This window comes from Rhineura floridana, chromosome 1 (genome assembly GCF_030035675.1).
Source record: "Rhineura floridana isolate rRhiFlo1 chromosome 1, rRhiFlo1.hap2, whole genome shotgun sequence".
NCBI lineage: Eukaryota > Metazoa > Chordata > Lepidosauria > Squamata > Rhineuridae > Rhineura > Rhineura floridana.
The window spans coordinates 42,417,400-42,548,635 of record NC_084480.1 but is presented as its reverse complement, the minus strand read 5'-3'; the positions used below and the strand labels follow the sequence as shown (position 1 = coordinate 42,548,635).

Here is a 131,236-nt window from a genome sequence, read left to right as displayed (position 1 = left end):
CATCATTAAAAACATTTTTTAAAAAAGCTTTAAAAGCATCTTAAAATTTCAATACAGACTTGTCATCTGGAGTGACTAACTTTGGTTAAATTGGACCATTGGTCTCACCTGAAGGGTGATTTTCCTATGAGTACGGACATCAAAGCGGGTATTAGCTCCACCTATCGTGCGAAGGCAAGAATGTCTTTGAAGTCAAGACTAGGGGCGTCAGGCCCCTCCCACTCTCCAGTTCATTCGCAGCGAGTCTAAGGAGAAATATCTAAAAATACAAGAACAAGGCCAACAGGCCTGGCAGCAGGAAAATAACACAATAGTACCATGCATAGTAACATGACTCCAACATAGCGGTATAACAGAACTAGAAGTCTTGACTTCACTCTTAAATTTAAATATAATAGCGTAACAGTAATATATAACACATTAGAAAATATATAGTCATCCTCCAACTGGGAGGGCCGTGATGTCCGTACTCATAGGAAAATCACCCTTCAGGTGAGACCAATGGTCCATTTTCCCTATGAGTCCAGCCATCACAGCGGGATGTACCAGAGCAGCCCATACAGGGTGGGACCACATGCTAGTCCTGATTAAGAACCTGTTGCAACACTCGTCTGCCAAAAGAAGCGTCAGCAGAGGCATAGCGATCAATTTTATAATGCCTTATAAACGAGTGTGGGGTAGACCAGACTGCAGCCCTACAAATATTGGCAACAGGAGCATTAGTGGCAAAAGCAGCCGAAGTGGCAGCTGACCTGGTAGAATGAGCCGTTATACTAGCTGGAACTGACAGCTTCAGAGACTCATATGCTAAAGTAATACATGCCCTTAACCAACGAGATAAGGTAGAATTGGATATTTTATGTCCCATAGACCTTGGATGAAAGGATACAAACAGAGACTCCGTTCGTCGAATCTCTTGGGTCCTAGACAGGTAGGTCTTGAGAGCCCTCCGGACATCTAACGAATGCCAAGCCTTCTCGAGAGGATGGGTAGGATTCGGGCAAAAGGAAGGCAAAACAACGTCCTGGTTGCAATGAAAAACCGAATCAACCTTGGTACGGAAGGAAGGATCAGTCTTCAGCACAACAGAGTCCTTATGGAAGACGCAGAGGTGTCGAGCAGAAGACAATGCGCCCAACTCCGAAACACGTCTGGCAGATGTGATTGCGATCAGGAACAAGACCTTGAAGGACAGTATACAGTATACACAGTCCTGATGGGTTCAAACGGAGGGCGTTGCAAGGCCTGCAGAACTTTCGGCAAACTCCATGAGGGAAACCGATGGAGAACAGCCGGAGAGCGTAGGGCGACTCCCCTCAAAAAACGTTTGATGAACGGATGTGAGGAAATAGGAGCTCCAGTAGAGGACACTGAGAGAATGGACGACAGAGTGGACGCATGTCGGCGTAGAGTGTTGGGTCTAAGTCCCATCATAAAGCCGCTATGGAGATATTGCAGCACCTGTTGCATGGTGGCCTGGGAAGGATCATGGTGGTGGGACTGACACCACTTGGAGAAAGCCACCCAGGTATGTTGATAAATACGAGTGGTAGATGGTCTTCTCGAGGCCAAAATAATATCAATCACAGCGTCAGACAGTCCAGCTGACCTCAAATGTCCCCATTCAAACGCCACGCTGTTAGATTGAGCCAAGTAGGGTCCTGGTGCCATACTGAACTCTGGGATAGGAGGTCTGGCCTGACTGGAAGTGTCCAAGGCTCCATCATTGACATTGCCAGAAGATGTGAGAACCACGGTCAGCGTGGCCAAAATGGTGCTATCAGAACCAGCTGTGCCCTCTCGGTTCGCGCCTTCCTCAAGGTTTTGGCTAACAATGGTATTGGAGGAAAAGTGTACAAGAGACCGTCTGGCCACGGTATTGTCAGAGCATCCATTGCTTCCGCTGTTGAATACAGGTATCAGGCAAAGTACCTGGGAAGCTGGCAATTGCGACTGGAGGCAAACAGGTCGATTGAGCATTCGCCGAACCGACTCTGAAAACGATGGAAAATGGCTGGGTGAAGTTTCCATTCCCCCGGAAAAACCTGTTGTCTGCTGAGCCAGTCTGCTGTCACATTCCAAATCCCTCTGAGATGTTCTCCTTTCAGGGATTGTAGATGATGTTCTGCCCAGACAAAGATGAGGGAGGCTAGGTCCTGCAGAGGACGAGACCTGGTGCCCCCCTGTCTGTTCAAATGTGATTTTACACACGTGCTGTCCGTTCGAATGAGGACATGGTCCAAAGGGAACAGAGACTGAAAATGAAGTAGAGCTAAATGTACAGCCTTTAGCTCCAGCCAGTTGATGTTTTGAGTCTGCTCTGTGGTGGACCAAACCCCCTGAACGTACTGGGAGTTGCAGTGGGCTCCCCAGCCGATGAGGCTGGCATCTGTGGTTACAACAGTTCTGTGTGGTTCTCTGAACGGCGCGGCCTTGGAGAGGTGTTGGGACCTCGTCCACCAGCGGAATGATAGGTGCAGCGCAGGGGTCAAGCAAACTTTGCGATGATTGGAGCTGGCAGTATCCTGTTGAAAGGGCAGTAGAGTCCATTGAAGATGCCGAGTGTGGGCTCGAGCCCATGGCACAATATGGATTGTAGAAATAAACATTCCGAGTGCCCTGGCTAGAAGCATGACGTCTGCTGATGTTTGGTGCATCAGGGACCTTGCGATTCTTGTGATGGCAGTGATGCGATCTGGAGCCAGGAATACCATTGCCTGCAGGGTGTCCAACATTGCCCCTAGATGTAGTAGGTGTTGAGTTGGTTGGAGATGGCTTTTGTCGAAGTTGACAAGCCAGCCGTAGGTCTCTGCCCTGGAAGCGTCGGTTCCAGGAGCCCCTGAATGAATTGGGGTCATAGGATCTGAAGTTGCGGCCTCGTCCTCCTGGCCGCGTTCCTTGAAAGGGCTGGTTAGTACGGAAGGAAGGAGATCGCCTGAAAGGCCTGTGGTCGATGTTCTGGACAGTGGCCAGAACCGGTTTGTGGGCATCCTTGGGATCAACCAGCACTGCCTTTAGAGCTTCCTCACCGAAGAATAATGATCCGGAGTAAGGAGCCCTGGACAGATTCATTCTGGCCGCTGAATCAGCTTGCCAGTGGCGAAGCCAGAGGGTCCGTCGAGCGACTATCTGAGCCGTCATGGCTCGTGCCCCCAATTGAGTGGTATCCAAGGTGGCATCGGCCACAAAAGCTGCTGTCTTACGCAACTTTACCAGTGACCTTCTGAGGGCGACAGGATCAGGGCTAGTGTCCTCTAGAAGATCATCTAGCCACATCATAGCTGCTCTGGAGAAAATGGAGGCTGAAGCGGAGGCACGCATGGAGAGGGCAGTGGCCTCGTGATCTTTGCGGAGGGCAAAGTCTATTCGTCGCTCAGTAGTGTCCTTTAGTTGGGAATCCCCTTCCCTGGGCAAGAGAGAACGTGAAACTAGGCGAGCGATTGGTTCATCTATGCCAGGGACGTCTAACTTGGTGGCAAAGTCCGGAGCTAGGGCGTAAAACCTGTCAGCCAGGTTCTTGAAGCGGTGAGAATGTAATGGGTGAGCCCATTCTTTAGAGGCCAATTTGGCAATCGGGTCCGGCACCGGGATGTAATGTTCAGTAGGTGCAGGGGATTTGAGAACCTTGGCCCCTTTGATGGCTGGGGTGGAGGAAGTTGAAGGCGCAGTGTGGAGACCAAGGGTATTAACTACCCTGCGTGCCAGGGGCTGATAGTCTGAAGCATTAAACAAGCGATACGATGTATCCTCCTCATGATCTGAATAGTCGCTCCAGTCATCTCCTTCAACGTGGTCAGTGAAGGATGACTCCTCCGCATACGAGGCTTCGTCAAAAACTCTGCCTCTGGCTACATCAAAGGGGTTAGGTGAACAGGAAGGATGAGCTTCATGACACGCACGTTGGTCCATGTTGAGTTGGGGTATGGCAGGAACTTGTGGTGGTGACTGCATTTGTGTGAAAAATGCCAGCATGGCTTGAAGTTGGAAGAGGAAATCAGGGACGGCAGCAGCCCAGTTGTGGTAGATGTTTGTGCCTGAGTGGCTATTGGAGCAGATGTTTGGGACGGTAAAACGGAGGGAGGCTGGTTAGGCGAAGGCTGAGTGGGGAAGCCAGCAAAATCTTCCTCGTCAGAGGAAGCAGCAGGGGAATGAAGTATATCGCTTATGTGTGCCTGAGTTGCTGTGGTAGTAGTGGGGGTTGGCACAGAGGCATAGCGTGGCCGCTTTTGTTTGCTATGGCTTGAAAGATGTTTTGTCTGAGCCATTGCTTTAACATGCTTAGACTTAGTCGCCTTAGATTGTTGCGGCTGGGCTGTTTGTGACATGCCTGGCTGATCTGGCATCATATTGGCTGATTGCAACATGCCTGGCTGTTCTGCCATCTTATATTAACTTGGGTGCAGTACACGGCCACGGAGGGGGCAGGATGTAAAGACCCGAACTGGCACAGTGTACGACCGCGGAGGGGGTAGGATACACTGGCAGATGGCTAAGTGCACGGCCACAGAGGGGGCAGGATGCACTGTGGTATCAGCGTTAAAACAATATAGGCTGTGTAATATAGGCTGTATTTTAGGCTTGGTACACGGCCACAGAGGGGGCAGGATGTACAAAATATAGTTCAGATTAGTGCTGTAGGCTGGATTTCAGGTGTGGTACACGGCCACAGAGGGGGCAGGATGTACTGAATATAATTCAGATTTAGTACAAGTCAGCCACTGATATTAAAGCTCCAGCCTTGATGATACTGAATATAATTCAAATTTAGTACAAGTCAGCCACTGATATTAAAGCTCCAGCCTTGATAATACTGAATATAATTCAGATTTAGTACAAGTCAGCCACTGATATTAAAGCTCCAGCCTTGATAATACTGAATATAATTCAGATTTAGTACAAGTCAGGCGCTGATATTAAAGCTCCAGCCTTGATGATACTGAATATAATTCAAATTTAGTACAAGTCAGCCACTGATATTAAAGCTCCAGCCTTGATAATACTGAATATAATTCAGATTTAGTATAAGTCAGCTCCAGCCTTGATAATACTGAATATAGTTCAGATTTAGTACAAGTCAGCCACTGATATTAAAGCTCCAGCCTTGATAATACTGAATATAATTCAGATTTAGTACAAGTCAGCCACTGATATTAAAGCTCCAGCCTTGATAATACTGAATATAATTCAGATTTAGTACAAGTCAGCCACTGATATTAAAGCTCCAGCCTTGATGATACTGAATATAATTCAGATTTAGTACAAGTCAGCCACTGATATTAAAGCTCCAGCCTTGATGGTACTGAATATCATTCGACTTTAGTACAAGGCAGCCACTGTATTAAAACTCCAGCCTTGATGATACAGTCACAGTAAATTTGTGTGTGAGGAAGCCCTGTGTAAGTCTGTCTACAACACACAGACAACACACATACAGATAGCTTGCAGGGAAGGTATCCGTTGGTTAATAAAAGGGTTAACAAAAAAGGCGGGAAATTTGAATCCCACAAAAATGGTGCCCGGAAAAGAAAGGGCGGGAAAAATGATCTAAAATGGCGGAGATAGATGGAGCAATGGCGGCCGTCTGATAACGAACTGGGGGAAGGGTAGCCCAGCACAGTCTCGCAGGGGGAGCCGCGGGGTGATAGCCGCGCTTGCGGCTCTAAAAAACCCCAAGAAGGAGACTGCTGAGAGGAGCAGGAAGGCAAGCCGCTGCCGCCGCCGGCTGCAGAGCTCTCCACGGCGAAAATTAAAATCACGGAGATAGAGGGAGAAAAGGAGCCGTATCAACAGGCTCCGGAGAGGCAGAATCCCGGCAGGCTGAATTAAGGTGGCAGGCTGAAAAGGGCAGGCTCCGGAGAGGCAGAACCCCGGCAGGCTGAATTAAGGCGGCAGGCTGAAAAGGGCAGGGAGCCGCAGCCGCAAGCTCCCGCCTGGAAGAGAACCGCAGCCGCGGTCCCTTCAAAAGCTCCACAGAGCGCGGCTTGATCCGATGGATGGCAAAGCCAGGGAGGGAAAGGCTCAAAACAGCCAAAAAAGGTAGAGAACCGCAGCCGCGGTCTCTGTGGGGACCCTCAGACAAGCAAGGGAAATAAAAGTAAATGAAAGGCTCAAAAACAGCCAAAAAAGGTAGAGAACCACAGCCGCGGTCTCTGTGGGGATCCTCAGACAAGCAAGGGAAATAAAAGTAAATGAAAGGCTCCAAAACAGCCAAAAAAGGTAGAGAACCGGAGCCGCAGTCTCTGTGGGGACCCTCAGACAAGCAAAGGAAATTAAAGTAAATGGAAGGCTAAACACAAAAAACATGGAGAACCGCAGCCGCGGTCTCTGAGGGAACCCTCAAAAGAAGTAGAAATAAACTTAAATGAAGTTAAACAAAAAAACAGGGAAAGGATGGACTGGGGAGACACACAAGTAACACTAGGTTCGCACCCAGTCAGAACAAATAAACAGACAAATCACGAAAAAACTTAGCTAAATGCTACGCTATAGTATCTCCATTTTGTTCGTACGAAGGCAAGAATGAACTGGAGAGTGGGAGGGGCCTGACGCCCCTAGTCTTGACTTCAAAGACATTCTTGCCTTCGCACGATAGGTGGAGCTAATACCCGCTGTGATGGCCGGACTCATAGGGAAAATCAGCTAAACCAACTTCACACCATGTGTTTGGAAGCTGGTTTGTTGAAACTGACCATAATTAACATTCACCACATTTCCAGGCCAGTATGCCACAGTACCCTATACTTTCACGGGGAAGCTTCTGAGCCTTTTTCCTCTTGGGCGTTTAGAAAAAGGAGGAGGAAGGAAGTCACAGAGAGACTTATTTTATTTATTTATTTATTATTTGATTTATATCCCGCACTTCTTCCCAGCAGGAGCCCAGGGCGGCTTCTGCAGCTTGTGCACATTCTGCTTTAAATCGTGGGCAGTATATGAATGTGGTCAAGGGATCCCTATAACAATACCACTGTTATTGGTATACTGCCAGCTGCCCAATTTAAACTATTATGTTTCAAATTCAAGTCCATAGATCTGAACTTTGGCTCTGTTGCACTTGTAACTCTTTCATATCAAATGCTACTTAAGGTGGTGATGAAGTAGCAGATTTCCCCTTGAACTAGCAATGACTGACAATCTGATCTCCATATTATTCCTAACTCTATATGCACTTAGAAATGAGATTTAGTTTTTTAAAAAAAATCCTACTTCCCCACCTTTGTTTTTTTTTGTATTTTCATCACTTAGTTGTACTGCACCAGTTACGTGGGCCCAACTAAATATTTAAAAACAATTGCTTTATTTCCTTCAGTAAATAGGTTATCCAGATATTGTAGAGGCATACATCAACCCTAAACAAGAATTTGCAGAGACTTTATTGGGGAGGAGAGAAAACTACTAAAGTGGCATCAAGTACCTTCTATCCCTCTGGTGTAGCAACAGCGTGATCAGTTATTCATATTTAGTAATGTAAAGGTTAGACTACTGCAATTGACTGTTTTTGGGGCTGCCCTTGAAGACTTCTCAGAAACTTCCATTAATACAAAATAACTTGTTGTACCAGTTCTAAACATCTTCACTGGCTATGAGGGATGGTTTGTCTCAGCTTTTTATTTTTTCCAATCTTAAGTCCATTTTGCCTCATTTCTGCATCAGTTTGTGATTTTTTCAAGAAAGTCCACATGAAAATTCATGAGCATTTCTCCTAAAGCTTGCATTTTTGCACACACTTGCCCGTTATTGTTTTTTTAATTATTATTTATTTATTCATTCATTCATTCAATTTGTATCCTGCCCTTCCTCCCAGCAGGAGCCCAGGGCAGCAAACAAAGCACTAAAACACTCTAAAACATCATAAAAACAGGTCTTAAAATATATTAAAACAAAACAGCATTAAAAACATTTTAAAAAAAACTTTAAAAAAGTTAAAAACATTATTAAAAAACATATTAAACAATTCTGACACAGATGCAGAATGGGATAGGTCTCAATTTAAAAGGCTTGTTGAAAGAGGAAAGTCTTCAAAAGGCGCCGAAAAGATAACAGAGATGGCGCCTGCCTAATATTCAAAGGGAGGGAGTTCCACAGGGTAGGTGCTGCCACACTAAAGGTCCATTTCCTATATTGTGCAGAATGAACTTCCTGATAAGATGGTATCTGCAGGAGGCCCTCACCTGCAGAGCACAGTGATCGACTGGGTATATAGGGGGTAAGACGGTCTTTCAGGTATCCTGGTCCCAAGCTGTATGGGGCTTTGTACGCCAAAACTAGAACCTTGAACTTGGCCCGGTAGCAAATGGGCAGTTTTCTTACACACCCTTAACCATAAGGTCCTAGGGTAGGTTACAACAATGAAAAAATGCAATATTAAAATCAGTTAAAACAATTTACAATCCAAACAATAGGGTGGTTCCTAAACAAATATATCAAAGGCCAGGGTAAAGCAGTGTATCTTCAGCATATGATTAAAGCTATGCAATGAAGATATCAAATGCACTTCTGTGGGGCAGGAATTCTAGTTTAGGGGCTGCCACCCCCCAAACTTCCAAGGGCAGTGAAACTGCCAACAAGGCCTCCCCTGCTGATCTGAACACCTGTTGGGAAGGAGATGGTCTTTCAGATTTTTGGAGCCTAAGTCATTTAGGGCTTTAAACACTAATGCAAACATCCTGAATTGGGCCTGGAAACAAACTATCAACCAGTGCAGCTGTTATAAAAAAGGGGTTATATGAGTTGTAATGGAACCCTAACCAGTAATCTAGCTGTGCCATTTTGAACCAGTTGAAGTTTCCAAGTCATCTTCAAGGGTACCCCGTGTAGAGCGCATTGCAATAATCCAACCTGGAAGTTATTACAGCCAAGCCATCTCTATGCAAAAAGGGCTGTAGGTGGAAATAGGCAATCCTAAGCACCAAGGTCACCTAAACCTCCAATGGCAATGTTTAATTCAGGAGTATTCCCAGGCTACAGCCCTACACCTTTGAGGGGAGTGCAGCTGTCTCCCCACATCTCAGACCCAAAAACTCAGAACACTTATCTTGTGAGGATTCATCTCCAAGTTTTTGGCCCGCATCAGGCCCTTGATCACTTCCCAATCACCAGTCTGATTCAAACCTTATCTAATTCAGAAGGGATCAAAAAATAGAGCTGGAAATCATCTGCATATTGATGAGATATCACTGCAAATCTGCTAACAGCTCCCAGTGGGTTCAAATAGAAGTTAAAGAGTATGTGGGACAAGAAGGAATCCTGCGGGACACCACAGGACAGCTCATATGGCAAATAGTCTTCCATAACTACTTCCTGGAAATGACCCAGAACATAGAAGCAAAACCATTAAATACAGTGCCCTCAAACCACGTCTCCCAGAGCCACTCCAAAAGGAAACTGTGGTCAGTGGTATCAAAGCTACCATTGCTGAACCTGTGGCTGGCTGCGACAATGGACTGGATGAGGGCTAATAAACTGAGGCTCAATCCAGACAAGACTGAGATGCTGTTAGTGGGTGGTTCTTCTGACGGGATGGTGGATGTCCAACCTGTCCTGGATGGGGTTGCACTCCCCCTGAAGGAACAGGTTTGTAGCTTGGGCGTTTTTCCTAGAACCATCTCTGTCACTTCAGGCTCAGGTAACCTCGGTGGCACGGAGTGCCTTCTACTAACTTCGGTTGGTGACCCAGCTACGCCCCTATCTGGACAGGGATAACCTGGCTTCAGTTGTCCATGCTCTCATAACCTCCAAGTTAGATTACTGCAATGCGCTCTACGTGGGGCTGTATTTGAAGATGGTTCAGGAACTGCAGCTTGTGCAAAATGCAGTGGCCAGATTGGTAATGGGGACCAGACAGTTCGAACATATAAAACCGATTCTGGCCCGCTTGCATTGGCTGCCTGTATGTTTCCGAGCTCAATTCAAGGTGCTGGTTTTAACCTATAAAGCTTTACACAGCTTGGGACCACAATACCTGATGGAACGCCTCTCCCGACATGAACCCACCCATACACTATGCTCAACATCAAAAGCCCTCCTCCGGGTGCCTATTCTGAGGGAAGCTGGGAGTCTGGCAACAAGGGAGAGGGCCTTCTCAGTGGTGGCCCCCAAATTGTGGAATGATCTCATTGATGAGGTGTGCCTGGCACCAACTGTTATCTTTTTGGCGCCAGGTCTAGACTTTTGTCTTCTTCCAGGCATTTTAGCATGTGTTTTTAAATTTCTTTTAAAAATGTGTTTTTAAATTTGTGTATCTGTTTTTAATGTTTTTAATTGCTGTAAACCACCCAAAGAGCTTCGGCTATGGGGCGGTATACAAATGCAACAAATAAATACATACATACCGAGAGATCAAGTAGAATGTGAAGTATAAGTAGGCTGCACGCACCCACCCACACACACGTCATCAACCAGGGCAGTTTCAGTGCCATGACGAAGCCTGAAATCAGCTTCTTCCAAGCATATCTGAAGGTGGGCTGCCACTACCCTCTTGAATGTAGTTGTTAAGCACTTCTGGGTCTAGGAAAGTCATCTTAAGAAAGTCATCTTACGAATGTGGATACACAACTGCCTCATTCAAGGGAATGCTACTTCCCCTTTCTCCAATGAAGCATTAATTACTCCCTGGACCCACCCAGTCAATCCACTTCAGCTAGCTCAGAGGTTGGGAACTTCTGGCCTGCAGGCTAAACTTAAGCTGCCCATACTTCCCCATTTGGCTCACCAGGCTGTTTTCCCAAAACCATACCCACCTGCCCCATACCTGATGTCATATGTGGGGCAGGTAGAGATGCAGCTGCAGAAAGCAGGACTGAACTCCCCACACATCATGCACGAGAAGTTCAAACATGCTTAGCCAGTATTTTCCCAGCCCCCAGGGCCAACTTTGACAGGTAGGTCTGATTCACGGCTATTATGTTCTGAATGGTTCCATTCACCGACTTTCCCCAGACTGGACTGGTCCTCTTAAATCCCTAATATATGAGCCACGAAAAGCATCTAGAAAATACTCTGTATTCCTACATGCAGAGAGTGCCGTGTTAATGTAGGGCATGAGAGTGGGAAGAGATGGCCACCACTTATCCAATGAACATCAGCTTGCAGCTTTCCCATGCACAGAATATGAGTCATTTATCAAAGCACTATGTGCAATTATCATAAAATAAGCCATAAAGAATACATAATAATCAAGGCAGCTGCATTGTTGGACTAAAGGCTTTATTTCTAAATAGTTTAAAATACACGTGGTTGGCTCTTTACAAATAAAAGAGTTTTTAAAAACATTCCAAAGATGTCAGATTGAGTTCCAGAAGGCCAGTTAAATAGGGAAATACTTTTTTGGATTACAGAGGATGCATTTGGCTTAGTCGTTATTTTTTTGCCAGACAGTTGGTCCAAAAATGAAAATAAGGAATAGTAAAACAAAAAGGGTTCTCTTTCAATTTTCTTTTATTTTTGAAGAAACAACACAGACTTGTGCAATATCATCATACTCATATGTCCTCTTCAAAAAGGTGTCTGTTAATCTCAAACCAGAGACACTCTACAATGAGAGAAAAAGGAATGACACAGATTTTAAGCCAGTGTGAAACAAAATAGGCTTTTGAACTGCAACAAGACCTCTACAAATTATTTAAAGTATAACCTTACAAAGGTGACAAGGTCCCAATGCTATGGTTCCTGGGAAGATGTTCCAGGGGGAATGCAGGTAGTATTTTTCAGATCTCCCCCTCCATGGGCAGAGAAGAAAGTCTCCCAGCCACCTCCCAGCTACCAGAGAAATATCTGCTCCCATTGCTTCTCCAACAGTTGAGAGAGGAAAAGGATAATTCCCTCAACAAGCCCCCAGAACCAGCTCTGGGACTCGCATACCTATTTTTTCCCCCATCAAGACCAAAAAAAGGGGGGGGGGCTCTCTAAAAAAAAAGATAATGACCAGAAAAAGAAGGAGGAAAAAACCTCCACAAACTTTCACTCTGCCTGTACAAGCCCAACAGAGGCCTGGCAGTTTGCCCACCACAGCTACTGCCTCCCACACACCCCATACGATCGCTCTATCTTTGTGGAAGATCTTACTTGTAGTCCTTGGACCGATGATAGCAGCGTAAGTGTCAAGTGTAGGGATGAAGTGGGGTGCAGTTTGCCCAGCTGCCTGCCTGACACACCACACCAGTGAATGGAATTAGTGTTGCACATTTCCAAAACCAGATCCATGGTCCTTTCACTGCTGGATGGAAAAGAATAATGAATTAACACAGATCTCCATTTTTCAAAGGGCCAGTTCACACCAATTAATTTTATTCTTTTTCTAAGCCACCTTTCTTTCTAGGAACTCTGCAGGACACATATTGTAGTCAACTCTTCACACAACCCTGTGGCCCAGCTGGGCAGATTAAAAAACAGATTTAATTTAAACCTTGTTTAAAAATAAACATGATTTAAAAATGAAGTCCTAACATAATACAAATATGTATGTCTCTTTCAACAAAAAGCCCTCCAGCAACACCCACTTAATGGGCCTGTTTGATAATGCAGAGTTATGTGCCTATCATACCAGAGCCACTAATTTCTCTTTGTTAAAACAAACAAAAATAAGAATTATTTTTTAAATTCTAAAATCTGCTCTGACCACTGCATCTCAGCAAGTGAGGGGCAGGATTATATGTATCCAGAAAGATTAGGGTTAAAAAAAATTCCTTTCAAGCACCTTAAAAAATGTATTCCTGCAGTACATGGTAGTGGTCAGCAAAAGCCTAGATGCAGACAGTATTTTAATACATCTAAAACACTGGGTGGATTATATCTACAAAACTTTCCCTTTGATTGGAAATAGTAAGCAATTCAAAAATACCATTCTGAAAGTAGAGAGGAAGCAGGGGGAAGGGAATTTCATTACCTGCAGTTTGTTATTTTACATGTAATATCAAAAGGTTCTTCCAGGTTTACAGTGTCTGGAATTGTCTCCAATGAAAGCCTGACATCACCGTAACCTGGGGCCTGCGAAAGCATTAAAAGTTTACTAAAGTACAAAAAAGAAAAAGAAAAAGATAGCGCTCAGTACTAGTGCAGGGATAACCAACGTGGTGCCCTCCATATGTAATGGACTACATTTGTCATCTTCTACAACTATGGTTAATACTAACTGGGGCTGATGCAAATTGTAATCCACAGCAACATCTGGAAGGCACGACTACTGAATTGTGGAATGACATTTTCAAAACATAGATTACAAACTTCATATTTAGGCTGAAATACCTTGGGTCCTCATTTAGATTTTTTTGAATAGGAGCAACTCCAAACATATTCAGAAAGACATCAACATACAAACAGAGCAAGATAATGAGTAAGTGTCCAGAACTACACTAAGATCCCATCTGCATTGTACATTTAAAGCAGTATCATACTACTTTAAACATTCAAGGCTCCTTCCAAAGAATCCTCAGAACTGTAGTTTGTTAAGGATGCTGAGCGTTGTTAGGAGAACTCTGTTCCCCTCACAGAGCTACAATTCCCAGACTTCTCTGGGAACAGGAATTGACTATTGAACTACTCTGAGAAGTATAGCTCTGTGAAGAGAATAGGGATATCTTAACAACTCTCAGCACCTTTAAACTACACTTTCTAGGATTCTTTGGGGGAAGCCATGACTGTTTAAAGTGGCATGATACTGCTTTAAATGTATAGTGCAGATTTGGCTTAATAGTACATGTCACTGCTTTCAAAAAAGTGCTTCATTTAACCATATATTAAAATTTTATTTATTTAAAAGGCATTTAAATTGCTATTTAGGCAAAGTTGCCCGTGAAAGCAGTTTAGAACCATGTACAAACATTAATCCATAAAATTCAATAGTAAAACATGTTACAGTACTTTTCAAGTACTTGAAAGGTTCCCACACACAGGAGGGCCAGGATCTCTTCTTAATCATCCCAGAGTGCAGGAATAATGGGCTCAAGTTACAGAAGCCAGATTTCAGCTGAACATCAGGGAAAACTTCCTTATTGTTAGAGCAGTACAACAATGGAACCAATTACCTTGGGAGGTGGTGGGTTCTCCAACATTGGAGACATTCAAGAAGCAGCTGGACAGCCAACTGTCGGGTATGTTTTAACTTTGATTCCTGCATTGAGCAAGGGGTTGGACTCGATGGCCTTATAGGCCCCTTCCAACTCTACTATTCTATGATTCTATAGCGATTCCATCCCAGGAACATACAAGCCAGTGTACCAACAAAATAAGCCATCTAGCTCTAAAGAACAGCACCAAATAATTAGCATTAGTAGGAGACCGGACAAATAATCAGAACATGAAAAGAGTCCCAAAGGGCCAGACCAAGGTCCAGCTACTCCAGCAATATTTTTACAATTATAACAAGTATCTGCTCTCAAGAGGTACCTCTGTACATGGCATGTTTCATTCAGCTATCAAGGCTATTAGGCCATTGATACACCCATCCTCCATGAATTTCTCTAATCCTTTCAAAATACACCTAAGCTAATGGCCATCAGCATCTCTTGTGGTAATGAATTCCATAAGTTAATATTGCATAATATGAAAGCATGTCTTAATTTTTTTATTTTTAAACGGGTGATAAGTGGAAGATATACTTTATCACAGCTGGGAAGAAGATAAACCTGGACTTCTTGGTTCAACTCTGGATGATTTGCAATAGATTGGCAAGGACTTTCTACTCCTAAGTACCAACAACAAAATGACAGTCATGCCCTATGCTCTAAATTATACAGCTGAAAGGAAGAAACCTTGGGATAACCAGTAATAGATTTTTGTATGGAAGGCTTGCAAGTTGTTTTGAGTACCAGAATTGAATGAATTTTGAACATGCATCTTTTGCAGTAGGCTCTGATTGGTGGATCTCAGGGATTCTTGCAAAAAACAAAGAAGATTCTGCCAAACTGAAGTCTTCTCTCCCTTGCTATATCAGCTGAAGCATGATATGTAGAACTATTTGTCATTTAAATTATTGCAGTGGCGCATCCCCCAAAATTTAAAAGGGGAACAGTGTTTTTTTTTTTAAACCCACAGGCTTTTGAAAATACCCGTTATAAAATGTTCTTATGTTACAACAAATGCATGCAAAAGTCGGTGTGTGTTTTGTTAGCTGGCAGGCTCTTTATTCTTTCCTTCCATTCATAGTATGGAAATTCAGTTTAATATTTAGCTACTTAAAGTGAACATTCTGAAAAATACTTACCATTCTTTGGAGCTGACTGGTTTGCAACCTTCCCCTTTCTCCTAGGTTAGTCTTCCATACTATGTCAAGTTTTCCAATTACTGTTACACCTTTAATAACTCCAGCTTTCTCTGCAAACTCTTGCTTTGGTTTAAGACAGTACAAATACTGGCGTGTATCCATGGGTTGTAGATATGTCCTTAAACCAAATGTTGACACACTAGAAGAGACAGGACATGTTCACCTTACTTTAAATTTGGACTTTTGGATAATCCAGTGAATACCAGAATTCAATGAATTACAGATTCATTTTGGTGTTGTGTTTTCATTTATGAATGAAATGTCACCAGAAGTGTTAAGTAAAGAACGCTTAGCAGAGAAAAAGCTAAAAGAAAAACAAAAGAATATCTTCAAAGTTTGGAAGCCAGGAATATTTCCACAAGTGCAGCGACGGTTAAAGCTGGTCTTAGAAAACCTGTTTTGGTACACTATGGTAGATTATATTATATGGTAATCTTTTCATACAAATAGTGGTGGTAATTAAAATGGTTTTTAAAAATGAACTAAAGTATATGCTGATATTTGAAATTGTGAAAACAAAAGTGGCTTTCCTAGGTTTAGGTAACATAAATATCTTACATGGTTTCTGTAGTAAGAAATCCAAAGGGCACAAACACAGATAAGAGACTGAACCTTCAAAAAAAAAAAAGCCACAATACAGTAATTTCTTGCAGTCCGTACGGATTCTACCTGCTTGCAAAGGGTTTTCATTACAACTTAATGGAAGAGACAAGTCCATTCCTGAAGGACAGGGTCAAGCTACTTGCTCCACTGACACAAATAGGGAAGTGTATTTACATAGGAGCACTCTGTGCATTGGCCAATACCTTTTTTCAGGTCATGCAATCCCTATCCAAGTACTTCACAGATGCTGCTGGGAGGAAGGATGGGATATAAATCAAGCAATAAATAAATAAATAAATAAATATTATAGTGCATGCCAGCTGATCACTACCCAAGGTGACAAAAAATGGGCACCCCATTTTGGGATTCAACCACTCCTCTATCTCAGAACACAATCGACAACTTGTTCAGTCACTGAAAGCAAGGTCATCCAGATGCTACAATACACAGTATGACACAAAGTTACACTCTGAGCCCATAACACAGAAGACCACAACACACAAAGCCCATATGCAAGAACAGCTTCATTGGCAAACAGATTGCTTCAATTTTCTATAGGTGAAGATTAGGGTTGCCAGGCTCAGGGCCTGAGAATGATTTTGTATCTTTAAGAGAAGAGAAAATTCAGCCAAGTGCAGGTTTTCTTGCAACACTGTAATGGGCTCCAAGAGGTCTTCTGTATCTTTAAAAGTTGTGCAGGGGGAAGGGAGAATTTCACCTTCTGGTTTTTCCCATTACAGTGTTGCAAGAAAATTTGCACTTAGCTGAATTTTCTCTTCTCTTAAAAATACAGACCCAGACCCTGAGCCTGGCAACCCTAGTGAAGATACAACACCACGGTGAAGATGGACTGTAGCCAGCATAGTTTGAACAAGCAAATAAGGCCCTTACCTGTCCCCACCTTGGTTGACAGCATTTAATTCTGCTACGTTGTACATAATAGAAGGCTCCAGTGATACCTTTTCCATAAACATTGGAGAGGTTGTGATATTCTGAATCTGAGCTTCCAAAAATACTTCATCAGTCTAAAAACAGAGAAAATGCTTAAATAAAACAAATAGTCTGAACTGACGAAACGCTTCAGCATCTTAAGTGTTTGAAAAACATTAAACCACAAACGCAGTTAGTTCATGCCTGAAAATCAAAAGTAACAGTCATTAAATGTGAGAAAAGTCTTTATCCCAACACAGAGCAGTAGAAGCAAAAATGTTAGTTAACTGGAACAGTGCTGACCAATGGATGTGGGAAAACTTCATTATATGCGACTATTCTAAAGTAGAGTCTATATGGCCTGAACTTGACTTGCTGAGCTCCAGCGGTTCATATCAATTCAAATGTATTTGTTTTCTTTTTACAAGGAAATAAAAATATGCTTTAGAAATGTAAAATGAGTGTAACGCACAACAGGCACATGCCATGCTCAATTAATGATGCACCAGGCTGCATACAAAGAAAATGTCACAAGGTTATTAATAGTTTTTTTAATAGTGTGTCAACTGTTACAGGGGTTCAGAGGCATGCTATGAGAATGGTTCATATTTACCTAAGAACTTCTCTAATCTCTGTGTTATCAGCTTTCAGAATGGCATACAGCTTAATTTTCTACTACCCCAACAACATTATTTCTGGTTCCAAGACATCTAGCATCCCTCCCATTTTGATAGTTTAAACACTTGATGTAATTGTCGGTTGCATATGTCCCTTAACAGGTAGATGCTACCATGGCACAAATGCAATTTGTTTAAATGTCTCTGAAAGATCTTGGCCCTGCAAGGTATTCGGCGGTTCAAAGCAATAAAAAACCTGCCAACAATTAAAGAGATGCCTGAATAGGAGGAATGATGGGAGCCGCTTGATCAAGGGCTCCAACCTCACATCCAACTACAAGCATGTAGAGATCCCTACACAAAAGGAAAAACTCCATTAGCAAAAAGGGATGACCTTGTTTTCTACAACTGAAAATAGAGTAGCCCCATTACTTATGGTCCACTTTTTATAAAAAGTGGAGTTGGAACTGTATGTTGACTAGTGGTGGCAAACTGTAAAATAATTCCTGTCTCTCACATTCCATGCTGTTTAGAGGGCCATTAAAAGGTAATAGATCCATAAGGGTGATTCAGACATTAGTTTACTGTTACAAGAACAAGCTGTACAAAGCCTCAGGCTCACACACTCCTCCTTCCTCCATCAGCAAGGCTGCCAGCTAGAGTTCAGAAGTTTTCGTTTCTCTTTTAGAATAACCAGTTTGCCACAACATCCAAACCTGGTTAATCCTGGTTAATCATGAAAACAAGTCAACTTCAAGCCATAATTTATGAAGCTGCCTTGTTTCTAAAAACCACAGTTAAGATTAACCACAACAAACCATAGTCAATATTATCAGAGTTTAGAAATCAGACAATATTCTAAACTGCGGCTGATCTAAAACAGAAGTACCTTCCAGACTCTTTTATGGTAGATCACCAAGCTTTTATGTAAATTACTTATTAGCAGAAAAAAATCCTGGATTCCTGTTGGTGGCTGAGAAGACCAGAAAGCAACAGGTGAAATGATATTTTGATACTCGCTAACCCAGAAATTGCCTTTGTGGGGTTATTATGCGTGATCGATGTCACAACATTGTACTATATATATATATATTTGTTTTTATATTACAATTGTAACAGAATCTGTAATGGTTTTCATTTTGGTGAATTGACTCTAAAAAAAACAGTGTGAAGCTTCTGCTCACTTCCTCAGACTGGGGAGGAAAGGACGATACAAAGCAAAGTTTGTGTAACACTAACATGGTTTAGTATTAAGTAGTCACGCCAAAAATCATTGGCAAATAAAATTCAGTTATCTTGCTTTTTTTTAAAAAAAGTGCTACTATGTTTTCTAGCACTAGGGATTTAAAATTTTCACACTCTTCTGAAAGAATATCCCATAAATCCATTGCTTACATTTTGTGTTTCCCAAATTTCCCATCAGTACATTTTAAAACAGCAGCCACCAGAAATTTAGAAAGAGTTGAGTTGAGGAAAGAAAACAAAACCAAGCAGCATAATGAAAAAGCAAGGTAGAGCTTACAACAATGCAGGGGCTGATTAGTCTCAATCTCATGATTAGTCTCAATAACATGATTTAATCAGAGTGCTTCATAGCAAATTTGCTAGATTATCATACCACACACATTGAGATTTGAACTGAAATCACAATGGAATTATACCATTAGAATCATTGTCACATGCATTCAAAAATTTGAAAGCAGAGTTTTAGCAATCGTAAAAATGCAATCTATCTTGTGCTCTCTCTCCTCCCATCCAGTGTCTTCACAAAAAAACAGCAGATAACACAAGCCTAGCCATAATTTGATATGATACCTCCATGCAAGGCTGTGTGTACTTTATGCTATGGAAAAAAACACAACCCCTTACACTAAGTAATCCAAATACCGCAAATGGTATAAATTATATAAAGGAAATCTGCACAATAGGTTGGAAGGAAAACAGTCATTAGCAGCATTCTGCAAAGCGCTATTCTAGTTGCTTTTTAGGCCATGTCCTCAAGGACCACTTTTCCGTGTGTGAACCTACTGTAAGATCATCATCTGATTCTCTGTATGCCCCCTCCAAGTGATGTTCAAAGAATGGAAATGAGGCAGCAGATGTTTCCTCTGGTAGCCCTCTTTCCACTTCTGGAATGCTCTTCCTCAGAGAAATTCATATTTGGGCAAATACTACTGTTCTTATTTTGAGGCTATTTTAGATGTTCGCCCTGTCGTTGGACAAGAGAAGGTATTCTTGTTTTATAATTAACTACTGAGGATGAGCACGTTTAGAGTGTAGCATTGTTTTAACGGATATGTTTGCTTTGTATGATACTTTTGCTTGCTTTTGTGCAAAAGGTTTTGCAGCCACTGGATTTCATTTCACTTGTTCACATAACATTCTAGCATATACTGTAAAACAGCGCTTCTGAGAGTAGAAGATGCTTTCCACATGCAGTAGGCCACCTTGGCATCCAACTTAATGCCTCCAATTTAACTTAATTTCTTCTACAACTTTTAAAGTTTTGCATAATTAATTCTGGTTTGGTGCGTCATCAGGGAAAACCAGAAGCTATTCCAGACCATGAAATCCCACTTCTAAGCACTGGGAAATCTTACTCAGACACACAAACAGTTTCTGAGATTTCTGTATGTATCATCAACATCTTCCAGCATATATTTATAGCAGCATCTTATCTAAAAAGTCCTTTGGCCACTGCACCTCAAAAATGAAATTGTAGAGCTGGAAAAGGTGCAGAACAGAACATAAGAGCCTGCTGGATCAGATCAGTGGCCCATCTAGTCTAGCATCCTGTTCTCACAGTGGCCAACCAGATGCCCATGGGAAGCCCGCAAGCAGGACCTGAGCACAAGAGCACTCCCCCCCATGGTTTCCAACAACATTCAGAAGTATACTGCCTCCAACCATGGAGGCAGAGCATAGCCATCATGTCTAGTAACCTCTGATACTGTTAGCCTGCATGAATTTAAGAGGGCAACTGAAGTAATCAAGGGTCTGGAGCAACTCCCGTAGTAGGAAAGGTTACAACATTTTTTAGTTTCGGAAAAGGGCAAGGAAGTGGGGGGAGACTGATAAGATTACACAAGGTGTGGAGAGAGGGATTTTTCCCCTCATTCGTAAATAACACTAGAACCGAGGGATCATCTAGTGAAGCTGAATACTGCGAGATGCAGGAGAGGCAAAAGAAAATACTACCTCACTCAAAGCTAGTTATGGAATTCACTGCCACAAGTTGTGGCAATGGTCACCAACTTGGTCAGCTTTCAAAAGGCATAAGACAGATTAGTTGAGGATAAGGCTAGTTACTAGTAAGAGTTACTAGTAGCTATTCACGATGGGTATGTATTACCTTGGATATTAGAGGCAGCATGCCTCTGAATTAAAGTTGCCGGGGATCCCGAGCGGGAAAGGGCTTTTGCACTTGTGCTACTAGTGGGCTTCCTATAGGCACCTAGTTTATTTATTTATTTATTACATTTATATCCTGCCCTTCCTCCCAGAAGGAGCCCAGGGTGGCTGGCCGGCCACCATGAGTACAGAATACTGAACTAGACATGCCTTTGGTCTGATCTGGCAGAGCCACTCTTAAGTTAAAAACATATTTGTTTGAGAATTGAAGCAGAGATTCTTAGGAACCTATGTTCTTCACCTAACAAAATTGTTGTGCCCCCACTGGAATTGCAACACAAATAGCCCTGCACATGTCATTATGTCGTTTCAACAATATGCCTCTGGGAATATCATTGGTGCTCTGTATTCAACAAACCAATTCATCTGCTTGTCACAGTACATTAATAAAATATTTGTTCGGCACAAAGCCTGAACTGCAAGATACTGTCAAACAGTGGATACCAAGGAGAGAGCTAATACATAATTAACAAATAAATAAATAAATAGGGGGAAAGGGGGAATAACCAATATCTACGGGTACAAACATTGCTTTTCCATTATGTTTTTAAAATAATGTTAGTAACAGGCAGAAAGACAAACAGAAGACAAGCATACATATTTATAAATAATAAATAAAATTACCACAGAACTGAGGTCACTCTAATGGGAAAATAAAAAAGAAAACATTAGAGAAATTAGGGTTAAATGTAAAAAAAAAAAAAGACAACTAAGTTTCAAATAAAATGCATCTTCGCATTTTTTTGGTATTTTCTAAACAAGACAGCATTAGTAAGAGAGGGATGTAAACTGGCAATAAAAATAAAAGGCCCACTAATAAGACATCTTATTTCTAAATAAGACCATGTCAGCAAATGGCATAATGAAGAAAGAAATTAGGTAATATGGTAAACACAGGGATTGCACAATGAACACACTGGTAAACCAACTGATGCTCACAAAAGTAGTCCATTACTTGGCTGAAGAGTTCCAGATGGGGAAGAAACTGATTATCTGTCAATCTTACACTTACTCTCTCATTGCACAAGTTCTAAACCATGGGAAGGAAACATGTTCACTGCTGACTCACTTTTTGAAAACATGGAAGTAACCTGCATATATTGTTATATACAACATGGGTACAACACATTACTAACAATTTTTTTTTGCAATTAGCAGTTTGTAGTCAACCAAACTGCAAGAAAATGGAAAGCACCATTGGAAAAGGACAACTGCTAAATGCACTTCCCAATCACGTGCCTATCTTCAAAATTTTAATGCAGTGCCTTAACTAACAGCAGCTTTTAAACGTATGGTTTTTTCCTGTTTTTAGGCGAGGCTCTTATTTTGCCTTCTATTTATCAAGCACAGTGCCTTTACATATTGTTCAGCGGTCAACTCTGAGAATGATTAATCCTGTTGTTGGCACATGTGCACTTGAAGAACAGTCCCTAATAGAGCCCCTATGCCTTTAAGACCTGAAGGTCATTCCGTAATGCATTAAGTTGCAGCTTCCTAGGATGGAGATGTAGTGATGGGGAAAGCAGCACCTGGTGCACAGCTGTTAACGGTAAACACACTTGATAAGAAGAGTAGCAGCAATTCCACTCTAGCACATTGCCTAGTACTATCCTACTTAATGTCAAGGCCAACTGTTTTTAAAGATGAAAATTTATCCATCTTTTTGAAAAAACGTTGACTAGGCGCTTATCCAACAATGCTTTTAAAAATGGATAATATCTAAATATACAGTCGCACTTTTCCCAAATGGTGATGGCAATGACAAATGGACAGATTATAGTGAAAAGGGGAGCAAGACACACATTCCGCTCACCTGTTTTCCTCACCCTCAGCCAGGAAAGAGGGCAAGATAATTATTTTTCTTCCAAAGCTGCAATAGCTAGGCAGCCATTTTCTAAAGCAGGCATATAGGAATTTAATGCCAGAATAAGCATTCCTTTGGGGGTATTTTGTAGTTTCTTAGTGGCTTTTAACAGTGTATTAAAACAAAGCAAGTTGTAAGTACATTTAAACACATTTGCTCTTTCACCTAGTTTTAAAAATCTTTCCTGCTATATTTTCCTAAGTTTATCTCCTCAGATTTCTGGTTTTTTTTCTTCTATTTGATGCCTATTCCAGCTACCAAAAAGTGCATATATTCAACTTGTGAAATAACACTAATAGGCAAGAGATACTCTAATGTATATAGAAAGGAATAATTTTAAAATGCTTTACTAGGTGAGGAAGAGCTGTTGATTTGCCTGGGTAAACCGAACAAATTACAAAATGGACCTATTATATCTCAAATGGGATATATATTTAAAATTCTGATAAAGAGCCCCATTTTCATTTCCAAGGCAATATCACCTGTAATTTTGTGCACTCTTCTACACTTACCTCAGCATTGTAGAATTTAGTTTTCACATCTAGCGGTTTGAGCACCTGTTTGAAAAAAGAATAAATACTAAAGAGAGATTTATCAGACTCTTCCATCAGCACTAAGCATTACCTGCTTCTAAGTATTCAAAAAATAAAGTTATCAATTTGATGTGCTTCTTACTAATCTAGGGCAACTTGTCATAATATAAAGAAACCCCGAAGTTTCCTTTAGCTGAAGAGGCCAAGCTTACTCATCCCACTTCTTTCCAGGCTAAAGACTCTTCAGCATTTTGTTCAGGCCAAAAGTATTTTACAGTAAGATGGCAAATGCCTTTCCCACAAAACATTCTGACATGAGAAAAGAGTATCTTGTATACACAGTTCATCATCAAACTCATTAATATGATGACACATTTCTGAGTTAGCAGTTTTCATTTCTATCAGTTCTAATGAAAAATGCAGACGTGACTCTGCAAACTGGGTGAGAGCTGCTCTTTCCTGGCTTCTACTGAAGGAAGTCAGCCAGTGTCAGATCAGCTGTAAACACTTATACTATCAATTACTGGCTCAGCTTTCTAATTATCAAAGCATGCAACTCCAGTGCTACATCTGCACTGAGGATCATTACAATAAGCCAAAGCATGTCAAGTATCAGATACAACAAATAAATAAAATGTCTTAACTTGCATATGAATAATTCTGACCTTGAAAACAAGATAGACTGTAAATGGACTTAAGTTATTCTTACTGAAGGCCCAGTCTCACTCAATGACACAGTGCAATGTTTTGAGGATTTGGGAGGGTGTTCTAGAAAGGTACTCTAACTTTTGAACTTTCCATTAACTACAGTGAACTTTTGAACTTTCCATTAACTACAGTGAACTTTTGAACTTCTCATTAACTCCAGTGATTTTCAACTGGTTCACATGTCACTATAACACACAGTTAAACTTAACAATGGTTTAAAAGTGAATGTGCAGTGTGCTGGTGCATTCTACTAAAAACAGAGATGCTTTGCTCCTCCTATGCTCCTGCTGGGAACCAAGAAGCGAGAGAGGAGCAAAGCATCTGTGATTTTACCAGCACACTGCATCTTTGCCTTGAACCTAAGATTAAATTTAACTATACTTTAAAACAAGTGCAAACAAGGCTCACCTGAGCAGTAGTTTAGGTTGAGCGCCCTATCATATTGCACAGATTAAGTTCCACATTTGCCAAACACACTTGCCATACTTTCACAGCTTTCTGACTGGACTAGTATACCTTTTATATGTTATTTATGTAGCTGTTAAAAGGCACAGGAACCCTACCAGACCCTTATGACACCAGATTCTTCTACATACAGAAACCTCATGCCTCAGAAGGCTTTTTTTCTCTGTGTTCTGAAGTTCTGACCCTAAAAGCAGTTTTGTTTAATTTGGAGAAGCTTTCAAATTAGAAGTCTTCACTTGGTTATTTACAAACTTACCAGAACAGAGGTTTCAAGATATGATTTCCCTCCCCTATACTCTGTGAGGTACTGACAACCCTGGCTTCTGCAGCTTTACCCATATCTATGTTATTTATTTATTTGGATTCATTTCAGTCTGACTTCTAACTTAGCTTACAGGCAACTTGATAGATGAACTACGCTAAGGAATTAACTGATAGCAAGTACAACCCTACTGATTCTCCTGGAACCCTCAGTGGCTCTTCATACTATTGACCATCTCTCTGGGGTTTGATTTAGGAGACATGGGCTTGGAAAAGTTACTTTTTTGAACTACAATGCCCATCAGCCCGATCCAGTGGCCATGCTGGCTGGGGCTGATGGGAGTTGTAGTTCAAAAAAGTAACTTTTCCAAGCTCTGTCCAAGGACTATGGACAATTCTGGAGGGATGGATCCAGAAGGTGGTGCTGGGAAATGTCTGATTCAACCTTATGGCACTGGCCTTTGGGGTGCCTCAGGCTCCATCTTATTCCCTATTGTTTTCAAAATGTACATGAAGCTGTGTGGATGGCACACAGCTCTACCTCTCTTTATCATCTACTAGTTCCAGGGAGGCAGTGGAAACCCGGTCTGGAGGCAGTTTTGGGATGGAGGAGACCAAGCAAGCTGACATTCAATCCAGACAAAATGGAAGCACTATCAGTTGGGAGAACTATCAGTCTGGATGGTTGTCTCCACCAGTTTTGGATGGGGTAGCACTCCCTCTGAAAAGCCAATAATGCAGTCTGAGGGCTCTCCTAGCTATGCAGGTGGTATCAGTGGCTAGAAATGCCTTTTACTAGCTTTGGCTGGTTTGCCAGTCTGTCTACAGAAAGCAGACTTGCCTCAGTTACACATGCCTCATTTACATCCACACTAGGCATTTGTAATGTGCTCTACAAGGGACTGCCTTTAATGATTGCTTGGAAACTTAAATGCAGCTGACCGGATTGCACCAACACTGTGCCAGCTACATTGCTGCCTATTTGTTTCCAGGGTCAATTTAACGTGCTGGATTTGACTGTAAAGCCTTGAATGGTTTGGGACCATGTTATGCAGGTCCCGAGACCGGCCTCAGAGGCCTTGCTCTCTAGCTTGCTGTCAAGGTCTATCAGACTGGTGCACACCCAGAGACACATATCTAGAATTCTGTCCCTAAGCTAGTATAATATGGCATGGATGAAGAACCTTTGGCCCTCCAGATGTTTCTGAACCACAACTCCCCATCAGCCCTAGTAAGCATAGCCAATGGCCAGGAAGATGGGAGTTGTTGTTCAGCAACATCTGGAGGGCCAAAGATTCACCACACCTGATATATGGCCATGTATAGTATGTATCTGCCTCTAAGTGGACTTTAAATGTTTGTTTCATGTAGTGTTTTATTGATGATTGTTAGCTGTTACCAATTTTTGTAAATGGCATTTTAAATTGTTTTATTTGTATTTGAGTTGTTTCTTCATTTTAATGTTTTGTAAGCTACCTTGGGATGATTTTTTGCCCTGGGTAAGTGATAAAATGTTATTAAATAAAATGCATAAATAAAATGTTGCTTACAGTGTATTTGCTTTGAATCATATTATCTTTCTTGTACTTCATCCCAGCACTGATGTGAGGTAAACTAGTACAGACAAACCTAACATTCAAGAAAACCTAAAAATCCTCCCACCCTCCCACTTTACCCTAGATATATTCTGGGCAAAGTTAAAAGCCTTGGCTGGCGGGTGATCAGGACAGAAGAGATAGAGATAGAAAAGAGGAGGTTATCTTCAATTACTGTCACACTACCAGCCATGTCAGTTTAATACCTGAAATTTGAAGAACTTTCTGAAGTACATCTTCTCACCTGTCTGTGTGGTGTAGCTTACCGCACACACCAAACTGAAAGAGACAAATGGTTTAATGGGTTTCAGCTACTTTTCAGTCTTGTATGCCTTTCCAGGGCTGGGATTTTTTTGGGGGGTGGGTGGGAGGAGTAAACAATACAAATTTGCAATGTATCACCTTTAGAATTGTGAATACATTTGGTAAATTATTTTCAAAACGGCAAAAATTAGGAAGGCTGTATCCAATGATGGCTTTGCACTAGTGGAAGCGTTTTCATTAACGCATGGTACCCCGTTTTCAGTAATCCCCTCTATCAACTTCTATATACTAGAAAAGGCTTTATATATATATATACATACATATAATGGATAATTATTTATATTTCCCACCCTTCACCAATAGGTCCTAGGGAGGGTTACAAAATCTAAAATAAAATATTAAAAAGAATTAAAACACATTTCAGTCACAAGAATAGGGTGGGTTCTTTTGGCAAGTACAGGGGGATGCATCGGGTGGGTCAGCAAAAGCCAGGTGCCCTGCCTTCTACCAGCCACCACTGAACCACAAAGAAAGAGACAAAAATCCCAAAATGCTGAGAGAAAATTTATTTCTTAGGAAGCCCAACGTGTTTCAAGTATATTGGGCCCTTGTCAGGGAATAAAATTGTCTGTAGATCTCTCTTATAGCAATGCTTAAATGGCAATTTTTAAAGCATTTTTGCTATTAGAGATCTCTACAGACAATTTTATCCCGATGAAGGCCCCACATGCTAGAGGCTGAAATGCATTGGACTTCTCTGAGAAATAAATTTTATGTCAGCATTTTGGAATTATTTTTCTCTTTCTTTGTGGTTCTTTGGATGCTGAACTGTTTGTGTTTCCAGCCACTACTGGACACAACCCTAAGTCTTGGGGAAAGTATTAGGTGTCTTACATGTGTGTCCCTATTTCCTTTACTTCATGGTGGATTACGTCATCGATGCAACAGTCTTGTTTGAGTTCTGCCACTGCAGCACTAGAGGCCGAAAGGTTTAAACGCTGCGAACTTGTCTGTAGGTCAGCCTTGGCATTAAGAACAAAAGCAGAGTAAACTGTTCAATAAAAGAGCAGATGAACTTTAAAAGATCCACTGAAAGGAATTGCTTTGCAACACTGCATGGGGAATTGTACCCAATGGGCTGGCCCAAAGTGCAGAAGGAAAATAGCCACTTGCACTGTTTGCATAATGCTTGTGCAAAGGTTCACAGTGCTATAGATAGGTAAATCCTAAGGCAGTTCTCATCTTCACATCTCACAAATGAAATAAATACTCAAGAGACACCAAGGCCATCCTGTAACTATATGGCTCATCTGTGATATGAAATCTAGGTTTTCCTAGCCAAAGTTTGGTACACTAACGGCTGAGTAACAACATCTGCCTTACTGTAGTTCTTATGAAATCAGGTAACAGTCAGTTCCAGAAGCCAGACATCCAGAATTAAATGTATCAGTAGATTGAGTAGTTATATCCAAAAAAAGAGGTGGCTGTTCCAACACCAGCTGCACAACGGAGGTTGTTAAATGGTTTTGATGATTAAAAATAGCTACTTGCTCTAATTGATTTTACAAGCCATCTTTCCCAAGGCATTCATTCAAAATCTGGGAACAATCCATCAGGAAGATGTACAAACATTGCTGAAGCAAAACATTCACGCTTAAACTATGGTGTTTATAACAGTAGACCTTTCCAGTAGATTATACTTTGAGAGGGTAGCAAAAGGGCAGAGCAAAGCTACTTTTAGCCTTTGCCTTAAAAATATTTAGCAATAAAATAAAATAAAATTATGAACAGAAAAAATATGCCCTTACAGTTTTTCCTGTTACTTTTGCAAGCAACCCTGTTTTTGTTGTTTTGTTGTTGTCACCCTGGTTCACTGAAAAATATTTGTGGATTAGAAACATTGCCCTTTATATGATGGCCCAAGGGAAAAATTCCTGAGAAATGTTTTCTCTAGCCTAATAACCTTCTCTGAACATGAAATTATCTGCTTTCTGTTAGAAGATGCTTACCTATATATAAAATATAGAACAGCACTATATGCTTTAGCTGCAAGGAAACTCTGAGGAGAAAGAACTAGTGAAGCATCATGTTCAAGAGTTTTAAGAGTGTTCCTAGTTAATTTCAGCTTAAATTGGATTTTGCTGTATTGTATCAAATGTTCTACATAATCATATTCATTTCATTATTGTATTATCTATTTTTGTTCTATTGTATACAATGGAATATATATTTTAACACTATCAGGCCAATGGCTAGTACATTAAATTTGTTGACAATGATGACTAGAAACACTTATAACTGATAAATTGTCTTAATACACAGACTTGAAGCTAGATGACATACCTTTACTAAAATATCTTTTACCACTTGGTGACTGTCATTATGTACGCTAATATAGCTGGAAAATGTCTCTCCTAAGAATATGTTTCTGTTCAAAGAAGAGAGGAGAAAAGAATACTGTTAAAACCATTGCTTCAAAAAAGACATACATGTCTAAAATATATTATTGTTTACTTTTAACAGCTGCATAGATTTCTGTTATAGCACCATGAAAGCCACATTCATGGAATTCCTCTTCTGCATCTTCCAGCATTAATGATATTGCAGGCACTGCCTTGGAATGAATAAAGAGTTCCGAAGACAAACCTGTGGATGCGGTGCTTAAGATAGAGTCTAGCCCCAGCAGAGTGCTGAACAAGGACAGACAAATTGAAAATAAAACTGAGGTAACTAGGGCAGGCAGTTCAGGATGGGTGCGTTTGTGTTGTCCAGGTTTTAAAAGGGGATTAGGCAAATTTATGGAAGATAAGGATAACAATGGTGACTAGTCATAATGGCTATATGTTGCCTTACAGTTCAGAGACAATATTCCTCTGAACACCAGTTGCTGCATGGGGAATCAACAGCGGGAGAGAACTGCTGTTAAGTTCTGCTCAGGGGTGTAGTCATGTTAGGGTCTCAGGAGGTCTTAGCCCATTTACTTTTTTGGGAGAAGGGTCCCAATGTCTCTAGTGTCCTACGAGGCAATCAGCATGATAGGGGAATATGCTAGCCACTAAGAAGAGTTTTCTTACTTGCTTCTTTCTCCTTTCCTGCTGATTGGAGCCAATCAGAGTGAAAGGAGGTGAGTCACTAAGAAGCCTCTTTTCAGTAGCTAACACTCTCCCCTTTCATGCTGATTGGCTCCTACAGGCATCTGCTGTTGTGGGGGAAGGCATTGACAAAGGATCTCATTCTCAACCCAGCAGCAAAAGAAAAAAGGGGGAGTGTGCATGGCTATGACTATCATGAAGGGACCCTGCACTTCTGAATTTGCCACTACATTACTGGTTCTGCTTCTAGGCCTTCCATAGACCTCTGACTGATCACTGTGGAAAAAGCAATGCTAGACTAGATAGGTTTGGTCAAACTCAGAAGGGCTCTTCTTACATCCCAGTTAGTCATTGAAATGCACAACTTTGGATTTTCAAGAGAATCACCGTCGTGCCTGAATGTGAATGTTCAGAATCTGATAGTTGCTAGCTTTACTTTTTCCTCACCAATTCCATTTAACAGGAGGATTAAAATCCCATCATGACTGTTTACTCAGACATACTACCGATTCAAAGTTAGAAATCATGATATATGGCTTCCTAACCCTAGACATGACTACTGCAATACAGCAACATGAGAGGCACTTGCAAACAATTTGTGACTGCAAAAAAGAAGTCAAGGGAATGGTATGCTTTATCCATAGGAAGGATAAAGAAAGGACAAGGACGATGGGTTTCGGCTGCAGGACGAAGAGCACTTACTTGGAAACAAGTACCATTGAAATCATTGGGATTTACAAGATTAAGATTATCCTTTGATCCTGTACACGACACTATTATCTCAATAAATCTACAGTTCTATATGCAGTTCTTACCCAAAATTCTGAGGCAAAGTCAACATTTCCCCAAGCATTAATGTTTCTGCTCCTTTTACAGTGGAAGGATCATCTTTCATTAACTGGTTAAATAGATCTCCTGTAGTAATATAAAATTATCTGTCAGGCCCACTACATTTAGTGCCATCAGTTGAGTAAACATTTCAATATATTTGTTGCTAGCTTTTAATTAAATTTACTTAAAATTGTGTATGAAATGTTAGTTAACATACAACTAGAAAGTGACATTCGTTGTTAGAAGAACATTTAAATTTTTTGTCATTCTAAATGGCGGAATTCTACACAACCATGTAATGATTTCAGTAGATTGTAACTTTTAATTGTTCCATAAATCTTACTGTTAAAAAAAGGAAGAACAGTTGAACGTCCAACAGCAACATATTTGCTATCTTTGGAAGAAATAGCCATGTTAAGCTTCTTTCTTCTCCAGTTTGAAAAAGAGATTTGAAGTGTTCATGTATCTGCACAGTGATGAGACTCTTCAATGGTTTCACATTATTGAGTTTTTAACTTCTTGTTAGCTGCACAGTGCATCCTAACACACACACACCTGCCATGTTGATGGGTGGAGGGCCTTAGAACAGCGCATAGGTGTATTCCCACTAGCTTCTGCTGATGGAGAGAAGCACTGCTGGGGGTCCCTGCTGGGGGTGGTGGGAGCTTTCACTGCTGCAGGGACTCAAAGCTTTGCTCTGGAGGATGAAAAGCTGCTGCTAGCAATCCTCCTGCAGCAGGAGCCAGCCCTGAAATGGGAAGCTTGGGTGTGGGGCACCAAAAAGTTTTGAATCCAAAACTGCTGGAGCTGGCACAGCAAAAAAAGAAGAGCTGTCCTCTTCCATCCTGGCCAGTGCAAATGGCAGGGCTTTGGATGCAGCAGCAGATCCACTGCTCTGCCCTGCTGTTCCAGGCTGCGGTTTGAATTGCTGTTTGGGATTAAAATTGATGGAATATTTCAGGAATGAAAGCCTAATTTGATACCATGTATCAAATTAAAGCATTTAGACCTATATTTGCATTTGCAGATGGTTTCATTTTTGCAAAAATGGTTCCTTCTTCTTTCACAGTGAATACTGAGATTCTACCTAATGAAGAGAGAAAAATTAAATCAAAACTGTTTCATTCTACCTAGATCTAAATTCAATGGAAACTGTTTCATTTCTTCTCAGAATTCAAGCTTTTTCAGATGTGCATTGACTTTTTAAATAAACAAACTGCCTTCAGAACGTAAATCTAAGCTACTAAGTATTATTTAACACTGAAACATAATTTACCTGGCAAGTCTCTCTCTTCACAGGTCACAGGGATATTGGTGAACAAAGTAGGCTTGGTCAACCTCATTACTGTGAATTTAGAAAGCAAATTCCACATTAATCATTACAATTTCACAAGCTCAACTTCTTTAACTTCAAAATAAAAATCATAGTGCTTGTTCACATATTACTTCATCCCTGGCATTCTGTCGGAGTTAAGGCTAGCATATCTGACAAAATCACTTCCTTCTACTCCCATGACACAGGGTAGAAGTTAGCAAATAAAATGGGAGTTATCTTGTGCATTTACCTGAACATGGGATCTCCCTCACCCTGCAACGTAGTTCCCACTGCTAGAGAGATATTACAAAGGCAATTCAAGTAGAACATGTGTGAAGCAGAGCTACTACAGGAAATTTTATGTTGGCCATCTTGTTCATCTTAGAGAATATTTATTTAAAATATTTTATCCCACCTTTCCCCACACGACTGCAAAAGGTGGCTAACAAAAGATTTAAAAAAATCAATTTAAACATATAACAAAATAAATGAAGCCAGTAAGACAGCTTTAAACAATAAAGACAGAATTAAACCATCAGTAATTAAGGACTTGGAAGAATAAAGTTGTCTTCACTGGTACCTAAAGGCTTCTAGTCTAGGGATCTGCCAAGAACCTTTGAGAAGAGCATTCTGTAACCAGGGCACCAAAGCCCTAACTGCAACTTACACCCATCTAACCTCTGAGGGCAGGAGCACTTAGAGCACGGTCTCTCACAAAAAACATTCCAACTTCAAATAGATAAGTATAGGAATAGCCAGCTTTTCAGATACCCAGTACCAATAATTCATGTTTTAAATAATGTTCATGTATGTGGAGAAGATGGGATGTTGGTGGGAGTGATGTGAAACTGAGACATTGTTCAGCTCCTGTTTCTGAAGTAGGTTATGGGAATGAGTTGGAGGTGCAATGAGTTACTTTTGATTCAGAGTGATCAGGAGATCATATGAGTATTGTTACTGATGGGATTGTCCTTGAATGCCTGAAGTCCTGATAAGACTTGGAAGTGTTTGGGGTTGTTTAATATAAAGGTTGTAACTTTCAGAATGTAGAGTGCCCCAATATATTGCAACGTATTTTTTAAAAAGAATGGTAATGAATTTCAGTGGCTTATTGGTAACTACTACAATCCAATGTCAAATCAAAGCATGGAAAATACAATCATTTCAGTGGTTTCTGCTTATATTCCACTTTTTGTGCCCGTACTGAGCCTCACAAGAAAATGAAATTGGGTATAATGTGCAAACAACTAGAAATGCAGCATGTGTCCATTTGTGTGGATACCTGAGCAAAGACAAAGCATGCATAACCACAATCCACCACCACCACTAAAAGTATTGAAATAAAAGTTTTAAGTTTTAGGATGATTATTGAAGCTTGCAAAAATCTTTCTAACAAAACACAACACTTATAACCACCTTAGTCCTAATCCAGCTATGTTGAGAGTACTTTTTGTAGGTACTCTTGTTTGATCCAAAGGACTATTGACTCCCCCTGGATGTTGTTCTTCTAAGGTAAGTACCAATTAATCACTATCTTCCCCATTCATTGAAATGGAGAGATACTGAGGTGGGATAGCAGAAACTTGCCAGGGCTTCAACTACCCCCACCTCGAACTCTCCTCCAAGAAAGTCTTCAAGATGCCAGATGACTCAATCAGAGAAAAAGTAATGCAAATTTTAAAAAATTCTTAGAGCCATGCTCAACCACTTGCTCAGGTGGGCTTTGTTCAGATGGTTCAAACCCCCTTTATATTAGCATTAATGAAACCAATTTAACTAAGAACTGATGCAGCTTAAAAGTTAATTGTCTAGGTTTATGAACTTACAAAAAAAAGATTCTGTTGACTTTTTCTAGTTCTCAAGAGATACAGATGGCAATCAGACACTCCTGTGGAGTTCTACCAAAGTCAGAGGTTCTCCAACAAGAAGAATTTATGTATGAGGGTGTTTTACAAAAGACACAAATGTAAATATAGGATGAACTAAGATGGCACAAAGTGTAAAACTTACTCATTACCACCCCAATGTATTGACTGCAATAGAATTCTACTGACTGCAAATTCTATTGATTGCAATAGAAATTAGTTCCAAATAACCATGTTTAGATTGCAGACATATTCTAAAGGACTAAGAATACACAGAAGTCTTTGCTCTTTAGCGAGCATAATAGCCAGTACAACAACAGGAAACAGCTCAGCTTTCATACTTGCTGCCATCACTGACAATTATGAGCTATAGAGAGGGCCTTTTCAGTTGTGGCTTCCCATCTGAGGAATATGCTCCCCAGTGAGGTCCGCATGGTGCTGTCATTGACATCTTTTCAGTGAAGTAACTTTTCTCCCAGACATTTGATAGATTGATATGTTTTGTTTTTAATATGCTGCCAAACCTTCCTGTGGCTGTGTGTGGGCCGTATTGCTATTGTTTTGTTGTTTATATAGTCTGTTTTATTTATTTTGTTATAATATTGTGTAAGTGGTTTGGAGATCTTTGGGTATCAAGCGACTAATAAATCTAATAATAAATAATAGTAATCAAACATAGGCCAAACACACAAAATGGGAAGTATCAGTATGATGGATCTCATATAATTAAATTTGAGGAATTATTACTCAGACACAACAGCCTTTGCCTTTATTGTTCAGTAGTTCTAGACAAATAATTTCAAATACAAATGAGATAACAACAGATGTGGGAAGTCAATTCTTTCAATGCATTACTATTACAAGGGGTATTCCTCTTATAAGAGAAGTAGTCAGACTTTGAGAACTTAGAACAAAGCACAATCCAGTCAGTTTGCTTGAGAAGATGTCCTGGGTTTGCCTCCAATTTTCACTGAATCTATACATTTTTAAAAAGTCAGTCCTCTAATCAAAAAGGTACATCCACAGGTGACATGGCTTACTACAGTTCAGAAGCATTGCTAGATGATGGACACTAGCACTAGATCTCTTCACATGAAGAAAGAAGGCTACAAGGAGTGCATTTAGTGAGATTGCTTGAGCCATAGGCTACCACAATTCAGTACACACAAAAATATAAAATACATGTAAAAACACAAGTTTATTTAATACGTTTCAACAAAGGTATTTCATCAATATGCAGAAAGCAACAAAGGAGTGCATCTAGTGTTCCATAAAACAAAATGTTGGCATTTCTAGTCATGCAGAATGAGAAATACCTAGAATAAGCTAGGTAGGATCCTGCCTGCTCCTCATCACTAATTTTAAAAGTTTTTAAAACTATTTAAAATAGAACATTTCACAGAAAATAGCATTGTTTTGTTCTGGCTTAAAGTTACAAACTGTGTATGATTCCATATTTGTGCACAAATAAATTTATTTTCCCCTTAAGATTTAATTTTTCTCTAAGGTTGTTGGCAACATGTTCACAGTACAGTATGTCACAGAAAACTGAAATCTGCCCCTCACATCTCTGGATCATAGCATTACAAGATGGAAGTTCCTTGTGTTTGATCATTGTGTTGATCTTTACCCAAACGTCCTCCAATGTTTGATTATTAATAGTAGATGGTTCAATTATCCACTGTGCTCTATAGAATGCATGTAGCTTTAATTTTTCTAAAGTGCTCTGCAGTTCTCTAGATAAAGGGAGAATCTTGTTTTTGAGCTTAGAGTTGGGAACAGATACACTCCAAGACCTCCTCAGCTTCTGTTTGCAATTTGCTGATTGCTTTCCCAAATTGCTCACATCATTTTTTTCAAGCTCGGCTTGTAAAGACTCTCCAGCTTTTATATCAGGATGAAATTCCTCAAGTCCTTCAGTACAGTCATAAGATGGGGAGCTGCAAAGAGTTTCTAGGGCTGCAAAATGTCGCTTCACTTGTTCTACTTCTTCAGCAGAAATAACTGGAGACTTTCTTTTAGGCTTGAGGGGAAGTTTGCACAAGTCATTTGGAAACCAGGATATGAAGCTAGGAAGCTTCCGAACAGGAAATTCCTTCAGTGCTTCTTCTGTGATTTTTTGCAATGCTGTGGGATCCCTTTGCCATGCTCGATAGTGCAGAACAACCTCCATGCTTGTACAACAGAAATCCACATTTTTATTTTAAAATTCCTTGGATGACAGCTTCATCACTAAAGATGTTGTCACTTAAAAAGAATATTTTCATGTCGTGTGCTGTGCAGTTCAGAAGAAAACAGGACCTACAGCAGAAGTATTGTAAGTAATAAGATACGCTAGCAGCTTTTCCCACTAAAATTTGTCATCATAGTGAGCCAGTTTTTGCTAGAAAATTTTGTTAACGGATGTAATGCACTGCAAATGAATGCTACTGGAAACAGTACCCCCTCCCAGCCTAATTACCTGCTTTTTGTTTCTCTAAGCCATCTGGTTCTACTACTACTTCAAGTTCAAACCAGAGTGCTACAGGGGTTTCTCCTATACAGAAATTAAACAAGTGAGATGCACCCACTGAAAAGGAGCTGTGCTCCAGTACCAACCTTCTCTGTCTGTATATTCAGACACTTCTTTGAAGGCCAAATAATACATTACCTTAAACATATAGCTTGGCATTGCACAACTACTTTTTCCAACTGTACACTGACATCTGATTGAGGAATGTCCTCCCCTCATAGACTCAACTGACGTAAACACTGATTGGTTTTTAGGCATCTTGAAAAGAGATTTTTTTATTGAACCAGGCATTTCATTAGTTGACTGGAGATGTTTTGTCACTCTTGTGGCACTGTGATGTAAATCTGATTTACTGCTGTTGGGGTTTGATTTTTCAGATTCTTAATTTTATTATGTATTATATAGTTTTATGCGGTACTCTGCTCTGGGATTGATTTTAATGAACAGTGGGTTGTAAATTACCTAAATAAATAAACAGCAGCCACAGGAGAGGGACAATCCAGACCACGAATGCAGTGCAAGGGGGAGGGGATTAATTCTTTTACTTCCACACTGTGGTCCTGGTGACAGTTCCTCCAGCTGCTATTTGTCACAGGTGGGAAGCTTCAATCCAGCAGTAAAGTAGCTGTTGCTTACAATTCTAAGAAGAGAAAAATATAGCTGAGCTGGAATGTTAATATAGTAGGATAATAATTGAAAAACAGGAAGAGGAGCTGGGAGGGCTGAAATTGGCCTTAAGATCATTACCTGTATTATGTATTTCCTTCACAGAAATGATTTATGTTCATGAAGACATCTGAAGTATGTGCATATGCATGGGGTTACAACTATATATTGGACAGTACTGACTATGCTATTGGTGTCACAATGGAAGATGATGATGATGATTAGAATTTATTACTGGCCCTTCACCCAGAGGTCTCAGGGCAGGTTGTAATAATTTTAAAACATATAATTAAAACAATTAAAAACAATCTAAACAACATCACAGAAAATAAGGTGGCTCCTAAAAATATACATCTCAGGTGTCAAAGGCCAGGGTAAAGAGGTGTATCTTTAGCATTCGCTGAAAGTTGTACAATGAAGTTGCCAGATGTACCTCAGTGGGGAGGGAGTTTCACAGCTTAGGGGCTGCCACAGAGAATGCCCTCTCCCGGGCCACCACCACCCCAAGCTTCCAAGGGTGGCAGAATGACCAAAAGCACCCCCCCGATCTCAACACCCAAGAGGGTCTTGTAGGGAAGAAGGTTGTCTTTTGGGACGTTCAGAACATTCAGGAATTCATCAGATTTTGTAAATCTCCAAGGGTGACCATCTCAATGGGTCCCCCACCCTTGCAGAGTTATAACAGTTTTCTCAGTTTTACAGCAGGGGGGCTAAAGAAAAAAGTCTCAAAGGAGGGTCCCTGGAAGAATGTGCTAGTCTGACCCAATATCACAAAAGGGTGCCTATTCGAATCCTATAAGACGTGGTTGGCTAGCCTGTAGCTCTCTAGATGTTGGCCTGCAACTCCCTTTGTGCCTGACCACTGGCCATTTTGGACAAGGTTGATGGACGTTAGAGTCCTTCAACATCTGGAGGGCCACAGATATAAGAAGCCATCCTGAAAAGGATTTTGAAATTTGAATAAAAGGTGTTAAACTTCGACAAACATTCTTCCATAAATCTACACCTTTCCCTCCTTCCTTTGAAGGCCCTTTTTCTTCTTGCTCTGCAGTTTTTTAGAACTTCAACTTTCTGTATAAGTACTTTCTGTACCTAGTGTCAATTTTAGGTAACTATGAATGATATATCTTTATACCTATAAATGCCTCAGTATAATTGCCTGATACTGCATGATATGAACAGGTAATTGTAAATACAAAGTGGTATTTTTACTACAAGTTCAACTAAAAGAAATATGTCCCAGGTTTCTCTAGTAAAGTTATCCCAGATCTACTGGCTGCTGCTAAGATTAAAGGCACCTGTGTCACATCCCTCCTTCCAAGAATGGGAGAGCTCAGAAAACCAGTGGAAGGAGAGTTGCAGGACCCTTTTTGAGCTTGGTACCCATAGCGATGAGCCACAGGGGGAAAAATACTTTGCAGGGATTTGTAAAGATCAAGAGGTAGGATTAGCACCCACACTTCCTCCAGAATCCACAACATATTCTGAACATTATGGTACTATGCTAAGCGTCTAAGTTTGAAATATTTCATATTCATAGTTAGATTTTGAATATTGACACATAAACCAATACATTGTCAACAACACTTTGCTATCCCAGGTGGTAAAAATAACGTGTTTTAATTAAAAAAAAACACCTAAGAGCAAAAATCACTTAAGTTTCAAACTAGAGGCCAACAGCAATTACAAAAGATATATTTTAAAAATGATATTTGAAAGAGTGTTCAAAAACAGCATGACATAGCGGCAAAGATGCATATTTCAATTATTACCATTAGATATCCTGGGATGTGTGAATTTAAAAATTCACAAATGCATTATGAACTGACAGGAAGTCAAATCCTACACAGAGGATGCACATCACTTTATCCATGTCAGAGGAGGAAAGGAGATGGAAGACTGTGTAGTTTAGTGTTACATCCAAACGCAAGAAGTGAATTGAATATGCCACCCCACCAGATCTTAAGCCCACAATTAACGTAAGATTACTGAATTCTGTAAAGAAAAAATGTCTGAGCAATATTGCACATTTTTAATGATAGGTCAAGTCTGTGTAACTAGTTTCATAAGGAGGCAGAGAGGCAGTGGCTGTTGAATGCTTTACTGATCAGTTATCACTGTATCTTGCTAACTGGAGAGGTTTCTCCAGTAGCATCTACCTCTTTTCTTGCAGCTACATATTTATACCATGAGTTATCCACCTGAGTTTGTGTTTTGTTTATTTGGTCCATTTTCCCTTCTTGCATTAATTGTATTTCTTGACTTGCATCTTTATTGAAACTGAGTACTTTTAAAAAAAAAGAAATGCATCCCTTTGCTGAACCTGCAAAAACATATATTGCCATGAAATACCTTAAAAGCAATTTTGCCTACAGAAATTGATTGAAATCATGCGTAATGATGTCCCTACACTCTCACTTTCCCACAGAAAACTATTTCAAAAAGACTGTCTTTCTTACTGACTCACAAGTTGTCAGACGTTGGAGGAATACAGAGATAGGAGATAACGAAGGTTCCAGACCAGGCTCCTAATCAATGCTTAGCCACTATGATTCTCCAATATCTAATTCTTACTGCCCATTTTCTTTCCATGGAATCTTTCCATGTATATAGTTTTGGTACTAAACTCAAAGTCATCAAACTAGTATGTTCATGGTAAAGTCACACAACCAGGACTTCAGGGAAAGGGGAGGGGAGAAATATCAAACTAGTTGCATTAAGCTTTTATATTATTATTATTCTTCAAACTAAGATTGCAGAAATGTTTTTCTAAACAGCTGGAACTGTGTCACCAAGAATGAAGTGTACTGGAAGGATTAAGGGATTCCCTCTTTAAGAGCAGATTATATCCAAGCTTTGACATGTCTTCTTTCAAGGGAATGTTCCATTTACCAGGACACCAGAGCTGAAAAGAAGATAGTTGGCCCTCCTTTTTCAAAACACTCATGTTGCATTGTACTCTATATGCCATCCATAGTCTTGCAGCAGCCTCACTTGGTTTAGAAATGATTATATGTCATCCCATCTGAATGTTTGTTCTGCACTAACACTATCCCTCCTAGCTCAGCTGGACAAGCACAAGGAAAGCCTACCAATTTAACGTTTCACAATACATTATGAAATGTAGTTCTCACTAATAGAGAACCTTCAACAAAACTGTAGTTAAAACACACATACCACTGATCTGGAAGTGATTATATATATTTCAGTGGTTCCTAAAGTTTTTTTTTACCCACAGACCCTTAAAACTTCCTGATGTTCTTGACAGACCAGTCAATGATTTTTTTCTGCCAGGTGTAGCAATATTAATGTTAAATATGCTATACTAAATGCTTTATGATTTTTAATTGTATTTTATTGCTTCTTTTATTTTTATTGTATTTCATTCTATTAGAATTTGCATTCCAAAGAATTCAATTCGTAATACAATAAAATACAATTTAAGAAATAAAAGAAGCAAAAAATTCCAGTTACGATCTATATGAATGTTTAATACAAACATGCTGTGGACCACTAGAATGAAGCTTATGGAGCACCAGTGGTCCACAGACCACAGTTTGGGAATGGATCAGTTTCATTTATTTATTTATAAGAAATCTAGAAACGTTGTGAGAGAAATGCATATAATGTGTTGCTTTTTCAGGATATGTTAAGGATAAATAAAATGTGTGATTTTATTGTTCAAAATAAATAATTACTCAATTGATAGGTTGCAGTAGATATTCTACAGAGGCTGAAGCTGAGGCAAGTAAAAGAAAAGGGACTTTTTCTTTGAACAGGATATGATTAACCACAAGCTATGAGGCTGTAGCTGCTCTGTTTGCTTTGTAGACAAACTTAATTTTAAAATAGATAAAGGACTCATGCTTGGCTAATTTAGAGGAGGTTTTATTTCTTTGCTTGATGTAAAGAGGAGTAATTAAATAATAGATTGTTTTAAATGACTGTTTCATAGATTGACCTTAGGCAAGACGTTGCTAGGTAGAAGGGGGGTTTTCACCCATAAGGATAGAAGAAGATAAGATGGCCATCTGGAACACAGACAGATGAAACTTGTTTGTGGTCAAAATTGGTTTTAATAATAAAATGGGGATTTTTGCTTGACAGAATTATAGGGAAATTTTACTTTGCTTGACGTAATGGGAGTGTTTTAAAGATATTCTGCTTAATTAATATTTACATAATAAATATTGGTATGGGGCAATGTAGAATTAAGTAATAAGAAATCTAAATAGGGATGGGACTTCATTAAGACGTTCTTCGGATAAGATTGTAAACCCTGCCTCTGGCCAATCAGGAGGCAGGGGAGGGAATCATAGCGTCAGGCTAGGGGATAAAAGTCTGTATCAATGTCATGTTGGGTGTGTCTGCCTTCTGGTAGGACACCCGTCCTTGCAAGTACGAAATAAAAGCTTTTAAAATTGATTCACACTTGTCTCTGTTGTGGGTCTTCCACAGGAGACCATTTTTGGGGTCTCATAGGGGGTTTTTCCCTTAAGGAAAACCACGTTAAAACTACGTTTCTTACAGTTGGGAGAATTGACAAGGGTTCGTTTCAGTTTCCCAGATCTTTATTCAATGAACTGTATAAGCAGTCAGAATATGGAACTAATTTTTTTTAAAAAGGTTACCTCTGCTCCTCCAAATAAGCTGCGGACCACCCACAAGCCTCACCTGCTGACTCCTACCAGGTTTAGCTAAACCATGGCTACCTCTTTAGTCTTCTAAAAACAGTACCTAAGGAAAGCATCCCAAAAGGTAAGTGAGGTGGGATCTCTGCCCGCCACACACAATTCTCTCCGTCCTGGCCCTTTTCGGATATACCTTAGTTACTAAGCCTCAGGCCAGGTCGAAATCAGGGGAAGAAACAGGCGGGGAACAGATATGTAAGAGGCGAGGGCCGGTACCTTTCAGGGCCAAGAGATGCTCCTGCTTCGGCTGGGTAACATCCATCGTCTCAGTCTTTCCTGTTTACGGAATCAGCCGAGACCAAAGTTCTTCCAGTCGGAAACAGAAATACGCCGCGCCAAACGAGAGGAATTCTCCTCTATCTTCCCCCAGCTGTGTTTCTCGCAATGCAAGTCACTACCGCAATCTCTTCGCAAACTACAACCCCCAGCCTGCTCTTCAGCAACGACTTTGATCTTCCTTGTCGGCTTCCGTATTTCGAGAATCCTCAGCTCCCTAAGGATGGATTCCGTAACGTCAGAGGGCCCCAGCTTTTTCTTTAAAAAAGAAAATTCTCCCGTGGCACATCGAGCTGTCAAAGTGATGCATGATGGGAGTTGCAGTCTTTTGCGAACCGTATAGCCTTTATCATGGTGGGCCGTGGCACAGTGGGAAGGAAAGGGAGTGTGTGACAGGAAATAGACATGCTCAGTGGTTAGAAACCGGTGTCCGGAGAACCATAGACATAAGAAATCGGTCCTTATTTTTTGACGTTCATACAGTATCCTTACCTACGGCTCTCTTTGGTGACGTCGGCGCGTAACCCCGCCCCCTTCGTCTCCAGGGGTACCCTCCGCTGTGGGAGCGGTGAAGGCCGCTTCTTCTTGGTCTTTATTCTTTCTTTTCCAAGATGGCCGCGCTAGGTGTAAACAAGGTTGGGGCTGGTGCAGGGATGGATACCGGGTGCAGACAGAGCCGGAGTCCGGCTGGGCCTGTTGTGAAGGTGAGGAGAGTGAGGTTGGGTGGGTCTCTCGACTCGAACCTTCTTGCCGGAGGCCCCCGTTGCTCGGTGTCTGACAGGATTGAGCCCCCACCCCCTTTGCTCGCTTTTGGTTCCCAATCTGTAGCATCCGCTGTAAGAGTTTACCTTTTGTGGGTTGATTCTCGTCAGTTGTGTTGGAGCTGGGCAATCCTCGTCCGGTTCTCTTGCCTCCTTGTCTTCACTTAGTATTCAGATGTATGCCCTCCCCCCCCCCGTCCCTGCCGACCCCACCCTTGTATGCTAGGTAGTGTACAAACCAAGAGATTTACAGTCCATGTTAGATAGGTTGACATATGAGCAGACACGCCAAATTACGTTACTGCCGTTTTCTCTGGCACGATTCAAGGTTTTTTTATAGCTGTATGTTAGGCAGAAATTAAACAGGTGTATTTTAGGACATGAAGGTGCAGTGATGGTAAAGCAACAAAAAATGTATAGTTGTATCCAACTAAGTTCTATTCAGAATTTACTTGTTGAAATTAATGGTCATGACTAACTTAGGTCCATTAATTTCATTGGGTCTACTCTGAGTAGAACTACAACCCTAATTCTGTTTTAAGTTCTGCTTGTCACAGAGTTCTTGAAAGCACAGGACCATTCCAGAGCAATAAGTCGCAATGTAAGCCTAGTTTCAAGTTGGTGTAGGTGCAGAACGTATGAGGAGAGGCAAAGCTAGTATACTACAGAATCCCATACTTTTGGCACTATACAAGCAACTTTTGGAACAGTCCAAGTACAATAAACAAAAGTACAGTGAATGTAGACCAAAGTGGGTATTGGATCTCGATAGTGTTCTGTCCATGCTCCTGGAAATGATTAAAAGTATTTGATGTACACAGTGCTTTTTGCTTTGGCTGCTAAGGGTCCCTAGTAACCTTGGGTGGGTTATGAGGATAAACATGAGATCCACTTTGTAGCTATATTTCATCTGCTTCCGTGATGTTTACAGGCACGAAGCTTGGATTTGCTGCTATACAGAGAACTGTGCATAATGTAGATGGAATTTTACCAACCAATTGATAAATTGTTTGACTTTATCCTGAGTGATACTTAACAATCCTGGTTAAAATGTCAGCTTGACCCTATAGGTCAGCCTGACAACTAAGTTCACAAAAGTTACAAACCCATACAAATTGTTGCATTCTAGCTTCCTGACATATTATCTATGTTACTCACAGTGGTGGGTATGCATTTGATGTTTTAACATATTACTGATTTTTTAATTAAGAATGTTAATATTATTGCTATATTCTTGTTTAATTTATAAATTTTGTGTGCTGCCTTGTTATGTGTCTTCAAGTCGATTATAACTTATGGCGATCCTATGAATTTGTGACGAATCAGCGTCAAACCTACGAATCAGCGAATAGCATCTGTTATAAACCACCCTGTTCAGAATATAAATTTATTAAGCAAATAAATGAGGAATGTTGCTGTTGTCTTGTGCGATAAAAATCTTGAAAAACTCAACATGATTGGTTATGAATATCTCCATAGGGCAAAAGGCAGTTGTTCCTTCAAAGTGCTCTGTTGGGATCAGTTACCTGAAAGGTTCTGTCTCTTACCTTCATTGAAGTGCAAGTATTTTGAGACTAAGGCTGCAGTCCTATACCCCTTACCTGGAAGTAAGCGCCAATTCACCCAGTAGGACTTACTTTTGAAATTAGGGTTGACATACATAGGACTGTGTTGTAAGGAAATATCCCATACCAACCAGTAAAAAAAAAAAAAGCATTGTCTGATATGATTCAGGATGTGGACTGCATTTCTCAGGATACACTGATTATCTAATACAGGTGTGGGGAACCTTTGGCCCTCTGGATGTTGCTGAACTACAACTCACATCATCCCTGGCCATTGGCCATGTCTTCTGGTGCTGATTGGAGTTGTATTTCAGCCACATCCAGAGAGCCAAATGTTCCCCACACCTATCTAATACTTCTTGGTGTATAGAGCCAGTGTGTTGACCCTAAATCTAATCTCAGTGAGGTCTGGCTGAGGGGAGGATGGGGTTTTCCCCATCTTTATCCATAGTGGCATTTGTTGGCTGCATCCTATATAGAAATGGTTAACTGCTTAGGAACATAGGAAGCTACCTTATACCCTGTCAAATCACTGGTCCATCTCGCTGTTGACAGTAACTGGCAGCAGCTCTCCAGGGCACCAGGCAGGAATCTTTCCCAGGCCTATTTGGAGATGTCTGGAATTGAACCTGGGACCTTTTGCATGCAAAACATGTTCTCTACCACTGAGTTATAGCCCTTCCATAATGCTTAAAATTGAACATATTCCCTTGTAAATTATAGGTTCTAGAATGTGGAGTCTGTGAAGATGTATTTTCACTGCAAGGAGACAAAGTTCCTAGACTGCTTTTGTGTGGCCATACTGTCTGTCATGACTGTCTCACTCGACTTCCTCTGCATGGCAGAGCAGTTCGATGTCCTTTTGATCGGCAGGTTACTGAGTTAGGTAAGCTTCTTTGAAATTGTTGAATTAAGAACATAAGAAGGGCCCTGTTGAGAAGACCAATGTCCTGTCTAGTCTGTCATCCTGTTCTCACAGTGGCTAACCAGATGCCTATGAGAATCCCACAAGGAGGTCATAAGCACAATAACACCTTCCCCACTTGTGCTCATCGCTAGTATTAAGAGAAAAATCACCTCTAATGCTGGAAGCAGCAATAGGAAATTATGCCAAGCCATCTAATGTAGAGCATCTTAAGAGACAGAGAATGATGATGCCCATTAGGGAGGCCAGAATGACATTAAAACGTCTGATATCTAATAGGTGCAGGTCTAAACTAGATTTTATCTTTTGTTAAGAGACTTCATTTAAGAGATTTATCAAGTGGACAGGCACAACAAATAAACACATTTAGAATATCTCTGCATAGCTTGAACACACTGAGGCAAACCACCATTGAGAAAACAAACACTGACATTAGTTGCAAGGCTGTTCAGAAGTTTGGCTTGTGCCCTTTAAAAGATCCAGCTGTGTGATGTGCTGAAAAGGGAAAGGCACATTGCAAAGATTATGAAAGTTTTAATGGTCTAGGGAAGGAGAACCTCTGAGTATAACTTAGTTTGATACCACTCTATATTTCTAACATCACAAGCATCCGTGAGCAGGTGTTTAGTATTTAATATCATTACACAACAAAACTGGTGGCAAGGTTGGACAGGTTGAGTCAAACAAGGTTGTGGAAGAGGGTCTTTATTATTTAGCATTAATTTGTATAATGCCATCAGTGTACATAGAACTGTAAGGAGCAACATAAGAAAGAGACAGGTCCTTGTCCTGAGGAGCTTACAATCTAAATTTGAATAGTAGGGAAAGACAGCAAAGAAAGAGAAGAGTGATAGTATATAAATATGTGTAGATACCATTATCTACTGTTATGCTTCTGCCGCAGCTATGTATTCAGATTCTGTGGAAGAAAATGCTATTATATTTTGTTTGTGGCTAGCCCAGGAGATAGGTCCATCTCCATATGTAAACAAGAAACCACTGGTGGATTTGGAGACTGAACTGTCTCCAGCCTAGTCTGCATCAGTGTAACACAAGTTTTGGAAACTCTATCACCATGGGTGATGCTACAGGGTAGACATCTTTGAGTTCTAGAGTCTCTAAAAGTTTAACAATCTTTAGCCTTTGGTTGAGGAGATAGTAGCCACCTCCTTCCCTTTCAATCTGGATGCCTAGGTAGTATGTTCCAGTGCCTAATTCTTTGATTTCAACTTCTTTGTTTAAATGATGTACAATTTCTGTGTAGTCTTGGTCTCGCTGAGTCGCTACAGTCAGATAATCAACATAAGTCAGGATAAAAGTCAAATATCCATCTTTGCTTCTGGTGTACAGGTGTACCTCACCTTGCTTGAAGCCTTCCTCCTGGAGCATTTTATCTAGTTTCTCATTCCAGGCCCTTGCAGCTTGTTTGAGTCCATACAAGCCCTTTTTAAATTTACAGACAAGATGTGCTTGCTTCTGGTCCACAAAGCCTGGGGGTTGCTGCATATATAACTCCTCTGTTATTTCTCCATGCAAAAAGGCAGTCTGTACATTGAGGTGTCTGACATGCATCTGTTTGGAGGCTGTCACACTTAGTACCATTCTTATGATGCTGTTTTTAACAATGGGAGCAAACATTGCATCATAATCTTATTAATCTTTCTGCAGGAAACCTTTGGCAGCTAGTCTTGCCTTGTAGCGTTCAGTTTCTCCTCCTGTGTCTTGCTTCACATTGAATACCCATCTGCACCCTATGGCTTTCTTGCCTGGTGGCAGCTCTGTCAGGGTCAACATCTTATCCTTGTGCAGTGCATCTATCTCCTCCAGATTTTCCCCATTGAGTGGCCTTGGTTGCTGGCATCTGCTTAATCTCCCAAGTTGATGGTTCGCTAGGTAGTGCTGACTTTGTGAGGTAGGACAGGTGTAGAGGTGGTACACTTTTGTTGGTTTGCAGTGAGCATCTAGGAGCCTGTTCTGGGATCTGGTCTGGTTCTGCAGCATCTTCCAGCCCAGTCATCTCAACATCCTCATCTGCATCTGTACTGCTGTCAGTCTGTGACTCATTTTCTACAGTCTCTGCCTCTTCCTTCTGCCCAAGGTTTGGGTCAGGTAGTGCAAATGTCTATAGTGTCACTGGTGTCTCATATGTAGGCACTGGCATATCTATGAGGATTGAATATAGTGTCCTTGCTCTTCTGAGAAATCTAGCACAGTCCCTTTTTTGTCAGCTCTGCGTTGCTCATCAAAGTAGACAACGTGTCTTATGCTGACCGCCACTTTTCAAGCTCATTACTCTGTAGCCTTTGTTACCAGGAGCATTGTTGTTGTTGTTATGTGCCTTCAAGTCGATTATAACTTATGGTGACCCTATGAATCAATGACCTCCAATAGCATCTGTCATGAACCACCCCGTTCAGAGCTTCTAAGTTCAGGAGCATAGCCCATGCCAATAGTTTGTTCTGTCCTGGCATCTAGCTTCTGCCTCTTTTGTTTTGCTATGTAAGCAAATGTGATGCTCCCAAACACTTGAATATATCTTAGGTTTGGAATTCTGTGTGTGGTGCCTTTGGTTGGCAATCTGTTCTGGAGATGCGTTGCAGTGACAATCGCATCACCCCAGAGTCTGCTGGGTAAATCAGTGTCAGCCAACAAACATGTAGTCATTTCCAGAAGAGATCTGAGTTTCCTTTCTGAAATTCCATTCTGCTCAGGAGTATGGCTGATCAGCCTCCTATGCAAAATGCCTTGCTCATCCAGGAAGCTCTGTCTATGGTGTGAGATAAACCATTGTCACCATTGTCTGTTTGTAGAGCCTTTGGTTTTCTCTCAAACTTCATGCAGATCATTGAGATGTATTTCTTCAGCATCTCATGCGTTTCGCTCTTCTCCTTTAGTAGGTGGGTGACACAATACCTCGAAAAATCATCCACAAAAATTAGAACATATCTATTCTCCGCAAGTGAGGGTACATTAAATGGTCCACAGAGGTTACTGTGTATAAGATCTAGCACCTTGGTGCTTCTCCTCTCCATCCTTGGTGGAAATGAGGGCCTAACTCCCTTTTATTCAGTACAGTTTACACACCTGCTTGTGCTATCACTGTACTTTGGGTTTACCTTGATACCTGTTGTAAGGTTCTGGTTCTGTAGTTGCAGGATCGCCTTTGGATCGTGATGTCCCAGATGCCAGTGCCACACTTCTAGGCTGGTCTCTTCCTTATGCACTATGGCTGCATTTGCTTATTCAGCTGAAAGATGCAGCTCATAAACCCCATCATTTTCAAAAGCTTGTGCAAGCAAAACATTATTTTTGGTTACTGTACATTCTGGAAATGTATTGTGAATCCTTTCTTGACTAATGCAGCAACTCAATTCAGGAACAAACAAAACATTGTCTGTTTTCTATAGTTTTATCAGGTAATTTGCATTTTAGAACAATAGTGCCAGCTCCATGAATCTCCATGGGTTGGCCATTTGTAGTTTGGATTTCTCCTTGAGTATTTCTGTCTATGTCATAAAGGAAAGCATCAGTAAAAGTACTATGCACTGTCAATTATCCAGCTGCTTGATTTTGGCTTATAGTTATACTTATAGATCCTTGCTCCCTTCGGCTCCTGCTTTCTGAGGCCTTTTGTTATGATCAGGTAAAATATGGTGTCTTTGTTCTCTCTATTTGAAACTTGGAGAGATACCATTGGTTGAGGAACTCTTGGGTGAGGGGCACTGCTTAGCCAGGTAGCTTCTCCCACCACAGGTGAAACAGTATTGTGATTGGCTCTTGGGTGGGGCTTTTCACCTATCCTTCCCACTCACCAAGTAATTTGAGCCACTTGCTGTAGGTGACTGAGAAGGGCATTTCTGCTCAATACATTCCTCTCTAAAGTCTAGCAATTGCCTGTTCAAATTTAATTTCATGTTTGTGGTCTAGAAGAGAAGTAAATGGTTAAATTTCTGTCCCAATGTGCACATAAGGAAACCCAACTTCTGTTGGTCATTAAATTCAAGTCCAGTTAACTTTAATTTGTCAAATACAGTAATCAAAGAAGTTATATGCTTTTCACAATCTTTCTTTGATTCCAGCCTCATCTTCACCATCTCTCTGATCCATACTGTTTGAGATTTGAAACTTGTAAAGCCAAATGAGGCTTGAAGGCCATCCAGCATTTCTTTAGCTATTCTACATTCCCATGTATGAATCAGCTGCTCGTCTTCCAGAGACTCAAAAATAATAGCTTTTGCAATGGCATTCCCCCCCCCCAATCCCTTATCCCTTGGCCATCTCCCTCTGGCTTTGGGTCTTCAGTACAAGAATAAACTTAATTTGCTTCTAGTGCAATTTTTATTCTATCTTTCCATTGTTGAAAATTAAGAGCACTTAGCTTTGGCATTTTTCTGGTAAAAGCTCTGTTGTCTTGAATATACGTTCATTATTGCTGGTCTGAGAAGAGCTTGGTTGCAAACAACTCAGAAGACTGTTTCTTTAAGCTAGTGTGTGATACTGGGGCGGGGAACAAACATGCTAAAAAGGCACAAAATAAAATCCCCAAAAAGCTGGTTTAATTCTCAGTTTACCTGAGTTTAGTTTGGTTTAATGAAATAGAAACAGTTTAGTAGCTCTATTTCTTAGCAGAGTATATATTTTGCAAAGTGGAATGAGAATTAACCAGCCCACCTTCCCTTCATACAGACTAGCTGAATAAAAAAACAGAGACTGTCTTCTTTGGTAAAAAGTATTAAGAATGTTTACTCACAACCTTTCATATGTTTAGGAAACATAGGCTCTAGCTTGGAGAGAAAAGATAGAAGCAGGTAGTAGATTTTAGTCTGTGATTGGGATCATCTAGGAGAGAAACCTGTGGAGGCTTCTCTCTCCTGTGGCTTCATACCTATCAATAGGAAGTTATATCACAGTGAACAAGCATAGAGGTGTACTGGCTAGAAGGGACATCTCCCTATTAAAAGTATGCAAGTTTGCTTATCCCAACATAAAATTCTTTTGCCATGCCTTTTATTATTTTCCTGAATACTAAGGGAATGAGGGAAACCAGTTTGCTGCTTTCCCCCATTCTTGTTTGTAGAATTAGTGGGAATCCATTCCATGATTTCTTGGCAGCCTTCAAATTGTGCACACATCCTTCCAAAGGACATGCAGTTTGCAGTTATTGGGACCAGTATTTGACTTTATGGCACTGGTTTCACATTCCCATCAACAGCATTAAGGGATCTTCATTAAATAAGTTAGTCTTCATGCTGGTCCCTACAAAGACAGCCCTAATAACTTTTGTAAATTTACCTACTGAAAGAGAAACATTAGTACGGGTGTGGGGAGAGTTTGGAAAGTAAGACTGAAAAGTTAGAGAACAGTCTTGGTGGAGTACAAATCAAAATTAATACAAGATTCAGAATGGATATTATTAACTCCAAATTAGCATTCACTGGTCAATAATTCCTTCCTCTCCTTTTGTACTTGTGTGTGAGACAGTCACAGCTATCCTTTTGGAGTTTTGGTCAGGTTTCTTGGGCAGCTCTTCTTAATTTCTGTTGCTTAAAATGTGTGTTCTGGCTCTGATGTCCCCAGTCACTGATGAATCAAAGAGGAATGTTTGCCTACTTAGTGACTGGTATTCTGTCATCAATGTGCCCAGTATTCACTCCATGACTGCCTACATAATGCTGTCTTGTTTCTGATCTGCACTCTCTCTGCTATTCAAGCTTCATGCTTTTTCTTAGGAAAGGCTGCCCAAAACTGTAGGTTTTTTTGTTATTTAGAATATTACATAGATATAATGAAATAGGTATATCTACAAAATCCTACATTCTTGCACATGTGACCTATGACAAGTAAATATTTGTATGAGGAACCTGATAGTGAACACTTTGAATAGCTCCTACATTTGCTGAAATAAATTTTCATAATCTAAACCAAAATTTGTTTTGAAGTATTATACTGGAATCCATCCAAGAAAATATCACATCTGAAAAGGTGGAAGTATTTATCTTGGCTCCTAAAAATATTTGGATATGTTAATTAGAGACTGAAGCCTACAGGAATCAAAGCAGTTTCCACTGGGCCAGTACAAACTAGATTTCACTAACATTTGTAAAGTACTGCTGTTAAAGATTAGCAGCACAATCCAGCCCAAGGCCAGCATTTTTACACCCTGTTGATCTCTTCAGTATATCACATTAAAATAAATGAACCTTAAAAGTTCTTAGTTTTAGATTGCATGCAAAGGATTTGATCCAGAGAACCATGAGTGAAAGGAAAAATGCATTGGTGCTATCACATGAAGTCTTGTGAAAGCTATCAAAAGACTTCTTGCGCTGCTGTGCCACATTGTATCAGACATTGGGCAAAATATGGTGAATAAGGCATCTTATAAACCATAGTGGGTAATAAAAGACTTGAGAGAGAAATGTGCAAAATGAAAAACTTCTTTGGCTTTGGGATAACTTTTAAAAAGAATGTTGTTTCAGTGACAGAAGTTTGCTGATTTCAGTCTTTTTCCCAAAAAACAGGAGATTCTGGTGTCTGGGGTTTGAAAAAAAACTTTGCTTTGTTGGAACTCCTGGAACGACTTCAAAATGGACTTGGTGGACAATGTGGGACAACTGAAGAAGCTATTGGTCTCTCTGGAGAGGTAGTAATAATTGACTGTGTATTTCATTGTGTCACTTTCAGTTTAGTGGTGACCAATCTCTTTTTGTTATACTTCAGTTTGATTGTCCTTTTTGGTTACCTTAGAATGATAAATGTTTTATTTTAATTCAGCTCTTTCACCATTATAGCTGGTTGCAACATTACTACATTAAAACAATCATGAGTTTGAGATAAACTACAGGTTCAGGAGTATCGTGGTACGGCTCTTTCTGGACTATATCACTTCAGATTGTAGGTGTAGCAGGATAGCTCACGTTTGAATCCTTCTTCATGTAAAACAATCTATGCACACTATCCTGCATATCAAGGAGAAAATTAGGCTAGAATTTATTCTCCTAACATGCTGGCTTTCCCTAACCATGGAATCTCTGACATAGGGGATTATTCAAACATACAGTCCTTTACCTGTGCTCTGAAGCAGAACTGGCAAGGAATGGCTATTCCACCTGATATTTCTGGCCATGTAGTTAAGTCAAGAACAATCTGTTCCTAGGAACAATATGCTAGTGCCCTAAAGCAGATATCCACAATATTTTATTTTATAGACTAGGCAATGATTGGGTAAGCATTGGGATTCTGATTCGCAAAAATAGTAAACTTTTAAAAATGCAGCTTTCCTCAACCTAGTTTCCTCCAAACATTTTAGACCACAGTTCTTCAACCTAGGATTCCCAGGTGTTGTTGAATTACAATTACCATTCCTGACCATTGGCTAAGATGGCTGAGAGTGATAGGGTTTGTAGTCCAACAACATTTGAGGACCCAAGGTTGAAGAAAATTGTTTTGGACTACAGCTCCTATCATTCCTGTCCATTGGCCATGCTGCTGGGGCTGGTGGGAGCTATAGTTCAAAATATCTGAAGGGCACCAGGTTGGGGAAGGTTGGCATAATATATGTTTTTTAACATAAATATATTAACAAATGGGAATTCCCCTTTATCACAGGAATGAATTATTAATCGAGCACTCAAAAGAGGACCAAGTGCCTCTGTGGTATGTAATACCTTTGGCAGCTGATTTGTTAGCTGCAGCCACTGGCCAGACAGACTGACCATAATGGTTCATGCTCTGATGATCTTTCTGAGTGGATTACTGCAGTGTGTTATATGTGGGGATGCCCTTGAAAACAATTCAGTTTCCGTTATTACACAATATGGTTTCCAGAATGTTGACTGTTGTGTATCTCTGCCTCCACACAAATCCTAAATGAGCTTGGTTGGCTCCCTGTTCACTTGTAGGACCAGTTGAAAGCCGTAACCCACTTGGGACCTAAATACCTAAAACAAAGCACCTGCACCCATACCAACTTGCCTGTCCTTTAAGATCAGCTGCACCCTATCTCCACCTACCTCTTCCATCAGAGGTACGAAGATCTTCTACAAGGGAAAGGGTTTTTTCAACAGTGGTGCCTCAGTTGTGGAACACCTTTCATGCAGAGCAGGGGTGGGGAACCTTTTTCAGCCTAAGGGCTGCATTCCATTCTGGCAACCTTTTGAGGGCCATATGTCACTGGTGGAAGTAGCCAGGGGCAAAGGTGAGTGGAGCAGTGAATGTAAAGTTTAGTTTTCTACAGTAGGCTAGTTTCTACACGTGCTCTCACACACCTCTGTTTCCTCCATCCAAACAAACATGAGGCATTATTCAAAGATACATTCCAGCACTTGTGGTGCCAAGCAGGGCCAATGAGAGGCCTGAGGAGCATTCAGAGGGCCAGATTGAGAAGTGCAGAGGGCTGCTTTTGGACCACAACCCTGAGGATTTCCACCCCTGACATAGACACCACCTATCATTTAGGCAGAAGGGGAAAGCATTTTTAGTTACCAAGGCCTTTTAATAGATTTTACTGGTCTAAATGTGCACATTTTAGTCAGTGTTAAAAGTGTTCTTTACTGTTATGCTGCACAATGCCATGGAATGTAATATTAAAAACATGTTTATACTACACTTCATCATAAGAAAATAATGTGCTGTTTTTTCTTTCTGTTAGTGCATCATCCGCTGTGATGAAGATGAGACTCACCTTGCTTCAGTGTACTGCACTGTTTGTGCCACTCACCTGTGTGCAGAGTGTTCCCAAGTTACACATTCTACGAAGACACTTGCAAAACACAGACGTGTGCCCCTTGCTGATAAACCTCATGAGAAGACCATGTGCTCTCAGCACCAGGTGCATGCTATTGAATTTGTGTGCCTGGAAGAAGGTTGTCAAGCCAGTCCCCTAATGTGTTGTGTCTGCAAAGAATATGGAAAGCATCAGGGTCATAAAGTAGGTTCTGTCTGTTCTTTGTTCTCCACTTATATCACTTAATATGAAAATGAATGAGAAGGAGAATGTGTTCCCTTGCCCATTTTACAAATTATCAGACTGTATAGTGTTCCCTCTCCTTTTCTGTAGCTTTAATAATGTAATTAGCTTCATGACACCCTGGAACATTGTGTGTCCTTAAAGCCACTTTTTTGTAGACACATGGTAGGACTGCTAGACAATTATGTGTTCATAATTTGGTCTATAATGCCGTCCAACTGATGCATATCTTTACTTTTCTGTTACTTCTGAAAGATAACTGGTCTTTACATACTCCTTATTTCAATCATCTGTCAGTCAGTGATCTCGTTTAATTTATCGTAGTAAGATTTTAAAGTTTTATACTTAATCTTAACTATAAAGGTGCTTAGCAGCTTTCTGTGCTAAGCACCTGAGACAGAATGTCTGAAGTTTTGTTCTCTTTCCTGTCCCGTAATGTGTGTAGGCAAAAAGGTGCAGATGGGACGAATTTGGAAAAGAATGTTCACATTTATTTTTTATGCTTTCCTCCTAGCACAGTGTTTTGGAACCAGAAGCAAACCAGATCCGTGCTTCCATTTTAGACATGGCTCACTGTATAAGAACTTTCACAGAAGAAATCTCAGATTATTCTCGGAAACTGGTTGGAATAGTTCAACAGATAGAAGGAGGAGAACAGATAATTGAAGATGGCATTGGAATGGCCCACACCGAACATGTAAGCTCAACTTGCATATAATCTTTATTATAACTGTGAATATCTCTCCCCCCCCCATATGTTTTTAAAATAGCAGTATGCCACATTATCCAGTATTAACACGAGTCACAAAAGGTTTTTCTTAAGTAAGTTGGTATTGGCAAGGGTAGAAGGCCTCTTGCAAGGAGTGGATAGAGCTAAGAATTCTATTAACTCATTGATGGTGATGGGCTATTTTGCAAAAGTGTTTTGTAGGAGAAAGCAGACATCAAGAAGCAAAAATAATTGATTTTGGAGAAATTATATAGATGATAATGAAAATCATAGAAAGTCTTAAGTACTGAGGCTCACCCAGGAAGATTTTTACTCACTCCCGTATCTGATGCCACATCATAGACTGGATTTGAAAGTCCTTTCATTTTCAAAAATGGCTTACTTGGCAGGCAGCTCTCAGGAAAGTACAAACCTGAAGTTTCCTGAGCATGTAGAACTAGTTATGTGATTCTTTGGATTCCAGTTTATGTTTCTAAGGATTTCTTTTCAGATTATTTTGATACACTGTTTCTTGCTGATTTGACTAGGACACCAACCTTTGTATTATGCAAAAATGGCAGTGTTGATTACATAAGACTTATTATTTATTTATTTATTTATTACATTTGTATACTGCCCCATAGCCGAAGCTCTCAGCGTTTTACAACAACTTACCATATACAACTTGATACCATGGAAACATCTCATGAATCAGATAGCTCAAATTAACTTGCACATTTCATTTGTTGAATATGCCTGGTAAATGTGTTACACTTTGCTTTTTATCTAGTAATTTGTGACTGATACATAATTTTGTATTGTATGTATCTTCCCAACATATAAGTGTGGTCGACAGTTACTTCTGATTTTCCTCTTGAGTTCCTGTTTTAAAAGCAATGTACCAATAGGTTGTTTAGTGTTTTGTTAAAGCATTTAACAAAGTTTATTTGAAGAATAGATACTACTGGGAAGGTGCAAGCACCGTAGTGTTAACAGCAGTTTTAACAGTAAAGTTTTAATAGATATTATGGAGTTCTCTGCATCTTCTATCTGGGTTGATTCAGCATCGGAGTTAGCACTTTGAATGAATGAAACCCAACAGGCATCATAAGGTTTGAAAACATAAAATATTTTTATTTATTTATTTATTATTTGATTTATATCCCTCCCTTCCTACCAGCAGGAGCCCAGGGTGGCAAACAAAAGTGCTAATAACACATCAAAACATCATAAAAACAGACCTTAAAATACATTAAAACAAAACAACTTTAAAAACATTTTTTAAAAAATCTTTAAAAACGTATTTAAAAAAGGGTTAAAAACATATTGTCAAAAAAAATACACATTTTTGTCCTTTTTTTAAATGTTCCAAACATGCTGACTTTATTTTTCTTTTCCCCACAATAACGGAGGCTGGTAACATTTCAAAAATGAACACTAATTTCTCTAGAAATGTGCCTTTCTGGAAATGTGGAAACCTACTGGAAGCATGTGGCAGCCAAACACAATGAAGAAGGATAATAAAGCTCTGTCTTAGAGGTCTGCAACAACTTAATGCCTGTCTCTTTGATTTCATAATCACCCAGGTCCCAGGTACTGCAGAGAATGCTCGTTCATGTGTTCGAGCCTATTTTTCTGATCTTCATGAGACCCTTTGCCGCCAAGAAGAAATGGCACTTAGTGTGGTTGATGTGCATGTGCGAGAGAAATTGATCTGGCTTAGACAACAGCAAGAAGACATGACTATCCTGTTGTCACAGGTTTCAACAGCTTGCCTTCACTGTGAAAAGACCTTGCAGCAGGTACGGTATCCATAATGTGGCTCACATCCATGCTTGGGTATCTGCATCTTGGATCACTAATTCTAAGGCTGGCAATATTAGGTGGTTTAAAAATAATAAATGTTGGGAAAAAGTTGTGTTGGAGATTTACTCTGTGTTAATTGTATGTATAATTTTAGTCATTCTAAAATGCTGATTTTACACATGATTAGGAACCCACTAGTGGGTTGTAAAACTCTTTTTCTTGAGTGAATCCCTTTGGGAAGGGAGAAATATCAGGACACAAAGGATAACAAAAGGGGGGAAAAGGAAGGCAAAAGTGCTGTAGCTTCTGAGCTGAAGGATGGGTTCTAAATAAAAGTTGAAATGAGTTAGTGGTTGTTCTTTCTAGATAAATGTTTGGAAGCCACACTTCTGAAAAGTAACTAGCTGTATGGAACTGTCTGTAGTGACCTATTAGCCTTGGCTTTAAGATATAAATATTATAGGGGCAATGTTTCTTGCTTAATCACTTGGGCATTAAAACAAAGGTGTTCAGTTGCTTCTTACGTACAAAAGAAAAAAGTAAAATAGAAAGTGCATGTGTTGACAGTAGCACACATTTTCAATCCTGACTGGTTATCTTTTCCATTCAGCTCTTTATATTTGCCAGTGTTGTTTCAGTTGAATATAACCATAGCGTTCTCTCATTTCCTGTGTAGTGTTGTCTGTGTGTTAAGACAGACAGAAGCTCCTGTGAATAGCATACATTCAGGTCTTCTATTTCTCTACTATTGATGTATGATGAAACTATTTATTTCTTAAATCTGCCTGGGCTAAAGTTCCATTTTAAATTCAGTCATGTAACTTCTTGGTCAACTGGATTTTGAGATGGATGAGACATAGGTGGTCATGTTGTGTTCAGTGTATTAAATTTAGCTTCCTTGTTTTAGGATGATTGTAGAGTTGTGTTGGCCAAACAAGAAATTACAAGGCTTCTAGAAACACTGCAGAAACAACAACAACAGTTTACTGAGCTTGCAGACCATATACAACTTGATGCTAGCATTCCAGTTACTTTTACAAAGGTACAATCTTCTAATGTTTAGGTTGCTTCCACACTCTGAACATGAATCCAGATGTGTGAGACATTTGTACTCTCTTTCCTTCCCCCCACCCCGTACAGCAACACTATTTTGCCACCTGGATTTTGAAGCTCCCAAAATTTAAAAGCAGTTTGCAACATAGGGCAATCACTTCTTGGGTATATACATTTAAAAGATAATGCTGAAGACTAGTGTGTCTTGAGTGAGAGAATTTCTTTCTTCTGTTTAACATTCTGTCAAGTGTTCCTAGATGGAACAGAGCATGGTGGCTGTTGCTGTAATTCAAAATAGTTTTCAAAATGTCTTTGGTTGAAACAGTATCTACTAATGAACGACTGTGCACCTTTTTCACTTTTTCAGTTGTATAGATTTTGTTTGCATACATAGTTTCATAAAATGTGTTGTCTTGCCTGTCTCCCATATTATCAGGGTAAAATGGCAACCATTCTGATATCAGATTTTGTAGTATCCTCAATAAGAAGCTTTATGTTCTGACCAGTGGGAGAAATTTCAGCTTCAGCTCATGTAATGGGTCTTGCCCTTCTCTTCCCACCTGTGCCCACCCCCAGTGTGATCCAGAGAACCTCCCAACCCTTCACATAAGATTTTGGGGGTTCATGGGGGACTGACTGCAGGGGGAAGGAAAGGGCAGGTGCCCTTTTATGTTCTTCTGGTGGGCAGACAAAGTTGTCACCCTTTATCCTAGCATTTGACATTTATACTAAATTAACATAACACCACTTTTTAAATTCTTGCTACTGTTGCCCATCTCCTCCAACAAACAATATCCAGGATTTGGAGGAAATGATTTGCTTCAACCATTCATTTCACCCTACTTTGCTCCTCAAGTGCTGGGTATTCCACTTGGGATATTTTCTTAGTAATATTTTATATTTTCTGTAAATCAGTCACAGCTTTTTTTTTTATTAAGTGGAATACAAGTCTTGTTTAAAAAATAAATGAAATTGTTGGCTTAGTTCTTACTCTTGCCTCATGGGTAGAAACTGTATCCTAAATAAAATACGGTGTCACAAATCCAAAGAGCCCCATATGTCCACCCAAACGCATCTGTGCATGAACCAGGGATTGGCCAACTTCCTCTTCTGACTACAGCTCCTCACACTGCAACAGACACCACACTAGAAGTTCTCCTGACATTGGCTCCTCTAGGGAATGAAGTTTGAAGGTACATGAATACATATTAATTTATAGTCCTATGAAGTGGAACACAAGTTTATTTCATTATGCATTTAATGAAAACAACAATCCCAGGCTATGGTCTGAAGGCACATGTGGCCAGCACCCTGCTGAAGCTAAGCAGGGTCAGGTCTGGTCAGTGCCTGGATGGGAGACCACATGGGAACCATATGTAAGCTGCTTTGGGTTTCTATCATGAAAAGAAAGGTGGGGTATAAAGGAAATAAATAGTAAGCAAGAAACTTACATCATATGTTACATCAGGATTTTCCTTGGTCACAACACCTGGACCTAATAAATGTTTTGGGAGGAGAAATTCAAGTCTCTTTCAATATCTTTCTTCTCTCTGCTGCAGGACAACAGGGTACACATTGGGCCAAAAATGGAGATTCGGGTTGTAACTCTGGGATTAGATGGAGCTGGCAAAACAACTATTTTATTTAAGTTAAAGCAGGATGAATTCATGCAACCTATACCAACAATTGGCAAGTAACAATGATTTTGGAACCAGTGAAATTTATATATAAATCTTTTGTTAGAAATGTGATTAAAAGACCCTTCTCTCCCACTTCCCTTTAGGCTTTAATGTTGAAACTGTAGAATATAAAAATCTGAAGTTCACTATTTGGGATGTAGGAGGTAAACACAAGCTGAGGCCTTTATGGAAACATTATTACCTTAACACACAAGGTAAGAGTGCCATATTTTGTGTTGTGCCAGCTTGACTCATTGAAAAATAAAGGGTTGTATTCAGTGTAGTGCTAAGCACATCATTCCATTATCATAAAGATTTCTCCTTGTGCAGTGGGATGATCTCCCCGCTTCTCCTAATGCACTCCCTAAATCTGTTCCCCCAACTCTCCAGAGCAGATTTGGGGATGGTATGGCACACAAACAAGAAGGAGGAGGGAATTCCTGTTGTGCTAGTGCAACTTTTTACTTGAATACTGCCCAAAAACTATTCAAGGTAAAGAAAGCTAGGTTTATGGTCTAAGCCTGTAATTCTAAACATAGCCATTTGAAAGTAAATTCCATTGAAATCAGTGGGTATTGCATTTCAGAGTACAGGTATTCAGGGATCTAGCTGCTAGACGGTGCTTTTGTTTACTTAATTTTGGTGTCTGTGATGAGTGGCTTGCATTAATCTAACTTTGTGTAGTTGCCCTTGAAATGTTAAGCTTCCTGGAGTCAGATGCTGTGCATTTACTTCTGATATGATCTTTAGCTTTGCTGATGCCAGTGTAGAAAGCTGTATGGTGCATTTTATCTTTGTAAAGAAAATGGTTTAAGTTTTGGTTTGCAATACATAAAACACATTTTGAAAAATATGTACAAACCTCAGATGTGTTTACATCCATAGAACAGAGGCCTAAAGTCACTCCTCTATTCCCAAATATCTGGATATGGAATGAAAATGTGTTAACAAAATGTAGCTGCATAATTGTTCTCTTCCTGTAGCGGTAGTGTTTGTGATTGATAGCAGCCACAGAGACAGGGTCAGCGAGGCACACAGTGAACTTGCCAAACTGTTAACAGAAAAGGAGTTGCGAGATGCTTTGTTGCTGATCTTTGCCAATAAGCAGGTATTGTGGTCCCTTTCTACTCTTCTCCTCTGACTCTGTTTAACTTCATTTTGCTAGTGTAAAATAAGTGTGGAAACAAGCTAATCTGCTCTTAAAGAAATGTAATTTCAGTTAAGATGACACTTTATTTTTATTTCAATTGTTTGTTTGGTAAAGATGAGACTTCACAGTATGCCATGTTCCTAAATAAAAATTTTTACTGTCTGCTGTTTTTTTGCAAACATGGAAAGTCACAAGCAATACCTTAAATAAATGGACTGCGTTCAAGTCGATTCTGACTTATGGCAACCCTGTGAATAGGGTTTTCACAGTAAGCAGTATTCAGAGGGGGTTTACCATTGCCTTCCTCTGAGGCTGAGGGGCAGTGACTGGCCCAAGGTCACCCCGTGAGTTTCATGGCTGTGTGGGAATTCGGACCCTGGTCTCCCAGGTCGTAGTCCAACACCTTAACCACTACACCACACTGGCTCTCTAAGCAATGCTTTTCCTCCCTCTAATTAAATAAAACAATAAATAAACTAATAAATCTTTAACGCCTTCCATTGGTTCATTAAATTATCTTACTGCAGCATTATACTAAGCTTTAAAAATTTAAGTAGGCATTAATAGAAAGATGAGATACATATTCTGCCTCTGATTTTCAAACTTCACAAAATTTTATATTTCCCAACTTCTTTTTAACAAGCTGTTGTTTTAACCAATAACAATAAAGCCCAAACTTTTGTAAGCAGGATTTAGGTCATTCATTAGATTTTCAAAATCTCACAGCTTTAATTCTAGCCACAATTATTTAAAAATGATTGGTACTTTCATACTTTTGAGTTTTAATAGTTTTAACAAAATTCAATACATATTGGTACTAGTTTTAATTTTAAATATGCCACACATAAATAAGAATATTATTTTTAAAATTACTGTCTATAAACTTAAGTATGTGATTCTTGTTTTACAGGATGTGGCAGGGGCACTTTCAGTAGAAGAAATCACAGAATTGCTGAGTCTCCACAAACTCTGCTGTGGTCGTAGCTGGTACATTCAAGGGTGTGATGCCCGGAGTGGCATGGGATTATATGAAGGACTGGATTGGCTCTCAAGACATCTGGTAGCTGCAGGTGTATTGGATGTCGCTTAAGGTCGTATTGAGGACCATTAAGCTTGAAGATCAGTTAATTTATTTGTGTGACTTGAGATGGTAAAACATGAACTTTTCTTGTAAAGCTATGTAATCTAGAGAAAACAGCTAACTTTTTTTGCTGAATGCTTGTTGGAGTGTGGTACAGTGAGTGTGTCATTCCTGTGAATTATGGTAATTGAATAGAGTGGCATAGTGGATTTGCAAGAAAGGTGTCTTGACTTTTTTAAAGAAATGAAATATGAAAGAACTTCCACTTCCCTATTCAACAAATAATTTATCCTTACAAGTACTTTCAGAACTTAGCATTTATTTGACCTTGCTCCTCTTAAAGTTGGTCTTGCAGCATTCACTTTTTCTCAGATCTGAATTAGACACACAGGTATACACAAACGATTTCTTGATGAAAAGAAAAAAAATGAAAATAGGCATGGTACTGGGGTGGGCAGAAAGGTTATGCGCCTGTATATGTGTGTGCATCCTTTGTGGGTATCCTTTGTGGGTATTGTGGGTATCTTGCATGTGTAAGAGTGTGGAGTGGCCACACCCACCACTGGCATATGGTCGCTGGAAGTTTGCCAAGGGTGAATGCTGCCATCAGGCCAAAAAAGCTTAACCATGCTTGCTCTAGAGCTCCAAATACTTTCCCCCTCTCTGAAGCTGCTGCAGTCAAGCCCTCTTGAAAGTTTTCCTATCCTGCACCTCTTTCACTGCTTCAACTTCCATTTTAGATGTTCCTGGAGAGGAAAAAACACCGCCTTTCAGGAAAAGTAGCAGTAAGATGGATGGCAGAAATTCTCTTGAATGAGGCAACTAATGGGGCTGGGTTGATGGTCAGTCAAGTTTCCAGCAATCCAAACTAATAATTGGAGAGCAGACTTCCCTGATAACCTTTAAATGTGTCCTAGTTGAAGTCTTCCATCGGTTATATTTGTTTGTTTGACTGAGATTGCAAGTGGAAGGTGGCCTAAATGTACAATCTAATGGCTTTAAAAAAGGTTTTTAATCAGCTTCTGAAATCCTTATCTTCTTTCCCTACTTCCTCATCTGAATTCCTTATGTACATTGTACCTTGCAGTCAACTTCTGACCTAATGGTACATGATTACGTACCCCTCTTTCCATAAGTTCAGGAATAGTTTATTTTCAATACTTCTTAATAGGAAATCACGTACAGTCTTGGAAAGCTGAGTACCTTTCTTGCACCTCCCTGTATATGAAACATTGAAACATTGAAGCACAATTATGCTGTCACAGTGGCTGCACTTAAATTTGGAGTAAGCTTTGCCGTCAAAACATTCTATTTGGGGCTATAATTCTTTGCTGAATAGGTTTGTATTTTTCTAATATCAGGGTCTGTTCATGTGGAAAGTTCTGTAACAAGGATCTGTAGCACTTCATCTTGTTAACCTTGATTGATTTAGCACGTAATTAGCTGTTTGAGCATCTTGTACTGTATTTTGTAGATCAGTGAAATATTAACTTAAATGAACACACCAATTGTTAGTACTTGGATTCATTATTTTGGTCATCCAGTGCATTGAGAAAAGAGCATGTGCTTCTTTGATAACAGAAACCAAGTTCTGTACTGGATGCATGGATAACTTTCTGCAGATATGCCACGGGAGGGATTTTCCAGAGCTATTTGAGGAGGCTCCCTGTTATTTTATACCATGAAGAACACATATCTGTGGTTGCATAACAGTCCGAGTCCAAATCCTGATTCCATTCTGCCATAGTCACTAGTTCGTGGGTTGCATAGATAATGGCTGGAATGAGGCAGGCAAATGTTACTACTCATACTATCCTGTGGAGTACAGTTCTCTGTTTTAAGCAAGATTATCTCTTCTAGTAATACAATGTTCCTTTGAGAAACCCTGAGTAGATTGTTTCCCCTGTATTGGTCCTAGAGGACACAAATATATTAAAGCAACAATTTGATAACCCTTCACGAGAGCAGTACATCAGCATACCCAGAGCACCACCTCACCAGCAGTTCAGGTTAAACATGCAAAGTGTGTTTAAATAGAGACCTGTTGAACTGATTAAACATGGTGTTTTTTGTAACCAGCCTCACTTCTGAAGAGATGTTGTGGAATCCCATGCATGTTTTTTTGTTGGGTTTGCGGGTTTTTTGAAGTAAGATGTACTGTGTTCAGTGAGGCTTACTCCTGTATAATTGAGCATAGGACTGCAGCATTAACTACCTGTCCAGGTTTGCTGATGAAATGTTCCATGTCAGTTGATACAGAAAAATGTTACTAAGGACTCTCAAATTCTACAACACTTTACAAATATAGGGCTCTGATTTGTTAACACCTTAAAACCTGTAGGCATGGGCCTGTTTCCATGCTGTGTTGAATTAGGAAGGAATATTGCATATAATGGGCTTCCAAAAATTCCAGGTTTGAATTTAAGCATGAGAATTCTGCTACCCATTTAAGATACTATCATTGTCATGATGTGGTTCTGGTTGAAGGGAGTATTTATGCAACCACACTCACTTTAATGGAAAGCTTGGTTACTGAATCCTGTTTCATTCAGAAAGCAGCTGTAGCTGCCCAAACAAAACTAGAGTTCATGTACCCCAAGGAACTCTGCTGTGCCTCATTGAATAACCTCATAGTATTCTGCAAAGCCACACTGTATGTTTGAAATAATTTGGAGGCTTCCTATTGCATATCAGTGAGGCCAGATGTTTGCTTTTATTATTAAAATGCATGACTACTTGATAATGCAGCAGTTGGGAAGGCTAAATGTGAATTGTTCTTCAGTGGCTTTAATTGCTATATAGCTTTACTGTTTTAGCACACTGTGGAAAAACACTTGTTTTTGGAAAACCTGTTTGTTCCTTTCTCCTGACAAGCACTACTACAAATGTAGTGTGCTTGCATAAAAGTATTGACATCCACTCAGTGAAAATAAGTGTTGCAGTTGTTTGAATTCAAGTCATTAACAAATACAATTTTAGCAGCTTGTTTGTATTGTATATAACTACTTCAGCTATAAACTTAAGCTTGTTTCATATGATGTTGAGCTTCAATTCAGTTTAGTATACTGATGTGTGCTAGTTTTTAAGAAGTGTTTTAATTCCAAGGAGATCTTTAAAGATAAGCATAAGCTGTATGACAAGAAGACATTGTTTGTAAAACAGCTGGATCATAATAGAGTTTTAACTGTGAAACTAAAATGCAATGTTCATATTAATGTCTTGCTTTAAAAGTAACAATAATGTATAGAGCTTCATTACTTGATATACGCTGGCTTTTCACTGTATGTAATTAATTATTTTCTAATTGTGGATTGGGAGTGAATAAAAGTATGGAGAGGGGTTATAACACCAAGAAGTCCAGAGTTCTGGAGCTATACTAGCTATAAAATAGCTCACAAAAAAGACCAGTGTTGGATGAAAAAATGGCCTTGGACTTCTAACAATAAAAGTGTAACCAGGTGGTTGAGTGTATCTTCTTTCTGAAGCTTATTTTTTTCCACTTTCCAGAAATGAACATTGAGTGATTCCATTGTTTCTAAAGAAAAGCTAAAGATCCTTTTAATGGGTTGTATTCAACTAAGAGTAGACCCATTGGAATTAATGAACCTAAGTTAGCCATGTCTATGCACTTCGGTGGGTACTCAGAGTAGAATTAGCATTGAATTATCACCCTGTTACCATCCTCCTCCCTTGAATGAGATTTATGCATTGCAGTACAGTTCTGTAAAACTTTAAGAATAGTCTTTAATTCTCTGCATAGAAAAGTGGTATAGCTTCAGCAACTGCCCTTATCTAATTTGATCCCTCTTCCAGGGTGAGAAAGGGAAGGCTTGGGGATATGGGCATGTGTTCAGTTCAGAGTTACATGCCCTATTGCACAAGTAGAGATATTTTCTATAACTGAATATATTATCAGTCTCATCTCTTCAGACTTCTGGGATTGCAATTTCTACCTGTTGGGATTGCCCTTTCAGCTTTGCGGGGGGGGGGGGGGCTTTTGACATGGCCAAAATCAAGGTGGATGGAGGAAGGAGTACATTTGACCCAGGGGTCCAAGGAAGCCAAGAATCAGGCTGCTGTAAAACTATTACCATAAGGAGAAAACTAACTAGTGGAAGACTATGCTTAAGTATATGTATGTAAACTTAGAGAAATATGGGCTGGTGAGATCTTGTGATGCAAGGGTTGCCAACATGGTGCTCTTGAAGCCTTCCCCTGGCACCCACAAACCTCTGAGTACACACACAAATACACCCTTTCTAGAGAGAGTGGTTACCTTTTTCTCCCTTGAAAAGCACATAGAGCTGAATATGGAGGTTTGAAGAGTGATGATTTTCTCTGCTTATTTCAGGTTTTTGTGCTTTTCAAGATGAATTCTACTAGGTCCACCTTTTACACATATCCCTTAGGAAAAATAAAGTTTAAGTGCATGCACTCTCTTGGGAGGACTGATCAGAGGGGGTGGCACCCCTACCACTTGCTCAAATTTAGATGGGCCCAAGGCTGTAAAAAGATTGGCAACACTGTTGTGATGCTTCCTGGAGTCAAAACTGAAGTGTTGTTACAGCACACTTGAGCAGCATTCTGAATGCAACTGCTTGCCTGGGAGTTGCATTTGTTTTGCCAGGAATGGTCTGGTGGGGTGCAAGAATTCACTAGTTTTCACAATGAGCTAGCAGGAATACATTAAAAGTGTTTCACTGCCCCTCAACCTCTTTGAAAGTGTACTATACCCAAAAATTAAGTCCACCATGCTGTAGTTGCAACCAGCAAAAGGCATTTTCTAACAGAAAAGATGGGTCCTTGTCTTCATGCAGGAAGCTAAATTGGAAGTAGAGCAGAAGCAGCTCAGCCTATGCTGAACACTTATGCAGATACCCTCATCTCCACCACACCACACCCCTGAAATTCCATAAAAATCCATTGAATTGCCCTGTTAATCATCTTCCCTCCAGGAAGGTCTATACCAAAACTCCTCAGAACTTTTATTACTACTCTGCCATCTCAAATGCTTTTTCCTACTTCAACAAAATACAAGTCTTTTCTCACTACATCAGGTTAATAATGTACTAATACTGTTTCATCGTAAGTATAGATCATTCAAAAAAGGCTGGTTGATCTTCAGGTATATAAGCACCCATGATAAAATTCAGTCTCAGTACTAACCCTGAGCTGTACATTTGATCAACATTTAAAATGCATTTGGACCGTACGATTGTTCTGCTAGTGGATTTTCACATTGTTTGCACTTCATATTTTTTTAAAATGCAAAGAAATAAAAGGTTTTACAAAACTATGTTTAGAACAAAAAATATGCAGTGCTGCTACATCATTAAAATTGACAGACACTGGTTGATATCAAGCTAATTTGTTCCATTAGCACTAGGATTTGTTTGTGCAATGGAACTTATCCCCCCTCCTGCCCCCCAAAATCTGTTCTGGAGGTTCTCCTAGCTCTCCAGAGCAGATTTGGGAAGGGCACAGGGCAGGCGAGGGGATTCTATCATGCAACTGAAAATCTTGGTGCTAACAGAACAAGTTTGTTGGATACTGCCCATTTTTAGGATCATTCCTCTGTGCAGTCCTGCCTGCATAAAAACTGTCCTCAGTAGACATCAACGTTCCAATACAGTTGACACCTGTCTAATAGAAGGAAGCTCCACAGTGTAAATGCTGCCACACTAAAGCCCCCATTATTGTGCTATTGTAGAGCAGATTTCAGGGGCATGCGGCACTATTATTATTAAATTTATATTCCACCTTTCCTCCCAGAAGGAGCCCAGGAGAGCAAACAAATCTATGTAAGATTTTAAAAACAAAACATCTTAAAAAAACCTTTAAAAAATCTTTAAACACAAATCCAACACAGATGCAGACTGGGATAAGGTCACTACTTAAGTCTTGTTGAATGAGGAACATCTTCAGGAGGCACCAAGAAAACGAGATGGCACCTGTTTAATAGCGGAGGGAATTTCAAAGTGTAGGTGCCACAACACTAAAGGCTCAATTCCTATGTTGTGCAGAATGGACCTCCTGTTGAGATGGTAGCTGCAGGAGGCCCTCATCTCCTGAACGCAGGTGATCGACTGGGAATACAATATGATATTTCAGGTATCCTGGTCCCAATGGCTTTATAACACCTTGAACTTATCCTGGGAGCGAATGGGTAGCCAGTGCAATTTTTCAGCTGCAAAGTAACATTGGTGATGTCCTGCCCCAGTAACCAGTCACACCGCTGCATCTTGCACGAACTGCAGCTTCCAGACCAACCTCAAGGGCAGCCCCATATAGAGCACATTACAGTAATCCAGCCTGGAGGTTACCAGCACATGGACAACAGTGATCAGGCTATCTTGGTAAAGTAACTGCCACAGCTATCTTACCAGCCAAAGCTGGTAAAAGGCATTCTTAGCCACTGAGGTCACCTGGCCTACTAGCAGCAAAGATGGATGCAGGAGCACCTCCAGACTACAAACTTGCTCTTTTAGAGGTAGTATGATCCCATCAAAAGCAGGAACCACCTATCTGCAGCACCTCCATCTTGCTAGGATTCAGTGTCAGTTTATTGGCCCTCATCCAACCCACTATCAGGCACTGGTCCCAGGGCTTGCACAGCCTCTCTCACTTTGAATGTTACTGAAAAAAGGACTTGGGTATCATTAGCGTACTGCTGACACTTTGCCCCAAATCTTCTAATGGCCGCTCCCAACAGCTTCGTATAGAGCATTGGGGACAAGATGATACCCTGTGGTACCTCACAGCACAACTGCCAGGGGGCCAAGAGACAATCACCCAATGCTATTATTTGAAACCAACCCTGGAGATAGGATCGGAACCACTGTAAAACAGTGCCTTTGATACCCATCTCACCAAGTCAACTCAGGATATTGTAATCAATCAAAAAGCTGCTGAGAGATCAAGTAAGAACAAGAGTCGTACTTCCTGTCCTCCTGGTAAAGGTCATCCATCAGGGCTTCTCAGGCCAATTCAGTCCCATAGCCAGGCCTGAACCCAGGTTGGAAAGGATCAAGGTAATCTGTTTAATCCAAGTGTACTTGCAATTCCTGCACCCCAATCCCTTCTATCACATTCCCTAAAAAGGGGTATTTGCAACTGGGCACTAGTTGTCACAAACCAATGGGTCCAGAGTAGGCTTTTTCAGGAGCGGTCAGATCATTGCCTCTTTCAGGGCATCTGGGACCACTCCCTCCTGCAAAGGCACATTGATCACCCTGGATCCACTCGGCAAGCTTTAATAAGCCAAAAAGGGCAACGACACATTGCACAACTTTCTCCCGGCATGATCTAGTACAATCCTAGACCAGAATACCAAAAAAATTAAAAATCCTAAAACAATTTGTTTTTTGTAGGGTGTTTTACACCAAGCATCAGTAAACATGTTGTTTAAACAAACTTGAAATGCATTAGGTAATAGTGTGCATCTGTTCTATCTACCAATTTTTCATTTAAGATGCCATTGAAGTCACCTACCAGGATGACCACTTGATGAGAAGATGCTTCAGTATTTAACATTTCAAAGCAGCTTTTGTTCCTGATTAGAGACATATATACAAAACTATATCAGTGAAGTGGCAAGTGTCTCCTAGTCTAGCTCCCGCTTTACCTTTCTTTGAAAGAGCCTGTCTCCCAGGGGATGAGATATCTGGACCACTGGATGGTTACAAGTAGGGAAAAAGAATATGGCCGGTGATGCTAATAGCTACCTGTTTTGTTTTGACAAAACAGCATTCTATATTGTGCAATTGCCAATACTGACTTCAAGACCTTAGGAGCAATACTCCTGTTTTTGAGGCTCTATGAATTGGAAGACGTGTATATATTCTAATGTTGGGTTAGAAATACTTGCAGAGCTGAAATGTTTTTTCAGACTAGAAATCAATGCAATATATAAACACAAACTTTTTTCTAACATGGTTGACTTTTATTTTTTTATATATAAATCTTTTTTTAAAAAAATATACAGTTGAGAGCACCTCAGACACAAGTTTCAGAACAGGTATCAGCCTTTCCACAGCAGAAATATTAAGATGCTATATGCATTGTGCTCAAGTCCCTCTACCATGAGGTTTCTTTAAAAACCCATTTCATTTCACTGTGATATTAATAATGCTGACATCTTCATAGGGTTTGTCAGTTTTTGGATTGACTTTCACATTTGAAATTCTCTGAACGACTTCCATTCCTTTAGATACTCTTCCAAACACACTGTGCTTGTTGTCCAGCCATGGCTGTACAAGGTCATTAACACAAAGGAAAAGAGAAAATTATTTAATCACAAGCTGCAGCACTGACAACTGTGTCATGTAAACTATCATTGATGTAATCTTTACAAAAAATTAAACATTACACTGATGCTTGTTTGCTTGCAGCAAGCTGACTTTTGTACTCTCTCCAATCCATAAGGCTACGTGTGCATGAAAGCAGGCTTCTTCAAGCACATTCCAAGTTGGTTAGTGAACCATGCACACAAAACTGGTAGAGTCTGAGTTTTTGTGCATCATGAAGCCCAAGCCGCACACATTAGGTTTCAGAAAAGTTGATCATTAGGTGGGAAAGGAGAACTAAATCCTGCTTCTTTCTCATAAATAGATAATTTAAGCTATCTGAAGATGTGTATCCCCCTTTTCAGTCTAGTGGTTCATAAGGCAGCATATAACAGACTACAATAAAATCAGTTATCTCTTGATGGAGGCGGCCAAGAGAGGACCTGGATAGGAGTTGTGATGATAAAACCTCTCACCATGTTTCTGGTGTTCCTGCCACAGCTGATGTGATGAGCCAAGAGGAACAAGCCTCCATCTAGGAATTTTTCTGCCCAGAAACACTGGATGTACGTCATAAGGGGATGGGGCCTACCCAGCAGTGGAGATAGGGTGTTGGACTTGGCTCAGGAAGCCATGCTTTCAAATCTCAACTTGGCCATGAAGTTGATGGTTCACGACCTTGGGCCAATCACCATCTTTCAGATGTAGGCTACCTGATGTGGTAGCAGGAAGACTAAATCCATAGATATGCTATCTCGAGTGTCTTAGGGAAAGGGTGTGATATATATGTTTTAAAAAAGAACTTGGATTAGAGCTGCATCATACAGCACTACTCCTCCACTGGACTTTTCAGTCCGTGTCTGTGAAGGAAAGTGCTTGCCAAAGCAAGCTATGGGGAATAGCTTGCATCTGATTTTGCACTGGTTTCAGAGGTGTGCTGACACGCTTTACTTCTTGCAGTTTTTGCATACCCTCTGAAGCTCAGTGCAAGTGCAAGGGATATGCCTCCTCACTGTTCTGACAAGCCTGAGAGAAGGGTAGAGACTCATTCCTTTAGTTGAGGCAAGCTTTGGAGGCAACCCAAGGCAGCCAAACTCACTGCTTCTGAGTGTTTCAAAGCTCATTTCCACATCAGAGGAGACATTGCCCCACTACTAAGTTGAAAAATGGGCAGAGCATATAGCAACACAAATTTTAACTGCCTATCAAGGGCAGCAACGTATGGGTTTCTCGACAAGCATTCAGTCAGGGTGCCCCTATTTGCAATTTAAACGGTAGAATCCAGAAACATGTGTACCTCCTCTTCTGTTGTTTGGGGAAGTATAGAAGCGTAACAAAAATGCTTTTACACAGCTAATGTAATATGGTGGCCTTCTTATGCTCCTTCCACTATACCCAACCAGTAGACTAGGGATGGAAAGCCTGAGGCTTTTCAGTTGTTATTGGACTACAACTCCTGTTACATGGCTTGCATGGCAAATGATCTGGGATGATGGCAGTTCTAGTTCAACAATATCTGGAGGGCCACAGGCATCCCCATCCTGACTGTTGACGCAATTGAATTCCTTTTCAGTTCCAGTTCTAACCACCAACAGCCTCAAAACCCTTTCTACTAACAGAGAGGTAATCCATGACTACTGACAAACACCTGACATTTTACTTACAGTTGGTACTACTGTTATGAAAAACTGTGAGCCATTGGTATTTGGTCCTGCATTAGCCATACTGAGTGTGTAGGGCCTGTCATGTCGTAAAGTTGAGTGGAACTCATCCTCAAATTCTCCTCCCCAGATACTTTCACCTCCCATTCCAGTGCCAGTAGGATCTCCAGTTTGAATCATGAAGCCCTGTATTGGAAATAAACACTCACAACTTAAGGACATAAGAGCAGTCCCACTGGATCTGAACTAGTCCAACAAGATGCTCACCATAGTAGCCAAACAAATGCTTCCAGGAAGCCTACAAGCAGTGTTTGAAGACAATAGTCCTCTCTTGCTCTTGTTCCCCTGAACTGATATTCAGAAACATACAGAAACATAGCCTTTGAACTAGAAAGTACCATGTTGCCATCATGACTAGCAGCCGTATACACAGCCTTATCCTCTATAATTGTGCAATCCCCTTTTAAAGCCATTTAACCTAGAGCCACATCCAGATCTTGTTGTAGCAAATTTCATAAATTAATTATGCAGTATGTGAAGTACTTTCTTGTGTCCCACTTGAATCAACCATGAATACATTTCACTAAATGATGCCAAATTCTGGTATTACCAAAGAGGGAGAAAAACCTCTAGCACTGTATCTATTACGACATGTGAGAAGGATCTCGGAATTGTCGTTGATCACAAGCTGAATATGAGCCAACAGTGAGATGTGGCTGCAAAAAAGGCAAATGCTGTATTAGGCTGCATTAACAGAAGTATAGTTTCCAAATCACGTGAAGTACTAGTTCCCCTCTATTCAGCACTGGTTAGGCCTCATTTTGAATACTGCGTCCAGTTCTGGTCTCCACACTTCAAGAAGGATGCAGACAAACTGGAACGGGTTCAGAGAAGCGCAACAAAGATGATCAGGGGACCAGAAACAAAGCCCTGTGAGGAGAGAATGAAAGAACTGGGCATGTTTAGCCTGGAGAAGAGAAGACTGAGGGGAGATATGATAGCAGTCTCCAAGTACATGAAAGGCTGCCACACAGACGAAGGCCGGGATCTCTTCTTGATCATCCCAGAGTGCAGGATATGGAATAATGGGCTCAAGTTGCAGAAAGCCAGATTTCGACTGGACATCAGGAAAAACTTCCCAACTGTTAGAGCCATACAACAATGGAACCAATTACCTAGAGAGGTAGTGGGCTCTCCGACACTAGAGGCATTTAAGAGGCAGCTGGACAGCCATCTCTTGGGAATGCTTTGATTTGGATTCCTGCATTGAGCAGGGGGTGGGACTCGATGGCCTTGTAGGCCCCTTCCAACTCTACTATTCTATGATTGCATGATCTTGCATAATTTTATACACATCTATACCGTCTCCCTTAATTATCTTTTCAAACTAAAGCATCCCAAATGTCATAGCCTTTCTCACAGAAAAGATGGTCCAACAATATCCATTTAGTTGTCCTTTTCCAGCTCTATGATAACGTTTTTGAGATAGGGCAACCTGAATAGTACAGAGTATTCGAAGCATGGCCACTTAATAACTATAATATTATTAAAATTATTCTTTAACATTTAGCTGAATTAGCAGTTTATAACCAGAGGGAAAGCTTAAGTAGTATACAAATGCTCTCATTTTGCTCTGATCCTTGGCATTTTGCTAGTACGTTTATTTGGCGTTCTATTACTGTTCCTTTAATCCCATCAGCATTTCCTCAATGGCTTCCAAATTGGCAACTAAAGTTCAAGAGGAATGCATGCAAATCCTTAAACCCATTGTACTTCCTAAATCACTTTGGCAAGCGCTTTGGATTAGGCAATGGCACTTACATTGTGGTCTGTGACAGAAATAGTACGAAAGTTTACAAAATCAAGCTTGTTTTAGGTTTCCATTATATGCTAAAGAAGCAAACAACTTTTCAGTGTAAATTTTAAAACTAAAAAGCAGCCTGCCTCTTTATTAGAGCAAGATATATGCAGCTGAAACGTTTTTTAAAAAATGAAAATCTTGAACATGATTATCTCCGTTTGGTCCCATCTATCAGTGTAGAAGGTAGCTGGACAAGGGATCTTTCAGACGTTCTCTCATAGGATGTGGTAGTTCACAAACTAACAAACAAACAAACAAACTAGAACTGTGGTCCCAAATATGAACCACAGCACTAATTATCAGAATGTATCAAGAAAATTGCCTTCAGATCTGTCATGTGGCAAGTTCAATGTTCACTGAAAATGAGTTAAAAGGTTTTATATCAGTAGCAAGAATATTTACAATGTTTTAGTGCAGTGTGTGCCATTGAGGGCTTTTTCATGACAAAGACTTTGTAACAATAAAACTACAAGCCAAAAGTGGAGGACTGACAGGGTCCCTATCAAATATGGGGTCCCGCAGGGATCAGTTTTGTCCCCCCTGCTTTTTAATATCTACATGAAGCCGTTGGGAGAGGTCATCAGGAGTTTTGGAGTGCGTTGTCATCAGTATGCTGATGACACGCAGCTCTACTTCTCCTTTTCATCTTCTTCAGGTGAGGCTGTCGATTTGCTGAACCGTTGCCTGGCCGCGACAATGGACTGATGAGAGTTAACAAACTGAAGCTCAATCCAGACAAGACCGAGATGCTGTTGGTGGACGGGTTCTCTGATCGGATGGTGGATATATACCCTGTCCTGGATGGGGTTACACTCCCCCTAAAGGACCGGGTTCGTAGTCTGGGAGTCTTTTTAGACTCTTCCCTCTCACTTGAGGCTCAAGTAGCCTCGGTGGTTAGGAATGCGTTTTACCAACTTCGGTTGGTAGCCCAGCTACGTCCCTATTTGAGTAAAGAGGACCTTACATCAGTGGTACATGCTCTGGTAACCTCACGTTTAGATTACTGTAATGCGCTTTACGTAGGGCTACCTTTGAAGACAGTTCGGAAGCTACAACTAGTGCAAAATGCGGCGGCCAGATTGCTGACAAGGACCAAGCGGTCCGAGCATATAACACCTGTTCTGGCCAGCTTGCACTGGTTGCCAATATGTTTCCAGGCTAGATTCAAAGTGTTGGTATTAACCTATAAAGCCTTATACGGTGCAGGACCACGATACCTTGCGGAACGCCTCTTCCGATATGAACCGGCCCATGCACTACGTTCTGCTACGAAGGCCCTCCTCCGGGTTCCAACTCACAGGGAGGCCCGGAGGGTGATGACAAGATCTAGGGCCTTCTCAGTGGTGGCCCCCGAACTATGGAACAGTCTCCCCGAGGAAGTACGCCTGGCGCCGACTCTGCTCTCCTTCCGGCGCCAAGTCAAAACCTTCCTATTCTCTGAAGCATTTTAAGTTACACTGATTTACTTTTTAAAATGTTTATTGTATTGGATTGATGATTGTATTTTAGTATTATTTTGTTATTCATTGTATTTTTATGCTATTTTATGTTCACCGCCCAGAGAGCTATTGCTAGTCGGGCGGTATATAAATTTAATAAATAAATAAATAAATAAATAAAAGGTTGAGAATACTGCTAGCGGAAGGAGATGAGTTTGCCTTGGTCAGTATACAGGGCTTCCTCACTCCCAGAGCTCGGTGAAATAAGGTATACCACATACTGGAAGGCAGAGGAGAACAGAGAGACCCTCCTGTTGAAATTATCACAAATTGCCATGTCTAAATCATAAGATGCTGTTCCAAGATCTTGAGTTGTGTGATGGGAGAGAGTCTTAGCTTCAGAGAGTCCCTATTTTCTAGACTAGCTGCAGTGCTGGTGACTGGCACTTGGAAGCTAAATTTTATGCTGTCTTTGAAGAAACACAAGATGTCTAACTCACAGTACATGCATGCACACTAATTCACTCACTCCACCACCACCAGATGGGTTGTGAAGGAGAAAGCAATGAATCTGTAGCAGTATCTTTGTTGGTGGCACTATTACATCCCATTGACTGATATGCTATGGCTACAGTTAGGAAATTCTACACAGAATCCTTCAAAATGCAAAATTCATGGATAGGTCTTAATAATAAAATATCCCAAGTAACGTGCACATTCAGAAACAGGAAAAGTCAAATATTGTATATTGCAGCCCCATATATCTAAAGATCTCAACAAGGCAATGTCAGTGGTCTGAAAAGAGGAAAACATTGTTACAAACACTAAAGAGGATTAGTCACCAGTTACCTTGATGATGCGGTGAAAGGTGTGGCCATTGTAGTAACCATTCCTGCTATGTACGCAGAAGTTTTCCACTGTTTTGGGGCACCTGGAATTGGAAGTATTAGATGTCAGTGTAACACTTCATGCATTGTAATAGGTTAATGTCTTGAATTAGCCTGTTTTTGTAGATGCTATAGTGAAATTAAGCACTTATTTATTTTATTTATTTATTATTTGATTTATATCCCGCCCTTCCTCCCAGCAGAAGCCCAGGGCGGCAAACAAGAGCGCTAAAAACACATCAAAACATCATAAAAAGACCTTAAAATACATTAAAACAAAACAACCTTAAAAACATCTTTTTAAAAAGCTTTAAAAACATCTTTTTTTTAAAAAAAGTTAAACTTAATTACAATTGTATCTATCCATAAAGAACTATGATCACTTGGCTGATCACTCAGCAGGAAGACAGCTCTTAGTTCATTATCACACTCTTTGGATCCATTTGCATACTACAAATTAACATTGCCTTCTTGTTTCACAGTGCAGGAGGCAGCAGCAGCAGATGCAAGTCCCTGAGAAGTCTGGTTTAGATCACCTCACACTAGAAAAGTTTATGTACAAAGGAGTGTGCGTTCCAGCTGAAAAAAGATGTAATGATATCTTTTATGTACATCTTTTTAATAAAGAATGCTACAGCAGAGCAAAAGTGGTGGTACTATAGAGATGAGGGAATGGAACAAAAGCAAACAAAGGGAATAGGTGCAGATCTATCAGCTACATCAGTGCTTGGTCCAGCAGTAGCTCTAGATAGTTCAGTGGTCACAGAAAATATTTTAACAAAACATAAAATGGAGAAGTACTTATATACATACTCAACAGGGAAGAGCTTGACATGAATATCTCCCATGCTTGTGTGGATAATGGCACTATCAGAAACTCGTTTGGGTCCTTCAGCTTGAGTGGCTGCCATGACCTCTTCTTTAGATGGCTTCTCATTAAATACATCTCTGTCAGAATCTGCACTCTTGGTGTCTTCTGGTTCACGTTTGGTAAACTGAAGGACAAGACAATAGCATCCTTGTTTCCCTCTCTTTATGTTAGATTGACACAATTGGAAGGTATGCTGTATCATACACTGTAGTCCCAAAGATATGCTGTTCCTAAAGCATACCTAGTGACACGTGCCTATCTACAAACTCTCAAGACAGCTTATTCTGTTGCTGAACTGAAAGAATTCCTGCCTCCATGTATTTTGCCAACTGCTTCTGGTCTTATGCCAAGTGGAAAGGAGTGCCCTTTGACATCTTTTAAAAAATATTTGAAGACTGTCAACATATCTGTCCCTACAAAAAAAGGTTTTTTTGTGGGCTAAACTTATCTAGTATCTTTAGCCTTGTCTTACAGCCCTTGTATCATCTTTGCAGGTTTCTACTGCATTTTTAATTATAGTGCTAACAACTAAACACAGTATTCTAGCAGGACTTTAACCAACATGGACTTGTCTCATTCTTTTCCCTACACTTAGAAAGGATGGTCCCTGGTGGCAGCTCTTAAATTGATTATAACCATCTACAGAAGAGATCTTGGGGTCATAACAGAACGCTTCCTGCAAATGTCAGCACAGTGTGGTGTGGGAGCAAAAGACAAAAATGAAATGTTAGGAATTATTAGGAAGAGCATTAAAAAAAGAGGAACTATCATGAAGTCATGTACAAGTCTGTGGTGCAACCACATTAAAAATTATGCTTGCCTTATCACACAAAGGATATAAGGTACAAAATCAGCCAAATAGTGACTAGGAATAGAAATGAAGCGTCTTCCTTGTTAAGAAAGGGCGTAAGATGTTAAAATACTTTAGCTTGGGGAAAAAAGATGAAGGGGAAAGTGATCAAGTAGAAACTGAAAAAACAGCATAAATAACTAAAAGATGAGATCCAGCAATGGGATGGCCATTGACCTAAGAAAGCCTCTCACTTGCCTACAGGACACAGCTCTGTGAAGCTTTTGCAATGATATAAATATCAAGTGGAGTTCTCATAACGAAATACTCACCAGGACACTTCCCTAATTTGTTTTATGGAAGTACCATCACGGAAGTAAAATTGCACGCGTATACAAAAAATCATGTTAGAACTGGGACAAAGCTGTAAGATATGGTTAACAGTTTGAAATCAAAGCTATAGAAAAGGAATAGAGAAATTCTCTATGGGGAAAAAGCTAACTCTTCCTTATGATAAAATAAATTGTAGCTAATTTGACCCACAAGGCTATTTTCCCCAAACCACATGACATCAGGTGTTGGACAGACAAAGGCAGAGCTGCAAGGAACATTTGGGAGCCTTAAAAGTGCACTCCTGAATGTTCCATGGCAACCAGGGCTTGCTGACAGTCTCGTCAGCGAGCTCTGCTGAGATCAGCTGCACTAGGAGAGTTCCCGACTGGAAACTGTGGTGCAACCAATCCCTGCCAAAAATGCAGCCTGCAAGCCTCACTTTTTGGCACAGACCTTCTTTTGCAGCCAGGCTTGAGTTCAAAGGAAGAAAGGAAAGAATGGACCATTGGTCTCACCTGAAGGGTGATTTTCCTATGAGTACGGACATCACAGCGGGTATTAGCTCCACCTATCGTGCGAAGGCAAGAATGTCTTTGAAGTCAAGACTAGGGGCGTCAGGCCCCTCCCACTCTCCAGTTCATTCGCAGCGAGTCTAAGGAGAAATATCTAAAAATACAAGAACAAGGCCAACAGGCCTGGCAGCAGGAAAATAACACAATAGTACCATGCATAGTAACATGACTCCAACATAGCGGTATAACAGAACTAGAAGTCTTGACTTCACTCTTAAATTTAAATATAATAGCGTAACAGTAATATATAACACATTAGAAAATATATAGTCATCCTCCAACTGGGAGGGTCGTGACGTCCGTCCTCATAGGAAAATCACCCTTCAGGTGAGACCAATGGTCCATTTTCCCTATGAGTCCGGCCATCACAGCGGGATGTACCAGAGCAGCCCATACAGGGTGGGACCACATGCTAGTCCTGATTAAGAACCTGTTGCAACACTCATCTGCCAAAAGAAGCGTCAGCAGAGGCATAGCGATCAATTTTATAATGCCTTATAAACGAGTGTGGGGTAGACCAGACTGCAGCCCTACAAATATCGGCAACAGGAGCATTAGTGGCAAAAGCAGCCGAAGTGGCAGCTGACCTGGTAGAATGAGCCGTTATACTAGCTGGAACTGACAACTTCAGAGACTCATATGCTAAAGTAATACATGCCCTTAACCAACGGGATAAGGTAGAATTGGATACTTTATGTCCCATAGACCTTGGATGAAAGGATACAAACAGAGACTCCGTTCGTCAAATCTCTTGGGTCCTAGACAGGTAGGTCTTGAGAGCCTCCGGACATCTAGCGAATGCCAAGCCTTCTCGAGAGGATGGGTAGGATTCGGGCAAAAGGAAGGCAAAACAACGTCCTGGTTGCAATGAAAAACCGAATCAACCTTGGGACGGAAGGAAGGATCAGTCTTCAGCACAACAGAGTCCTTATGGAAGACGCAGAGGTGTCGAGCAGAAGACAATGCGCCCAACTCCGAAACACGTCTGGCAGATGTGATTGCGATCAGGAACAAAACCTTGAAGGACAGTATACGGAGGGGCACAGTCCTGATGGGTTCAAACGGAGGGCGTTGCAAGGCCTGCAGAACTTTCGGCAAACTCCATGAGGGAAACCGATGGACAACAGCCGGAGAGCATAGGGCGACTCCCCTCAAAAAACGTTTGATGAACGGATGTGAGGAAATAGAAGCTCCAGTAGAGGACACTGAGAGAATGGACGACAGAGTGGACGCATGTCGGCGTAGAGTGTTGGGTCTAAGTCCCATCATAAAGCCGCTATGGAGATATTGCAGCACCTGTTGCATGGTGGCCTGGGAGGGATCGTGGTGGTGGAACTGGCACCACTTGGAGGAAGCCACCCAAGTATGTTGATAAATACGAGTGGTAGATGGTCTTCTCGAGGCCAAAATAATATCAATCACAGCGTCAGACAGGCCAGCTAACCTCAAATGTCCCCGTTCAAACGCCACGCTGTTAGATTGAGCAAAGTAGGGTCCTGGTGCCATACTGGACCCTGGGATAGGAGGTCTGGCCTGACTGGAAGTGTCCAAGGCTCCATCATTGGCATTGCCAGAAGATCTGAGAACCACGGTCAGCGTGGCCAAAATGGTGCTATCAGAACCAGCTGTGCCCTCTCGGTTCGCGCCTTCCTTAAGGTTTTGGCTAACAATGGTATTGGAGGAAAGACGTACAAGAGACCGTCTGGCCACGGTATTGTCAGAGCATCTATTGCTTCCGCTGTTGAATCCAGGTATCAGGCAAAGTACCTGGGAAGTTGGCAATTGCGACTGGAAGCAAACAGGTCGATTGAGTATTCGCCGAACCGACTCTGAAGATGATGGAAAATGGCTGGGTGAAATTTCCATTCCCCCAGAAAAACCTGTTGTCTGCTGAGCCAGTCTGCTGTCACATTCCAAATCCCTCTGAGATGTTCTCCTTTCAGGGATTGTAGATGATGTTCTGCCCAGACAAAGATGAGGGAGGCTAGGTCCTGCAGAGGACGAGACCTGGTGCCCCCCTGTCTGTTCAAATGTGATTTTACACAGGTGTTGTCCGTTCGAATGAGGACATGGTCCAAAGGGAACAGAGACTGAAAATGAAGTAGAGCTAAATGTACAGCCTTTAGCTCCAGCCAGTTGATGTTTTGAGTCTGCTCTGTGGTGGACCAAACCCCCTGAACGTACTGGGAGTTACAGTGGGCTCCCCAGCCGATGAGACTGGCATCTGTGGTTACAACAGTTCTGTGTGGTTGTCTGAACGGCGTGCCCTTGGAGAGGTGTTGGGATCTCATCCACCAGCGGAATGATAGGCGCAGCGCAGGGGTCAAGTGAACTTTGCGATGGTTGGAGCTGGCAATGTCCTGTTGAAAGGGCAGTAGAATCCATTGAAGATGCCGAGTGTGGGCTCGAGCCCATGGCACAATATGGATTGTAGAAATGAACATTCCGAGCGCCCTGGCTAGAAGCATGACGTCTGCTGATGTTTGGTGCATGAGGGACCTTGCGATGCTTGTGATGGCAGTGATGCGATCTGGAGCCAGGAATACCATTGCCTGCAGGGTGTCCAACATTGCCCCTAGATGTAGTAGGTGTTGAGTTGGTTGGAGATGGCTTTTGTCGAAGTTGACAAGCCAGCCGTAGGTCTCTGCCCTGGAAGCGTCGGTTCCAGGAGCCCCTGAATGAATTGGGGTCATAGGATCTGAAGTTGCGGCCTCGTCCTCCTGGCCGCATTCCTCGAAAGGGCTGGTTAGTACGGAAGGAAGGAGATCGCCTGAAAGGCCTGTTGTCGATGTTCTGGACAGTGGCCAGAACCGGTTTGTCTTTGGGATTAACCAGCACTGCCTTTAGAGCTTCCTCGCTGAAGAGTAACGATCCGGGGTAAGGAGCCCTGGACAGATTCATTCTGGCCGCCCTGGACAGATTCATTCTGGCCGCTGAATCAGCTTGCCAGTGGCGAAGCCAGAGGGTTCGTCGAGCGACTATCTGAGCCGTCATGGCTCGTGCCCCCAATTGAGTGGTATCCAAGGTGGCATCAGCCACAAAAGATGCTGTCTTACGCAACTTTACCAGTGACCTTCTGAGGGCGACAGGATCAGGGCTAGTGTCCTCTAGAAGATCATCTAGCCACATCATAGCTGCTCTGGAGAAAATGGAGGCTGAAGCGGAGGCACGCATGGAGAGGGCAGTGGCCTCGTGATTTTTGCGGAGGGCGAAGTCTATTCGTCGCTCAGTAGTGTCCTTTAGTTGGGATTCCCCTTCCCTGGGCAAGAGAGAACGTGAAACGAGGTGAGCGATTGGTTCATCTATGCCAGGGACGTCTAACTTGGTGGCAAAGTCCGGAGCTAGGGCGTAAAACCTGTCAGCCAGGTTCTTGAAGCGGCGAGAATGGAATGGGTGAGCCCATTCTTCAGAGGCCAATTTGGCAATCGGGTCCGGCACCGGAAGGTAATGTTCAGTAGGTGCAAGGGATTTGAGAACCTTGGCCCCTTTGATGGCTGGGGTGGAGGAAGTTGAAGGCGCAGTGTGGAGACCAAGGGTATTAACTACCCTGCGTGCCAGGGGCTGATAGTCTGAAGCATTAAACAAGCGATACGATGTATCCTCCTCATGATCTGAATATTCGCTCCAGTCATCTCCTTCAACGTGGTCAGTGAAGGATGACTCCTCCGCATACGAGGCTTTGTCAAAAACTCTGCCTCTGGCTACATCAAAGGGGTTAGGTGAACAGGAAGGATGAGCTTCATGACACGCACGTTGGTCCATGTTGAGTTGGGGTATGGCAGGAACTTGTGGTGGTGACTGCATTTGGGTGAAAAATGCCAGCATGGCTTGAAGTTGGAAGAGGAAATCAGGGGACGGCAGCAGCCCAGTTGTGGTAGATGTTTGTGCCTGAGTGGCTATTGGAGCAGATGTTTGGGACGGTAAAACGGAGGGAGGCTGGTTAGGCGAAGGCTGAGTGTGGAAGCCAGCAAAATCTTCCTCGTCAGAGGAAGCAGCAGGGGAATGAAGTATATCGCTTATGTGTGCCTGAGTTGCTGTGGTAGTGGTGGGGGTTGGCACAGAGGCATAGCGTGGCCGCTTTGGTTTGCTATGGCTTGAAAGATGTTTTGTCTTAGCCATTGCTTTAACATGCTTAGGCTTAGGCGCCTTAGAGTGTTGCGGCTGGGCTGTTTGTGACATGCCTGGCTGATCTGGTTTGCTATGGCTTGAAAGATGTTTTGTCTTAGCCATTGCTTTAACATGCTTAGGCTTAGTCGCCTTAGAGTGTTGCGGCTGGGCTGTTTGTGACATGCCTGGCTGATCTGGCATCATATTGGCTGCTTGCAACATGCCTGGCTGTTCTGCTATCTTATATTAACTTGGGTGCAGTACACGGCCACAGAGGGGGCAGGATGTAAAGACCCGAACTGGCACAGTGTACGACCACAGAGGGGGTAGGATACACTGGCAGATGGCTAAGTGCACGGCCACAGAGGGGGCAGGATGCACTGTGGTATCAGCGTTAAAACAATATAGGCTGTGTAATATAGGCTGTATATTAGGCTTGGTACACGGCCACAGAGGGGGCAGGATGTACAAAATATAGTTCAGATTAGTGCTGTAGGCTGGATTTCAGGCGTGGTACACGGCCACAGAGGGGGCAGGATGTACTGAATATAATTCAGATTTATTACAAGTCAGGCACAGATATTAAAGCTCCAGCCTTGATAATACTGAATATAATACAGATTTAGTACAAGTCAGCCACTAATATTAAAGCTCCAGCCTTGATGATACTGAATATACTTCAAATTTAGTACAAGTCAGCCACTGATATTAAAGCTCCAGCCTTGATAATACTGAATATAATTCAGATTTAGTACAAGTCAGCTCCAGCCTTGATAATACTGAATATAGTTCAGATTTAGTACAAGTCAGCCACTGATATTAAAGCTCCAGCCTTGATAATACTGAATATAATTCAGATTTAGTACAAGGCAGCCACTGATATTAAAGCTCCAGCCTTGATGATACTGAATATAATTCAAATTTAGTACAAGTCAGCCACTGATATTAAAGCTCCAGCCTTGATAATACTGAATATAATTCAAATTTATTACAAGTCAGCCACTGATATTAAAGCTCCAGCCTTGATGGTACTGAATATAATTCAAATTTAATACAAATCAGCCACTGTAAATTTGTGTGTAAGGAAGCCCTGTAAGTCTGTCTACAACACACATACAACACACATACAGATAACTTGCAGGGAAGGTATCCGTTGGTTAATAAAGGGTTAACAAAAAAGGCGGGAAATTTGAATTCAACAAAAATGGCGCCCGGAAAAAAGAGCGGGAAAAAATGATCCGAAAATGGCGGAGGGGGAAGAAGCAATGGCGGCCGACTGGTAACGAACTGGGGGAAGGGCTGCCCAGCACAGTCTCGCAGGAGGAGGCGCGGGGTCTAGTCGCACTTGCGGCTCTAAAAAACCCCAAAAGGAGACTGCTGAGAGATGCCTGTGTCAGGAAAGGCAGCAGGAGGGAAGCCGCTGTCGCCGCCGAGTAAAGGACTCTCCGCGGCGAAAATTAAAGTCACGGAGAGAGAGGGAGAAAGAGAGGGCAGGAAGCCGCAGCCACAAGCTCCCACCTGGGAGAGAACCACAGCCGCGGTCTCTCCAAAAGCTCCTCAGAGCGCTGCTTGAGACAGCCCAGCAGAGGGGAAAAAAAGAGCCGCGAGCTCCCGATGGATGCAACAGAGCCAGGGGGAAAGCTCAAAAGCGGACAAAAACGAAGAGAACCGCAGTCTCTGAGGGGACCCTCAAACAAGCCTCAAACAAGTAAGGGAAATAAGCTTAAATAAAAAGCGGACAGAAACGAAGAGAACCGCAGCCACGGTCTCTGAGGGAACCCTCAAACAAGCCTCAAACAAGTAAGGAGATAAGCTGAAATAAAGGCTCAAAAAATAAAAGACTTAAAATTGGCCAAGAAACGTAGAGAACCGCAGCCGCGGTCTCTGAGGGAACCCTCAAACTTAAATGGAAAGTTAAACACAAACAGGGAAAGGAAGGACTTCAAACAAATACGCAAAACTTAGCTAAAAGCTACTTGCTATGCTTAAGATCCAATCTTGTTCGTACGAAGGCAAGAATGAACTGGAGAGTGGGAGGGGCCTGACGCCCCTAGTCTTGACTTCAAAGACATTCTTGCCTTCGCACGATAGGTGGAGCTAATACCCGCTGTGATGGCCGGACTCATAGGGAAAATTGGGAGCACACTTCAGGTGCTCTCTCAATTCTTTCCTTTGAGGTTGGTGCCATCAGATGATTGATAGGTCATCCACCTATCAAAGAGGTCCCCTAGAGGTTGGATAGCTGCCCGCAGAAAACTATTTCCCACCCTGGTTTTAAACCTACCATATAAAATCTGTTCTTTTTGAAGGCAGTGCAGATTATTGTTGGATCTGCTTGGATATTCTGGAGAACAGGATTTTCAGATGCTTTCATCTCTGCTGTAACAGCAGCACGGTGTTTCTTTGCTACACCCTGGAACAGAGCTAGCTGCATAACCCTGATGTTTTCCTGTTTGCCTAGGATTCTAACACATCTGCACACAGGAAATAAAAATTTACAATCACCATTATTAAATTTCAAAGTCAGTATGTAATCTGCTACTCTTGAATTAATATGATCGCAGAGCATCCTACCTCCATTCTAATTATTTACACTATCATATATTTGCAAATTTGCTCATCAGGATGATGCACAATCTGATGATGCACAATGTCTGACTGTGTATTCTGAAAGCTTTGTCACTTATATGATGAATATCAATGAACTTTAAGATTAGATTAATTCAGAGCTAGCTACAGAAGTCAATATTTAACAGCTTTTCCCCAGCACATCATAAAGATGTCAACTATCTTCTTATTGACTTCCCATAGGCATCTGGTTGGCTTCTGTATGGGCAGAATACATATTAGATGAACCGATCCAATCCAGCAGGGCTATTATTTTCTTAATTAACATATTTGAAAGTCTGTTAACATCAATGGAATAATGAAAAAGTAATGGTTTAACATAACAGAAAGCAGTTCTAAAGAACCAGTTCTCATCTTACAGGCCCGAGATGTATGATCTGGAATCCTTTTACCATGTGGAAAACTGCAAGTTATGTGGGTAGTCTCCTTCCAACACCCACCAGGAAAGTGACACTGGACATGGAATCTCTATATGGTTGGGCTGATCCGCATGGCAAGCACCTTACAAGTGTTAACAGAGACTGTAGGGAGGTGCTACCAACACATTACTATTTTAAGTTGCTTTCCACACGGATGCCCACAGTCTTAGTCTGAAAGAGGAGACCATCTTTTTTTCCCCATTCTTACTCTTATCACCTGGATAGTGGTCTGGAGTCTTTAAATATATTGTACTGCACAACCAAACCCCTCAGAAGCAGTTAGAAAAACCAACTACGGTAAGAGCTTCACCATCACAGAACACATGAACAAGGCACCCTATGTATCAGAGGTGACTAACCGGTGGCCCTCCAGATGTTGGATCACATCTCCCATCATCCCTAACCAGTGGCCATACAGGCTAAGGTGAGTTGGAGTTCAACAACATCTGGGGGCCGCTGGTTGTTTAATTATATATCAATAGCAAACTCATTATCTGAGCAATGAGTAGCCAAATGGCACCAGCTACCAGCAGGACTGGTGAGGACTGAACAATAGAACACTAAGGGTTGCATTCAAAGCAGAGCTTGGAAAAGTTACTTTTTTGAACTACAGCTCCCATCAGCCCAATCCAGTGGCCATGCTGGCTGAGGCTGATGGGAGTTGTAGTTCAAAAAAAGTAACTTTTCCAAGCTCTGATTCAAAGTAGTATTAAGTTGAACGTTCTGCTAGCGCAAGGACTTCTCTTTGTGCAATGGAATATTCTCCTCTTCTCCTTCCCCTGCGCCCCACCAAATCTGATCTGAGGTTTCCCCCAACCCTCCAGAGCAGATTTGGGTATGGTGACAGGGGTGCGGGGAGGGAAGCCACATTGCACTAAAGCTAATCCTTGTGCTAGCACAAATATTTAGTTGAATACTATCCTAAGGGTCAGGGGTGGGGAAGAAAGACAACAGAATACAGTAATCTGCAAAAGGGTTTGGCATTTTGTTGCAGGTCCTAATAATTACATTCAAAATCTAAAGAGAGCCAACATTCAAGTAGACACACAAGCACTGCCTCTTTTCTAACTTCTGAAACAATTTATTTTTCCTTACAAATGAAACTGGGGGTAAATCTTTACTATATCTTGACTGAGATTTAGTACAACTGCAATAGATAAAACAGAGCTGAGGTGAATCCAGCCTGCAGCTGCCCATTGGCTATCCCAGATCTAACAGTTTAACTGCTGACTTAGTGCTAGGTTACACAGGAAGCTACTTTATACCAAGTTAGATCACTGGTTCAGCTTGTTCAGTATTGTCTATAATGATTGGCAACAGCTCTCCAAGCTTTCAGGCAGCAGCCTTTCCCACTCCTATTTGGATATGCCAGGAATCAAACTTGGGATCTTCTGTAAGCAAAGCAAATGCTCTACCACTGAGCTACAACACTGAAGTCAAAACCTCTATTGTAAAGTGCAGAGCAAGGTTAGCAGTCTGGCTGCAGTCTCAAATCAACTCCATGATTTATCTGTTGGCCACTACAAACTGGGTTTGTCCAAGTTAGTATTTCCTAAAATATCAGCAGGAAATCAAATCTATGTTCCTTTCACGAGGAAAGAGCTATTCATTTACATACATAGTTGTGTTCAAACTACAAGCACATCAGAGCTTATTATAAAAAACAATTATTCCCAACAGCTAATAAAAATGGGTAAACATTACACCAGCAGATTAGCTGACAGTAACCATATCAGCTAACACAAATGGAAGTAGTAATGCCAGCTCCAGTCTATTTAACTGTATCGTGTACAAATTTGAAGCAATTAAAGAGCACATGAATTGTGTGCTTCTCTCTTGAAAATCCTTAGATAAAATAAAATAGTTACAGCTAAAGTAAAACAATAAGCGCAAGACCTACCGGTTTGTTTCCACATTTATGACCTTAATTCCCAACATTGTCCCATACAGCACAAAGTGTCCAGTTTCATCAAAAATGATGTTGATTAACCTTACAGCATCAACTTTTTCCAATTCCCGCTCCACAGCCATACGCCGCCCAAATTCCATGTCTGGTAGCTGTTGTCTCATTTGCTGCAGCTCAGTAAACATCTACAGAAATAAAAGACCTACCTATAATATGTGTGTAACTTAACTTGGATTGACTATGTTTAAATTTTGCATATTTACATTCATTTTTTCTGTAAACCACATTAAAGTATATAATGAATAGCAGGTTATATATTCCATAAGTATAGTCCATCAACATAACACCTAAATTCTAAATCCTTTTTGTGGCAGGAATTTACATTGGTTGCAGTTCAGTGCAGTTTTATCTAAATGACTTTAGGATTACCAATAAAGGCAACTCCACAACTACTCATGAGTAAAAAATGATCTTCAATGAGGTTTCTATATGTGCAGGAGGAATTGAGTATGCGCCCATAAGCTATGTTTGCATATAACTCTAAGTCATGGTTTGATTTAACCATTATTTGTTCAAACCACGTCTCACAGATGAATGAATAAGCTACAACTTATCTCTCCAAAGCTTAGTTTGTTTTCCAACTCTCTTACCTCTGTAGCTTGGCAAGTGTTTGTGGCGGGATAGTCAAACAAGCCATGATTAAACAAGGTTGTTTGGTTCAAACATAACACCAAGCTAGTGTTTAAACAAGGCATGGTTTATAAACCAACAATAAACCATGGCTTCACATCATGGCTTGTTGCCAGAAAAAAAACCATGGTTAGTCTGCTGAGCCACACTTTGGCTAAACAAAACATGATTTAGTATTATGTGCTAACCAGCTAGTTTATCCATACTAAAATATTTTGTGAAATATGATTGTTACATATGTTCTTACACAATTAAAATACATACTTCAACATGTATGGCGAACTGTTGGCAGCCCATACATAGGACGTGGCATCTGACAATGTTATACTAATTGGACAGCTAAATAATTTGGGTTGAAGCAAATTAAAAGTAATAAATTTAATTATAACATACAACAAAAGTTATTAATAGTAAAAGTTACTAATAGTAATCCAGTTAACACTTATAGCAATAGCAGAGTCTTCCAACAATACATTTTCCCCTCCTTGACTGTTAAATTCTGGGTAACCATTTTTATCAGAATCTTTATTGTAGCCTAGTGGCACACACTCTTTTTGAGAAGTATAATTAAAACAAGAATGAATTGACTGGCATACTAATAATATCAAACAGATATTGCAACATAAAGCTGAAAATGTTCCTCTTATAGAAGATTTGTATATATGTATGTATGGAAAGTATCTCATCTGCGAAAGAATGAAAAAGTATTAGCTGTACTGGCAAGTAACTGAATATTGAAGAAAATTCAACTTACACTCAAAGATTCATCAAAGACCCTCATAAGTTTCCCAGTCAAGAATCTGAAAATTCGGACTTTTCTGTCTGAACCAATAGTAGCCATTTTTTGGCCTTCAGGGGAGAAACATATACTGGTTAGGTATGCTTTACACTTAGCAAATTCATATAAATCAGTGTCTGTTTTATATTCCCAATTCACATTTTTGGGAAATTTGTATTCATGGGGTGGCCCAGTCCAGTATTCAATCATTCCAGACTTGTCAGAAGATACTATGACTTTATAGACAGAGTTCAGTCGTATCTGAGTAAGAGGGCATGTATGGAGCTTATAAAAAATGTGAAGCGGTTGATTATTTCCTCGACCATCATATATGAATATTTTCCCACTACTCTTCTCAGAGGCTGCAACTGAAGATATAGCATCTCCAGGGCAGTATATCCATTCACACTGTCCTGGGTGGTAGCTAGAATAAAGCAGAATAATTAGATTTGGATGATATTCAGATGAAATACTTAAATTCAATATTCAAAATAAATAGAAAAGCTAAGAATAAGCCAAATATACAGAGAGTTTCCTCCAAAATACTTTGAACTATTTCTCTGAACTTAAGTAAGGTCTTTAAGCAGCACATATTTTCTACAGGATGATGATTTCATTAATAAAGAATATTATAGTAATTCCTATTTAGTAGAGCAATTCTATTCTTTTTTTCAGTTCATGAAGCTGTTCTGTTAAGCCTACATGAAGCTATGCAGTCCAGCATGAACTGTTCTTTAAGGGATATATTTTTTTTTGGCAGTTTAGGATTGTGCTAACCATTCTTACAACCCATTCCTATGCATTTTTACTCAGAAGTAAATCCCACTGTGCTCATTGAAGTTTTCTGCCAAGTCACATTGGGCATTCCTATGCACACTCACTTGATGGTAATTCTCAGTGAATTACTGCACAGGATTGGGCCGAAATGCTAAAATCCTAAATGAACATAGCCTGCAATTCAATACACACTTATGTGGGAGTAAGTCCCATTGAACCCAATGGAGCTTACTTCTGAGCAGAGTTGATAAAAATCAATGACTTAAAAAAATTATAATTAAAAAAAATGGATTTTTAATTTTTTAAAATTTAAATCAAATTTCAAAAATTTCTTAAAACAATTAGTAAAAAAAGCCAAGGTCAAATATATCATCATGAATACTAATTATACAACTTCTAATTATATTCTATGAATATGTTAACAGCCGTTTATGGAGATGGGAGATAACCTGATCAGTCTTATTCTGCAGGTGGTGTACATGAAGTGCATTCTCCCTCTCTGTCTCTCTGTGCAAAGCAGAGGTCAACAAATAGAGGATTTGGGGAGATGGAGTAGATCTGAACAAGACAGAGTCCACTGAAGTGGTAATCCAGCTTTTAACAGCAGTAGCCTCTTCTGAAGGTGTACAGAGATTTTTTTCTTCCTTTGGACTCATTCATTTTAAATTGAGAAATACGTTGGGAACTGAAAAAGCAGGAAAGTTTCTCATGTTGACTTGGTTGAAATTGCCTAAATTTTATTTTTTAAAAGAACTTTACATTTATCTAAAAACTGAAATAATTAACTATTCAAAAATCCATGAGCATGTTTTGTTAATGTTGTTGTTTGCAGAAGAAGAAAACTAACCAGAAGAATAAACCAGAAGAATAAACTCTCCTATGAATACAATTTAAAAGCCTGTTTGGTGTTGGGATTCTGGCACATCATGAGAAAAATATCATGATTAATTGAACAGCTGGAGCTTGTTCATCTCCTGAATGACTTCACACATGCATTCTGCTTTAGTACTAAAATGACCGAATTATCACCCCAGTTTTTGATGAAAATTAATCTGAAAACAATTCAGAAAAATTGCTTCGTGTGTACCTATCTTCCAATGAAACCTACATCTCTAAATATGTATTAAGATTATACTAAATAATAATGTACTTCTAGTAAAAATGATTGAATAGAATATTCATCACTTGTGATTTTAACCATAAAAACTGAGTCCTTTAGAGAAGCAATATAAATCATGATTAAATTATGAATTTAAATCAAATCAACCCCGCTTCTGAGTAAACATGCGTTGGATTGCAGCCTTAGTAACCAAATCCCATTGAATTCAGTGATAGTTTTGAGTAGGCATGTTTAGGATCACACAATTAAGCACACAAATATACATATTGTATTCTTAGCCTCAAGAAACTTGGCAGCAATAATCAGCCTGGTGTAAGCCTTAAATCTATGCCAACGATTCCTCTTTCAAATGACATCTGTTAGGATTCAAATGGCCCCAAGGAGCTACCTGTGCATGTCCCCACACTATATATTCATGGCACTAAATGCAAACTCCCAATATAGAGCAGCTTATAGAGATTATAAACCTCAAATGAAGGCACTATCTGGTGCATTTCCCCCCAGCATGCTATAACGTTTGAATCAGTCCTAACTGGAGAGAACAGTATTGTTACTAGGGTGCATTGGAAATCTAAACTCAGAGACTTTCAATTGCATTTTACATGCATCTAAAAAGACAGTTCACGCTGACAGATATGGATTCAGCAATACAAGCCCTCCATATATGTATACTGTGTATCACCTTTCATAGCCATGCACCACTAGAAATTAAAACTGCAACTGAAGTCAGTTGGTTGCTTTGCTTTTCAACTGGTATGTTGGTACACAAGAGTGGACTGCCCCCTGATGTAGCTAACGCCAATGGCATCACCAGTATTTTTTTGTTTGTTTAAAGTTTCCTTTAAAAAAAAAAGAAAAAAAGAAAAACCAGAACGACAGAATATAAACTTTTCCCCTTACACATACTGTACCAAGGACCTTCGCCCATACATATGTATGTACTGTGACACAGGCTTCGGCAATCATATAGTATGTTCTTAGTTCACTAATTTCCCTAGCCACTTTAATTGGCATGGGCACCTCTACACATGCACCCCTTTTTTCATGCAATACTCCCTGGATGCGCTTTGGAGCACTTCTAAGGCTATAGAAGCAGAGTAATGTTCATTTTGCTTGATATCTTATTTAAAGTAATCTGAATTCAACAAATAATTGCAACTTTAAAGTGAGTACTAGTTTGTTTTTACACTTTTCTGATCAATTTGCCTCTCCCATTTCATAATTATATGCAATATAATACAACCTTGTCTTTGCTGTACTTTCTTGAAATGCATACATACAACTCTTTCCTTCTCCTGAAAGTATGCCAGCAATTAGACATGCTGCAGTTCTTTGTGCACTATGAAATGACTAGATAAATAAACCCATAACTTATAATAATATACCATCTTTAATTTCATCTATTTCAATATAAGAGTCAATTAGGAAAGGTTAACTAATTGATCATATTACCTCTTACTTAGCAAAATTATCCTAAAGTATTAGGAAATCCACCAAAAAGCAAAGTGACATACCCAAGTTTCAGCATGTTGATCATATCAAAGTTCACCACATCAAAAACCTTCATTGCTTTATCATCCCCAACAGAGCAGAATAAGGCCCCTTCTGAACTAGCAGCAATGCTCTCAATAACACCTATTGTGAGCAAAACAAAGGAAACAGTCTACTTCTAAATTCTATTTGAAGAAATTATTGAACAAATCATATCTGCTACATTAGCATATAAATGCTTCAGATGGGGTTGTGTCACAAACTAAAGCTGCAAGTAAAGAGATGCAATCTCCACATACATCTGAGCGTAAGTCCCTTTTGACTCAGTGGGACTTACTTCTGAATAGACAAGCACAAGATTGCCCTCTAAGGTTGGGATCCAAAGATCACAACACATAAGGACAGAGGGCTTCTGCAGTCTTGAGGTCTGATCGCTGCTGTCTGTATGGCATCAAATGTGGTCATGAAAAGCCAGTTTTCAGGAGTGCTTTTGACGTGATTCCAGGGGTTAGAGTTCATCTGGCCACCCTACTGGTGCATCTCACAGAAGCTCATCACACAAGGCAAGTAACATTATTTAAACATTATTATCCTAAAAAGGATCAAATTTTGTTGGAACCCAACAACGATATGGATTTTTAAAATGTGTTATGAAGCACATTTAATGGAAAAGTTAAAGGTTTACAGCGTCATAGATATTAAGTGCAATAAAATTTTACAAACCGTAACAGGCAAATATCTAAACACTTCCTTGCATACCACACAATTTTGCTTTATGATGTTCATATTTAATACCATAAGTGCTTTGAAGGCACAGAGAAAATGATGAAGGCAGAATATATTCTATTAAAAAAAACCACACCAAACACAGTGACTTACCTAAATGGCTACGAAAATGTTTAACAAATTCAATCCCTTCTTCTACTTTCTTCCAGAATTTGACATGTCCATCATGACTGGCTGTTATTACAAAATCAGTCCTGCAGGTGCAAGAGTGTAAGTTTTATATTACAAAAGAATCACAGACTTAGATCTGGAGATGCTGTTCTGCCAAATAGTTCTGTGTTTTACTAGTTTAACAGAGTTGAAAGATGAACATGATGAAGGAGCTTGCTGGGATGTGGGGAGCTGGTCAAATTCCTGAGGAAGGGTCTCGGACAGGGATGAGGAACCCGTGGCCCTCCAGATGTTGTTGGACTCTCAATTCCCATCAGCCCCACCAGGATGGCAATGGTCAGGATGGTGGAAGCTGTCATCCAACAACATCTGGGGGACCACAGATTCCCCATCCCTTGTGCAAGAGAACAAGAGCAGCAAGAAAACTGCAGACACAGCAGCCATCACCAGGGTAATAGAGAGCTCAACTTATTCTTTGAATAAAAGCCCGCTTCCGAGATCTAGCTTCCTCCCAGAGTCTCATAGGAACACAAGAAAAGAGTAAATGGTGATTTATCACATGTTGTGTTTTCTTGGGTCCATTTAAGGACAAAAGGACAGAAGCTGAACACCAATAAAAACCTGTTTATGTAATTCTGGATCAGCCTTAATGTAAGCTTTTTCCCATTCGGCCTGGGAGTGTCTTATAGACTCTTCTACTTCTTAGTAGCAAGCTTGTGACTAGAAGTAGACAGAATTATTCCTTGTAACGTAACTTAACTTATACTGTGTGACATAAAGCCAAGCCATCTTGGTATCATGTGTCCAGGGATACCAGTCATAGATAAAATCCTAATTTAGTACTCCCTGACAGCTCTCCCCACTTCTCTAGCAACCTTCTAATTACCCAAACAGGAGTCCAGAGATTCTGGTTACTCTTGGAAGCCAAATGAAACATGCAATCTCCAGGACTATACGTATCCCCATAGAGAGGGAGAGATGTAAGACATGCTGAACCTCAGAGGTGCTCATCCATTTCACACTGAGCTTCACAAGGCCACCTGGAGAGTCTCCAAAGTTTATCACAGCATGGATTGTCTCGAGTCCTCCTAGTGAGTTTAAAACTGAGCATGGCTGGGGTCGTTCTCCCAGTTGTGCTGCATTTCAGGGGTGCTCCAAGCAACCTCAGTGCAACAAAGATAAGAAACAGCCATCCTCCTAATGCAGATGTGTGGAACCTCTGGCTGTCCAGATGTTGTTGAATTGTAACTCCCATCATCCCTGGCCATTGGCCATGCTTGCTGGGGCTGATCGGTTCAAGCAATGTCTGGACGGCCAATGGTTCCCCACACCTGTCCTAAAGCTTGGAGCTGAGATACAACCTGACAGCCACTGTGCACTTATGAAGCACTCTAGAAATCAGAAGTACTTCCTGGAACAGACACCCACTCCTCTACTACAATTCTTTAAAAAGGAAAAAGAAGACTTACTTAGTACATACTACATGTGTGATGACATCTCTGTGCATATAACTGCGCTCATACATTGAAGCACTGGGAAGATTATCCAGGTAGACATGTTCAAACTCAAGAACTATGAATAAATTAAAAAAAATCCTAAAAATTACATTCCATTTCAACATTTTATTTAGATTACCTTGATTTAAGAGAGACCAAACCAAGCAAATTTCTTTTTCAGGCCTTCCACCTCAGTGAAAACTTGGTGTAAAATGATGATGAAAACTAAAGCCACGTACATACACAGCATATATCTCTATAACCATGCAAAACAGAAACTGTGAATGTTAAAATTTAGATTTTAAGATTTATAGAATAAGGATTTTAAAATCTCAAAAATGTTCAGCAATACATAAAAAATGTTCAGCAATACCTAAAAATGCATATACCAATATTCAAACCACTACAGTACATAAAATGGAAATTTGTCCAGTATACAAGAACTCAATTTATATATAACCTAACTCAAACTACATTTACTGCGAAGCCCCACTGATTTCAATGGGACTTACTCCCAGGCAAGCATACACAACCATCATGTACATAACTGCTTCACACTTATGAGATGTCATGCGATGTAGAGCATATCAACTTAGCAGCATCATGAGCACAAAGGAGTCCTGACACATACAGCTGCAGCTCTGAACAGTTGTTTAGAGATCACGACCACCTAGGTGCCACAGCAAGCACTGTGCCGCACACTGGTCAGCAGGATGTTTAGGTCTATAACGCAAGTTGAACTCGCCACCAAGGAACATGATCAGCCTACATGTCTGCAGTCCGACAGACCATTACTTAGCCATAAACCTCACTGAACACAGAAAGGCTCCGAAGGAAACATGCACAGGACCACACAGTGTTAAAAAATCACCCTATCCAGGGCTGACAGGCTCCGAAAATTCTCCCTACTTCTCGTCCTTTCAGGCTCCTCCCTTACCTTTTCGCTTTTTCACTTGCACGGCCTCCCCAGGTAAAGGGCCCACCCAGCGGTCTCCGTCGTCTTCCTTTCCCGCTTCCTCCTCAGACCCTTCCTCTTCTTTTGCCGCCGCTTCTGCTGCTTCTTCGCGGCGCCGTCTCTTGTGCTCCGATTCCGTGGACGCCATATTGCCTCTTCTTCATATCCCGGCGACGAACAGACTCTCGCCATACCCGGGAAAGGGGCGGTGCAAGTAGTAACGCAAAGAAGCGTCCCTCCCTATGACCTTCGCCAACAGCCAATGAGAGCCCAGCCCGCCTAGGTTTGGAAACTAGGGCGAAGTGGACGGGTTCGATGCTCCCCGCGAGGCGGAGGGGATTCCGGAGAGATCACTATGGTAATTTCGGGGGTGGGTGGTGATGGGCTCCTCTGTCTGTGGGCGCCCTTTCTTTTTCAGAGTTCCGATGAGGGCGTGAGGATGAAACTGGTTTTTCCTTCTCCAGGTTTTAGGAATGTAGCTGAATCCCAGTCGCTGGGTAGCAACAGAGAGGGGGGCCTGTTGCCCTCATTTCCCGCTTGTGGGCTTCCCAGGGGGCATCTGGTTGGCCACTGTGGGGAACCCGAGGCTGGACTAGATATAGCAGGTATTTACTTTGGTCCAACAGGACTCTTTTTTTTGGTCTTCAGCTGAAGGTCCTGGTTAGCAACTCTTTTACCTGGAGAGACACTTAATGGTGACAGGTGGTAGGCTACCGTTATATGAAATATAGGTATGGGCGTCTGCTGTTTCCCCAAACTTATATTGTTAATAAATGAATGTCATTTGTTCAGTAATGCCTTAAGCCCTCTGCTAGAGCCCACTTTATCTGTTTCTACTTATACTTGTCTTTATTTATTAAATTGACATTGGTCCTTATGGCCGTGTTTCTTAGTCAAATCACTGGTCTCTAATGAGGGGATCTGCTAGACCAGCCTTTCCCAACCGGTGTGCCTCCAGATGTTGTTGGACCACAACTCCCATCAGCCTCAGCCATTGGTAGACTTTCAAAATTGCAAGTTTTTATTTATTTTAAGGTATTCACATACCACACTTAGGCCTGAGGGTTGAAAACTGAAAGGAAAATTGACCCCAAAATACCTCATGCTTACTCTTGAAGGTCTTTCTGCATATGTAGCAATGTCTTTGGATCCAGACCATAATTTCTGTGTGATTTTTGTGTTAAGTTTTTGTTTCTGAGCCCTTTTTCTAAGAACAGAATGCAAGTGTTCAAGCCTCTCTCTCTGCCAAGAAAGATATATACAGTGATTTTTATCCTGCCCTTGAAAGTGCCTATGTGTACCAGCCATAAATTATAACTATTTAAAATCACAACTTCAAAAGACAGTAAAAATGCAACAATAGAAAATGATTAAAATTAATTAAAAATACAACAGAGTCAGAGATGATAGATGATACATGACCTTTATAGCAGATACTTAACCAGCATAAGACTGCTGGATTTAAAACAGATAGGTCCATCCATGCTTCACAAGACAAAGTGTTCCAAAACAGGGGAAGCCAGTGAGAAGGCTCTGTCTCTTTGTCATCAGCTATGCTTCCACCCTATGTGAAACACAGAGAACAGTATCGAGGGAGTCCAAGTATCCTGGACCCAAGCCATTTATGGTTTCTTAGTAATTTCTAAGATTGCTACTTAATTTTAAGTCAAAGAGTAAGCAGTACAATTAGCAGTGCTGTTTATAATTTCCCCTCTCATTCTCCAAGGCTTATAAATATAATATATGGGTGTTTTGTATTATTCACTGAATTAATATCATGATCTCTCAAATTCTCATTCATGAGAATTTTTTTCAAGGCTTTAGTAATATTATACTCTTTGCTGTTTACAAATTAGGCTATGATTGATGCTTCTTTTTTTCTTTCACTTGTAAGAGGTAGTATGTGCGTTTAAGCTATTTATATACCATCTTTTTATCAATGATTAAAACATGTATGTGAACAATATTATTCATAGGCTGAGAAATTTGCCAAGACCATGTCTCTATACGAGCAACAAGTTTCTCCAACAATCACCAGCACATTACTGAGTTCAGAAAGTGCTAAAGAACAACTCTTAGAAGACTGTGAAGAACTATGGAAACAAATGGAAGAGGTAATGAGTAATCTTTATTGTTGAATACTGATATTGCAGCTATGCATGCTGATGCGATTAGTGCAGCTGCAAGCACAAATATCTAGATCTAATGTAATTCCCCCCCTATATTTGCCTAAGCATGCAGAAGAACTCAAAACACCATCTCTAGATAAAATAAAATATAATGCACAGAAAAGTAGAAACAATAATTTTTGAAATGACTTATCCACAATGTTAGGCCTCCCTTGGCCTTTTAAGTGTGATAAATAAAATGGAAAATTGAATTATTCTAGGATGAACGGTGGGATATAAATTTAATAAATAATAAATTACATATAGGGCCATCAAAAAATGTCTGTCTACAACATCTTACCGGCATGCTGACAAAATATAGTGACACAGTTCAACTAATGAAAAACCTGTCAGAAAGTGTGCAATAAGGAATGTGTGATATACTATAAAGAGAAGTGAATGAAGACCATAAAGGTGGGGACATTTGAAAAAAAACAACGGAAAATTGTATGGTATAATCAGTTGTACTTCTAAGATGCACAAGTCATCCAAAATTAGCTGCTTTTTGAAAATGGTAATGGACAGCCTTCTAGTCAATCCTGACTTATGGCGACCCTATCAATAGAGATTTCATGGTAAGCAGTATTCAGAGGGGGGTTACCATTGCCTCCCTCTGAGGCTAGTCCTTCCCACCTGGCTAGGGCCTGCTCAGCTTGCCACAGCTGTACAAGCCAGCCCCTTCCCTGTCTGCAACTGCCAGCTGGGGGGCAACTGGACTCCTTGGGACTATGCAGCTTGCCCACGGCTGCACTGGTGGCAGGGCACGTAACCCCTGAGCCACATTCATAAATTCTCCAACTGAAATCAAAGGAACCATAGTAAGCTTAACTCTGGCTGGTTGGTGTCTTCAGTATCTGAGTTCTTTCACTGGTTTTAATTGTGGAGAAAATTTAAATCCAGCAATGTGGCCTCTCAACCCTTGCCCTTTTTGGCTTATTAAAGCTTGCCGAGGGGGTTTGACCGAGTGGATCCAGGGTGTGGTCAAGGCATCATTGCGGGAGGGAGTGGTTCCAGCCGCCTTGAAAGAGGCAGTGATCCGACCACTCCTGAAAAAGCCCACCCTGGACCCACTGGTTTGTGACAACTACCAACTGATTGCAAATACCCCCTTTTTAGGGAAGGTGATTGAGAGGGTTGTGGCACAGCAGTTGAAAGTACTCTTGGATGAAACATTATCCTGATCCATCCCAGTCTGGGTTCAGGCCTGGTTATGGGACTGAATCGGCCTTGGTCGATGGATGATCTTTATCGGGAGGACAGGGGGAGTGCGACCCTGTTATTCTTACTTGATCTCTCTGCGGCTTTTGATACCATTGACCATGGTATCCTTCTGGGCCAGCTTGGTGAGATAGGTACTGGAGGCACTGTTCTACAGTGGTTCCGATCCTATCTCCAGGGTCACTCTCAGAGAATAGCATTGGGTGACTGTCTTTTGGTCTCCTGGCAGTTGTGCTGTGGGGTGCCACAGGGTACCATCCTGTCCCCCATGCTGTTTAACATCTATATGAAGCCCTTGGGAGCAGTCATCAGGAGCTTTGGGGTGAGGTGTCAGCAGTATGCTGATGATACCCAGCTCTATTTCTCCATAACATCTGAATTGGGAGAGGCCGTGCAAGTCCTGGACCGCTGCCTGGACTCGGTTGTGGGGTGGATGAGGGCCAATAAACTGAGTCTGAATCCCAGCAAGATGGAGGCAGTGTGAGTTAGTGGTTCCCGAGTTTGGATAATTGGTCAGTTGCCTGCTTTGGATGGGGTCATACTCCCTCTGAACGAGCAGGTCCATAGTCTGAGGGTGCTCCTGGATCCATCTTTGTCGCTAGAGGCCCAGGTGACCTCCGTGGCTAGGAGTGCCTTTTACCAGCTTCAGCTGGTAAGACAGATGTGGCCGTTTCTGGACCGGGATAGCCTAACCACTGTTGTCCACATACTGGTAATCTCCAGGCAGAGCTTGGAAAAGTAACTTTTTTTGAACTACAACTCCCATCAGCCCCAGCCAGCATGGCCACTGGATTGGGCTGATGGGAGTTGTAGTTCAAAAAAGTAACTTTTCCAAGCTCTGTCTCCAGGCTGGATTACTGTAATACGCTCTATGTGGGGCTGCCCTTGAGGTTGGTCCGGAAGCTGCAGCTGGTGCAAAATGCGGCGGCGAGACTGCTCACTGGGGTAGGATATCACCATGTCACCCCGCTGCTGAAAGAATTGCACTGGCTGCCCATTTGCTACTGGGCCAAGTTCAAGGTTCGAGTTTTGGTGTACAAAGCCCTATACAGCTTGGGACTGTGTCGGGAGGATGAGCTGGGCTCCTGGGGGGTTGTCAGAAGAGGATTCAAATGGCTGGCAGAGGGAGGAGGGAGAAACTTACCCTCTGTGGAGCGAAGCCGAAACAGAGGACATGCCAGAGATAGGGTCACCTAGCAACGGGGAGCCTGAGAGCCTTGAAGTTTTAGAATCCCCCCCAGACATTCCCAGGCCCTCCCTTCTCCGCAGCTCAGAGCAAGAGGTAGGGCTGATCACAGCAGAAAGGCGGAGAGATGGTTTACCCTCAGCTCCTCCTTTATCACCCATAGGGGAATCGGACACTTCAGAAGAGGAGGAGGTGATGCCTCCCCCCTCACCACGCACACGCAGACGGTTGAAAAGACAGGAGAGAAGGGGGGGAAGGCGGGCAGTACCTGAGGGGGAGTTAAGGAGGAGCGAAAGGTTGCGCGCCCGTTTAGCCCCTTCTTAAAGAACAGGTGGGAAGCAGCCCCTTGCTCCGTCAACTTTCTCCCAATGTCGCAGGACCTGTATCCCTGTATTGCTTCATGAGAAAGCACAGTCTTTGTTGGACATTACTCTAATAAAACACGAATTAACTACAACCTCTGGTCTGGTTCCTGAGTCGCATCCTGGGCCTGACAGCTTGACAGAGCCACCTAAATCACCCTCAACGCTCTCTTCACTTGACTGGGACAAGATGTCAAAGGGAGCAGCGGGGGGGACGAACCCCACTTCTGAGACGGAAGAAGTGAAACTCTTGAGGACTAAGGTAGCTGAATTGCAGACGGATGTCCAAGCCCTGCTAGCAGCAGTCAAGGTGCTGAAGACGGATAATCAAACCTTGAAGGCCACGATAGACCAGATGCAAACAGCCCCTCCAGCTGCCGCAGTAAAGGTTCCCATTGTATTGCCCCCAAAATACGCGGGACAAAGTGATCAGTTGGCAACTTTCGTGGCTCAATGTGAGTTATATCTGGATGTCAGGCACATGGAGTTTCCAGACGATGGGGCTAAAGTGGCCTTCGTGATTAGCCTCCTGGAGGGAGAAGCTGCAAAATGGGTGACTCCATATCTCGTGAAAAAAGATACTGTCTTAAGAAGGTACAGAGGATTTATACAGGAGATGACCGAGATGTTCCAAGACCCGCAAAGAGCTGAAACAGTAGCGCGGCAACTAGGCGCTCTGAAGCAAGCTAAAGGGACTGTTTCCGAGTACACTAACGCTTTTAAAATTCTGTCCCAGGAAACTGGTTACAATGACGCCGCCCTGATGTTTATGTACCGGAGTGGATTAAATGCTGAAATCCTGGATCAGTTGGCCAGGACCTCCCCCCCCGCTGACCTACCAGGGCTCATCCGGCTATGCCTACAGATAGATCACCGGATGGAAGGAAGGCACCTGGAAAGGAAGCAGGAGGTCCCGAGATACTCAGCCTCGGCATCTCGCAGCAAGACCCTTCCCTCTGCAGGAATGGCAGGTAATGCAGCTGAGGGACAGGGAGGGGCTAGGCCAAGACTGTTGGAAGAAGAAAAGGAAAGACGCCGCCGAGAACGTTTATGCTTTTGTTGTTCAAAGCCGGGCCACGTGGCCAGAGACTGTGGATTAAAGGGGGGAAAGCTGAGCCGTCGGGAAACTAGAACACCCAGTCCACGTGCAGGCCGGTGGACTGGGGGCAGCGTTGTATAAAGGCCCCCCAACGATCCAACCTCCCTCAAAGGGGGTGTTGGTCTTGCCTATTCGGATTACAACTTCCAGAGGAGTGGTGTTTAATTCCACTGCCTTAATTGACAGTGGAGCCTCCACAAATTTTATTGATGTAAAGTTAGTCAAGCGTCATGGAATTTCCCGGTGGAAACTGAACGCTCCCCTAGCTGTGGAGACTATTGATGGGAGACCCCTGAAGTCAGGAGGGGTGACACAAGCCACGGAGGAAGTGAAACTTCAAATCCCCGGGCATGAAGAGTTCATTTCGCTATACGTGTCAGATCTCTCGAACTTTGAGGTGATTCTGGGAATGCCCTGGCTAGCAAAGCATGAACCCACAAGAAGTTGGAAGGAAGCGGTGGTGTGGTTCACCTCACAGTATTGCCAGGAGAACTGTCAACCTGAAGGAATCAAGAACACCTTAGCGGGGGCAGTGCAAGAGATCGAGCAAGTGACCCTGCCGCCAAAGTATGAAGAATTCAAAGATGTGTTTGATGAAAAGGAGGCAGAGACTTTACCCCCCCACCGCCCTTACGACTGTGCGATTGATCTAGTGCCAGGAGCCAGCATTCCATCAGGGAGAATCTAGTCTCTCACAGAGATTGAGAGGGAGGCCCTGAAGGAATTCCTGGATAAAAACCTGAGACGAGGATTCATACGCCCCTCACAATCCCCTGCTGGAGCGCCACTATTGTTTGTGAAAAAGAAAGGGGGGAACTCAGACCCTGTAACGACTATCGCGCATTGAACCAGATCACCATCCCCAACAGCTACCCGCTGCCCCTGATCTCAGAGTTGTTGGACCGACTGCGCTCTGCAAAAATCTTCACGAAGTTGGATTTGAGAGGAGCGTACAATCTGATCAGGATGAAGCAGGGAGATGAATGGAAAACAGGGTTCTTGACCGCTTACGGACAGTATGAATACCTGGTCATGCCGTTCGGGCTTTGTGGAAGTCCAGGAATTTTTCAAAAATTCATGAACGACGTGTTTAGAGACTTGTTGGACACATATGTAATCTGTTACTTAGATGATATCCTGGTGTTCTCAAAGAACCAGGAAGACCACGACCAGCATGTGAAGATGGTGTTGCAGAGACTGAGAGAAAATCACCTGTATGCTAAATTAGAGAAATGTGGATTTGACCTCAAGTCTCTAGACTTCCTTGGATATCGAATCTCAGCGGAAGGCGTGGAGATGGACCCAGGGAAAGTAAGCTGTATATTGGACTGGGGCCAACCTGTCACCAAAAAGGATGTACAACGTTTTTTGGGGTTTGCCAATTATTACAGAAAGTTCATTCCAGGGTTTTCCAAATTGACAGCTCCTCTGACTGACTGTTTAAGGGGGAAGAAGAAGTTTCAATGGACAGAGAATGCCACCCAGGCCTTTGAGGAGCTGAAGAGAAGGTTCGCTTCCGAGCCCATTCTGCACTTTGCTGACCCGACCCGCCCTTTCATCGTGGAAGCAGATGCTTCAGATTTTGCTATCGGGGGTGTCCTTCTGCAATTAGACCAAGAAGGAAAGGAGCTGCACCCCTGTGCGTACTTCTCTCGGAAGTTAAAGCCTGCAGAGAAGAATTACACAGTTTGGGAGAAGGAGCTGCTGGCCATCAAGGACTCTTTTGAAAACTGGAGACAATACCTAGAGGGGGCCCCTCATCAGATCGAAGTGCGCTCCAACCACAAGAACCTGGAAAGCCTCCAAACTGCCAGAAAGCTGAACCAGAGACAAATAAGATGGTCCCAGTTCTTCACCAGGTTTAACTTCAAGATCACTTACCAAGCCCAAGCCAAAAACCAGAGAGCGGATGCCTTATCCAGACATCCACAGTACAAAGAAAGTGAATCCGAGGACCAGCCTCAGTACGTGATCCCACCAGAGAAATTAATGTTGGGATCATGCCAGTCTTCGTGGGAAGAGGAACTCAAAAAGGTACAAGAAGATGCAGACGTACTAAAATATGGGCAGGAGACGGGACAAAGTCAAGACTCAGAAGTAACCTTTCACTGGAGGAATGGACTATTATGGTTCAAAACAGCCAGATATGTGCCAGAAGGAGAATTAAGGCTCAGAATCCTATGCCAGTGCCATGATTCCATCACAGCGGGACACTTTGGGATTTACAAGACCATTCAGAACGTGGCCAAGGACTTCTGGTGGCCTAAAATGCGTAGGGATATTGAAAGCTATGTAAAGTCCTGTTCTGTCTGTCTGCGGACAAAAACACAAACAGGAAAATCAGCAGGACTGTTACAACCGCTACCTGTCCCACATGAACCCTGGAAGGATCTCTCCATGGATTTTATAACTGATCTACCCAAATCCCAAGGAATGACAGCCGTTTTAGTCGTGGTAGATCTACTCACCAAAATGGCGCATTTCCTCCCTTGTGCAGGGGCCTTAGAGGCTAAGGAAACGGCCAAGTTATTCATCAAAGAAGTCTACCGACTGCATGGGTTGCCAAACAGTGTAGTCTCAGACCGAGGAACTCAGTTCACAGCCAAATTTTGGAGAGCAATGTGGAAACAGTTGCAGACGGAATTAAAACTCTCCTCCGCCCATCACCCCCAGACAGATGGGCAAACGGAATGCTTGAACGCCGTTTTGGAAAGATATTTAAGAAGTTATGTGTCCTATCAACAGACTGACTGGGTATCATATTTGCATTTTGCAGAGTTCGCCTACAACAATTCTCTACACTCCAGCACTCAACAAACCCCATTCTTCGCGAATTATGGATTCCATCCTAAAGTCTTTCCAAGCAGCTCAGAAGGAATGCTGGTACCGGCAGCTGAGGACTTCCTAAAAGAATTGCAAGCGGCGCAACAAACACTGAAACAGCAGTTAAACGAAGCCAAAACAGAGTACAAGCGAGTTGCTGACCTGCACAGGAAGGAGCCCCCCCCCCTTCAACCAGGAGACCAGGTATGGCTGTCCACCCGTTTCCTCCAGATGCCGGGCAAATGTAGAAAATTACAAGACAAAAGGGTGGGTCCTTTTGAAATAGAAACTCAAATTAATCCCGTGGCGTACCGGCTGAAGCTACCTGACACGTTTAAAATACATCCTGTGTTTCATCGATCCCTCTTGACGAAAGCTGCCCCTCCCAGTGAGCTGCGGCCGGAGGAGCCTCCTGGGTCCCCACTCCTGATAAATGAGCAGCTTGAGTTTGAAGTTGAGGAAATCTTGGATTCCAGGATCAGACGCCACAAGCTGCAGTATTTGATTCACTGGAAGGGCTATGGAGTGGCTGACAGATCATGGGAAAATGCAGATGATGTGCATGCTCCAGAGTTAGTAAAACTTTTCCATCAACGTTTTCCTCACCGCCCCAAGCCAGACAGGGGGAGGGGGGCACAGCTTGAGAAGGGGGATGGTGTCGGGAGGATGAGCTGGGCTCCTGGGGGGTTGTCAGAAGAGGATTCAAATGGCTGGCAGAGGGAGGAGGGAGGAACTTACCCTCTGTGGAGCGAAGCCGAAACAGAGGACATGCCAGAGATAGGGTCGCCTAGCAACAGGGAGCCTGAGAGCCTTGAAGTTTTAGAATCCCCCCCAGACATTCCCAGGCCCTCCCTTCTCCGCAGCTCAGAGCAAGAGGGAGGGCTGATCACAGCAGAAAGGCGGAGAGATGGTATACCCTCAGCTCCTCCTTTATCACCCATAGGGGAATCGGACACTTCAGAAGAGGAGGAGGTGATGCCTCCCCCCTCACCACGCACACGCAGACGGTTGAAAAGACAGGAGAGAAGGGGGGGAAGGCGGGCAGTACCTGAGGGGGAGTTAAGGAGGAGTGAAAGGTTGCGCGCCCGTTTAGCCCCTTCTTAAAGAACAGGCGGGAAGCAGCCCCTTGCTCTGTCAACTTTCTCCCAATGTCGCAGGACCTGTATCCCTGTATTGCTTCATGAGAAAGCGCAGTCTTTGTTGGACATTACTCTAATAAAACACGAATTAACTACAACTTCTGGTCTGGTTCCTGAGTCGCATCCTGGGCCTGACAGACTGGGATACCTGAAAGACTGTCTTATCCCTTATATACCCAGCCAATCACTGCACTCTGCAGGTGAGGGCCTCCTGCAGATACCATCTTATCAAGAGGTCCATTCTGCACAACATAGGAAATGGACCTTTAGTGTGCCGGCACCTACCCTGTGGAATTCCCTCCCCTTAAATATTAGGTAGGCACCATCTCTGTTATCTTTTTGGTGCCTTTTGAAGTCTTTCCCCTTTCAACAAGCCTTTTAAGTTGAGACCTATCCCAGTCTGTGTCTGTGTTGGAATTGCTTTTAATATTTTTTTTTAAACAATATGTTTTTTAACCCTTTTTTAAAGATGTTTTTAAAGTTGTTTTGTTTTAATGTATTTTGTCTGTTTTTATGATGTTTTGATGTGTTTTTAGCGCTCTTGTTTGCTGCCCTGGGCTTCTGCTGGGAGGAAGGGCGGGATATAAATCAAATAATAAATAAAATAAATAAATAATTATTTGACTGGTCTTAGGAAGCAAAGATCAAGCATAATTTTGCATCTCTCCTTTCTTTTTAACCAAGTGTCAGAACAGATTAATGCTTCAAGAAACAGAAACTCTTCCAGGTTCAGATCCCAAGGTAAGGGTAAAGTTTCAGAACTGTCGGCGAAAAAACCTTCTATGCATAGAGTATCAAATGTAAAAAATTTCCAAGCTTGTTTGTTATGCATTTACATATTTAACTGTCTAGCTTGCCTCATCTCTAAGGTGTAACAATGACTTAAAGCAAACCTGCTTTGAAATGCATTAAAATGAGCAGAAATTGGTTCAACCAACCAGCTTAGCTCTAACTACCAATAAAAACGAATGTTTCAAAAAGATGTTATTGTTTTATTAGAGTGAATAACCAAAGAAGAAACTTTCTGGGTCAGACCAAAGACTTCTCTAGTCCGGCATCCCTTTTCCCATAGTACCCTATCAGATGCCTCTGAGAAGCTCATAAGCAGGGCAAGAAGGCAATAGTCACCCCCCTGCACTTGGTGCCCCTGAACATAAAGGCACAATATATAGCCATCATGACTACCAGCCATAGACAGAGCTGACACAGCAGTGCAAGATTTGTGGTAACAAGTGCCTGTTAACAACAAACCTGTGTGACACAAGCCTTTGCTTGCACCGCAACAACTAAAGGTGTGCTAGAACTGTTTGACTTTGCCTCTCTTCCCCTTCTCCCCCTGCCTCCCGGATCTCACATGGCTGGTGATGGAAGAAAATCTTGCACATGAATTGAATGGAAACTTGGAGATGGCTGCTGGAAACAATCAAGTGCAATGTGGTCATAAAATCTCTGCTCTTAAAACCTTTCTGCTCCACTAATTATGCTTCTTTGCTTACATAAGCTTTCTCCATTGCTAGATGACTTGGTTGCTCCCGTGGTCCTTACATTCCTGCACTATCCTCCATGGACAGCCTCAGCCTGAAAAAGCACCACACATTGCCAGTGGCTGCTGCTGCCCCAGCACAAGGAGCAAAGCCAGCCCCTGGCATTGGGGAAAGATCTGCTCCAGAATATATGCACTGGTGCTTTTCTGATGCCAAGTGTGGGGTTTGGCTAGAGATGAGTATTCTGTTAGAACATGGGATAGGGGAAGTGGTTATATTTCATTATTTGTTTAAGTTTTCCAGTTCTGTACTTCCAAATGGTCTGTTCTTTATTTAAATGTAATAAAACAGACTTTAAGAGTACTTTCAAATGTTTGTTATGTATTACAGCTTTCATTGTTAATGAAAAAGGTGAAGGCTCTAACAGCAGAGCTTAACCAATGGCAGAAAAGAAAACCAGAAAGTAAGGCTTTTTATCGAAATATTTTTACAGAACTGTAAAGTGAAAGGTTATTAAAACCTTGCATGTTCAAAGTTTCTGGGATTTTGTGGAATGTATAATCTTGTCACAGCCATTATCTGTTGCATAGTTTTTTCTGTATTTTTTAGGCCTTCTTTCCTGTGTTTCTTGAGCAACTTCATTCTGTCACTCTTTTATTTCTTCTTATTCTCTGTTGAAATTCACTCTTCCAAATGGCCTGTCTTGTTTTTCCTTAATGCTGAAGTAGTACAGGAACCACTGACAGCAGTCTATCAGAAATGATACACATGGTTTACTGGAGAAACATAAAGCTTTCAGCGTAGTGTTGCTTTATTTGGACCACCAATCCTGTATTTGCAATTTCTTGGACACCACATGAGTTTATATCATTGGGAATAGACCATCTAGTATAAATTACATCATTGGGAATGGACTATCAATTACAATAACTGGATACGATCCAAAGGTTGAAGGCTAGTCTTGCACACAGTGGACTTCACTTTGGACAGTGCCTCCTATTCCTAATTATATTCGATCCAAAAGAAATTGGTGGTGGTGAGGCAAAGAGCAGTTATTTACTGATATTCCAGTATTTCAAAGACTTGCAGAATCAGTACTGGACTGCAGAGTACTAAGGGCATTTTGAATGGGATTACAAGAAAGCTGCAATCCACTGCTGATTCTGCAAGGCTTTGAAATACTGAAAATCAGTCAGTAACTGCTCTTTGTCTTGCCAACAACATTGGTGGTTCAACTGCCCTCTTATCTTTGCTTGTGTTGATGGTGCTGACTTTGTATTCAGTGTTCAGTGACTCCATTATTGCTAGTGAATACCTTGTAAGCAAAATAACCAAGGTAAGGAAGGTCCTGCTACTAGAATTTCACAAATATAATGGCATAATTATGCTCTGAATATGGAAATTATATAATCAAATGGGTTGTTATAGTATAGAATATTTGTTTAGAGTTCAATCTATGGCTTGACTATTTCACTGCCCTGCTGCACCTTGGCAAATTCCAGGCATACTTGAGATCCCGAGGCTACACAGCTAAGAGCTGCATGCAACAATTGCTGGCACTGTTGTATTTAGTTCAGTTTGTTCAAGTACCCTCCAATTTAGAACAGGTCACCCCAGTCTGGTGGCTTTTGACTATGATGTTTTATGTTTCCCACCAATCGCCAATAGGATCATCATATGTTGCACAGCCTGTGGGTCGTTGCATCTTTAAATTGTAAAGATGACTGGGAAATGTCAGAAGATTCAGTGCTTGTGACCTTATTGCATTTGTATCCTGCCTTCTAGGATGGTGCTCAGAGTGACATATCTGAGCTTCCCAGGCGTTTCCCCATCTAGGTCCTTCCTAGGCCTAGTTTCATTTTACATTAGGTGCCTTTCAGAATCTTTTTGGACTAAACACGACATACAGTTTGCAAATGTCCACGCTGTATCCAATCTGAAAAAAATTAAGTGTGGATTTCCCCCCCAGGAATATTTAGTGGATTTTATTGACATTTCTAGGTTGTGCCAATGTTAACTTCTTCATATATTAAAATCTTCTGCTGAAAGCCTTAAATCTCTTGAGGGCATCACTGAAGTGCCGTGTCCGTCTGTTATTCCGTTCAGCCTCGCATGTAAGCATTTTTCCATCATTGTTTTTCACTAAGCCTGTTTCTGGCTTTGGAGTTTCCACAAAAAGCTTACGTTTGCTTTAGGACTGTGATTTCCAATATAATAACTTTATATGCTAAAACTTAACGTATCTTTGTAAATTTTCTGTGCACTGCTTTTTCTGCTTTCAACATTTCATTAATCTTTTCAGTCAAGCAGAAATAAGATAACAGCTGTGATGCAACTTGCTGAGAGCCGTCCTACCAGCAAGGGGCAGGAGGCATAGTGATGGACAAACCACTAGGATTGCACTGGCAGGGCACAAAGTTGGGGGGGTTGTTGTTAATCTTTCTCTCCCCCCCTCCACACACACTTTTGAGGATTTTTTTTTTAAAGGGTTTTTTTCCTCCCATTGGGAGCAATGGGAAAGTGTGTATACCAACTCCAGGGCTGAAATACTTCACTGCTTCATTCCAGGGGTCTGTCATGCAAATAGAAGAACTTTGGAGTGGTTTCAAAGATCCAACCCCCAAGTTCTTGGAATGCCGTATTTTATTTTTGTTTTATTTTTTACCTCTCTGCCATTGGAGCACTGCCCTTTTCATCGCTGCTGCAGGGAGGCCTCCAAGACCTGACCTCTTTCTCCAAGGACAGAACTCTGTCTCCACCTGCAGAGAGGAAGATCTGCATTGTCCTATGGTCCCTAGGACACTCTCTCAGGAACCATAAGATTGTAGTCTTTGACAGGTTGATGTAGACCAGGGGGTTCCCAAACTGTGGTCTGTGGACCACCAGTGATCTGTGAGTTTCATTCAGGTGGTCTGTGGCATGCCCACATTAAATATTAATATTGATTTTAATTGCATTTTGTTTCCTTTATTATACTGTAATTTATGGCATTACAGTTTAAATTCTACAGAATGTAAATTGTAATACAACAAAATACAATGCAAGGAACAAGAGGCAATAAAAATACAATTAAAAATCATAGCATAGTGCATTACAACAGGCAGAAAAATCATGACGTGGTCCCGCATGACCATCAGCAATTTTCAAGTGGTCTGTGGGGAGGAGGGGGGAGTTTATGGTCACTGGTGTAGGCTGTTGGTAGTTTTAAATGTGATTTGGACTTCATTAATAAAAGTCTTTTGTGAGATACAGTTTTCTGGTCATACAGTTCACTCTATATGGACTTCCATGTACTCTATAATATGGTTTATGTCAGTGGTTCCCAACCTTTATGAGCATGGGACCCCCTTTATAAGCTGAAAAAAAATTGTGACCCCCTCCCCCCGGGGAGGCAGGCTGGCTGCCAGGAAGGAAGGGGGAAAGCAGCCTTTCTTTGCAGGCTTGCTTCTTTTTGCTTCACAAAAAGCTCTCTCCTCTCATTCTAAGTAAGGGCGTTGCCAGTAGCGGCAGTGCAAGGAGACAGGAATCAGTGATAGTAATCCCCTCTTCTTCCTGGTAGCTCCACCCTCAGCCTCCTTTGGCATCTGCCATGTATTTTATAGGCAGATGCCTGCCCTTAGTGCGCCTGAAAGAAGCTCTGGCACTTCAGCAAAAGGCCTCCCCTCTCGTTTGGAGCAAGGGGGAGGTGTCATCTGCAGCAGCAGTGGAAAGCAGACAGTGTAGAGGGAGTGAAGACTTTTTTTAAAAAAATAATAAATAATTCATTTCTTTACTGTTCACGGCCCCCCTGGGGGTCCCGACCCCCAGGTTGGGAACCACTGGTTTATGTAGTAATCTTACATGTTCTGTTTTAAACTTAAGCTATGCTGTCCCATAAGGCAGTGGCTTTTAGACTTTTGGGCCTTTAAAATTATTACATTTATATACCACCTTTACTCCAAGGAGCTCAAGGTGGCATACAAATGTGGCTCCCCCTCCCAATTTTATCCTCGTAACAACCCTTAAGGTAGTTACCCTGAGAGATACAGTGACTGGCCCAAGGTCACTCAGTGAGCTTCTTGGCCAAGTGGGCATTTAAACCCTGGTCTCCCAGGTCTCTTAACTGCTACACTACAGTAGGTCTTTGGCAAATAAGCTAATACTTCCTTAATTTTTCCAGTGGAAAGCTTGGAAATGTTGGGGAACACAGGAAATATTTTCTCTTTTGGAATTAGTGATATACTCTTTAAGGCTAGGTTTTAGTCACTCAGAATGTACAGTATGAAGATTTTTATAGAAGACAGTCTACAGCATTAGAAAATGATCATTCCTATATTTACTGTAGACCAGGAGTAGCCAATGTGGTACCTGCCAGTTGTTTCGGACTGCAGCTTCCATCAGCCCCAGTCAGCATGGTCAGTGATCAGGGATCATGGGAGTTATAATCCACAACATATGGAGGTCTCTATGTTGCCTACCCCTGCTGTAAACTTTTCCACAGTCAAATACATCATTCCTTCCTCAAGATGCATCGATTCTAGAGGGTACTGCCATCTTCATGGGAGGCGCACGCAGGACCTTTGTTTTCCTGTGACTGCTGCTTGCCTTTTGGGGGAGGCCTTTGATCTAGTTTGAAGATAACAGAAACAAGTGTCCTGAGTCTGATGTCCTTCTGACCTGGTCCTTCCCTTCTTGTTGACCATAGAATCATAGAATAGTAGAGTTGGAAGGGGCCTATAAGGTCATTGAGTCCAACCCCCTGCTCAATGCAGGAATCCAAATCAAAGCATTCCCGACCACTTCACCCTTCCCCTCAAACAACTGACATACTATGCATGTTTATTGGGGAGTAAGCTCCACTAAACAGTGGGTCTTACTTCAGAGTAAACATCCATAAGTTTGCTCTAAATTTCATAAAAATACCAAATAGCACAATTTTGTATCCTAAATACAGTAGAAAATAGCTTTCCTCACAAATTCAAACTTATTAGAAACTTTACATCTCCATATTGAACATATAATAGATTCCTACCTGTTTGTTTTGATAGATGTGTTGTAGACTTTCACTAACAATAAATAGAATTACCAACAAACACCCCATCAAAAAGTCGTTGTAAAGTGTCAGTTTTCAATATTGCTATTTATATAATCCAATTTTCACAGGATTCAGCATTGGCATGCAGGTATCAATCTGTGATGGGCATTTTAATAAATGTTTGTTTTACAGTACAATCCTGTGGATATCTCAAGAGGCAATCCTATGCTATAGTATTATAGATATGCGGGTGTTCTTGAACTCATTTTCCATAGATATGAATATATAAATAAACGTTTAATTGAACTACTATTATATATGCTAGAAAGAGAAATGCCATTGTTTAATCAGATAAATTAGATTTGTTGTGAATAGGTGTTGTTTTTAAAACATTTTGGCAACTTGTTCTGTTTTTCAGTACTTACCATGAATCCGGATGTTCTGGTAGCATTAGGAAGAGATCAGGTATGTCTATTAGATGAGTTGGTTGTAGCCTCTTAAAAATACCAGTCACAAAAGTAGAAATACATACAACTAGCTTTCCCTGTGCTGTTTTGTTTTATTTAAGATTGCTGAGCTTCTGATTCCAAACAAAACATTATATTATTTTTCATAAAGGTAGAACACTGCTAAACATAAGATCACAAATTGAGCACTTGTTTCTTTCTGCTCAGTCACCAAGATCTGCTGACAGTTTTCAGTCAGTTCTGATTGACATTTGCTCTCCAGTTCTTAAAGAGATAGTGGACTATTCCCACACCTCCCCCTTTTAAAAAACATAAACGCTAGCATTGCTCAATTAGCTCTTCTGGTGCTTGGCGTGATCTGTTGGATCTGCATGGTGCTACTCCAGATTCCTATGTTACCATCTTAGGATCCAGTTCCTTTAGTTTCTCAGTCTGCTCTAGTGCACCACTGTCTTAATGCTAATTACTGATGCTGGAACAAGCTGCAAATGTCTCCTGATGTGGAGATCAGAATGTCCATCATACCTCTCTACCTCATACAATGGTGGAGCTACTTCCTGCAAAACACAGGCCTTCTGACTCCACAAGTCACCACCAAGTATATGAAGAAGTCACTGGGTTTCAGGAAGGATAAAATTGTGGAGGGATTATGGCCAAGCTGCTTACCTGGACGGCCGGGGGGGGGCGGGGAGGATGAGGCAGGACAGGGTGGAAGCAAGTTAGGGACCATTTGGGTGTACTGGTAGATGGGGTGTACCCTCGTCACTAATAGCTGCTTCTCCTGATGCAGCCATGACCTTGCCCTGGCTCTGTCTACGTAAGCAGGCGTGACACCAGTGTTAGGAGGGCAACTCTGTCTCACCATGCACTGCTGCTTGCAGTTCGGTAGCAGAGCATCTGCTTTGCATGCACAAGATCCCAGGTTCCTTCCCAGCATCTCCAGTGTGTTGTTTTGTTTAAGATTGCTGGACTTCCGATTCCAAACAGAACATTTTATTATCTTTCATAAGGGTAGATATAAGACTATAAAATGAGGACTTGTTCCCTTCTGCTCAGTCACAAAGATCTGAGTTCAGCCAGTTCTGACTGACAACATTTGTTCTCCAGTTCTTAAAGAGACAGTGAATTATTCTCACATTGCCTAAGAAGTAATTGATACACATAGAGGAACCCTGCTTCTGAAATTTAAATAGGTGTGGTATACATTGCCTATTGCTCATTAAGCAGTTCGGGTGCTATAACTGAAGTTTAGATGCATTGATTTTGAGTAACTGATAATTAGGATTAAAGTCAAGAGATCAGATCTGAAGCTGTATTATATTAAAGCTTTTTTATACTTGACACTAGAGAAAATTGAAACGAAATCCAAAGATCTTCCCTATTGCTTGCACAATAGCTTCCTTTTGTGCAAGCTATCAAATAGCCTTATAATAGCAGTGCCAATTCTTACCTGCTCATGCTTGTAAAATTGTGGGTTGAATCCAACTAAGTCACACTCAGAGTAGACCCATTTAAATCATGCATATTAGTTATATCCATTGATTTCAGTGGGTCTACTCTGATTATGACTTACAGAGCAATCCAACTCAGGGGAAGCTGGTGTAAGTGGTGCTAGCGCAAGAGAAGCCTGCGTAAAGTTCTGCCCCGTCCAGTTGCCACTCAGGAGCCTCTGAGTTGGCTGAATACCAGCTCAGCCAGGAGCTGTGCTCAAGGACCCGAAAGTAAAAACCATCTCTCCCAGATACTACTACCAGGGAGCAAGCCCTCTCCATTGACTTCTGTTGTATTTAGTTTCTTAGACCAACCCTTTTTCTAGCGTAACTTTTGCCTAAATTGGGACCTGCATGAGCTCTCTGAACACAAGTTGGATGTGGCCTAAGTCCCCTTACTTCAGCCCCTCCCCTTACATGCCCCCAGAAAGCCCCTTTTTGGGGGACTTATGCCAGCCTCACTTATGCCGGTCTTGGCTGAGCTGGGCTGAGAGTCTTACACCAGCGTAACCTGGTTGAGCCGGGACCCAGCCTGCTCAGCTGGAGACCCGCCACATCAAACTCCCCTCAGCCTGGTGTAAATGCAGATCGGATTGCTGAATTCAACTAATGTATATGGAACTGAACTACCAGCTATTTTTGTTTCACTGTCAATTCTTTGGCTCTCACCCATTGGTTTCTTGGTTGTTGCCATCTTTATTATTGTTTTTCATTGTAATTCAAGACAACATGAAGGACAAATCATGATGCTATTGAGGTCAATGTGCTTTTGCCATTGGCTTGATGAAGTCCCAAATTTACCTAGGATCTGGTGTGTACAGCTTGTGACCAATCAAATCCAGTCATTAGCCATAACAACTCCTGTCCCAGATAAGCAGCAAAAATTGGAGTCTTATCAAGGCCTAATATAGTGGCTACAATATGTAGCTGGTGAACTACATTAGCTTGGTTGAGTCTAGGCCTGCTTAATACTCCTTAAACATGTTATAAATTGGACAACAGTCTACAAAACTCTTTTAAGTTTTATAGAAATAGCATCTGCAAATATTACTCTTTAATTCGTCCAGATTTGGAGCTAACAAGCAAACCTAGAATGTGTTAGTGATGAGGATTTCAACAAAGTGGTTAAAGATTTGCTATGCAACACTAGGTGGGAAGATTCTTGTGGTTCCTCTGCTAAAATAAGTAATTATACAGTACCTAATAAATGAATTCACATTTAGATTATACAGTTTATTTTAAAAGCAATTTTTTTGCCTTCCTTTGGTTACTTCCCAGCAGTTTTCTTTCACTTCTTATTAGAAAGGTCATGGAAACAGACATACTAATACATATCTTGTTTCAACAAAATGGTTGCCTAACATCTTTGCTTTGAGGAAATGCCATACCTCCTATATCATGTTAGATTTGACATATGGCTTTCTGGGCAGTCCAGCTGAAAAAAAACCCACAAGTTCTCTTTTTTGTATATGTGTTTTTAAAGTGGCATCTCAAGAAGATATGTATTAAAATTTTTATTCTTAAGATACATTAGAAATTTATAAAATTGTACAAAAGTCAAATGGATCATAATGCCCCTAATTTTTATAAAACTAACTCAGACAGTGTTCTGCTAAACTGACATCCACTGAGGGACAGGTACTGTTAGGTGCTAATCAGTCTGTGCAGACCTGTGAATCAAGATTGCTTGGTATATGGTTTTTTAAAGTATGAATCCTACTATATGATTCAGTACATTCATTTTCACTGTGAACTGAACAACGATGTCTCATTTGAAAAAGAATTTATAAATGCAGAACATGTTAAAATTATAAAACAAAGGCTCTGATCTATTAATCGTTGTATACATTTTATTTTTTCTCAGTGCTTAGAAATTGAGACCTGCAAATCTGTACTATAAGTGTTCTTGTATCTCATAGAGCATATTAGTCTAAGACTGTGATTCTCAAAGTCTGCTATCAAGAAAAGTTCCTTATCAGTTTGTCTCTTGAGAAGCTCCTCTGTGTCCCATGGAACCCCTGCACATAGGGAGGATTTTAACGCATATGGGGCACTGACCAAGTTTCTTTCATTGGCTCATAGAGGATCTTTACATTTTGTGGAGAAAGATCAATCTTGTTTGTTGAAAGCAATCTTCTTGTTTGTTGAAAGGTTTTGGGGATTTTTACAATTGAAAGAATCTCCCTTGCCAATTACACAGTTTGTGATACAAGATAAATAACAAAAAGTCTCCATTTTCCCTATGAGTCCGGCCATCACAGCGGGTTGTAGCTCCACCTATCGTGCGAAGGCAAGAATGTTTTTGAAGTCAAGACTAGGGGCGTCAGGCCCCTCCCACTCTCCAGTTCATTCTTGCCTTCGTACGAACAAGATTGATATACAGATAGCGTAGTTTTAGCTAAGTCTATGTGTGTTTCGTTGCTGTATTTGTCTGACAGGGTGTGGAGGTTGGCTGTGTGTGTGTCTCCCACGTTCCTTCCTTCCCTCTGTCTCGTGTTTAACACTGTCTTTTTCGTATTTCTGGCGAATCCAATTTAATTTTCCCAGGTTCTAGCCCAAAGACCCTGTTTAAGACCGCAGCTGCTGTTCTTTTGTTTTTTCTCAGGTGGGAGCTTGCGGCTGCAGCTCCCCGCGCTCTCCCTTGTCCTGGTCAATTTCATTTACCCAGGTTTTCGCCCACGGCTCTCCTAGAGATCGTGGCTGCGATTCTCTCGTTCTCCCCAGGCGGGAGCTTGCGGCGGCAGCTCCCTGCCTGTCTCAAAGGAGCCAGCCCTTGTGGCGCTCTTTGTTTTAGTGCCTGGCCGTCTGGGTTGCCGCCTGCCTTGTACGGCTGCGGCTTTTCTCATTGCGGTTCCTTTTCAGCCGGGAGACTGCGGCTGCAGATCTCCTTTCCCCTGAACTGCTCTGACTACTGACTTGCCGTCGCAGCTTAAAGCACGCCGCAACGGTCTCCCTGTCAGCGGCTTTGGCTTGTTTCCCTACTCTCTCTCAGCTGCTACGGTCCTTCCCTGGCTGTTCTGCCTCCCCTCCTGAGTCTCACCTGCCTGGTTTTTACAGCCACGATTCTCTCCCTTGCAGCTGTAGCACGCTTCGGCGGCCGTTACTGGCAGTCCATGTTTGCTGCCCCTCAGTGACCGCCGTTGCTCCTTCTCCGTAGCCGCCATTTTCGCTTGCATTGTTTTCCCGCCCTTTTTTGCGGGCGCCATTTTGTCTGTCTCCCTTTTCCGTCTATACTGAATAAGGGGGTTTAGCTGACAAGGGCTCCCTGTACGTACGTGTAAGATAGGACTCCTTAGTTCTTTGGACTCCTCCATCACACAACTACTGCTGCGGCTTTTGACAACTAGCTGACAGCTAGCACCTGTACTTCGGTGCCTGCCTCATTATCGCTGTGACTGTGCTTTAGACTTTTGAACCTTGCTGGCTCTGGCGCTAGGTGCACAACTTGTTGACCTGTACATTCTGCCCCATCCGTGGCCGTGTGCTAAGACTGTGATGCTGTGCACAAGCTGTTGAATCGTACATTCTGCCCCCTCTGTGGCCGTGTACCAAGCCTGAAGTCTATACTGTACATTCTGCCCCCTCTGTGGCCGTGTACCAAGCCTGAAGTCTATACTGTACATTCTGCCCCCTCTGTGGCCGTGTACCAAGCCTGAAATCCAGCCTACAATACTAACGCTGAAGCCTGAAGTCTATACTGTACATTCTGCCCCCTCTGTGGCCGTGTACCAAGCCTGAAATCCAGCCTACAATACTAACGCTGATACCATAGTGCATCCTGCCCCCTCTGTGGCCGTGCACTTAGCCATCTGCCAGTGTATCCTACCCCCTCTGTGGTCGTACACTGTGCCTGTTCGGGTCCCTGCACCCAAAGTGAATATAAGATGGCAGAACAGCCAGGCATGTCTCAAACAGCCAAGCCGCAACCTTCCAAGGCAACTAACTGTGCTTTAGTCTTTTGAACCTTGCTGGCTCTGGCGCTAGGTGCACAACTTGTTGACCTGTACATTCTGCCCCATCCGTGGCCGTGTGCTAAGATTGTGATGCTGTGCACAAGCTGTTGAATCGTACATTCTGCCCCCTCTGTGGCCATGTACCAAGCCTGAAGTTATACTGTACATTCTGCCCCCTCTATGGCCGTGTACCAAGCCTGAAGTCTATACTGTACATTCTACCCCCTCTGTGGCCGTGTACCAAGCCTGAAATCCAGCCTACAATACTAACTCTGAAGCCTGAAGTCTATACTGTACATTCTGCCCCCTCTGTGGCCGTGTACCAAGCCTGAAATCCAGCCTACAATACTAACGCTGATACCATAGTGCATCCTGCCCCCTCTGTGGCTGTGCACTTAGCCATCTGCCAGTGTATCCTACCCCCTCTGTGGTCGTACACTGTGCCTGTTCAGGTCCCTACATCCTGCCCCCGCTGTGACCGTGTACTGCACCCAAAGTGAATATAAGATGGCAGAACAGCGAGGCATGTCTCAAACAGCCAAGCCGCAACCTTCCAAGGCAACTAAGGCTAAGCATGCTAAAGCACTGGCTAAGACCAAACATCTTTCCAGCCATAGCAAACCAAAGCGTCCACGCTATGCTTCTGTGCCGACCCCCACCACAGCAGCTCAGGAACACATACGAGATATATTCCATTCACCTGCTGCTTCCTCTGACGAGGACTTTGCTGGCTTTCCTACTCAGCCTTCGCTTAACCAGCCTCCCTCCATGTTGCCACCCAGGGCTTATCCTCCGGCTCAACCCACGGAGCCAGCTACTCAGGCACAAACATCTGCCCCAACAGCTACTCAGGCACATCCAATGGGGATGCAGCTGTCCCATGATTTTCTTTCCCAACTCCAAGGCATGCTGTCATTTTTCACCCAAATGCAGTCACCACCACAAGTCCCTGCCATACCTCAATGCACTATGGACCAACGTGCGTGTCAAGAAGCACACCCTTCCTGTTCCCCAAATCCCTTTGATGTAGCCAGAGGCAGATGTATTGACGAAGCTTTGTATGGGGAGGAGTCAACCTTCACTGACCACGTTGAAGGAGATGACTGGAGCGACTATTCGGAACATGAGGAGGATACATCGTATCGCCTGTTTAATGCCTCAGACTATCAGCCCCTGGCGCGCAGGGTAGTTAACACCCTTGGTCTCCAAGCTGCGCCTTCAACATCTACCACTCCAGCTATCAAAGGGGCCAAGGCCCTCAAATCCCCTGCACCTACTGAGCACTACATCCCGGTGCCGGATCCCATCGCCAAACTGGCCTCTGAAGAATGGTCTCATCCATTCCAAACTCGCCGCTTCAAGAACCTGGCTAACAAGCTTTACGCCCTAGCTCCGGACTTTGCCACCAAGCTAGCCGTCCCTGGCATAGACGAACCAATCGCTAGCCTAGTTTCACGATCTCTTTTGCCCAGGGAAGGAGAATCCCAACTAAAGGATGCTACTGAGCGACGACTAGACTTCGCCCTCCGCAAGAATCATGAGGCCACTGCTTTCTCCATATGTGCCTCCGCATCAGCCTCCGTCTTCTCCAGAGCAGCTATGATGTGGCTGGATGATCTTCTAGAGGACACTAACCCAGATCCTGTCTCTCTCAGAAGGTCACTGATAAAGTTGTGTAAGACAGCGGCGTTTGTGGCTGATGCCACTTTGGATGCCACTCAACTGGGGGCACGAGCCATGATGGCTCAGATAGTTGCTCGACGGACCCTCTGGCTTCGCCACTGGCAAGCTGACTCTGCGGCCAGAATGAATCTGTCTAGGGCTCCCTACTCTGGATCTCTACTCTTCGGCGAGGAAGCTCTAAAGGCAGTGCTGGTTGACCCCAAAGACTCCCAGAAACCGGTTTGGGACACTGTTAAGAACATCGACCACAGGCCTTTCAGGCGACTTCCTCCCTTCCGTACTAACCAGCCCTTTCGAGGAACGCGGCCAGGAGGACGAGGCCGCGACTTCAGATCATATGACCCCAATTCCTTCAGGGGATCCTGGAACCGGCGTCTCCAGGGTAGAGGCCTACGGCTGGCTTGTCAACTTCGACAAAAGCCATCTTCAACCAACCCAATGCCTACTACATCTAGGGGCGATGTTGGACACCCTGCAGGCAATGGTATTTCTGGCTCCAGATCGCATCACAAGCATCGCAAGGTCCCTGATGCAACAAACATCCGTAGACGTCATGCTTTTAGCCAGGGTGCTCGGAATGTTCATCTCTACTATCCGTATTGTGCCATGGGCTCGAGCCCACACTCGTCACCTTCAGTGGACTTTGTTGCCCTTTCAACAGGACATCGCCAGCTCCAACCATCGCAAAGTTCACTTGAGCCCCGCACTGCGCCTCTCCTTCCGCTGGTGGACGAGGGCCCAACACCTTACCAAGGGCACGCCGTTCAGAGAACCCCGCAGAACTGTTGTAACCACAGATGCCAGCCTCATCGGCTGGGGAGCCCACTGCAACTCCCAGTACGTTCAGGGGGTTTGCTCCACCACAGAGCAGACTCGAAGCATCAACTGGCTGGAGCTAAAGGCTGTACACTTAGCTCTACTTCATTTTCAGTCTCTGTTCCCTTTGGACCATGTTCTCATTTGAACAGACAACACGTGTGTAAAATCACATTTGAACAGACAGGGGGGCACCAGGTCTCGTCCTCTGCAGGACTTAGCCTCCCTCATCTTTGTCTGGGCAGAACAACATCTACAATCCCTGAAAGCAGAACATCTCAGAGGGATTTGGAATGTGACAGCAGACTGGCTCAGCAGACAACAAGTTTTTCCGGGAGAATGGAAACTTCATCCAGCCATTTTCCATCGCCTTCAGTGTCGGTTCGGCGCATTCTCAATCGACCTGTTTGCTTCCAGTCGCAATTGCCAATTTCCCAGGTACTTTGCCCGATACCTGGACACAACAGCGGAAGCAGTGGATGCGCTATCAACACCGTGGCCAGAAGGTCTTTTGTACGCCTTCCCTCCAATACCAATGTTAGCCAAAACCTTAAGGAAGGTGCGAAGCGAGAGGGCACGGCTGGTCCTGATAGCACCATTTTAGCCACGCCGACCGTGGTTCTCGGACCTTCTTGCAATGTCAGTAATGGATCCTTGGACAATCCCAGTCAGGCCAGACCTTCTATCACAGGGCCCAGTATGGCACCAGGACCCCACTTGGCTCAACTTAACAGCGTGGCGTTTGAACGGGGACATTTAAGGTCGGCTGGCCTGTCTGACGCTGTTATTGATATTATCTTGGCCTCGAGAAGACCATCTACCACTCGGATTTATCGACATACTTGGGTGGCTTTCTCCAAGTGGTGCCAGTCCCACCACCACGATCCATCCCAGGCCACCATGCAACAGGTGCTACAATATCTCCATAACGGCTTCATGATGGGACTTAGACCCAACACCTTACGTCGACATGCCTCTACCTTGTTGTCTATTCTATCAGTTTCTTCTTCTGGTGCGACTATCGCCTCACATCAGTTCATCAAACGCTTTTTGAGGGGAGTCGCCCTACGATCTCCGGCTGTTGTCCATCGGTTTCCCTCATGGAGTTTGCCGAAGGTTCTGCAGGCTTTGCAATGCCCTCTGTTTGAACCCATCAGGACTGTGCCTCTACGTATGCTGTCCTTCAAGATCTTGTTCCTGGTCGCAATCACATCTGCCAGACGAGTTTTGGAGTTGGGCGCATTGTCTTTTGCTTGCCATCTCTGCGTCTTCCATAAGGACTCTGTTGTACTGAAGACTGATCCTTCCTTCCGTCCCAAGGTTGATTCAGTCTTCCATTGCAACCAGGACATTGTTTTGCCTTCCTTTTGCCCGAATCCTACCCATCCTCTCGAGAAGGCTTGGCATTCGTTGGATGTCTGGAGGGCTCTCAAGACCTACCTGTCTAGGACCCAGGAGATACGACGAACTGAGTCTCTGTTTGTATCCTTTAACCCACGTTCTATAGGGCATAAAGTAGCTAATTCCACTTTATCCCGCTGGCTGTGGGCTTGTATTGCTTTAGCTTACGAATCCCTTAAGCTTCCAGTACCAGCTAGCATAACAGCTCATTCAACTAGGTCAGTGGCCACTACGGCTGCTTTTGCTACCAACGCTCCTGTGGCTGATATTTGCAGGGCTGCCGTTTGGTCTACCCCTCATTCGTTTATAAGGCATTATAAAATAGATCGCTATGCCTCTGCTGACGCCTCTTTTGGCAGACGAGTGTTACAACAGGTTCTTAGTGAGGATTAGCATGTGGGTGGTCCCTCCCTATTATGGGCTGCTTTGGTACATCCCGCTGTGATGGCCGGACTCATAGGGAAAATGGACCATTGGTCTCACCTGAAGGGTGATTTTCCTATGAGTACGGCCATCACTACCCTCCCTGTGGAGGATGACTAGATATTTTCTAATGTGTTATATATTACTGTTACGCTATTATAGTTAAATTTAAGAGTGAAGTCAAGACTTCTAGTTCTGTTATATCGCTATGTTGGAGTCATGTTATTATGCATGTTACTATTGTGTTATTTTCCTGCTGGCAGGCCTGTTGGTCTTGTTCTTGTATTTTTAGATATTTCTCCTTAGACTCGCTGCGAATGAACTGGAGAGTGGGAGGGGCCTGACGCCCCTAGTCTTGACTTCAAAAACATTCTTGCCTTCGCACGATAGGTGGAGCTACAACCCGCTGTGATGGCCGTACTCATAGGAAAATCACCCTTCAGGTGAGACCAATGGTCCATTTCCCATTATTCCCTCCCTTCAGGTCACTAACATGTGTTAATTAAATTCTGTATTGCTTCCATACTAAACAATAAGCAGTTATCACTTGCATCAAATTTCCTCAATCTGGTATGGCCATGCCTGCTGGGGTTGATTGGGAGTTGCAATCTAAAACATCTGAACAGCACTAGTTGGAGAAGGTGATATATACACATAATATTTTGCCCATGGTGCAAAAGGATGAGTAAGGCAAGGGAGAAGAATCCCTACTACTCAGTCCTCACAGAGTTTAAAAAAATTATACTATGAGCAAGTTAATTTTTCAAGGAAGCTTGTCTGCCATCACTGATCTTTCATTGGGGAACTGCTCATAAGCTTCCAAGAAACCTCAGGTTCCCTGGAATAATAGTTTGAAAATCACTTATCAGGATATGTATTTACTTGCCAATTTGTTTTCCTATTATGCTTGTGTGAAAAACATGAACGACTACCTAGTCTTCTATATTCGTACCTAAGCCCTCAAATAGTAAAGTAAGGAAGTATAAGGCACAGAATACACAGCATCACAAGGCATTGATTTTGACAGTACAGTAACAAATTACTACATTTCTATAAAATGCATACTTATCTTTTCAGCTGCAGAAATTAAATCATGATCTTGAAATGGTGCTATCAACAGTTCATGCAAAGAACACAAAACTGAAGCAAGATTTAGTAAGGTACACCTTCTGCTGAACTCAGCATTATCCTGGAACTGTTTTGGCAGTTCTGCAAAATATGAATTAGCTCATTTGTCTACTGTTTTTCCCATATCTATGTTCAAAGGGAACAGCAATGGTTGGAAGAACAGCAGCAGCTAATAGACAGTCTCAATCAAACAGAGGAAGAAATTAGCAATCAAGTTATACAGTTTTCTGAGAAAAGGTATTTATGCTGGTTTAGGTTTTGGGGGGGCTATAGAAATTGAAATCATTAGACAAAGCAAATTCCATCATCAAATTCTTTAGTGTGAATAATAATTTTTGTTTGCAATTTGTTCTATTATCACTATAGTGTTATAACTCTCTGGTTAAAATAAAAGCCACAGCAATTAACCTTTGTTTTTTACACCTTAGAGCCTTTCAAGAACTGAAAAGCAAAATGCTGAAAATAAAAGCTTATAAGGACAAGATCTTGAATGCTCTGGGAGAGTTCCTTGAAGAACATTTCCCTCTCCCTGAGGATGCTGGAACTGCAAAAAAGAAAAGAGTATGATCATTTGCATGCTATTATTAAGCTAAGAAGTCAGTCTCTCTCTCAATCGTAATTAAATGAGTAGATGAAATGAGTTCAAATGCTGTGCCCTTACTTTGGTTTCTTTTTAAAAAAAATATTTTTAAAGAAATTTCAAAACATTACAATACAATACTGCTAGAAATATTAACCATAAATATCCTTGTAATATCTAAAGAATGCTTACATAATAATTATATCAATACATAGATACAGTTTAATATATAATAAATCATTTCATCCTTTAATCAATCACATCACCAAATACATCATCAAATAATCATTAACTAGAATTAAATAATACTGCTTCCCTGAGGCTGTGCCCTTAATTCAGTTTTAATGCTACAGCTAGTACTTTTCCTCTCTACTGTCAGAAGCCCCACTGTTGCTATCAGCACTCACACCATTTCTGAGCTCACCTTCAATCTCTGAGCCTGCTTCTCCAGTTCTCAATTTCCCTGCCCAGTTGTACTCATTCTGCCCTTTGTGTATCCCTGGCTTTAGCGCTTCTCCATTCTTAGTTTCCTTGTTTTCAATTTCCTCTGCTTCCCCCATTGTGTTAAGTCTTTCCCTCCCCTTTAAGTCCTGCATGCCATAGAAACTAGTGCCTCTCCACACCCTTCTTTCAGCTGTTGCTGGATTCCATATTTCCCCAGCAGCTGACAGGGTGTGATATCTTCCATTCCTTTCTCAGATATTTATTTTATTTTTATTTTATTTATATACCACCTGATTGTAAAAAAAACCCCTCTAAGCAGTTTACAAAAGATCTTAAAATTATTGCAAAAGCAGTTAAAAACATTTTTAAAACAAATTAAAAACAGCAACAACAACAAAAATTAAAACACATCAGCATCTATGCATCTGGACAGGCTTGCCTAAACAAAAAGGTTTCAAACAGGCTCTGAAAAGCATACAGAGAATATTGATGTCAATGGGCACGGCGCTACAAAGAGATGGTGCTGTCACACTAAAAGAACGATGTTTTCGAAGTGAGAAACGGATATTATGTGGCACCTGTAACAGTGCCTGTGCCACAGATCAAAGTGCTCGAGTGGGCATCTAAGGGGTAAGGTGGTCCCACAAGTAAATTGGTACCAAGCTGTTAAGGGCTTTATATACCAATAATAACATATAGAATGTGGCCTGGTAGCAAATCAGCAACCAGTGCAGATCCCTGAGCAGAGGTGTTATAGGCTGACAGGGTTTCATTCCTGTCAGCAATCTGACAGCATTTTGTATTAACGACAGTTTCTGGGTCAAGTGCAAGGGAAGTCCCACATAGAGTGCACTGCAGTAATTCAGTCTTGAAGTTACCCATGCTAGAGCTACTGTGGTCAGGCTCTCCCAATTCAGAAACAGTTGTAGTTGTCTTACTAAGTGCAGCTGATAAAAGGCACTTCTTGCTACTGAGACTACTTGGGCCTCCAGTTACAGAGATGGATCCAGAAGCACCCCCAGACTGCATACCTGCTCCTTCAGGGGGGTGCAATTGACCAATTTCTCAGATACTGGAGCCATTCACCCACAGTGTCTCCATATTGCCAGGATTCAAACTCAGCTTATTTTCCTTCATACATCCCACCACTGCATCCAAGCAGTGGTCCAAGGCCTGCATAGCCTCTCCTGATTTGAATATTATGGAGAACTACAGCTGAGTGACATCAGCATACTGATAGTTGAGAACAGAGTGCTTGCTATGCCCCCTGGTGGCCATAGCTGGCAAAGCTACAGGAATAATCTATATTTTTGCTTTAAATGTTTTTTTACCTAATGGAGGCCAAATTCAAAGTTTAAAGATTTTCAGAATTCAAACAACTGGGGTGTTGCTGTTTTGGTTTCTATAGTATTTTGAGAGGTGAATAATTATAAAAAATAAATACTGAACATTCATCTCATACCCAGTTGGATATTTTCCTGAAAGAAGTGGTATCTTTCTTAGTAAGCTGTAACTTTTATGTGAGGAAACATTCAGATACTTTCTTTGAAAAGGGATTTTTAAGCTATGTAGTAAGCTCAATAGTTAAGTACAAGTATAATTTAAAACTGGCAAAAATTAGGTAAATAGTGTGGAGAAATAGGAACAGGACAACACACAGAATCTTTGCTTCACTTCCAGCCAGACACTTACAAATGATCATCCATGCCTGTCATAGCTTGAAAGCTAAGTATTTATAAATGACAGCTGAAATTCTCACGCTTTGCAAACACCAAATACTTGTAAACTGCCAAGAGAACTTTTGTTGTTGGCTGGTGTGTATTGAAAATAAATTTATTTATTTCATTTATAACCCACCTTTCCTACAAGGAGCTCAAGGTGGTGTACAAACATGGTTCTCCTCTCCATTTTATCCTCTTAACAACCCTGTGAGGTAGGTTAGACTGAAAGACTGACTGACCCATGGTCACCCAGTAATGTCATGCCCAAGTAAGGATTTGAACCCGGGTCTTCCAGGTCCACTAACCACTACACCACAAATAAGCAAGTACTCCCAAATTGGCTTGTATGCTAAAAAAAATGAGTGGTGTATACATGGATCACATTCTCTAGATTATGATGCTTGTGTTTTATAATGTTGTGACTAGTTTTGCATTATATTAAACCATGTTTTAGCATGATATGCGTGAGAAGGAACAAGCTTAAATGAGGTTCAGGGTTGTACTCTCCTTCTCCCACACAACGACTTGTTTTCACTGAATCTAGACTTGTCATTCAATGCAAACCAGGGATCATAGTTTATAACAAATTCTGGTTAATTAAACAAATCAGCTTCAGTAACCATGGTTTGATGTTTGTTACAAACCACAATTCCTGGTTTGCAGACACCAATAAGCTATGATTAAGAAAATTGAAAGTAAACACTGCTGAGCCCCTTCTCCAGGTCACACATGAGGAGGGAGTGCATGAGCCCAAGTCCCACTCAGGCTAGTTCCAGCTCATGCACATCATGCTAAACCATGGTTTACGACAGGGTAGAGAACCTTTTTCAGTCTGAGAGCCACATTCTCTCATGGACATCCTGAGGGCTGCACGTCAGTGAGTATGGCCAGAGGTAAAATGGGCAGGGCCAGCACCAAGAGTGGGTGAAGCAACAGATGTGACTCTTACTTTTGTAGAGTAGGCTACATTCCAGTCACACAGATGCATCTCTCCATCCAGGCAAGCAAGTTTCAAGGGCATTTCCAGCCAGGCAAAAGCACTCAAGGAATGTTCAGAGCAGGGCCAGTGGAGAGAGGGTCTGTGACCAGGGAAGGAGGCATGGCTTGGGGAAAGTCAAAAGGGCTGAATAGAGGCTTGGAGGGCCTAAAGTTCCCAGTCCTGGTTTAGTGTGATGTACTATGGTGTTGTAAGTCCATGCATGTAAACAGACTTCTGTATGTTTGTGACTGGTTAGATCAGGAACTATGAATGTAGATCAGATACTCATTTAAATGTGCATTCCCACCCACATTTTGGCACAACTATTCATACATAAATACCTTTTTCAAGCACATAACAAGGGCTTCTGAACAACTTATCTTTACAACTCCCCCACTTTGTTAATATGCATGTCTTATATATAGCATTGATCTTTTCTTTTGCTTCCTATAGCGTTCATCTGAAGAGCCAGATGTACAGCTAATAACATTACATGAAGTTTTAGAGGTAAGAGGATTTTTGTTGTACTTCCTGCAGTTCAAGAGTGAAACAGATAAGTAGCAAAATAAATACTCCAGGGATTGGTGAATAGTTTGGTCAGTTCTTTCCCCCAAAGCAGGTGGGAGAGGGAGCAAAAGTCAAATGTGGCCCATAGGGCCTCCCAACCCCTCCTGCAACCTCCCCTCCCTACTTATCCTCTCCCCATGCTACAATCTGGGCTTTGGTTTTTATTAAAAAAACACTATTAAAACCAATAAGAGGTTTTCTTTGAAAAGCCTAAATGCAACATGGGGTAATATTAGGGGGTACAGTTGTGGAAGGAATGATTAAGCTTCCCTGTGTGCTGTGACCCCCCTAACAAAAACAGCTTAAATAAGGCTTCCCCTCCCCATTGAGTAGGGGGAAGGTTAGTAAGAGACTGCATGTGTCAGTAAATGAGAGAAGAAAGAATGAGTGGAGTGTGAATGAATTAATGGGGGTGTATGTATGTGATGTGAGAGTGTGGGTTAGCCCTGGCCTCTGCTAGTTCTGGCCACACCCACTTTTGTTTTAACCATGCGCATCCAAGCATGCAGTACCTGGAAGATTGGCCACAATGAGTTGCAACCTTCAACACTTTGAAAGTAATGGCAAAAGGTTTGTGCTAGATCTCCCTGAAAGTAAAATGAATTACATACATGTGTGATATATTTAAAAGGTTATGTTAGTGCTACCCAAAACAATTTGATAGTGACAGTCACATCTTTGGAGTGCAATGCTGAATATCAACTGCTGCAATGTATTTTCCATGGGCTACCTAGATATCTGTTGGAACCTTCAGCTGCCAAAATATTGTGCAGCTTGTCTTGTGGGAACAGCATAGGGATGGGGTTAGCAGTAAGTTCCACTGTTTTTTTTTTTACTTTTAAGTAGACATGCATAGGATTGCACTTAGTTAAATATGCCCATCGTTTGAAGTTGGCTTGTTTAGAACCTTAGAATTTGTTTTAAGCCATAGTCTCTGCTAAACAGATTATCTGAAACTGCAAGTAAATGCTAGCAAAGTGGGGAGGAGTGAGGTTGCAAGATTGAGGCTTTTATTGGACTCATCTCTGGGTTCCTCTTGGGAGGAAGGGCGGGATATAAATTTAATAAATAATAATAATGTAGCACTAAATTATAGTTTAGCATTACATGCAAACACAGTCACTATGTCTGACAGATCAAAGCTATCATAGTGTGCTAAATGTCATTCTCATTTTCAGAGCCTTATCCATAAACTCATAAATACACCATATGATCCATATATAACAATCACTGCTTCAGTTTGGTCACCTTATATTGAACTTCTGCTGCGATATGGGATTGCATTAAGACATCCAGAAGACCCACACAGGATACGTCTAGAAAACTTTCATCAATAGCAAGATTTAATAAGGTGGTCACCACTTGATCAGTAAAATAAATTAGAAGGGGTACAAATGCTTACTTCTGCTTGAGAAGAAACTATATTAATTACTAGTGTTTCAGGTATTTCATGCAGGTTCTTGTAATGCTTCTGTAAAGCAGGATCTGCAGAGCTCTATTTTAATGTGAGATTGTAATCTTTCTATGTTACTTTTACTACTATTAACAAATAATGCTTGTATCCTGAAAACTATTCAGACTGTTAAAACAAGAAATGAACTCAGATTAAAGGACTATTTTAGATTGACGGTTCATTTGGTTGTACCTCTACAACCAACTTCTCTATGATCAACTCTTGGGCTACACCATCAACTTAAAAGAACGCTGAAACAGGAAAAACTGTGTTTCTTCCTGGGATGATATGGTGAGAGAAGAAAACAGAATATTGTATTTCCAACTCACAGGGAATATGTGCACTTCTGTAGGCACACTTGTGAAAGAAAGGCAAGGGAAATGTCTTTGAGATTTATTGGCAGAATTTGAAAGATGTCTGCCTCACAACTGGGAATACTATACTACCTTGCTGTCTGCCTCCTTTTCCTACTCCCAATTCCAGGTCCTTCCTAAAGGTGGACATTATGATGATTGTTTCCATGGAAGTAGTCCATGCTGAATGTCATCTCACAAACAAGTTATGGTAGATCTGCCTTTAAATCAATCAAGTAGGAAATATTGAAAAATCACAAGGAATTTCAAGCTTCCGCCCACCCACTCCATCCAGCTCCAGCCATGTCCAGGGTCTCCAGAGAATGACATCTTAACATTTACACTTTCCTTTTCATATTACTTAATGTGGAAGTGCCCACAACAATATTTGTTTCCAGGACATATGGTCCAGATTTGTCTCACAATTTGAGTTCTGAACATAAAGCATGGGAAGTCATATTCGACACACTATCAACGATTTGTATTTGTCTGGACTAAAAATGGAACCATTGGTGTTCTGTGATTAAAAGGATTTTTACAATAAAACGAGTGATAGCACAGGGCCACAGCAATAGTTGTTCTTAGGCAAGTGGCTGTCTTTTTTCCGCCTTTTGTCCCTAGATGGTAATAATGCTCTCGTGCAATAATGCCAGTCTCTTTTATACAGGTACTGCTTGGTACCTCCTGCATTGATACTAAGAACCTGAGTAGTGCTGCTGAACTGTGCAAGGCCTTCAGTAAAGAATTAGCACTGGTGTGCTTGCTCCAGAGAGCTAGCAGTAACCACACCATTGTTTTGATTGAATTATTTGTTCACGAATGAATAAATGCCAACATGAAATTACTTAGAAATAGCAAAAATGACTTTGTAGCTTGAAATGCCACTCAAGAATCATACAGAATAGAAAGGATTAATAACATATTACACAGGCTGAGCCACTCACATGTTCCCTGGACCACATACTTATTACTGCAGAGAAAGAGGGGAGAGAATAGATGTGGTTTCCCTAAGATAGAGCTATGAGGAAGAGCCTTAAAAGACCTAGCTTTTCCTGTGGTGAAAATGAAAACTAGGAAAGGAAAAAAGGTTGCATATAGTTTTTCCTGTCTTGTGAGAGTTGGAGGTGGGCGAGATTAGGAAAATATAGGAGGCTAGTGACTGCCGCCCCTTCTCGCTTCACTCACCAACCCTACCTACTGTCACTAAAGGTTTCCCCCACAGGTTGTCAAAGGTCCCCTGCTCCCCTGCAGATTGCCAGAGCCCTTCACTCCTGTGGGTGCCAGAGCTCCCCCTGCTCCCCATGGGTCACTGAAGCTCCCCCTTTTGTAAGTGTGACACTTACAAATAAATAAATAAATATATATATATATATATATATGGGAAAATAGCAAGAAGTCAGAAAGTTCAGATGCTATATTTACTTGTGAAGTAGAAGGAAACTGGAGGAGAAAAAGGCTGTTTCTTCTCTGTAACTTAAACAGGCGTACCACCTCAAATGGTCTAGAGGTTTACAGTGCGGCTGGTTGTGACTTCTGGGATTATGGCAGAACCTGATGACCCTTTGCACCGATGGAGATTGTCATGATGGTCATCCTGAGGGACTCAAATCATCTGCCAGACCCCCACAGAGGCTGTGTCAAATGCCTGCTTGCAAAAACTAGTCTCCTGCTTTTTTTTTTGTAGGCTCTTTTGAACTTGTTTAGTCTGGTTTTTTAAAAAAAAAATCACCTCAGAATGAATTTGCAGGTGCTTTCCTACAGTGGGCTGCTGACTAGTCCTGAAGCAAAGTAACAAACAGTAGCAAGGGAATACAAGGAAGGTGGAGGCAAGGGTCTAGCCGAACTGGACGAAATAAAAAAGCCAACTCCTATA

The 131,236-nt window shown here is 41.7% G+C and overlaps 5 protein-coding genes across 10 annotated transcripts; 2 read left to right on the top strand and 3 right to left on the bottom strand.

Annotated features, from left to right (window-relative positions):
- Positions 1-11,185: 11,185 nt before the first annotated feature.
- Positions 11,186-42,344, bottom strand: TRAPPC13 (trafficking protein particle complex subunit 13). 5 transcript variants are annotated; one of them, XM_061619306.1, is made up of 13 exons: positions 42,248-42,344; positions 31,707-31,775; positions 30,415-30,514; positions 28,851-28,935; positions 27,402-27,529; positions 26,450-26,522; positions 23,194-23,238; positions 21,442-21,459; positions 16,751-16,884; positions 15,197-15,395; positions 12,881-12,981; positions 12,061-12,211; positions 11,186-11,527 (listed from the first exon to the last, which is right to left on the bottom strand). In XM_061619306.1, the coding sequence occupies exons 2-13, from the start codon at positions 31,771-31,773 to the stop codon at positions 11,423-11,425; spliced, it is 1,206 nt and encodes a 401-aa protein (XP_061475290.1). In that variant the 5' UTR covers positions 31,774-31,775; positions 42,248-42,344; the 3' UTR covers positions 11,186-11,422. The 5 variants fall into 5 exon arrangements, with proteins under 5 accessions (XP_061475290.1, XP_061475260.1, XP_061475269.1 ...); XM_061619276.1 differs by lacking the exon at positions 42,248-42,344 and adding an exon at positions 41,696-41,787; XM_061619285.1 differs by lacking the exon at positions 42,248-42,344 and adding an exon at positions 41,696-41,787 and having other exon boundaries at positions 12,061-12,208.
- SHLD3 (shieldin complex subunit 3) lies at positions 34,384-41,774 on the bottom strand. Its single transcript, XM_061619319.1, has 2 exons — positions 41,696-41,774; positions 34,384-35,911 (listed from the first exon to the last, which is right to left on the bottom strand). Exon 2 carries the CDS (start codon positions 35,781-35,783, stop codon positions 35,043-35,045), a length of 741 nt encoding a protein of 246 aa, XP_061475303.1. The 5' UTR covers positions 35,784-35,911; positions 41,696-41,774; the 3' UTR covers positions 34,384-35,042.
- Positions 42,097-64,920, top strand: TRIM23 (tripartite motif containing 23). Its single transcript, XM_061619263.1, has 11 exons — positions 42,097-42,459; positions 44,805-44,967; positions 51,525-51,646; positions 53,654-53,932; positions 54,486-54,668; positions 56,267-56,482; positions 57,394-57,528; positions 59,099-59,228; positions 59,323-59,433; positions 60,202-60,326; positions 61,279-64,920. Exons 1-11 carry the CDS (start codon positions 42,367-42,369, stop codon positions 61,456-61,458), a joined length of 1,737 nt encoding a protein of 578 aa, XP_061475247.1. The 5' UTR covers positions 42,097-42,366; the 3' UTR covers positions 61,459-64,920.
- A 4,449-nt stretch (positions 64,921-69,369) lies between these two features.
- Positions 69,370-95,644, bottom strand: PPWD1 (peptidylprolyl isomerase domain and WD repeat containing 1). Its single transcript, XM_061619228.1, has 11 exons — positions 95,395-95,644; positions 94,431-94,533; positions 92,944-93,044; positions 92,088-92,208; positions 88,653-89,100; positions 87,203-87,393; positions 84,540-84,729; positions 76,396-76,577; positions 75,545-75,626; positions 71,399-71,581; positions 69,370-69,698 (listed from the first exon to the last, which is right to left on the bottom strand). Exons 1-11 carry the CDS (start codon positions 95,558-95,560, stop codon positions 69,555-69,557), a joined length of 1,911 nt encoding a protein of 636 aa, XP_061475212.1. The 5' UTR covers positions 95,561-95,644; the 3' UTR covers positions 69,370-69,554.
- CENPK (centromere protein K) lies at positions 95,427-129,922 on the top strand. Of its 2 annotated transcripts, XM_061619249.1 has the most exons (11): positions 95,427-95,770; positions 95,877-96,017; positions 97,389-97,526; positions 106,092-106,148; positions 107,282-107,354; positions 112,324-112,370; positions 123,216-123,298; positions 123,405-123,503; positions 123,695-123,827; positions 127,444-127,497; positions 128,736-129,922. In XM_061619249.1, exons 3-11 carry the CDS (start codon positions 97,410-97,412, stop codon positions 128,892-128,894), a joined length of 822 nt encoding a protein of 273 aa, XP_061475233.1. In that variant the 5' UTR covers positions 95,427-95,770; positions 95,877-96,017; positions 97,389-97,409; the 3' UTR covers positions 128,895-129,922. The 2 variants fall into 2 exon arrangements, with proteins under 2 accessions (XP_061475233.1, XP_061475226.1); XM_061619242.1 differs by lacking the exon at positions 95,877-96,017 and having other exon boundaries at positions 128,736-129,921.
- The last annotated feature ends 1,314 nt before the right edge of the window (positions 129,923-131,236 follow it).

Coding starts and splice junctions, on each gene's coding strand:
- PPWD1 (XM_061619228.1), bottom strand. CDS start 95,560: ATGGCGTCCACGGAATCGGAGCACAAGAGACGGCGCCGCGAAGAAGCA. Junction 93,045..94,430: donor ACACATGTAGTATGTACTAA/GTAAGTCTTCTT, acceptor TTGCACCTGCAG/GACTGATTTTGTAATAACAG. Junction 75,627..76,395: donor GTCAAGCTCTTCCCTGTTGA/GTATGTATATAA, acceptor TTCCAATTCCAG/GTGCCCCAAAACAGTGGAAA.
- TRAPPC13 (XM_061619276.1), bottom strand. CDS start 41,741: ATGGATGTTACCCAGCCGAAGCAGGAGCATCTCTTGGCCCTGAAAG. Junction 30,515..31,706: donor TGAAGAGAGAGACTTGCCAG/GTAAATTATGTT, acceptor ATATTACTACAG/GAGATCTATTTAACCAGTTA. Junction 28,936..30,414: donor ACTTTGCCTCAGAATTTTGG/GTAAGAACTGCA, acceptor TTCTTTGAACAG/AAACATATTCTTAGGAGAGA.
- TRIM23 (XM_061619263.1), top strand. CDS start 42,367: ATGGCCGCGCTAGGTGTAAACAAGGTTGGGGCTGGTGCAGGGATGGAT. Junction 42,460..44,804: donor CGGCTGGGCCTGTTGTGAAG/GTGAGGAGAGTG, acceptor TGTAAATTATAG/GTTCTAGAATGTGGAGTCTG. Junction 54,669..56,266: donor GAATGGCCCACACCGAACAT/GTAAGCTCAACT, acceptor ATAATCACCCAG/GTCCCAGGTACTGCAGAGAA.
- CENPK (XM_061619242.1), top strand. Junction 107,355..112,323: donor GCAGAAAAGAAAACCAGAAA/GTAAGGCTTTTT, acceptor TCTGTTTTTCAG/TACTTACCATGAATCCGGAT. Junction 123,504..123,694: donor ATACAGTTTTCTGAGAAAAG/GTATTTATGCTG, acceptor TTTACACCTTAG/AGCCTTTCAAGAACTGAAAA.
- SHLD3 (XM_061619319.1), bottom strand. CDS start 35,783: ATGGAGGTTGTTCTGCACTATCGAGCATGGCAAAGGGATCCCACAGCA.